Genomic DNA, 126,988 nt, shown 5'->3' with positions numbered 1-126,988 from the left:
GCACAGAAGAACTTCCAAACACCTAAACAGCAGTGGCCAGGTGTTCCTCCAGAACTGCCTCCCCCAGGAGCTTGCTACAAGTGCCAGAAATCTGGCCACCGAGCCAAGGAATGCCCGCAGCCCGGGATTCCTCCTAAGCCGCGTCCCATCTGTGTGGGACCCCACTGAAAATCGGACTGTTCAACTCACCTGGCAGCCCCTCCCAGAGCCCCTGGAACTCTGGCCCAAGGCTCTCTGACTCCTTCCTAGATCTTCTCGGCTTAACGGCTGAAGACTGACGCTGCCCGATCGCCTTGGAAGCCCCGTAGACCATCATGGACACCGAGCTTTAGGTAACTCTCACAGTGGAAGGTAAGTCCGTCCTCTTCTTAATCAATACGGAGGCTACCCACTCCACATTACCTTATTTTCAAGGTCCTGTTTCCCTTGCCTCCATAACTGTTGTAGGTATTGATGGCCAGGCTTCTAAACCTCTTAAAACTCCCCAACTCTAGTGCCAACTTAGACAATACTCTTTTAAGCACTCCTCTTAATTATCCCCACCTGCCCAGTTCCCTTATTAGGCTGAGACACTTTAACTAAATTATCTGCTTCCCTGACTATTCCTGGACTACAGCTACATCTCATTGCTGCCCTTCTTTCCAATCCAAAGCCTCCTTTGTGTCCTCCTCTTGTATCCCCCCACCTTAACCCACAAGTATAAGATACCTCTACTCCCTCCTTGGTGAGCTATCATGCACCCCTTACCATCTCATTAAAACCTAATCATCCTTACCCCGCTCAATGCCAATATCCCATCCCACAGCATGCTTTGAAAGGATTAAAGCCTGTTATCACTTGCCTGCTACAGCATGGCCTTTTAAAGCCTATAAACTCTCCTTACAATTCCCCCATTTTACCTGTCCTAAAACCAGACAAGCCTTACAAGTTAGTTCAGGATCTATGCCTTATCAACCAAATTGTTTTGCCTATCCACCCCATGGTGCCAAACCCATATACTCTCCTATCCTCAATACCTTCCTCTACAACCCATTATTCTGTTCTGGATCTCACACATGCTTTCTTTACTATTCCTTTGCACCCGTCATCCCAGCCTCTCTTTGCTTTTACTTGGACTGACCCTGACACCCATCAGACTCAGCAAATTACCTGGGCTGCACTGCCACAAAGCTTCACAGACAGCCCCCATTACTTCAGTCAAGCCCAAATTTCTTCCTTATCTGTTACCTATCTCAGCATAATTCTCATAAAAACACACATGCTCTCCCTGCTGATCATCTCCGATTAATCTCCCAAACCTCAATCCCTTCTACAAAACAACAACTCTTTTCCTTCCTGGGCATGGTTAGTGTGGCCAGAATTCTTACACAAGAGCCAGGACTGCACCCTGTAGCCTTTCTGTACAAACAACTTGACCTTACTGTTTTAGCCTAGCCCTCATGTCTGCGTGCAGTGGCTGCCGCTGCTTTAATACTTTTAGAGGCCCTAAAAATCACAAACTATGCTCAACTCACTCTCTACATTTCTCATAACTTCCAAAATCTATTTTCTTCCTCATACCTGACGCATATACTCCCTGGCTCCTTCAGCTGCACTTACTCTTTGTTAAGTCCCACAATTACCATTGTTCCTGGCCCGGACTTCAATCTGGCCTCCCACATTATTCCTGATACCACACCTGACCCCCATGACTGTATGTCTCTGATCCAACTGACATTCACCCCATTTCCCCATATTTCCTTCTTTCCTGTTCCTCACCCTGATCACGCTTGATTTATTGATGGCAGTTCCATCAGGCCTAATCGCCACACACCAGCAAAGGCAGGCTATGCGATAGCACAAGCCACTAGCCCGCCTCTTAGAACCTCTCATTTCCTTTCCATCGTGGAAATCTATCCTCAAGGAAATAACTTCTCAGTGTTCCATCTGCTATTCTTCTACTCCTCAGGGATTATTCAGGCCCCCTCCCTTCCCTACACATCAAGCTTGAAGATTTGCCCCCACCCAGGAATGGCAAATTAGCTTTACTCAACACGCCCCGAGACAGATAACAAAAATACCTCTTAGTCTAAGTAGACACTTTCACTAGATAAGTAGAGGCCTTTCCTACAGGGTCTGAGAAGGCCACGCAGTCATTTCTTCCCTTCTGTCAGACATAATTCCTCAGTTTAGCCTTCCCACCTCTATACAGTCTGACAGCAGACCAGCCTTTATTAGTCAAATCAGCCAATTAGTTTTTCAGGCTCTTAGCATTCAGTGAAACCTTTATATCCCTTACGGTCCTCCATCTTCAAGAAAAGCAGAACGGACTAAAGGTCCTTTAAAAACACACCTCACCAAGCTCAGCCACCAACTTAAAAACGACTGGACAATATTTTTACCACTTTCCCTTCTCAGAAGTCAGACCTGTCCTCAGAATGCTACAGGGTACAGCCCATTTGAGCTCCTTTTTATTAGGCCCCAGTCTCATTCCAGACACCAGACTAACTTAGACTGTGCCCCAAAAAAACTTGTCATCCCTACTATTTTCTGTCTAGTCATACTCCTATTCTCCGTTCTCAACTACTCATACATGCCCTACTCTTGTTTACGCTGCCGGTTTACACTGTTTCTCCAAGCCATCACAGCTGGTATCTCCTCGTGCTATCCCCAAACCGCCACTCTTAACTCGAAGTAAATAAATAATCTTTGCTGGCAGGACTATGCTCCTTAGGCACTCTCTAATCAGATGTCCTGGGTCCTCCCAATTCTTAGACCTTTTATACCTGTTTTTCTCCTTCTCTTATTCCATTTAGTTTCTCAATTCATCCAAAACCATATCCAGGCCATCACCAATCATTCTACATGACAAATGTTTCTTCTAACAACCCCACAATATCACCCCTTACCACAAAATCTTCCTTCAGCTTAATCTCTTCTACTCTAGGTTCCCACGCTGCCCCTAATCCCGCTTGAAGCAGCCACAAAAGAAGTGAAAATAGCCTTACCTGATGACTTTCCACCATTGTGATTTGTTCCTGCCCCACCCTGACTGATCAATGTACTTTGTAATCTCCCCCACCCTTAAGAAGTTTCTTTGTAATTCTCCTCACCCTTGAGAATGTACTTTGTGAGATACACCCCTGCCCACAAAACATTGCTCTTAACTTCACCGCCTATCCCAAAACCTATAGGAACTAATGATAATCCATCTCTCTTCGCTGACTCTCTTTTCGGACTCAGCCCACCTGCACCCAGGTGAAATAAACAGCCATGTTGCTCACACAAAGCCTGTTTGGTGGTCTCTTCATACGGACGCGCATGAAAATAGGCGTAATCTATAGCAATAGTGGTTTAAATGAATCTCCTTTGTGCTCAAACAGCATATCTTTAATTTATTGGAGAGTAGCTAGTGGAAGCGGGCTTAACTAAGAGCCTGCATGTCTGTCCACATTCCAGTGTTTCAAAGGAGTGTCTTTCTCCTTGAACACAGTGTTTACAGATAAGAGAGCGGGTCTCTTGGCCGGGCTCAGTGGCTCACGTCTGTAATCCCAGCACTTTGGGAGGCCGAGGTGGGCAGATCACAAGGTCAACAGATCAAGACCATCCTGGCTAACATGGTGAAACTCCGTCTCTACTAAAAATACAAAAAATTAGCCAGGCATGGTGGTGGGCACCCACTGTAGTCCCAGCTACTCGGGAGGCTGAGGCAGGAGAATGGCGTGAACCCGGGAGGCGGAGCTTGCAGTGAGTGGAGATCGGGCCACTGCATTCCAGCCTGGGCGACAGAGCGAGACTGCCTCAAAAAAAAAAAAAAAAAGAGTGGGTCTCACTCTGAGCATGGGAACATGATGGCAATTATGAGGCTTTCCTCAACTTATTGTCCCATATTTTTGTGGCCAGTTTATGCAGGCATCCCAACAATGCATATGGACTGCATATCGGAGGCGGTGCACAAGCGCACAGGGGCCAAAGTAACTAAGCAACCCACCTATCAATCAAAAAGGCAGACACTGGCTAGAGATTAGGGAGCCTTGGGAAGAGAAGGAAAAAACCCATAAAAAGATCCAAACTACACCACGCTGGATCTGATCTCACCTCGCAGAGGTTGGTCTGCGCTCCCCCTCTGAGAGTGGAGCACTGTGCCAAATCCACTTCTGCTGCCTTGCTTTGCTATCTGTGTGTGTCTCATCCAATTCTTTGTTCAAGACACCAAAAGCCTAGACCTGCATGGCACCTTCCGGTAACACAGGGACCTACTACCGCAGTAAAATATCTAGGGGTCCAGTGGCTTGGGGCCTGTCAAGATATTCCTTTTAAGGTGAAGGATAAGTTGTTGCATTTGGCCCCTCCTACAACCAAGAAAGAGGCAAAATGTCTAGTGGGCCTATTTGGACTTTGGAGGCAACATATTCCTCATTCAGGTGTGTTACTCCGGTCCACTTGTCAAGTGACCCGAAAGGCTGCCAGTTTTGAGTGGGTCCAGAACAGAAGAAGACTCTGCAAGAGGTCCAGGCTGCTGTGCAAGCTGCTCTGCCACTTGGGCCATATGACACAGCAGATCCAATGGTGCTTGAGGTGTCAGTGGTAGATAGCGATGATGTTTGGAACCTTTGGCAGGCCCTGACAGGTGAATCATAGCAGAGGCCTCTGGGATTTTGGAGCAAGGCTCTGCCGTCTTCTGAAGATAACTAGTCTCCTTTTGAGAGACAGCTCTTGGCCTGTTAGAAACTGAACATTTGACTATGGGTCACCAAGTCACCATGTGACATGAACTGCATATCATGAACTAACTGGGTGTTTTCTGACCCATCTACCCATAAAGTGGGAGGGGTGTGCACAGCAGCATTCCATCATAAAATGAAGTGGTACGTATGTGATGCGGCTCGAGCAGGTTCTGAAGGCACAAGTAAGTTACATGAGGAAGTGACTCAAATGCCCATGGTCCCCACTCCTGCCACCCTGCCTTCTCTCTCCCAGCCTGCACCAGTGGCCTCATGGCCCTATGATCAGTTGACAGAGGAAGAGAAGACAAGGGCCTAGTTTACAGATGGCTCTGCACAATATGCAGGTACCACCCATAAGTGGACAGCTGCAGCCCCTTTCTAGGGTATCCCTGAAGGGCAGTGGTGAAAGGGAAATCTTCCCAGCGGGCAGAACTTCGAGCAGTGCACCTGGCTCTGCACTTTGCAAGGAAGGAGAAATGGCCAGATGCGCGATTATATATTGAATTATGGGCTGTAGCCAATGGTTTGGCTGGATGGACAGGGACTTGGAAGAAGCATGATTGGAAAATTGGTGAACTGGGGAAAGAGGTATGTGGATGGATTTCTCTGATCACAATATGTGGTCAAAAACCGTGAAGATATTTGTGTCCCATGTGAGTGCTCACCAAAGAGTGACCTCAGCAAAGGAGGATTTTTATCGTGGATATTTATCAATCATGACTCATTCTGTAGACACCACTCAGCCTCTTTCTCCAGCCACCCCTGTCATCGCCCAATGGGCTCATAAACAAAGTGGCCATGGTGGCAGGGATGGAGGTTACACATGGGCTCAGCAACATGGACTTCCACTCACCAAGGCTGACCTGGCTATGGCCACTGCTTAGTGCCCAATTTGCAAGCAGCAGAGACCAACACTGAGCCCTCGATATGACACCATTCCTCAGGGTGATCAGCCAGTTTCTTGGTGGCAGGTTGATTACATTGGACCTCTTCCATCATGGAAAAGGCAGAGGATTGTCTTCACTGGAATAGACACTTACTCTGGACGTGGGTTTGCCTATCCTGCACGCAACGCTTCTACCAAGACTACCATCCTCGGACTCAACGGAATGCCTTATCCACCATCATGGTATTCCACACAGCATTGCCTCCGACCAAGGCACTCACTTTATGGGCTAAAGAAGTGCAGCAGTGGGCACATGCTCATGGAGTTAACTGGTTTTACCATGTTTCCCATCATCCTTAAGCAGCTGGATTGATAGAACAGTGGAATGGCCTTTTGAAGTCACAATTACAATGCCAACTAGGTGACAATACTTTGCAGGACTGGGGCAAAGCTCTCCAGAAGGCTGTGTATGCTCTGAATCAGCATCCAACTTATGGTACTGTTCTCCCATAGCCAGCATTCACAGATCCAGGAATCAAGGGGTGGAAGTGGATGTGGCACCATTCACCATCACCCCTAGTGACCCACTAGCAAAGTTTTGCTTCCTGTTCCTGCAACATTATGTTCTGCTGGCCTAGAGGTCTCAGTTCTAGAGGGAGGAATGTTGGCACCAGGAGACAAAATAATAATTCTGTTAAAGTGGAAGACTGCCAACTGACCACTTTGGGCTCCTCTTGCCTCTAAGTCCACAGGATAAGAAGGGAGTTACAGTGTTGGCTGGGGTGACTGACCTGGACTATCAAGATGAAATCAGACTACTACTCCACAATGAAGGTAATAAAGAAGAGTATGCATGGAATATAGGATCCCTTAGGGCATCTCTTAGTATTACCATGCCCTGTGATTAAGGTCAATGGGAAACTACAATAGCCCAATCCAGGCAGGACTGCAAATGGTCCAGACCCTTCAGGAATGAAGGTTTGGGTCACTCCACCAGGTAAAAAACTACAACCAGCTGAGGTGCTTGCTGAAGGCAAAGGGAATACAGAATAGGTAGCAGAAGATAGTTATTAATACCAGCTACAGCCACGTGACCGACCAATTGCAGAAACAAGGATTGTAATTGTCACGACTATTTCCTCCTTCTTTTGTTAAAAATGTTTGTGCATGTATACACTTGTACTAAGAAAACATCTTCATTTTATTTCCTTTCTTTTTCCATTATCATGTGACATAAGATTTATTGATTTTATATCAGCATTTAAATGTTGTTAACTTTATGTAATAGCATTTAGATTAAGGATTAGTGTGCTTCTGGTTGTATGAAGGATACCTGTATGACGTTAGGTATAATTATGACCTTATTATTTCCTTTATTTGGAGATTAAATATGATTTCAGGAGATGTGTATGGGTTCAAGTTGACAAGGGGTTCAAGTTGACAAGGACTTGTGATGTTAATATATCAACCTGATCAGATTGAAGGATGCCTAGATAGCTGGTAAACTTGTTCCTGGGTGTGTCTGTGAGGGTGTTGCCAGAGGAGATTAAAATTTGAGTCCGCGGACTGTGAGTGGCAGACCCACCCTCAATGTGGATGGACACCATCTAACAGCTGCCAGTGTGGCTAGAACAAAACAGGCAGAAGGTGGGATAAGTTGGCTTGCTGAGTCTTCTGGCTTTCATCTTTCTTCTGTTCTGGATGCTTCCTGCCCTTGGACATCAGACTCCAGGTTCTTTGGCCTTCGGACTCTTGGACTTACACGAGTGGTTTGCCAGGGGCTCTCGGGCCTTTGGCCACAGACTGAAGGCCGCACTGTCAGCTTCCCTGCTTTTGAGGCTTTTGGACTTGGACTGATCTACTATTGGCTTCTTTCTTCCTCAGCTTGCAGATGGCCTATTGTGGGACTTTGCTTTGTGATTGTGTGAGTCAATTCTCTTTAATAAACTCCCTTTCATATATACATATATCCTATTAGTTATGTCCCTCTAGAGAACCCTGACTAATACATTATCTCTCTCCCAGGGGCCACAGGCTTGCAGGCCTACCTGGCCAGGGAGATGATCTAAATCTGTCTGAGAGGCAGGAGGTGAGGAGCCGGTGCTGGAAGTGCGGTGGCCCTGCCTGGGAGCACCAGTGGCTCCAGTTGCTGCAGCAAGGAGAATGGGGGCCTGGGGCTGCAAGACGGTTTGAAGAGATGTGGGCATCAGCATTTTTTATGCGTCATCTCGTGTGTGTGTGTGTGTGTGTGTGTGTGTGTGTGTGTGTGTGTGTGTGTGTGTGTGTCTGTGTTTTGAACATTGGAGCCATAAAACTTCAGATTAAAGAAAAACTGCAGGACTTAAAACCCACCGGCAGCTCAGGGCTGGCCTGCAGGCCTGTAACTGGTGCAGTTTCCAGCCTGTGCTGCCTGTGACTGCGGCAAGCCTCCACTGCACGCCCCATGGACACGGTCTCTGTTTGTGGCTGCAGCCCTGAGTGGCACAGAGGTCCCTCCCCATTGACAGGGCTGTCTGGCTCTGAGTCTGTGCACTCCTGTGGGGCAGGCGTCAGCTTCTTGACCTGGTTTTCCTTCATAACTGCTCTCTGAGGGTAGCGGCTGGCCAGAAATCCTTTGCCGAATGGATCCTGGAATCCAGCCCCAGTCCCTGGGCCTCTCCTCACTAGAGCCACTCGCCACTGCCAGGCTGGCTACCAGGGTACATTCTTCTTCCCTTGACTTTCTGTCCCAAGCCTGGAAGGCATCCAGAAGGCTCCTCCTAGCACCAAGGAACCCAGAGAGCAGGAGAATGGAGCAGCAGGGTCACAGCCTGGCTTGCAGGGCCCGTTCCTGGCAACTGCCACACTCAGCTGTAGGTTTCCAAACACAGCCCAGAACAGCTGCAACCCCTTCTCGGGCCTTCTCTGGTTGGTCTATGTGCAAATTAGCAACCTGCCTCTGTCCATAACCCAGCACCCCATGTAGACACAGTGGCTCAGGGGTCCCATCATTCCAGGGAGCCCTTGCCTCCTCCAGACCTTGGTGTGGCCTCTGGAGGGGACAGTAGAGCCACAGCTTCCTACAGGAACCAAGTTCACATACTAGAAGGGCCAGGTGGAAGAGCAGTTCTGCTGGTTTTGGGCTTCAATGAAGAAAGATGGGATTTCTTTTCCTACACAGAAACACCCTGAGCAGAAACAGAAAGAGATCTTTTGTGCCCACTGATACATGTCTCTCTTGCCCAGTGTGTCATTGTCCAGAGCCATGGGTGGTGGAAGGCGGGAAGTGCAGGCTCCCTGCCTGCTTCTACAGAAGCCCTGGGCCAAAGGCCTCTGCTGAGAGCATCCAGCGCTGTGTGCTTCTCCACCCTGGCCACACATCCAATCATTGGGTGAGGCTTCAACACACCCAGACCAAGGAAATCCATGGCACTGAAGGTGGAGAAAAAAAGAAAAAAAAAAGCATGAAGTTTTCTTAAAGCTCCCGCTCTCCAGTGAGTTTCCTGCCTTGGTACTCCTAGAGACATTGTGTGGGCAGCTCAGGGGCCTGCAACCCTGCCTGAGGCAGAGCTCCAGGGACTTGCAGGGTCAAAGGTGCCTGGGGCAAGCTTCCCAGCATCCCAGTCTCCACACTGGCCTCAATGGGTGTGAGTGACTAAGGCTGGGAGGAAAGGAAGGCCACTGAGTTTCCAGGTCCCTGCGACACTGGGAAGGGTCTTCTCTGCACTCTCTACCTACAGCCTCCTTCAGCAGCAAAGCTGGCTAGAGGTGCCAGGGGATACCTGCACAGCCTTAAGGCCCAAGAAACCAGTCCTAACTCATGTGTCCCCTGAAGCTGTGTAAAAATTTCTGGCCCCCACCCTGATTCAGAGCCCAGAGTTCCAGAAATGTGTGTGCAGCAGGAGCCTCAGCGCCAGTACTCAGGAGCTCTCAGCCCGGGGGAGCCCTGGTCTCCTGTGCTCCCTCTGTCTCCTGTGCTGGGTGAGGCCTCAAGGCCAGCATGGCTGCTGGGAGGGCTGACAACAAAAGGGCCACCAGCTTGGGGCTCAGAGACACATGGGAAGGGGGCAGATGCAGAGGCAGCTGGCGTTTTTGTGAGGCGAAGCCTCATTTTCAAGTTCATGGGCTTTAGGCACTCATTGATCTTTGACTTTTTTTTCACTCAGCAGTTTCCTTTTTTTCAATTAAAAAAGTATAAAACTTGCATAAAATTTACCATCTTGTGTCAATTCCAGCATCATTAAATACATTCACAATGTTGTGCAAACATCACCACTGTTTACTTCCAAAACTTCCATCATCCCCAACAGACATTGTGTACCCTTTAAAGAGTAATTCTCCATTCCCCTCCCCGCACTCTGTTCTACTTTTTGTCTCTTATGAATTTTCCTATTCTAGGTACTTCCTAAGAGTGGAATGATAACAATATTTGTCCTCCTGTTTCAGGCTTATTTCACTTAGAATAATGTTTTTTCTTTTGAGATAGGATCTCGCTCTGTTGCCCAGGCTGGAGTGCAGCAGCACAACCACAGCTCACTGCAGCCTCTCTAGGCTCAAGCAATCCTCCTGCCTCAGCCTCCAAGTAGCTGGGACTACAGGCGCATGCCGCCACACCTGGCTAATTTTATTTTTTGTAGAGATAGGGTCACACTAAGTTGCCTAGGCCAGTCTTGAACTCCCGGGCTCAAATTATCCTCCCACCTTGGCCTCATAAAATGCTGGGATTACAGGCGTGAGCCACCGCACTCGGCCTTGGAATAATGTTTTGAAGTCTCATCTGTACTGCAGCATGACTCAGAATCTCTCTTTTTTTTTTGAGAAGGAGTCTAGCTCTGTTGCTGAGGCTGGAGTGCAGTGGCATGATCTCGGCTCACTGCAACCTCTGCCTCTCGGGTTCAAGCGATTCTCCTGCCTCAGCCTCCCGAGTAGCTGGGATTACAGGTGCGTGCCACCAGGCCCAGCTAATTTTTGTATTTTTAGTAGAGACGGGGTTTCACCATGTTGGCCAGGATGGTCTCGATCTCTTGACCTCGTGATCCACCCACCTCAGCCTCCCAAAGTGCTGGGCTTACAGGCATGAGCCACCACGCCTGGCCTTACTCCTTATGAATAATATTCCATTCTACATACATATCACATTGTGTTTATCCATTCCTCTGTTGATGAACACTTGTTTCCACTTTTTGGCTAATGTAAATAATGTTACCATGAACATGGGTGTGCAAGTATCTCTGAATCCCAGCTTTCATTTCTCTTGGGTACACATCTCAAGAGGGGAGTTGCTGATCCCAGGGTAATTCCATGTTTATCTTTTTGAGGAATCACCAGGCTATTGTCCAAAGTGGCTGCACTGTTTTACATTCCCACCAGTAAAACACGAGAGTTCTGATTTCTCCACATCTTCACTAACACTTGCTGTTTTGTGTGTTAAGTAGCTCAGTGTGGTTTTGATTCGCATTTTCTGGTGGACTGACAGTGATCATTGTATTTTCTTTGGAGAAATATATATTTAAGTCCTTCACTCATTTTTGAATCACTTTTTAAAACTGAGTTATAGGACCTCTTTCTATATTCTGGATATTAATCCCTTATGAGATATATGGTGAGTTTTTACTCTCTTTGTAGTGTCCTTTGATGCACAAAAATCTTTAATTTTCATGATGTCCAATCTATCTGTTTTCTTTTGTCACCTGTGTTTTTAGAGTCATATCAAATAAATCACTGCCAAATCCAATGTCATGAAGCTTTCCCCCTATTCAAAGAGTTTTACAGTTTTAGCTCTGACACTTAGGTCTTTGATCCAGTTCAAGTTAGTTTGTGTATATGGTACAAGGTTAAGACTCCAACTTCATTCTTTGCAGATGGGTATGGGTATCCATATCCCAGCACAATTTGATGAAAAAACTGTCTTTTCCCCATTGAATGGTCTTGGCACCCTTGTCAAAAATCAACTGATCATAGATGTGAGGGTAGTTTCCTTTTACCCAGGAGTGCAGCTAGAGAATCAAGTGACTTAAGAAAATCTTGATGATCTCTCCAAGACAACCTAAGTTAATGTCTAGAGTTGGAGGATCCTGTTCTATGGCAAGGAATGAAATTTGGCAAGAAGTTTCCCTGTCCTTCCACAACAGTACCCCAGCAGGCATTCCTATGAGTGCAGAGATGACTAGGGACCCAGGGTACTTTTACAAACTGCAAGCTAAGCTTGCTTCTGAAAGCAGAAGCAACAGATACCAATGGAAACCCAACTACTGAATTCACCACCTCCGTTCGATGGGCCATCCAGAGTGGCCTTTTCCTTCTCTAAGCTAGGGATTTTCTACATAGCCTTTAACCTTTCTCTTTCCTGGCATAAAGTAGGGAGTAATAATACACCCACGGGCTATGATTAGACCCCAAAAAGCTAACAAAATTCCAGTTCTGGCTCCCTTCCATGAAAATACAACAAAAATGAGCAAAAAGGGGTATATTTAGCCCTGCAGTGTGAATGGAGGAAGGACTTCTGGCAAAGGAAAGGGGTACTGTGAGGAAGGGCATTGTGAAGGCACATGGTTCCTTTCCTCAAAGGAAAGAGGTTGGGACAGGATGTGCCATGCTGGCAGTTTTGGGTTCCCCTCCAGACTTCCAGTATCTTCTACCTGGCCAGGAAACTCAGGACATGGAAACTTGGTAGTCACCGTGGACCGGGCCGAGCTCACTTGGCAGAGCAGTAGCACTCAGCACACCACACCCCAAAGCCTGGTCTCTTGGAGCACACGCATTCCACTCAGAAGCTGCCGGGCCGCCCTCCGACATAAATTAGTTTCTTAGCATGGGAGCCAGGCAAGCAAGTTTAAATAAGGTGGGTCCTCAATTAGTGGTCACTATGAGAAATTCGGGAGTGTGATCCAAGTATGGCACTTTCTTCCAATTTTTAAAAGACAAACTAGAGTTGGATTTTGTGTGCTATCTTCCCATTTACAAATATTGGTTGGAAGTATGTAGGAAAAGTGGGTCAAACAAAATCTGTGCAGTGTTGCAACTCAGTGGCGGTGGTGGTGGGGAAGGCTAGAGCATACATTTGAGATCTCTTTTTTTTTTTTTGAGATGAAGTCTCACTCTGTTGCCCAGGCTGGAGCGGCACTATGTCTGCTCACTGCAAGCTCCGCCTCCAGGTTCACACCATTCTCCTGCCTCAGCCTCCCGAGTAGCTGGGACTACTGGCACCCGCCACCATGCCTGGCTAATTTTTTGTATTTTTAGTAGAGATGGGGTTTCACCGTGTTAGCCAGGATGGTCTCAATCTCCTGACCTCGTCATCTCCCGCCTAGGCCTCCCAAAGTGCTGGGATTACAGGCGTAAGCCACCGCGCCCGGCCGAGATCTTTAATTTTTTTTAAGGCCAAACTTTTTCCTGTCTCTTAGCAACCAGCTGTGGATCTTACACATTTGTGGTTCATAAAATATTTAGGGAAATATTTTTATACCAGTTCAACGCCAGCTACACATTAGAATCACCTGGAGGGGTTTTAAAAGCATACCTGAGCCACACTCCAGCACTGTCAAGTTCAGTAAATCAGGTGGGACACAGGCCCTCAGGTGATTCCAACATACAGCTACTCTTAGGAAAAATGAACCTCCCAGCAAGTGCTCAGCTTTCTAGATCTGTTGTTTTCTCCTCTTTACAAAGGGTGGGTTGTACCTCACAAAACTGTTAAAGATTAAAATGAGTCAGGGGAGGGGAAATTTGGAATGAAGCCAGATTTAAGGGAAGAAAAATTAGACAGTGACGGCTATGAGAGCTAAGATGTACATAAGGGAGGTGACAGGGGAGGTGATGTGCTGAGCTGTGTCCCCCTCCAATTCCTATGTTGAGGCCTAAACCCCAGTACCTCAGCAAGTGACTGCAGTTGGAGACGGGACCATTAAAGAGGTAACTAAAGTAAAATAAGGTCATATAGTTGGGCCCTAATCGAATCTGACTGGTGTCCATAGAAAGGAGATTCAAACCCAGAACGGCGAAGAAGGGAAGACCATGTGGAGACACCAGGAGAGAGGCATCCACAAGCTGAGGAGAGGGGTTGAGAGGAAACAACCCCGTGGACACCTGGATCTCGGACTTCTATCATCCAAAACCAGGAGAAAAGACATTTCTGCTGTTGAAGCCCTGCAGCCTGGTATTTGTTATGAGAGTCCTAGCAAATGAATACAGGACACGTCCATGAGAAGAGCCAATGGAAAAGTAGAAGGTGGGCGCTGAGATGTGCTGGTAGTTTGGGACACAAGCCAAGGCTCTAAAATGGTCAGCCATGTTCAGTAACAGGGTCAATTCAGATCAATGATCATCAAAAAATCAAAGCACGTAACAGTGAAGATAAGGATCGGAGTCAGTGCCAAGGCCAATTTTTTGGGTAAGATCATTTCAATGTTGGGGTGGGTCCAAGTATGGATGTCTGTGTTCAAAGGATAGTTAAGATCAGGATCCAAGTAAAGTTCAAGGTCATTGTCCGTACAATGGCAGGACGAAGGTAAGGCAATTTCAGAGTCAGGTAGGGCAAGTTCAGGATGATTATGTCAAACTGAGGATCCATGGTAGGGTCAAGGTCAAGTGCAAAGTCAAGTAAAAAAAAAAAAAAAAAACAAAAACAAACTAAGACATGGCTAGAATGATGTTCAAGGTGATAATCAGAGTCGGCCTCAAAGTCATGTCAAGGTCCAAATGGCTCAAGCTCAAGGTAAAGTTGAAACGTAGGGTCAGAATGCTGGTCAGCACCAGGACAAGGGTTGGGTCCAACGTCATACCAAGGCTAAGGATTAGAGCCAAGAGGATCAAGGTCATTTTAAGACCAGAGCAGTTCAAAGGCAGACTATCATCAGTGGCAGGATGACTAAGGTTAGGGATAACTTAAGAATGGTTAAGGTCAGCTAGATTCAGGTATAAACTTAGGGGAGGTATAAACTTATGGCCAGGACAATGTTCAGGGTTGGCTTCAGATTCAGATTCAGGGCCATGAAAAGCACCAGTGTACTGGATTCAAAATCAATCAAAGTCAGTTTCAAGGACAAGTTTAAAATGAGGGCAAAACATGGTCAGGGTGATGGTTAGGGTGAGGACAAGGGTCAGAATTAGGGCTAGATTCAAATTCAAGGTCAAGTTCATGCTTATTTCAGCTTAAGGTCAGGATGACTGTATATGAGATTCAAGATCAGGATCAACACGCCTGTAATCCCAGCACTTTCGAAGGCCAAAGTGAGCGAATCATTTGAGGTCGCGAGTTTGAGACCAGCCCAGCTAACATGGTGAAACTGCCTACTAAAAAATACAAAATGTAGCTAGGTGTGGTGGTGCACACCTGTAATCCCAGCTACCCAGAGGGCTGAGGCAGGAGAATCGCTTGAACCTGGGAGGCGGAGGTTGCGGTGAGCCAAGATCACGCCACTGCACTCCAGCCTGGGCCTCCGTCTCAAAAAAAAGAAAAAAGTCAAGGTCTGGACACATGGGTCAGTTTCAAAGTTAATCCAAGGTCACCTCAAGGGGATCACGGTCAGGATGATCGTTAAGTGTAAATCGATTAGAATGAGTCTCATGTGGTAATGAAAAGAATCCATATTAGTACAAGTACATCCAGTCTCAATCATTTGATTAATGTAACTCCTAATCGCATGCGAGTGACAACTGAGAGGAAGGTAAGCAGGACACACACATTCCTCTCTAGGGCACATTCTTACTGCAAGGTAGAGTGAACCAAGATGCACCTACTTCATGCTATTGGAAGGCATCATTTTCAGTGCAAAAAAGCTTAGTCTCAGACATTTATCTTAAGGTGAAATCTTATTGCTGGTCAGTGTTAACTGATATCAATGTAAGCAATGCAATACACATTAACTTCAAAGGCATATTCTTACTAAAAGATGAGAGGAATCAGAATGAACCTGAGTAGGAGTTTGGATGAGAATTCCTGTTAGTACAACAAGCTCAGGCATTCTTATTAAAACCAACTCCTCATAGCTTATTGAGGGAGATGACAGTCGGCACAGCAACACACTCACATGCAGGCAGAATAAGCTGGGATCTGAGGAAGGAGTACTACTGAAACAAGTACATACTAGTACAACGAACTCATTCCCAGACGTCCCTTCCAAAACTTTTTTTTTTTTTTTTTTTTGTGAGATGGAGTCTCACTCTGTTGCCCAGGCTGGAGTGGAGTGGCGCAATCTTGGCTCATTGCAACCTCTGTCTTCCAGGTTCAAGCGATTCTCCTGCCTCAGCCTCCCAAGTAGCTGAGGCTACAGGTGCCCACAACCATGCCCGCCTAAATTTTGTATTTTTATTAGAGATGGGGTTTTGCCATGTTGCCCAGGCTGGTCTCAAACTCCTGGCCTCAGGTGATCCACCCACCTCGACCTCCCAAAGTGCTGGGATTACAGGTGTGAGCCAGTGTGCCTCGCCAAAAGTAACTTCTGAATACTTGTTAGCGCAAACTGAGATGGATGCAAACCCAGCAACACACTCATCTGTCATTCTCACCTCAAGGCAAATACAAATGAACCCAAACAATCCATAGTACTGCAGACAAACTCAGTCCCAGATATTCTTCACAAAAGTAAATCCTTACTGCTTATTCCAGCAAAATGACAAGTTCCCCTCTTTTGAGAGAAAACACATGCTTATGCTGAATCTAAATAGGAATATAGAAAAAGGCACTGTGTTGATGCAGAGCTCAGTCTCAGCCATGGCTCCCTACTGTGGTTAAGCTGAATCCCTTAGATGAACATTATACAATTTAGGGTTAAAATATGACACCAAGCTCAGCCATCAGGCTGATGGGACATGAGACTAATTAGTCCCAGGTCAGAGAGTAAGACCTATTGTCATGGTAGGGTTCCATGTTAACTTCAAAGTCAGGTGATGATTAGGGTCAGGAGGTAGGTCAGAGTCAAGGTCATTCAACAGTGAACATGTTTAGGGTAAAGTCAAAGCCAGTTCAAAGCCAAAGCCATTAAAATTAGGGTAAGTTATGATAAGGACAATGGTTGAAATCAGTCAATTAAAGATTACATTCATCTCAAGCTAAAGCAGGTTAATATCAGGATGATCATCAGTTTTAGGATGAAGGTCAAGCAGGTCAGAAGTCAAGGTCCATTTTAATGTCACATACAAGGTCAAGACCAGTGGAACACAATCAGAGGAACAGATGCCTGATTTGCAGAGGTAAGCATCACACAAGGGTCCACACCCTGTGGCCCAGTCACTGGGCTCCAAGCTGGAGAGAACTCTGCTCCTCTAGAGGACAAACGCCTGATGAGGCCCAAGCAAAATATAGGACCAGAGAAGATTTAAGCCACCCAGCCAGGGTGGAATTGCACTGTGGATAATCTCACATTGTGCAGCATCTGAACTTCTAAACTATGCTATTTTTAACACATAAAGTACATGCCAAGAGGAGCCACGAGGGAAGAAACCAGCTGAGGAGCCTGAGAAGTGGAAATGTAGAAAAGTGTAGCAAAGTAGAATTCAAGATCTAACTCAATGAGGCACTTCTGCAAAACCTAAAGTGACCCACGACCTGAACTACTACTATTTTAATAAAATTGCTTCTAAGTGGCAACTATTCCATTCCAGGTGGGGGCTTACATATGTTGGAATACAGGGCCTCTGCTGCCAAATCTTCCTCTCCTGTGACAAATGCAGAATTACATATCTAAGTGTTAGCAACTAGGTCAACTAAAAATAAAACACATAACACACGACTAGGTTACAGTTACACCTACAGGATATGCATGGCTCAGAGTCCCCAGCAGTTTCTGGCTGCTCTTCTAAAGGGACAATGCGTTCTCCATCCATGGTCCTCAACCTCCAACAATGTGATTAAAATACACCCACCCACCCCGAAAAAACAAAACAAAACAAAAAACTAGGGACAGGCACTACAGGACCAGATATGAGAGGGCCTTTCTGCCTTGAAGCACCACACGTGCCCATTTATGGAGGGCTCTCTTGCTTGATAAGGCATTGACTACGATTAGCTCATGTGGTCTCTACTGAGCCAAGACTCTTGAAGAAGGAAAAAAAGACTCTGGCAAAGGCAGATGATCATTGTTCTTGTTCAATTTTATTGGCATTGTGTTCATCTCTTTACAGAAGAACTCAGCCCACACCCTAGAATGTAGACCTTTGGAAAAAGGAGAAGTGCTCCATTAAGCAAGCTACAATGCAGGGGCAGATCCTAGGAAGGGAGCAGAACTGCCAGGGTTCCAACCAAAGAAAGAGGTTAATTAATAATGGGCAATATTGGGGAGATGGGTGGGGAAAAGAGGAAAAAGCTCCGCTAACCTAAGAATACCACAACCCTGAAAGGAGCGCCTTCTAGAACAAAGGTAAAATCACTAGGACAGATCTGTTAGGGTTTTCCTTTCACTCTTGTAGTAGAATGCTGATCTAACAGGGGAGTTTTGAAGTGTGGAGCAGGGGGGAAAAAAAGAAAGAAAATGAGAATTTTAATTTTTGAAATAACGGCAATTTATCCATTGCACATACCACTGTATTATGCAAATCAACCTTTTGGAAAATTTAGACACAGAAGGGAACTAGACAGTTTTCCCCCTGGAGAGATGAAAAGCTTTTTGGCTCTTAAGTCTTTGATAAAAGGCGTACATAGTTCTTGTGTCTACTGTACAGAATACTGCCGCTAGCTGGATTTCCCAATTCTGAGTAACACTCGGCAATCCAAACAGGGTTCAACCCTCCATCTTACATGCCTGCATTACAGGACTTAAACACATAATCCAAGAATTTCTTACACTAATTTATACATTTTAATTGGTTGCATATATTAACATGTACTATAAGATTCTTTTCTAAGAAGCATTACATAATAAATGGATACTGTAAAAAGATCTGATTAGTTAAAAGTAACAAGCATTAACAGATAGATACATACAAAACTCAGCCTGATCAGACTGGGTGTGAGCCTGTAATGGGGCATGGGGCACCAGCCTTCCCAAGGGGTAGCCTTCAAGGAGGGAGGGGAAAGGGGGGGTAAAAAGACCACAAGACCGATAAAAAAAATCAGATAATTAGACACAGATTAACTGTAAACAGTTCTCTCTCTCTCCAGTGAACAAAAAGAATAAGCTTCCAATGCCAACTCCATATCAGAATGACTTCCACCGCTGGCTTGTCCTGCTGCCATACTCGCGGGCTCATGTGGGTGGGCAGGCAGACCCTAAGGAGCCATCACGGGCAAGGGCTGGAGTTTGATTACGTCAGATCTGTGTGTGTGTGTGCATGTGTGTGTGTGTGTGTGAGAGATATGTGGGGTGTAACTGTGTTTGATGGGGTTTTCTTTTGGCAGCTGGATGTGAGAGATCAATGTACGTTTTGTTTGGAAGAGGAGAGGGGAATTGTGTTGAAGGCCTACGTGTGTTCTTGGTTTGTGAAGGACTCTGTGCTCAACTCTCACTGCCCCCTCAGCAACTGCAGCTTTCTGCCGAGGCCTTGGCCCGGTCATTCTTGTCCAGTTTGATAGGTTCAGGAAATTCGTTGTACAGCTCCACCTCCGTTTCCTGGACAAGGAAACAGAGAAACGTTGGTTACTCAGGGAATAGAAACATTTCAGCCCTCATTGCGGGCACTTTCTGCCCAGGAGGGGCTCACTTCTGCTTGGGCAGAGTGGGCGGGGAGCTGTGGAGCAGAGCCTGCCCACACAGTTAAGGGAGCGCTCTGGCAGAAGGTGCCATGCTCAGGGGAGTAGCAAGAGAAAAACAGATTTTGTGACAACTCCAGGTCAATGTGAAGAGAGGAGTCTTGCCAGGAGAAGCAGCAGTCTGCACTGAGCAATCAGGACAGAAGTTCATGGACATTCTCAATCAGATCATGATCTGGGAGCTCTACCACATCCAGTTCAGATGCTTTCTGTATGTTCCCTATAGTTGCCAATGGTTAACAATGGTCTGGATTTCTAGCTTTTCTCAAACATCTGGCAACCCTCAGCCAGTGTGTGCACGAGGTGAAGTGGCTGGAGCTGAGTGTGAGCTGCCCTCTCAGCCTGGAACATTCCTTCTACCTCCCTATCTTCCATCCACTTTTCGGGACCAATGGCCTCTGGTCTCTTTCTTCTTCCAAAGGTTTAGCAGAGTTTTGTCTCCCAAATGCTGCAGGCCTAGAAAGGCAGCTGTGAATTAATTTTATCACCATCTGTGACAAGTGATCAGAGCACATGGACTATGGTCATTTTAGTGGGACTTTGCTAAAGTAACATGCTTCCAATGAGGAGCAGCATTCTACTTTTGGGTGCGGGAAAACAATGTCACTTAAACACTGAGCACTTGTGTGCCAGTGACTGTTCTAGAATTTGGAGATAAAGCAGGAACTGTTTCTATTCATTAAAAGTTATCTAGGAAAAAAACCATTCCATTCATAATAACTATACAAGTATAAAACATCTAGGAATACATACTTAAAAAAATAACAGCTTTGGCTAAGCATGGTGGCTCACGCCTGTAATCCCAGCACTTTGGGAGGCTGAAGCAGGTCGATCACCTGAAGTCAGGAGTTCAAGACCAGCCTGGCCAACGTGGTGAAACCCTGTCTCTACTAAAAATACAGAAATTAGCCAGGGATGGTGACAAGCACCTATAATCCCAGCTACTCAGGAGGCTGAGGCAGAAGAATTGCTTGAACCCGGGAGGTCAAGGTTGCAGTGAGCCAAGATGGTGCCATTGCACTCCTAATAGCTTTGCTGGGTTTTAACTCACATGCCATAAAGTGTACAATTCAATGGTTTTTAGTATATTCAGAAAGTTGGGCAGCCATCAACATTAAGTTTAAAATACTCTCATCACCCCCCAAAAAACCCTATGCCCATTAGTAGTTCCTTCCCACTCCCATTCTATACCATCCTGGACCCAGCAAACACTCATCTACTTTCTGTCTCAATAGAGTTGCCTATTATTCTGGACACTTAATTTTTAAACATTATTTATTTATTTTAATTTTCCCCATTTCTTCTAGTGGACTGTGATTTCTTTCTTTTTTTTTTTTTGAAGTAGAGTCTTGCTCTGTCACCCAGGCTGGAGTGCAATGGCATGATCACAGCTCACTGCAGCCTCTAACTCCTGGGCTCACACAATCCTCCAGTCTCAGCCTCCCAAGTAGCTGGAACTATAAGCTCGTGCCACCACACCTAGCTAATTTTTAATTTTTAGTAGAGATGAGGCCTTGCTATGTTGCCCAAGATGGTCTCAAACTCCTGGTTTCAAGTGATCCTCCGGCCTCAGCCTCCCAAAGTGCTGTGATTTTAGGCATGAGCCACTGCATCCGGGCTGGACATTTCACTGAAATGGAATCGTACAACATATGGTCTTTTTGCAACTGGCTTCCTTCACTTAGCACCCATGTGGCAGCCATGTGTCACTACTTCATTCCTTCTTATAGCTGAATAATATTAGAATGCATGGATAAGCTGCCCTGTTTATTCACTTATCAGTTGATGGACATTTGAGTTGTTCTTACTTTTTGGCTATTACAAATAGCGACATTTTATATTCCCACCAGTACCTAGGAATATGTTTACTGTGAAAGGCAAAGGATCATATTATAAATCAATTATAGCATGGGTGTGCCTGTAGTCCTACCTACTTAGGAGGCTATGATGGGAAGACTGCTGGACCCCAGAAGTTGGAGGCTATAGTGAGTGATGATTGCACCACTGCGTATCAGCCTGACTGACAGAGCAAGACCCTGTCTCTAAAAAAAAAAAGAATCAATCAATCTTACTGAAGGATCAGAAACAAGACCTAAAATAGTATCATGGGTGGAATGTTTTGGTTTTTTTTTTGAGATGGAGTTTCGCTCTTGTTGCCCAGGCTGGAGTGCAATGGTGCAATCTCGGCTCACTGCAACCTCCACCTCCCAGGTTCAAGCAATTCTCCTGCCTCAGCATCCTAAGTAGCTGGGATTACAGGTGCCCACCACCACGCCAGCTAATTTTTTGTATTTTTAGTAGAGATGGGGTTTCACAATGTTGGCCAGGCTGGTCTTGAACTCCTGACCTCAGGTGATCCACCCGCCTCAGCCTCCCAAAGTGCTGGGATTACAGGCGTGAGCCACCGCACTCGGCTGGGCAGAATGTTTGTGTTCCTCCAAAATTCCTGTGTTGAAGCACTAACCCTTCAGGTGGCTGTATTTGGAGTAAGGAAGGAATGAAGGTTAAATGAGGTTGCAGGGTGGGGACCCGATCTGAGAGAATTCGTGTCCTTATAAGAAGAGGTGACACCAGAGACACCTTGCTCATGTGTCCTCTCTCTGTGCACACAGTGGAAAGGGCATGGGAGGACACAGTGAGAAGATAGCCCAGAAAAGCACCCTCACCAGAAACATGTGCCAGCACCTTGCTCATGGACTTCCAGCCTCCAGAACTGTGAGAAAACAAAATGTCTGTTGTTGGACCCTCCCAGGCTCTGGGGTTTTGTTAACGCAGCCTGAGCAGACTAATGCAACAGCCACAACAAAACTGCAATCAATGAGAAAAAAACAGTGGGCTTAAAGAAAAAAATTCCAATCAAAATCTCAACAGAGTTTTATTTGGGGTGTGGAAGGTAAGAGAGGAAAATGGTGGAACTGAAACAAAATTATTAAAAAAGAAATGTGGCAGGCCGGGCACGGTGGCTCATGCCTGTAACCCCAGCACTTTGGGAGGCTGAGGCGGGCGGTTCACAATGTGAGTTCCAGACCAGCCTGGCCAACATGGTGAAACCCTATCTTTACTAAAAAAATACCAAAATTAGCTGGGCATGGTGGCGGATGCCTGTAATCCCAGCTACTCAGGAGGCTGAGGCAGGAGAACCGCTTGAACCTGGGAGGCGGAGGTTGCAGTGAGCCGAGATCACACCATTGCATTCCAGCCTGGGGAACAGAGCAAGACTCTGTCTCAAAAAAAAAAAAAAAAAAGAATGTGGCAAGAGGAAACTTGCCTCATCAGGCAGTCAAATCAACACAGTCCAGATAAGGGAACATGGCATGGACATCACCAGAACAGACTGGAGAGACCAGAAACAGATCCCAGCACATATGAGCATTTAGCACAGGCCACGGTCTATTCAGGGAGGGAAACGGCTTGTGTAACATAGCCGAATGATTTCAAACAACTGACTGAGCTCTCTTGAGAGAAAAGGCAAGTCTCTCTTTTCTGCCATAAGCCAAAACAAATTCCAGCTGAATTACAGAAAAATCTGAGGTAGACACAGGAAACGTAGAAACTTAAAATGACATAACCAAATAAAAAATTACTTTTTCCCTATGTTCAAAGGACTTAAAAAGACCACAGAGTTGGAAAAGTCACTTAAGATGCAAGTAGAGTTAACTTCAATTCACCAACAGCTCATGAGAACTGAGAGAGGCCCAACCATGTGCTGTGTGCCAGCTGTGTGCAGCAGAGAAAATCCAAATGGCTAAGCCCCAGGGAGGGGGACTCAGACGGACCAGTAGTCACGATGGTGGCAATTTATATACCCAAAGATCAGCAATGTCAGCAGTGACAGGTGACACCTATTGCTTGCTGGCAAGGAGGTAGAAGAAAGCAAGCCCACATTGCTGAAATGTTATTCCCCTTGGGGAAAGCAACCTGGCACCCTGACTTACAATAAGATACACCCTCTGATTTAACAATCTAACTTCTTAGGGGCTAGCTCTAAAAATAAAAGCATAAAGACAACAGGGACAGTAGTGATGGAAGAGAAAAACTCAGACAGTGATGCCAGGCAACAGGGAACAGGTGGGAAACACTTTCCTACACATATTTGGATTTCCATTCCCTTATATGAACATTAAGAAAAATACAAACATTATTATTTGGGGGTAAGGGTGGCCAAGTCTGCATCTTGGTCTGCTCCTTACCACTTGAGGGCTCTCCTGGCATTCTGGGTGGAACAATTTCCTCATTGAGTAGATCTGTCCCTTTCATTCTGGAACACTTAGTGCAGACCCCACCCATGCCAGAATTTCCCTGGTCCTTGGAGCAACCATTACAAACAACTCTTTGTCCTGCTGAAAGCCATTACCTTCATTCAGCCAGCTTCCTGGAGTCAGCAGAATCTGCCTTGCCCTTCACAGCCACCATGTGCTTCAAGTGTTCTATGCATCCCCCAAAACCTGCCACACCTCTGACCACCCCCAGACACTGTCTGATGAGGCCTCGTGACCTGCCTTAATCACCACTGCCCCTAACAGAGCTGTACATCAAAACAGACTTTCAACTCGCATGAGTGGTTGTATCTAATCACAGAAACAGTAAATAAGAAATTCTAGGTATTATATTCCTTGAATAGTTTTCCTACATCTTCTTCCTTCTTTGTGTTGTTTACTTAACTGTTCCTAAGGAAAAAAGTTACCAGTCAGTATGTGAGAGCTGGAAGAGTCTGTCTCATTTAATCTTCATAATCACCCTGCAAAAGCAGGTATTCCCATTTTTCAGGTGAGGGGGTAGAAGTTCAGATATAATTTTTTTTATTTTAATTTTTTATTTTTTTTAGACAGAGTCCCACTCTGTCACCCAGGCTGGAGTACAGCGGCATGATCTTGGCTCACTGCAACCTCTGCCGCCTGGGTTCAAGCAATTCTCCTGCCTCAGCCTCCCGAGTAGCTGGGATTACTGGCGACCGCCACCAGGCCTGGCTAATTTTTTTGTATTTTTTAGTGGAGAGGGGGTTTCACCATGTTGGCCAGGCTGGTCTCGAACTCCTGACCTCAAGTGATCAGCTCGCCTTGGCCTCCCAAAGTGCTAGGATTACAGGCATGAACCACAGTGCCCGGCCATAATTTTTTTTTAAGCCCAAACTAGATATAATGATTGGTACGCAGCAGAGCTGGGATTCATATTCAAGTTTATTTCCTCCTTAAATAGAAGCAGCAATCTGTTCGGGGTCTCCCAGTGACCTGATCTCCTAATCGCAGCAAAGAAAATAAGAACAAGCCTAGTAAAAGAAGGGCAGCCTCAGACTTCACAGCCTCTGCATCTTTTAGATTATTCCCCCCAAAGTGGGATTTCTGGAAGCTTAAGCAGAACATGTCATAACCTTCCCAGATGAACACATAGGGTATTCTGGCTATACAGAAAAGAGTGGGTTAGGGAAGAAGATTAAGGGCAGGAGGCCAGGCAGGGACTGGGTCAGTGGTCAGGCATCACCAGAGTGGGCTGGTCAGCTGTGGGAGACCCACCTGCTTAAGTGCATTCCGTGCAATCGTCTGGAACGCCTGCTCCACGTTGATGGCCTCCTTGGCACTGGTCTCAAAGTAGGGAATGTTGTTTTTGCTGTAGCACCAGGCCTGTGCCCGCTTTGTGGCCACCTGAAAGAAGAAGCAGGGTGCACATAGGCTCATGACAGAAGCAGCCAGCACTGACTCCATCCTCCCCAGGAAGTGTCATGGCCCCTCGTCTACAGGTAGTACAGGTGAGGACACAGACATGGGGAAAGAGGGTGTTGGAGGAGACCTGCAGACCCGTCCAAACTTGTCCTGCTGGCTATGCTCAGGATAGCTAGGATTCAGCTAGAGAGGTCAAAGCCTGTCTCGGTCTACAGCTCATACCTTCTGACCCTCAGTTATACTTAAAAGCCATTTGTGAATGGAGTAAGAAGCCAGTCCGAGAAGAAATGAAGAGTGTTTACTGGGACCTCAGAGATCCCAGGACAGGAAATGCCCAGCAGCTTGGTCTTAAGGTTTATAGTACCTTCACCATTACTGCTAGTGTGATGTCACCCATGCCACTCACACATTCTCATTCCTTCCCCAACCCCTAGCCCATTTTCAGCCAAGAGATAAGGACTAAGTCACTTAAGAAAAGATCCGTGGTCAGAAATAAACCTAGTTGTAATTAATCGAAGAGTCTATGTTTCCAGCAGAAATGGTATTTGAAACTACAGTACAGCAATTTCACTCAAAGCCCAAAGCAATATTCTGCACACATGGAGATCCAGGCATGGCCTAGAGGTACTGGGAGGGCACTACTGAGAATGACAAAACCGAATTCCCTCCTTCAAAGTGCAGAAAGGGAAGTGAAGCTGAGACAGCCAGGACAATGGCCCAAAGTCACAGCCAGCTGGGGGCAGGATGGGGACTTAACCCAGGTCACCTGGGTCCCGGTCCTTAAAGGCAGTTGGCCTGAAGGGCTGGCATATGGTAATGAAGACTCCCACCAGCACCTCCTAGAGCCATGTGAGCTTAGCAAAGAACCCTCCAAATTCACAAGGCCCCTGGGGAGCAGGTGTCTGTGACAATATCTATCATCGTTGGTACTTACTTGTCTGTTTTCGAGGTCAATCTTGTTTCCCAACACAACAAAGGGGAAGTTTTCAGGATCTCGGGGACTGGCCTGGATGAGAAACTCATCTCTCCAGCTATCTAGGGTTTTGAATGTGTTGGGGGCAGTCACATCAAATACCAGAACGCAGCAGTCTGCACCTCTGTAGAAGGCCACACCGAGAGACTGGAACCGTTCCTGTCCTGCTGTGTCCCATATCTGTGAGAGACAAAACATTCATTCCTTGGGAGAATGCTAGGCAGAGCACCAGGAGCATGTATGCAAGGGGTGCCAGAAGAAACAGGCTAGATTGTGGGGCCACCCACAAAGACAAATGACACCAGACTTCAGGAAGCAAATTTCAGCACCAGAGTATCTGAAACAATCCTCACAAATATTGTGAGTAAGTATGTGTCTGTCTATGAGCGAGTGACATTGAGTCCAATCTCCAGGGTGCTAGAAATTTCTTATATCTTGATCCAAGTAGTGGTCACATGTAGGTAAGTGTGTAAAATTTGAACTATAAATAAAACAGGTACTCTGGGAACTTTCTAAGAGCAATGGAAATATAGGGAAGTGAGGTGATGACTCACGAATGATACAGTTCAATAGGGAAGTGAGGTGATGACTCACGAGTGATATAGTTCAATCTATGCATTTTACTGTATGAAAAGTTTGCCTAGCCAGGCACAGTGGATCACCGGAGGTCAGGAGTTTGAGACCAGCCTGACCAACATGGAGAAACCCTGTCTCTACTATAAATACGAAATTAGCCAGGCATGGTGGTGCATGCCTGTAATCCTAGCTACTTGGGAGGCTGAGGCAGGAGAATTGCTTGAACCTGGGAGGCGCAGGTTGCGGTGAGCCAAGATCGTGCCATTGCCCTCCAGCCTGGGTGATAAGAGCGAAACTCTGTCTCAAAAAAAAGAGAAAAGTTTGCCTAAACAACAAAAAAGATTAGCATGTTATATTTCATTTGTATTATACCTCAATTAAAAAACAAAACAAATGAAAAACTCTTGACAAAAAGAGATCAAGAGAAAGACAATGAGAACACACACCAGAGTAAAGATTAAACCAGGTACTACTGCCCAGCTCTAAGCTGATCACCTCATTCACTGCCATGCTAGGTTTAAGAGCAAGGCTGGGTATACTTACTGCCCTAGATCCGTAACAGGCACTCAAACAGAGCCGGACGAACATGATAACAACTCAGATATAAGGATGAAGGGCAAAAAAGACAAATTTATTTCTAATGATTCCACTGCCTCTCGGCAGGCTAGGGCACTAAATGCTCCCTTGCCCAGACACAATAAACAAAGTCCACACATGTAGACTAAACAGGATCGGGACTGCTGGTGGTACTCATCCCTGTGCTCTCCTGGTTCTCCAATGTTCTACACGGAATATGTATGCATCTCTGTCAGTGGAGAAGTGACCCCATTCTCAAACAAACAAACAAACAAAAGAACACTTGGCATCCTCCCACACAGGAAGGAGGAGTTCATGTCTTGTTCTAGTCATATGTGCGGAGGTTTTCTGTAGCTGAAATCCTAGACTGCACTCCTAGACTGCACATGTGACACTCTCCACATTCTCCCACGTTCCTCCCCTCTACCCCGTCACGCACTAGGGCACTCTGGCAACAGCAGATGGGGTGACATGGGAGAGCAGGTTCACTGGACTTTACTGCTGCCCAACAGATTTAGTGAACCATCGATTCCTATTTTTAAGAAAATATTGCTGACAATTTCCTATCATTATAAACAACTCAGCAATGAACATTAGCATAGAGAGCTTTCTCTGTATTTCAAATGGCTTTTTTCAGATAGACTCCTACAAGCAAAATTACATAAGAACTCTGTTACTGTTAGGTGGAACCAATTCATCATCTGGAACTCAGATACACAGAGAAGGCAAAGTAATACATCAAAAAGAAGTCAACAAGTTGACAGGTTCCTAGAAAGTTACCAAAATTAATTTAACTTTGAATTTACAAAAGTAAAGGCCATATTTATCAAAACATCAACAAGTACAGTCCTATGGCTGACTGTGATTTTTAAATTTTTTAATATTTTAATTGAAATTGTTAACAGCGACCTGGGTTCTTGGAATCTTCCATGATAGAAATCAAGAGAGATCACCAGACACAATAGCAAAGAGAAAGTGAAAGTGTATTAGCTTATGCATAGTGAGCTAGCACTGCAAAAGGAAAGGGGCAGCTGTTCTCTGAAAGCAGTGTGGGAGTTAACTTTAAAGGGCTTTCCTGTGGGGAGGGGTGATGTCAGGGTATGTATATAGGAGGGGTTTTTCTAGTGCACGCACAGTGGCTAAACATGCTTCTTCAGAAATTGCGTGTAGCACTAGCAGGTTAAATCTCACCCTGGGTGTGACTTTTGGCATTAAAATGAGGAAAAGGTAACTATAAGTTGAAGTTTAGGTCTAACTGCACATGCTGGGGGGCCCCAGGGAGGTCCCTAGCCCCATGAAGCAGGAACTTGTGATAACAGTTTCTCGGGGTTTTTTGTTGCTGATTGTTTGGAAGTTAGGTAAGCTACAGCTTGAGTAAGGGGCTTTTATTCTTTTTCTCTAGACCACATCAAAACAGGAAACCAGCCAGCCTGCTTGTCTCAAAATGTTTTGTTTTCTCCATTTAAAATTATACCCTTATAACTGTCTACCCAATATTCCGATGTGACAAAAATTAACACTGTTATTTTAATCCATTTTTTCCAAGAGTTAACCCTTCCCTCATTGCATTTTCTTCCTTCTTCACCACAAGTAAATGCTCCTGAAGAGATGCCTTACATAAACATTATCATCCTGTACAGCTTTTTGCAACCTGTCTTTTTTCATTCCCAAAAGTTAACAGTTATATAATATTCCACTGCTTTAATAGACTCACTTAGTTTCCCAGATCATTTGAGTTATTTGCAGTTTTTCACTCCCCATGCAAGGCTGCAATGATAACTCTCATTACACCTCTCTCATAATGTCCAGAGATAAGTTTCTCTAGGCCATACACTCAGACTCAGAACTCTGGATTGCTGCATAAGTCTATGTTCAACACTGGGGAGCAGAGTGGCAGTTTCTACTGAAAAGGTTGTACTCATTACTACACTCCTACCATCAACCGGAGGCTGTTCCACTCCCTATATTCTAGCATCCACCAGGTTACCTACTGCTTGGATACTATTAGGCATTATCATCTTTGTCACCTGCTTGTGTGGTTTGTTCTTGTTAGTCTGGGAATCTTGTTATTTAGATGTTTAATGTAATCTATTAATCAATCTTCAACATTTTATGATTTGTACTTTCTGTATTTTCAAATGCCAAAGGTGAAAAGTATTCACTATTTTCATTTTTTAAGTTTTCACTTTGTATTTTTTCCACCTTCAGGTCTTGAATCCTCTGGTTCCCCCAAGCTAGAATGTAAAGCCCTGTCCTGGTCCCACTTATTTACCCTACTGGCTGAGCGCAGTGGCTCACGCCTGTAATCCCAGGACTTTGGGAGGCCAAGGTAGGTGGATCACCCGAGGTCGGCAGTTCGAGACCAGCCTGGCCAACATGGTGAAACCCCGTTTCTACTAAAAATAAATACAAAAAATTAGCCAAGCGTGGTGGCAGGCGCCTGTAATCCCAGCTACTTGGGAGGCTGAGGCAGGAGAATTGCCTGAATCGGGGAGGCAGAGGTTGCAGTGAGCCGAGATCAGGCCACTGCACTCCAGCCTGGGCGACAGCGAGACTCCTGTCTCAAAAAAAATAAAAAATAGGCTGGGTGTGGTAGCTCACGCCTGTAATCCCAGCGCCGTGGGAGGCTGAGGCGGCCAGATCATGAGGTCAAGAGATCAAGACCATCCTGGCTAACATGGTGAAACCCCATCTCTACTAAGAATACAAAAAATTAGCTGGGCATGGTGGCACGCACCTGTAGTCCCAGCTACTTGGGAGGCTGAGGCAGGAGAATTGCTTGAACCCAGGAGGCGGAGGTTGCAGTGAGCCAAGATCACGCCACTGCACTCCAGCCTGGGCGACAGAGTGAGACTCCATCTCAAAAATAAATAAATAAATAAATAAATACATAAAATAAAATAAAATAAAATAAAATAAAATATGTACCCTACAACACCCTTCTCCCCATGTATTACCAGAGAGGTGCACCCTGTGCCCTCTGTTCCTGTGCTCTGTGTATTACTATACTAATATCACTGTTTAAATTACTACGAACTCACAATATGTTCCCTGGAAATTTGTCATGCCTATTTGATTCCATCTAAGATACTAATCAATTTCCAGATTCTTTCTGAACAGTATAGAGAAACTTTAAAAAACAAGAAACACAGCAGTCACTAATCTTTCCCTACACATTAGATTACACAGTTCTGATCTTTGTTTCCTCATATTACTTTGGAAGTTACATACTCATGATTCCAAAAATAGATACAAGTATACTATTGAAGTGTTCTTCCTTCAGACCTATCCACATGAAATCACTTTCTGCCTGGAGTTATCCTTTAGAACTTCTGCCACTAGCCCTTAAAGATGTACTCTTTCATTCAGGAGGGTTATTTCAGCAGAGACAGAACACTCTGCTGCCCGTCTCTTTCCCAACATACCCCACTGCCTGCTGGGCTCTGCTGCTACTGCCAAGAGTCACCTGGCAGCCTCAGTGCTGTGCTTGTCAGGTTTTCCTCAGTCTATTTTTAAGTCTTTTTTTTTTAAATTTCATTATGACTTACACAGAATTCTTTTTATTTATCCTTCCTGGAATTTGGGCTTCTTGAGTCAGTGGATTGGTGCCACACCAATTCTCGAAAATTCTCAGCAAGTATCATCTTTGATCTATTATTCTCTCTTTACACCTTCTGAGACTGATTAAAAGTAGGTCCAACCTTCTCACTTTCACTTATCTCTTTCATATTTCCTGCCATTTTTCTTTCATTCTTCCAGCCCTTTTCTGGTGTGGCCAATCTGCTATGATTTAGCAGCATTCTCTGAATTTCCAAATTTCATTGATTGTGCTTCATTTTCTCCCCCATCAATGTTAACTGTTTCGTTTCTTCCCTGCAGATAAAAGATTATCTTATCTTTAACCAAAGCCCCTTTAGTGAGGTATGGCTGACATACAGAGGCTGCACACATCTAATGATCTGATGCATACAACTCATGAGTTTGGAGAGAAAACCATCACTACAATGTAGGCCACAAACCTACTCATCAAAAGGTTCCCCCCATCCTCTTATTATTACTTTTTGTGATAAGAACACTTAAAATAAGATCCTCTTAGTAAATTCTTTCAAAAAATTGTTTTGTAGAGATGAAATGTTGCTATTTTGCCCAGGCTAGTCTCAAACTCCTCTCCTGGCCTCCCAAAACACTAGGATTACAGGCATGAGCCACCGCATCCAGCATGCAAATTTTTAAGTGTACAATACAGTATTGTTAACTACAGGCACTATGCTGTACACATCTCTAGGATTTATTCATCTCATATAACTGAAACTCTGTATCCTCCTTATTTCTTTAAATATAAAAAACACTCTGGAATTACCAGGGAAGTTTCCACTGGTTCTTTCTTGTGGTGCCTTGTTTTATTTTGATTATGTTTTACTGCAAGCTGCTAAAAGCCCTCGAAAAACACATGAGGATTCCTCAAGATCAGGATAATGACGCCTTTGTGCAGAGACAATGGTTTTCATTTACTTCTAGTATCTGAAGCTGGCTGCAAGAGCACAAGGGTCATCCTTTTGCTTCAATCTCTTGGGAACTTGTTATCTTTTTCCACTCTTTCCTCATCTACATGAAATCACTTTCTGCCTGGAGTTATCCTTTAGAACTTCTGCCACTAGCCCTTAAAGATGTACTCTTTCATTCAGAAGGGTTATTTCAGCAGAGACAGAACACTGTGCTGCCCGTCTCTTTCCCAACATACCCCACTGCCTGCTGGGCTCTGCCGCTACTGCCAAGAGTCACCTGGCAGCCTCAGTGCTGTGCTTGTCAGGTTTTCCTCAGTCTATTTTTAAGCCTTTTTCTTTTTTAGTTTCATTATGACTTACACTGAATTCTTTTTATTTATCCTTCCTGGAATTTGGGCTTCTTGAGAAGCCCACAGTGCGCTGTGGATCTCCTGATGGGGTTTACTTCAAGAGTGCAGCGCCCCAAGGTCCCAGCTTAGTAGTACAGACGGGACTGTTATGACAACCCCCAACTCGGCAGGGGCCGAACTCTGATTTCTGAATTCGCTGGCCCACATGGCTACCAAAACCACAGCTCAGCTGGAGAAGTTCTATTTTCCCTGAGCAAAAGGCAGTCTGAGTCTTGCTGCAACACATGGAGAATCTTCAGATGGGCCTTTACCCCAGCTCCCTGAAGTAATTCTACTCCCTTCTGCCTTCTGTTGAGAATTTGTCAGTCTGTTGTTCCTTTATAAGTCATGTCTTTTTTTTCTACAGTTGCTCTTAAGATTTTGCTTTTCGGTCTTCTACAATTTTAAGTCTTCTTTTAGAAAATTTGCTCAGCTCTTACGGCTTACTGCTTTTTTCAGCTCCATTTAATCTACAGTTTAACTGTTCATTTAGCTTATTTCAATACTATGTTTTCACTTCTTGAAGTTCTAAGTTTTCCATATCCTCATTTTTTTATAGTATCCCTTTCCATTATGGTTTCTATTTCTTTTTAGAACATCTCTAGTCATTGTGAACATCTCTTGTGGTACATTATTTCCTTGTGTGGTTATGAACTCATTTTCTCTCCTGCGGTAGTAAATGTCCCTACAGAGTGGTCTTACCCTTGTTTTTCCCAGGAATGACAGGGATTTATGTTAAATCCTTTGAGACAAAGATTTCTGTACATGTGGAGAGTGGGACTGAGATTCTCCAACAACTGCAGACACAAGCTTTGCCAATTCCTTGGGCCAAGGTTTTCCAGTTCTACTCTCAAGCTTGACTTGCTTAAACTGTAGTTACATTTTGAAGATCTCTAGGTGTATGTGTGTAGGTGAGGTGAGGATGAGAGATTCATACTAGCTCTGTCCTAGAAGTGTGAGTCAATTAAGAGTCCTGATCCTCTAGGAGCATGCCATGGCTCGAGGTCAACACGTGCACAGATTTCTACCTTTAACCTACATCATTCACACATTTCAGCAAGCCCCCACTATTTGCCAGGTACTTTCTAGGACTACAATGGGATTAGAATTGTATTTGCCTCTAGAAGCATATAGAAAAGAACAACTGCCATGGAGATAGAAGTTTCAAAAGATCTGAGCTAAAAGTTGGAGACTTCAGGTGGGTATACAGGCCCTGCTGGAAGCAGAGACATATCCACCAACACAAGTCTGTAAGAGCAGCACATGATTCGGAAGGACTGGAACGAGACAAAAAAAAAAGTGAGTAACAGCTATTTCCACCATCTTTTCTTGCCTCCATAATGCACGAACGTCTTGGCTGATGCTCTCAAGGGCAAACACCAGGTTCTTATTAGGCTGTGCTCCCAAGTCATGGTCTGGTTCTAAGTGTGAAGATGAAACATGATCACATTGAAAATTTGAAATCACTGGTCATCACAGAGCTGGGAAAATTACTGTGAACCTCACAGGCAGGTTAAAACTGCCCCTGGAATGATTGGCCCCAGATGTGATGTGCAACTCAAAGATCTAGAAAAATGACAGAATAATCTACTCCTATCCCAATAGTTTGGTTTCAAAGTGAGGTTATACTGACAACCTCAGCTGGCATCATGGACCATGAAGAAAGAGATGAAAATACAGGAGGGAAAATCCTGGGATTCTTTTTTTTTTTTTTTTTTTTTTAATTTAGAGACAGGGTCTCACTCCATCACCCAGGCTGGAGTATAATGGAGCAGTCACAGCTCACTGCAGGCTCGAACTCCTGGGCTCTAGGTATCCATCCTTCAGGGGTTTCTTTTCTAGGGATGTTAATACATGTATACAAACAAAATGACTCAGTGGGGGAAAAAAAGGGAATAATAGTTTATAGCCAGAATGTGAAGGCTTTTCAACAAGTCATATGAAAGAATCTGTATCTTATCCTAACCGTTGAAAGGGAACCCTTGAAAGATTAATAAGCTGATACATAAAAAAAAGATTGGCTCAATAGACACACAACTCTTGAAGTTACCTATGAAATAGGAAGTCAAAAAAATAAAGTTTATGTCTCACTACTGAGGTGAGACAAAGATGTTTACCTAAAGCACTGGGCAAGGATGTCAAGAGAGGCACAAGACAGAGACCTGCAGGTTGCCAAATTTAGCAAACAACAAAACCAAAAACAACAAAAAACAAGAAAGGATAAATCTGAGTTTTTTTTTTTAAGAAGAAGAATTTTTTAGTGTGTCTTAGCAAGTCGTATCTGAGATACACTAGACGTATACTAAGAAAGTATTCACTATTGATCTGAAATTCAAATTTAACTGAGTATCAGCCAATTATCTACAAATAAGATAATAAGATTTGAAGAACCGGGAAGGAAAATGTCTATGCATGAGGAAAGATTAAGACTAAATGAACTGTCAAGGCCTGGTCAGCACAGCCAAGACATGTGCTTACCTGCATTGTGACTAGCCTGTCATCCACCATCACCTCCTTGGTCAGAAAGTCAGCTCCTATTGTGGCTTTGTACTGATTGCTGAATTTCTTATTCACATACTGGTTCATGAGTGATGTCTTCCCGACTCTGAAATTGGAGAAAAACCATAAGTATAAGTCAAATAGGAGGGTCCTGAAACTGACACGAATTACTTGAAGCATTTAAAAGAATCTGCCTGACCTGAAGGACAAGAAACTGCCCTCACAGCAAAGGGCAATGCCAGTAGCCTTCCGAGCATTACACTTTTGAAGTTTTGTGTTTTCTCTCTGGGTAAAAATATAGGGTACAGATGTGGGGCAGATGTGGAAAAGCTGCTTACATGTTTTGGCACAGCCAGGTCAAATGGTAGAGCCTAGTATTATTTTTTCCATTCTAGAAGGATGCCAGCAAATATACTCCTTTCTAAAAGAAGCTTCACTATTAAGACTGTTCTGCTATTCCAACAGTATCCCTGCTATCTTAGATGTTTCTCCATTTAGTGGCTGCTATTTAGCTTGATGAAGTAACACCAGGAGGAAGACCTTGGCTTTCAGCAGACACACACCACTCAGACAATTTGCTGCTTTAAAGTTTAAAATCTGAAGCAGAAAAAGCACCAATATATCACCAAAACAAATCCACCTCAAAGAATGCTCCTCCAAATATGTTTTCCAGTAAGAAAACTCAGCAAGAGACAATGTGTGATTTTTGTGTGATAAGGTTAAGGTAACCTAAAGATAATACAAAAACCTTCCCCCCATAGCCAGTGATATCACCTTTCTTGGCCACAAAGGAACATGTTCATATTTGTGTTAAAGAACCTGGAGGTACCTAGACAGCCGAAGGCAGTGTTTTCCAACCCAGACCATCTGAGCCAGAATCTACAAGGTGAGAGGTGGCAAAACCTGGAATCGAACAAGGGCTTGGTGAGACTTTTTGCACAAGTTTGGGGAAGGCAGGCCTAAAAGCACTATCTTTCCATCCCGACGGGGATGGAGTTGCAGGGTAGGAGAGAGAGCACAAATCTAGGCCCTAGCCCACTGGTCTGGGGCTGGGCAAATGCTAGCGAACAAAAGGTTCTTCAAAGGCTGGGCATGGTGGCTCAAGCCTGTAATCTCAGCACTTTGGGAGGTCGAGACGAGTGGATTGCTTGAGCCCAGGAGTTTGAGACCAGCCTGGGCAACATGGTGGAACCCTGTCTCTATAAAAAATACAAAAATTTAACCAGGAGTGGTAGCACATACTGGTGGTCCCAGCTACTCTGGAGGCTGAGGTGGGAGGATTGCTTAAGACCAGGAGGTTGAGGCTGCAGTGAGCTGTGATTGCACCATTCACTCTAGTCTGGGCAACAGAGCGAGACCCTGTCTCTCATACACATACAAAAAAAGGTTCTGCAGGTGATTCAAATAAGCCAGTCAAGACAGAAAAACCTCTGGCTTTTCAAAGGAAGGGCAGGGGACTTTGGAATAAAGAAGCATACCTGCATTTGCTATTGTTGTTATTTTTAAAAATACATAAGCTTCCAATGAGTCAAAGCTTTCATGGGTCCCTTCAGATGCCAAGTCTGAAAAGCCTACCACAGAATCTTTTTATTTTAAGAGTTGGGGTCTTGCTCTGTCACTCGGGCTGCAGTGCAACGGCATGATCATAGCTTGCTACAGCCTCAAACTCCTGGGCTCAAGCCATCCTCTCGCCTCGGCCTCCCCAGCAGGTGGAACTACAGGTACGGCACCTGGCTAAATTTTTTTTGTAGAGACAGGTCTCCAACTCCTGGGCTCAAGCAATCCTCCCCTCAGCCTCCAAAGCACTGGGATTATGGGCATGAGCCACCTCACCCAACATACCACAGAATCTTAAGAGCCATTAGAGTTAGCTACATGGTTAGTGGCACATCTAGAATCAGAACCCAGTTCTGCCGTCCCAGGCTCTTTTGCAGATAGATCTGAAGCAGGCACAGCAGCAGGAGGATACTGTATGGTGCACTAAGAACGCACATCTGGGTCGGGCGCGGTGGCTCACGCCTGTAATCCCAGCACTTTGGGAGGCCAAGGCAGGCGGATCACGAGGTCAGGAGATCAAGACCATCATGGCTAACACGGTGAAACCCCATCTCTACCAAAAATACAAAAAACTAGCCGGGCGTGGTGGCAGGCGCCTGTAGTCCCAGCTCCTCGGGAGGCTGAGGCAGGAGAATGGCGTTAATCCGGGAGGCGGAGCTTGCAGTGAGCCGAGATCGCGCCACTGCACTCCAGCCTGGGCGACAGAGCAAGACTCTGTCTCCAAAAAAAAAAAAAAGCACATCTGCTAGGCCAGATGCCAATGGCAATACATCTACATAAGGAAGACTCCCCAGCCTGGCCAGCTTGGAGAAAAGGGATTCCATGAAAATGCCTATCCTTAGTTGAGTTTAAATAGCCATCCGTTCCCCATAAAAATCATGCTAAAAACTAGAGAACAAAAGGTTATATAACAAGGGATCATCTAAATTTCTGCCATGGAGGGAAACATGTAAGGCCCTAAGCCTCACTATGAAAGCACGAAGTGGCAGCACGCACAGTGTGGGCTCTGCAGCAGAGAGGCTTAGCTCTGAGCCAATCTGTTAGCTCAAATTCATGAGTAACTTACCCAGAATCTCCCAGGATGATAACCTTCAGCAACACTTTCTTCCTAGAGGTCATCCTTCAAACTAAAGGGGGAAAAGGAGAAATCACTGTGAGTGTGATGGAAACACCAAAACAAAACACCTCCCTTGCACAAATGTCTGAGCAGCCCCAACAGTAAAGGGCCCTGAACCTTCCTGCTAGGTATCTTCCTTTCACCCAGGGGGCCCTGATAAAAAACAGTATCACTCACCAGAACTCTGGACCCAAGAGCTAGGCAGAACAGCACAGCAGGGCCATCCTGCCCCTGCAAGCTGTTGGAGAGAATGTATTCTCTCACTTGGGTGGTGGATCAATTGAATGGATCGGCAATTTGAACTAATGCTCCAACTTACTCAACAGCTTGGTCCTTGCTTCATTCAGGTCGCTGCTTCAGTATCACTTTCTCAAAGAAGTGACCGCTTTATTTAAAGCAGCATAACCCCTCATTTGCTCTCTATCCCGTTACTCTGCTTGCTTTTCCTTCAGAGCACTTACCACTAATTGACATTTTTATGTACTATATTAATCTAGTCTATCCCTTTTCTAACAATCTCCATGAAGACAGTTTTACTCCCCACTGTATACTCAATGCCAAGTAGAAATTTATTAAATGTTGGGTACCGTCTGAATACTTGACTCTGCAGCTCTAGGGACTACTCTTTTCCAGAAAATCTTTCAGGCAGCCTTGTCTACTCATAACCAGAAGATGTGAAAAATGCCTGATCTCTGCTCAACTGTCTTCCAGGACTTGCCACAGCATGGTCTATCTACTCATCAAGACAGGGCTCCTGCTGTAGCTGCCTCTCATTTGCCAGGGTATGACTCAGTGACTTCCAGAAAATGAATGGGACTCAGAAGAACTACTTGTTAGTTTCCTCTTTAACCACCTACCTTTTGAAGGCAAGGCTGACAGCAGTGCCTATAGTGGGAGTGACTTAAGCAGCAGATATGAACCCAGGCCACAAGGATTTCTATTCTGGTTTTGCCGCTTATTAATTTAGCTATATGACCTTGAGCCAGTCATTTAATTTCTCTGTTGGAATAGGGAATATAGAGATGACAGCTCTTATGTCCTAAGAATGCTGTGAAGACTGAATAAATAAAATGCTCAGGACAGTAACTAGAATACAGTAGATGATTAGTAAATACTGGCCACTACCATCTTAAGGTATGCCAAATACAGAGATGAGTAACAGAACACAGAGTCCAGAAGACAGTGAGAGAAGCAGCAGGTTACAGCTCCTAGGCAAGGTAATCCAGCTATCCCTCTCTTTCCAGATGCTTGGCTGTCAATTGTTCTCTTTCTCAACAGGTGGTATTACACCCAAGACCACTAACTAAAAGGAAATATCAGACCTGACTACTGTCCTAAAGGGCAGGATTTGCTAAGAAGGCCTACGCTCTTGAAAGTAACCATCCTCGATGGCTTCAGAGTCTGTTTCTGGCTACAAGAACAGTATGGGAATAGGAGCCAGACTAGAGGATGGTTTGCTAGCCACACACCCCAGGTCCCATGACCTATGCAGAGGGTCAAGCTGTTTCTCTGCCAAAAGCCTCATGCCCATGGCTGGATTGTGAAGACACAGTATCTCAGCCCACCAGCATTCATCTAGAAAGTTCTTACTAGTGCTAGTTAGGGGCAGTATAAGATGACTTGGAGTTCTGTCTTCCATCATAATCAGCACTGAGAGGTATACCCCAAACTATCCATTATATGTGGAGCCCCACTATTTCCCTACCTTTCTCCCCAGGGACCGCTTTGACTGGTCAAAGTTTAAATGTCACACTCTAAGGTCTGGTATCACATTTTAAGATAGAGATCAGATGATGATAATGGGGGCAAGTTTCAAATCGAAAGAAGGGGAGGCCAAGGTGGGCAAATCATGAGGTCAGGAGTTCGAGACCAGCCTGGCCAACATGGTGAAACCCTGTCTCTACTAAAAATAGAAAAGGCTGGGCACAGTGGCTCATGCTTGTAATAACGGCACTTTGGGAGGCCCGAGGCGGGTGGATCACAAGGTCAGGAGTTCAAGACCAGCCTGGCTAACATGATGAAACCCTGTCTCTACTAAAAATACAAAAATTGCTGGGCACAGTGGCTCATGCCTGCAATCCTAGTACTTTGGGAGGCCAAGGTGGGCGGATCATGAGATCAGGAGATCGAGACCAGCCTGGCTAACACGGTGAAACCCCGTCTCTACTAAAAATATGAAAAATTAGCTGGGCGTGGTGGCATGCGCCTGTAGTCCCAGCTACTCAGGAGGCTGAGGCTGGAGAACGGCTTGAACCCGGGAGGTGGAGGTTGCAGTGAGCCGAGATTGCGCCACTGCACTCCAGCCTAGGCGACAGAGCGAGACTCCGTCTCAAAAAAACAAAAAACAAAACAAAATTAGCTGGGCATGGTGGCACGCGCCTGTAATCCCAGCTACTCAGGAGGCTGAGGCAGGAGAATCGTTTGAACCCGGGAGGCGGAGTTTGCAGTGAGCCGACATCACGCCACTGCACTCCAGCCTGGGTGACAGTGCGAGGCACTGTCTCAAATAAATAAATAAATAAATAAATAAATAAATAAATAAATAAATAAATATTAGCTCGGTGGGTGCCTGTAATTCCAGCTATTCAGGAGACTGAGGCAGGAGAATCGCTTGAACCCAGGAGGCAGAGGTTGCAGTGAGTGGTGGGGAAGGGAAAAAAAGGCTGGGTGTGGTGGCTCACACCTGTAATGCCAGCACTTTGGGAGGCCAAGGCAGGTGGATCACTTGAGGTCAGCAGTTCAAGACCACCCTGGCCAACATAGTGAAACTCCATCTCTACTAAATACACAAAAAAATAGCTGGGCATGGTGGTGCACACCTGTAGTCCCAGCTACTCGGGAGGCTGAGGCAGGAGAATCGGTTAAATCCAGGAGGCAGAGGTTGCAGTGAGCTGAGATCACACCACCGCACTCCAGCCTGGGCGACAGAGCAAGACTCTTTTTCAAAAAGGAAAAAAAAAGAAAAGAGGTAAAAAGATGATAAAAGGATCTGCAAAGATATTTGGAGAATATTTATGAAAGTGACTGATTTTAAGAATGGGAAAAGGGATTTGCATAACTTGCTTTGTTAATAGGTTTCACTGGTGTACCAATGTTGTTTAATAATATTAAAAAGAAAAAAACCAGGAAATACACTTCAACCTCCACACTCCTACATGATAGAATTCATGTGTTTCCTTCCCTTTGAGTTTCTACCCACACGTGTCACAAAGCAGTGACCGTGAGACCACCTTACGTCTTAATGTCTAATATTCCTCTGAGTGAATTAAGCATTTAAATAGCCATTCCCGCTCTTTATTTAATATAACAAAAATCTGGCAAAAATGCTGTAATCTATGGGATTACTTCCTTGAGATACAGCAACACCTGTGTGAGGGTTGATGGGTGGGTAGATCTTTCTAGATCTTGACTCGTAAGACTATCACAGGCCACATGTGGCACAAGCCCACTGAGAAAGACTGGGACAGACAAAGCTGGCAGGCAGGGCAGTGGCAGGTCATCAGCAGCAGAAGTTCTTGCAAGAGTCCATACAGAAGATGGCGCAGGCACAGGGAGACTGTGCCGACTCAATACCTTGACTTAGAATGCTCAATCTTGGGGGTGCAAGTATCTCTTTTGACAGCTCCTTAGGCTCCCCATAAGGACATGCCCAGCAGAGTCACTGTGTTCCATGAAACAAAAGCCTGGGTGGCCCATCAGTTATCCATGGCTCTTTCCCATCCAAATGTAATTTACCAACCAGGGGACATTTTACCATAAGGACCATGCCCAGAAACAAATGTTATGTTCTGCCTTATCTAGCTCCCAAGGAAAAAGAGCTAGAAAGTTAAACAAAAGTCAAATTCTCATGCAAGGAAAGGATTCTGTCAACTGTAACTCACAGATTCTGTTTAGAGATGGGATTACTGAGTCCAAAGCAAAGTTTTGGCCAGGCACGGCCTGGCTCACGCCTATAATCCCAGCACTTTGGGAGGCCGAGAAGGGTGAATCACCTGAGGCCAGGAGTTCGAGACCAGCCTGGCCAACATGGTAAAACTCTGTCTCTACCAAAAATACAAAAAATTAGCTGGTCGTGGTGGTGGGCAACTAATCCCAGCTACCAAAAAGGCTGAAGCAGGAGAATCGCTTGAACTCAGGAGGTGGAGGTTTCAGTGAGCTGAGATCACACCACTGCACTCCAGCCTGGGCAACAAGAGCAAAATTGTCTTAAAAAAAAAAAAAAAAAAAAAAAGCAAAGCTTTCATGATTTTTGCTAATTCACTTTCCTGAAAGATTTTTCCAATTTATACAACAATCACTATTACAGTGGTTAGCACGAGTACAGGACCTAAATGAGAAAAATAATTTTACAGAGAAAAAAAGAATCTGAATAAACAGTCTATGGGAGCCTTAATGTAAAGACTTGCATTCATGCATTCTCTCCTATTTAAACAAGTCCAGGGTTGTTGTTGTTGTTTTTGAGGTGGGGAGGGGAGGCTGGGGAGCATTTAATATAAACAATCCAGTTTTTATTCATAAAAATAAATAAATACACAAGAAATGTCCCTTCCCCTAAAACACTAATGACAAGAGACTTGCCTTTACAGTCTTGAAAAGCATGTTATAAAAATACAGCATTAACAGTGGGGTGCTGGAATAGGACTAAACCGATCAATGAAAGAGACACCAGAAATGAACAATTTTGACAAATATGGCATTATAAAATTCAGTGGCAAAAAGATGAACAATTCACTAAATGGTAAGAGCCAGAAAAATTTTGGTGAGAATTAAGATCTCTACATCTCCTCTTCCAAGAGATTCCCAAAGGAGTAAAGATTTAAATGTAAAAATGGTTACACATGAAGCAGAAAGGAATACATACAAATATTAGCAAGTTGTTCCATGTGGTGGGATTACAGATGTTTTTGTTTCCTTATACTTAACTGTGACTCTTAGAGGAGCATATTACCTTTACACTCAAACAGCCACCTCCACTTTGGAGAAAAATGTTAATCTGTTGATTTTTTCAAATCAATTTCTGATGACAAAAATCTCCACTCATCATGTAAGACAAATTACATTTAAATGCAGATTTTCATCTTCACTCAGGGCTTGCTAAGCATTTCAGAGTTGTTGCAAATGGTACTAAACAGCTGATACTAAGAATTCCACATCTTCTTTCAGCAGGACATTGATGGCTTTAAACTGGCAAAAGTTAAAAGGTATATTTTTGTTCTTAATGTTCTCCCAGATCAAGAATGGGACACTTGTTTCTAGAAAAGAGCCAGGGGCCAGGCGTGGTGGCTCATGCCTGTAATCCCAGCATTTTGGGAGGCTGAGGTAGGTGGATCACGAGGTCAAGAGATTGACAAATCCATCCTGGCCAACATGGTGAAACCCCAGCTATACTAAAAATACAAAAATTAAGCTGCGCGTGGTGGCACGTGCTTGTAATCTCAGCTACTTGGGAGGCTGAGGCAGGAGAATCGCTTGAACCTGGAAGGTGGAGGCTGCAGTGAGCCGAGATCACACCACTGCACTCTAGCATGGGCAACAAGAGTGAAACTCCATCTCAAAAAAAAAAAAAAAAGCCAGGAACAAAACACACTAAATGCAACTTTTGCTACAAGAAGCTGCCCAAGCAGAGTTAGCTTCAAAATGTCCAAAAGCAATTTCTGCTTTTGTTATCAATTTCTATTTCCATCTTCATGGATTTCTGAAGACTGAAATTATTTTTTAAAAGCCTATGGCCAGGCATGGTGACTCATGCCTGTAATCCCAGCACTCTGAGAGGCTGAGGCGGGCAGATCACTTGAGGTCAAGAGTTCGAGACCAGCCTGGCCAACATGGTAAAAACCCATCTCTACTGAAAATACAAAAATTAGCTGGGTGTGGTGAAACACACCTGTAATAACTACTCGGGAAGCTGAGGCAGGAGAATCACTTGAACCCAGGAGGCAGAGGTTGCAGTGAGCCGAGATTGCATCACTGCGCTCCAGCCTGGGCAACAGAGCGAAATGAAGTCAAAGATTAAAAAAAAAAAAAAAAAAAAGGCTACAAAGTTTGAAATTTCTAACTGGAAAACAGTTCTCTAAAGCACCGACCACTTCCTCTCACAGGAGAATCTGCAGCCAACAGAGTAGAAAGGAAGAAAGAGTTACATAAGATCTCTGAGACCTGGTCCTTCAAGGAAAGCATTTTAGATAACATCCATTAATCCATGTATATATTAATATCCTCTAAAAACTTTCTAGAATAAGGTATATTCATAACACATTTCTTTCCTTCTGCCACCAAACCAAACCTCACCAGTGTGCATCGGAAGAAGCTCCTCAGAGCGAAACTACCAGTATTGGTACCAGTATTTGAACGATGAAACAATTCTTTCTTTCAAGTACAATGTTTCTCATAACAAATCAAAAGCTGGCATCTTCCTTTATTCCCCTGCAGTCATCACCTTCTTCATCTATGCCACAGAAAAGCCAAATGGCCACATAAGCAGACAAAATAAGGAAACACCAGCAGGTAAAAAGATCAAGAAAAATATTGTTCAAGGGCTTGGGTGGGCAGAGGTCGGCGGTCAGAAAGAGGTTAACCAGGAATACACAGGGGTACCTAGGGGAAGGGCAAAGGACTGCTATGGTGAAAATGAGGACAGCAGGGAAGGGCTAGGAAGTTGGGGGTCAGTTAGCAATTCGAAAGTCTGAATTCTTGCAGGTAGGATAATAGCTCACGTGGAGGTGAAGGCTTTATGGTGTTGCAGGAATTGAAAGCAAAGTATAGTAGTCCCCACTTATCCATGGGGGATAGGCCCCAAGACCCCCAGTGAATGCCTGAAACAAAGCAAGTACCAAACTTGTCATCCATCAGGACACATTGATGATGTTCATGTTTTCCACCTACAAATTTAATGCTTTTTCCATTGTAACTAACCACTCATCATACACTGTGGCTTTTACCTTTTGCAGTATGAGGTGTCACAGCAAAATTAGCATGATTTTCTTTTTCCTTCTTCACAATTTCAAGGATAGAAAATATGTTCTCACAAATTTTAGCAACCTCGGCATACAATTTTTTCACTTTCCTTATTAAGTCAACAATTTTTACCTTTTCACTTCAAGAGCTTCTCTGTGGCATAACCAAATTGCCAGCATCTTGTGCTTTGGGACCATTATTAAGTCAATTATGAGTTACTTGAACACAAGCATTGCAACACTGATGTGATAACCAAGACAGCTACTAAGTGACTAATGGGCAGGTAGCATCTATGGTGTAGAAACCCTGGACAAAGCGATGATTCACTTCCTGGGTGGGATAGCACAAGCTTCATCAAGCTAATCCAAACAGCACGCAATTTAAAACTTATGGCAGGGTGCAGTGGCTCATGCCTGTAATCCCAGAACTCTGGGAGGCTGAGGCAGGAAGACTGCTTAAGGCCAGGAGTTTTGAGACCAACCTGGGCAATATGTTGAAACCCAATCGCTACAAAATATTTAATACATTACCTGGGCATGGTGGTACACTCCTGTAAGTCCCAGTTACTCGGCAGGCCGAGGTGGGAAGATGGCTTGAGCCCAGGAGTTTAAGGCTCCAGTGAGCTATGATCGCTCCACTGCCCTCCAGCCTGGGTGACAGAACAACCCTCTGTCTCAAAAAGCAGACAAACAAAAGGAAACTTAAGAATAGTATTTCTATAGTTTCCTGTTTAATATTTTCAGACCACGATTGACTGCAGATAAAGAGGATTACTATATCTGCAAAGCCATCAAAACAACAGTGTAAAATGCAGGAGATGAAATTGAACCAGGTGTTCATCACATCCACAGTCAGACAGCAACGAAGTGGCAGAGCTGGAATTACCAGGAGTGTCAGCCCAGATCCTACCACGCCATTTTGCAGTACCAGCTCTCACCCAAAGGAGGATTCTGGCTTGTGAGGGCTGGGACTTTTAACAAGTCTTTTATGGCAATTCAGGCATACACACTAAGTTTGGAAACCACTGATGTGAAGAGTCTACAACTACTGTTCTGATTTACATGTTGTGCCCGATCCAAAACCGTAATGATAGCACTAGATATTTGAACAAATGCTAAAGGTTCAACAAAGCCATGACAGTTAAACCAATTAATGTTCTATAGTTTGTTAACATTTTTAGTCGGTTGGTGTTTCCAAGTTGCCTGTCTGCAACAGCTGGGTCCTAATCACAGTTGGCTTTTCTGCTTCCCTGCACTGTTCCCACCCTAACTATGGTATCAAATTGTAGAAAACTCAGGAAGGTACGAAAGAATGAAGACAAAAAGCTACTGACAATTCCATCTGCCAGAAGCAATCACTATTAGTATTAGAGTATATGTCTTTCTAGTTTTCCTTCAAATGGTTGAGGTTATATACCATGTATAACTTTGCATCTTGCTTTTTCTATATTAAATATCTTCCCATGTTATTAACATTAAGGTTGCATGATATTCAGCACATGGATAATCTCAAAATTTCCCTTGCTGCTAAGTATGCATTGTTTTCAATTATGATGAGATGAACCTACATATACACTCTGTCAGCATAATCTGATCAGACTCACAAATGTTTTAATCACTCAGCATTTCTTGGATTAGTAGAATACATTTCATCCATGTGTCTCTCAGTCTGCTGATGGTCTTTGCCTACCCTGCCTACTAGAATGTGACTTATTGCACATATGATCTAAATATAGCACTGGGAAGGAAGCATCATAGGGATACAGAGTTCGGAAGTAGTAGGCTTCTGAGCAGATTCCAAAGTAACATTCCACACTTTCACCAGCATGGAACATGGGTAAATGTCTCTCTGTCCATCTCATTTTCTTCCAAGACTTCATGCTCTGTATATGACCATTAGAGAAGACCCAGCAGTCATCCTGCCCTCAAAACTGATAGACTTCAAGGCTCAGAGTGAAGTAGGCAAGCAATATTTGCTCATAAAGTTTTGGAGAAGGTCATGAGGAGAGACCAGAAAGGCATCGAAAGTCACATAATACTACTGCACTGGGCATCAAGCAGAACAGCAGTGTCTGGTGTAGGCAGACTCTTCTCAACTTCCCAAACTGAGGAATCTAATTAGGGCCTGAATAGTGAAGACCCCCTGAAACCGCAAGACATCACTACCACTTACGGAATGCACTTTGTGCCGGGGACTGTACTACAGACTTTCCTGGGGCAATTTGTTTACTCCTCCAACAAACCACGCCTATAGGGATACAATGAGAATTCCCATTTAACAGATGAAGAAAAAGAAGCTCATCAGCAGTCACTTGGTTTCTAAAAATATTCATTCTGGGGAGGCGGCAAGAATACAAAGACCAGTAGTCTGACAAGGAAGAAGGAAGGGGATGAGTGGACTCTGGCCAAGCAACTTTTGTGGAATAATGAAGTCATTTGGGGGCACTCGGGAAGTAGGCTGTCAGTCTGTTGTTCCATTTAGAGTTACCACCTCTAGGAGGAAACTCAGTAGGAAAAGACAGAAGCCTTCGAAAAGAAACATTAAGGATCTAGGGGGGCAGGATAAACACTTTCATTACAATGAAAATATCTAGTGAGAGAAGCACATCAAGGAGCTGACCAAATACCTTAAAGAATTTTTTTTTTTTTTTTTGAGACAGTCTTGCCCAGGTTGGAGTACAGTGGCGCGATCTCTGCTCACTGCAACTTCCCCCTCCAGGGTTCAGGCAACTCTGTCTCAGCCTCCCGAATAGCTAGGACTGCAGGTGCGAGCCACCACGCCTTTTTGTATTTTTAGTAGAGATGGGGTTTCACCATTTTGGCCAGGCTGGTCTCAAACTCCTGAATTCAAGTGATCTGCCTGGCTCAGCCTCTCAAAGTGCTGGGATTACAGGCATAAGCCACTGTGCCCAGCCTAAAAAATTCTTTTAATTTTTTATTTTCAAGAGACGGGTTTCACTGTGTTGTCCAGGTTGGAGTGCAGTGGCTTTTTACAGGTGCAATCCCACTACTGATCAACATAGGAGAGATGTTTGATCTGCTCTATTCGCAACCTGGGCCGGTTCACCCTCCCTGGGCAACCTGGTGGTCCCCTGCTTCTGAGGGGTCACTCTACTGATGCCGAAGTTAATGCAGACACCCAATTGGTATAATGCCCTAAAACCCAGAACTCCTGTGGCTCAAGTGACCTCCTGCCTCAGCCTCCTGAGTGGCTGGGACTATAGATATGCACCACTGTGCCCAGATGCAAAAATTTAATTCTGTTCTCTCTTCTACAGAGTTAAGAAGCTCTACTCCAATATTTGGTAATCCCAGCTACCAGGGAGGCTGAGGCAGGAGACTCACTAGAACCTGGGGGGTAGAAGTTTCAGTGAGCTGGGATTGCATCACTGCACTCCAGCCTGGGCGACACAGCGAGACTGTCTCCAGAAAAAAAAAAAAAATCATGCCATGAATAGAACTCTTAAGCCCCAGGACTACTAATCATTGTGTTATTAATCTTACTATATTAATCAAACATATACCAAGGGCAAAAGTAGATACGAGACTATAAGGAGAAATCATACCAAATGCAAAAAGTAAAATACTACTGTGATCAAGACGTGTTAAGTTTACTTTAAGGGTAATTACCTTGGTTGGGAGAATTAGGGAAGGATTCCTCTGGGAAGAACTGAACCTGGATATGAAGGGGGAAAAGGGAGCAAACAGTTTTCCTTAAAGAACGCACATGCAAGGCCTTACTTGGAGGGGGATATGAAAATGAGGTGCCTGGGCCTGATCACGCAGGACACAGTGGGCCGTACTAAGGTCCCAAAACCACAGAGTAATGAGAAGCCTGACTTGTGGAGATTTCTAAGCAGCAGTGTTCATCCTGCAGAGCCAGCGCCCTGCCTGCCTGCAGTGGGGAGGGTAGGAGACCCTGCAGTGGACAGTGAGGATGCCGCGCCACCTTCAGGCAAGAGAGGACTGCACTAGACCAGTGTGAAAGCAGAAAAGAATGGGGAGAAAGTAAAGGTGGATGCCATCTAGTGATGGATTGGATTGGGATGCGTATGGGAAATGAGGGAAAACGCCAAGGAAGTCACCTGTGTTTATGTCTCATGGGACCAAGAGGATTTCTTAGATCAGGGAAGTCTGAAAAACAGTGAGGTGTTTCTTGGGGAGGAAATGTGTTTGATTTTAGACATGCTAAGTTTGAGGTGATTCTCAACCAAATCTATTTTTAAAGATACAGTGGTATTTAGTTATATTTAAGCTTCACTGTTAACTGAAGGAATACTAGTTTGTGCTAGGATTTTATGGCTGAAGTCTATCTAGACGCCTGTGCTAAATTGGGAATGTTACGTGCATTCACCAGACACGGAAAGCAAAAGAGAAGAGATGGCTGGACCTGTCATCTAGAGGTCTGCTGTCTGGTGGCCCAGATGACATAATCATGGCAAAGTACAGCAAAGGAGAGAACACTACCAGCAGAAATACTGAATGTTTTCAAAGGCAAGACTAAACAGCTGAACGTGCAATGCCTAAAAATAAGTGTTCAGCATGTTAAAAATAACTGGTCAAAACATTTTACTGGTTATCAATCCCTTAACAAGCTTCAGAGAAGTTCCCAGAAAGCATGCTGGAAAATGTTAAATGACTGCAATGAGAAAGAGCAAGATTGATGGTTCAGGTACAGAGAGCAGCTAAGCATCAGGGGGGTGATGCAGTAAGTTATCTTGGCAGGCCAATGAGACAGCTGGGATTCAGGAACAAGGCCCGAAGGCATAGATCCAAGGCTAGAGGCCTGAGTGGGCATATAAAAGCAGCCAGGTGAGGGAGACATCTAGTCTACCCTTACAGTCCTTCTCCAGAATACACCTCGTTCCCAGCCACCACACGGCTTGTCTCAAATGGGCTTGCCATTCCTCCCACAGGGTCCCACCTCACCCCCTAATGTAATGCCCTTTCTGCCCAGGAGCCTGCTCATCTGGAGGGGGCAGGTGAGGTCTAGGAGTGTTGAGAGCCTGTCTTCCTGGATACCACTCCCTCAAACCCAAGAGCACCTGGGGCCCAGACACCTTTTTAAAAAGCATACTTGAATCATGACTACCTGGGTCTCTGCCTCTCATCTAAGTGGGGGTAGGGCAGGAGGAGGATAGGGCAGGTGGGAGGTGTGTGTTTGTGGGGGGCAGGGGGGCGGGGGATAAATTCTCCTTGAAGGTATTCTCTCCTTCATCCCCAAATTCCTAATCCCAGTAGTGCCTGTGGTGCAAGGGCTTGGTAAACAATCGTGCAGGGACAGTGGACATGCCCAGAGACCAAGTAAGAGATGATGGAGAATGCCAGTCTGTCTTTGTTTAGATATACATTTTCGGGTCACTGCCTCTGTGAGAGTGCCTTCTTTTAGGTTCCCCTGAGGGCTGCAGATGCTTAGCACAAGACACTCTCTTACTCAGATGAAGACTTTGAGCCTCTTGCCCATTATGACACCTCATATGTACCACTAAGCAAGAAAAGGTGGGCTGACAATTTTGGCCAAGGAGAATTCTCTGAAGCAGCAACAACAATAAGTGTTACCTGGACTCTTACTTAAAACGTATAGACAGTACTTCCTCATGTTTGGTGACCTGTGATCCTTTGGTAATAAATAGTTGAAGAGAGTAAACAAAATCTAGAGAGATTATACAAGACATAAAGAATGCCTGGGCACTTCCCCCACCCCCCACCCCACCATTTCCAGGTTTCAATAAATTCTGCTGACAGCCCTGCATCCTACTAGAGCCTACTATGGACAACAGAGGCATGCTGATGTGTGTCACAAGAAGGGGTGGCTAAGTATCAGAAGGTACAGTCACTTTTGCTGTTACTACTGGTCACAGCAGGCCTTTGTGCCATGAACACAGTGCTGTCCCTTAGAGCCAGCCCATGGAGCTTATGTGGCACTATCAAAGGTGACCTCACACGCTGCTTGTGAGGCTGGGAAAGGGGCACAGGGAGGAAGACAGCAAGCATCTCCACCCATGCGGGCATCAGCCTGGATGGACCATGAGGGAGAATGGTTCTGGCATGTGCAGTGTTTGTCCATTCAGCTAGAGCTCAAATGGCATTTTCTTCCTGAGAATTTGAGATTTACACAACTTGTCTAAGGCTCCATAGCTAGTCATGTGCAAGGTAGCAGGCCAGGTTCTATTTTGTCCCATTCAAAGATGCTTAAGGAACTTGAGATCACAGTCCCTGTTGTAGGTAACCAGAAGGAAATGCTCCCAAATTCTCAGGAAGACTGCTAATTATACTGAACACTGGGGAAAGAAAGATGGCTAGAAATTGCCAAAACCAGACAATGGAAAGCCAACCTTCCGGTTTTATGATCACAACCATGGGTTTTGTTTTTGAGATGGAGTCTCGCTCTGTCACCCAGGCTGGAGTGCAGTGGCACGATCTTGGCTCACTGCAACTTCTGCCTCCCAAGTTCAAGGGATTCTCCTTTCTCAGCCACCTGAGGAGCTGGGATTACAGGCACGTGCCACCGCACCCAACTGATTTTTGTATTTTTGGTAGAGACAGGGTTTCACCATGTTGCCCAGGTTGGTCTCGAACTCCTGGCCTCAGGTAATTCAGCGCCTCGGCCTCCCAAAGTGCTGGGATTACAGTAAGCCACCGTGCCCGGCCACAACCATGGGTTTCAATCCCACCTCAGATACATTCAGCTGTGTGAACTGTTTTTTGTTTTTTGAGACAAGGTCTCTCCCTCCTTCCCAGACTGGAGTGCAGTAGAGCATGATCACTGCAGCCTTGACCGCCGGGGCTCAAGAGATCCTCCCACCCTTGGCCTCTTGAACAGCTGGGACTACAGGCACACGCCACCATGCCCAGCTTTTCTTTTTTGAAAAATTTTTTGGTAGAGATGAGGTCTCTCTACACTGCCCAGGCTGGTCTCAAACTCCTGGGTTCACACACTCTTTCCCACCTTGGCCTCCCAAAGTGCTGGGATTACAGGGATGAGCTACCCCAAGTGGCAGCTGTGTGAACTTAAATGCCCCTCTGCTTCCATGTGAAAAATGAGAATCCTCCACAAATGAGATAATGCACAGAAAGCTCCTAGCATTCCATTTGACACATGAAATATGGGTGGCTTTGTTTTGAGGGCTTTTCTAACTTAAATGAAAAATATGCACTTAATCAACAAGTATTATTCCATCTTCCAAATCTCACTACTGTAATCTCTCACACTAACTTCAAGATTTTTGCTGTATCCATGTCAATGCAGACATGAGTCTAATGTCCTTGTTATATTTCTAATACAAATTATGCATTCAGCTATATACTACCTAAAACTGCAGTGTGATCTGCACTGGTGTACTGCATCATATGTTAACAAACAGGGCAGTAGAGAGTCATATTTAGCATAAGACCCTTGTCATTTGAGGAAGATATGGAGACCTTTGTGAAGTCCTAATTGGCCAATACCAATTTTTACATAGGGCAAAAATGCCCTTTGTTAGAAGAAAAACAAAGCGGCACTGAAACATGGGCACTGGGTCACTAAGTGGCTCACTCCCATATACTAATTTGAATTCTTGCCTCCACTTTTATTGTTTTGCAGTGACCACATAGGCACACGGGCCCTAAGAACATGGGTTACCACTCATGATCCTATCCACTTCATGCTAAAATATCCTATGCCCTAACAGCCTCTTTCTGGCCCTACTTAAATCTGATCATGTGTTGCTATTTTTAATTCAGAAGCAGTAGTCACTGACCATGAGCTAGGGGGTAAACACACCAAATCCAGTTCAAACACTTGCTGAGTGCCATGAAGTGTCCATTACTGAGCTAGGTGCTGGGGATGACCTACAGACAAAACTGCAAACACTTTCTTACTTCAAAAAGGGGCCATCTCAGTTCTCTATAAGCTGGTAAGTACAAGATTGTGTCCTGTAGCTTTGTAAGTGTTAAACTGGAAACCTCAGTGGCTATATTCAACTAGCTACTTCACAACTCCTTCCTGGACAAGGGCATCTACACAATTCTGAAACCGCCTCCACAGAGTTGACAAAAATGGCCTGCTGGTTCTGGATAGAAATATAGTTACAACAAAGCATTAATCAGACTGCACTTTGGCCCCTTTCCTTGTTGCTACAAGTCTGACCTTTTGCATCCCCACTGTTCCTAGAGATAGGATTTCTAACATCAGGGTCATAAAATTGTGTGAAAATTGATTTGTGTCCCCACTGTTCCTATAGACAGCATCTCTGACATTAGAATCATAAGGCTTTTATTTAAGGATTGCTTAAGATGTATATCAGACCCCAATTCCAGCAACCAGTTTGAAGACCCCCATGGAGGAACATGATCAGCATGAGAATACAGCTTCTCTCCCTGTCCCATGACTTCACTCTGCACTCTTTGACCAATCAACAATCTCCACACTTCAGCCCACTTAAAACCCTTAGAAATCCCAGTCCCAAACTCCCTAGGGAAATGGATGTGCAGTTCTCTCCTATCTCCTCATGAGGTGGCCCTATGATTAAACCTCTTTCTCAGCTGGGCACGGTGGCACACCTGTAATCCCAACAATTTGGGAGACCAGGAGTTTCGAGACCAGCCTGGGCAACATAGCAAGACCTCGTCTTTACAAAAAATAAAAAATTAGCCAAGCGTGGTATCGTGCCCACTCCCAGCTACTCAGGAGGCTGAGGCAGGAGAATCTCCTGAGCCTAGGAGTTCAAGGCTGCAGTGAACTATGATCTTGCCACTGTACTCCAGTCTGGGTAACAGAGCAAGATCCTGTCTCCAACACCACCCCCCACCCCCACCCCAACACACACACAACTCTTTCTCTGCTACAACCCAGTGTCTCAGCATTGCTGCATGCATCAGGTAATGGACCTCTTACGGTTACAATTCTATGTATTTAGAAACGGTGAGGCCAGCTGTAGAACAAAACCAAAGCACCTGAAACTCAGCCACAATGAATCTCTCTTTTTTTTTTTTTTTTTGAGACAGAGTCTTCCTCTGCTACCCAGGCTAGAGTGCAGTGGCGTGATCTCGGCTCACTGCAACCTTTGCCTCCTGGGCTCAAGTGATTCTTCAGCCTCTTGAGTAGCTGGGATTACAGATGCCCACCACCACGCCCGGCAAATTTTTGTATTTTTAGTAGAGATGGGGTTTCACCATGTTGGCCAGGCTGGTCTCAAACTCCCGACCTCAGGTAATCTGCCCGCCTCAGCCTCCCAAAGTGCTGGGATTATAGGCGTGAGCCACCGTGCCCAGCCCCACAATGAATCCTTAAAAGTCATTTTATTTCAGCTCTATATTAGTCAATATACTTGGTCCACAATACTGAAACATCACCTGGTTTCTGCCCAAACACTTTCAATAATGATTAACTTCCTCCTATGCAGTGTTCCATCTTCAAACTATTCTAGCTGCAAAATCATGCAGTGAACTAGATTCTGTCTCTGTGTAGTTCTTCTCCCTGCCTTGTTCTGTGAGGCAGCAAAGTACCAATATAATCCTTTTCCCATATGATATCCCTTATTATTTGAGACACCCAGTCTATCGATCACCAAAACTGCACATCTCTGGTTCTCTCAACTCTTCTGCGAGCAACATGGCTTCTAGATGCCTTAACTTCTTGGTTGCCTATCTCCGGCTGGATTAGGCTCCTTTTATTTCTTTAAATGTCTGTATCTTTGTACAAAAGTACTATCCATTACTAAAACAGGTTGATGCTTTAAGAATGTCACATATGAAGAAAAACAGGATGACTGAGCATTTTATAAACTTCCAAAACTCCAAAAACTTTCTCAGTTCTGAAGTTCTGAATAATACTCATCGTAAGTATGATTAGCCTTTAGTGATTTTAACTGCCCAAGAAATATAACAACAGTTGGTTAGGCTTCACTATGATGCCAATCCCTGATTAGTCTAGACCACACATTCTTAACAGAGGTGATAATTAACATAGATCTGCAGCCCTCTAGGAGCCACAATGTATGCACAGCATATCCACGGTATTAAAATTTCATTGAAGCAGGGGAGACATTAGGAAAAAAAGGTCTAAAAAGGCTTAGGGGTAAAAGACAGGTACAATAATGAAAAAAATTGAGAAAACTAGTTTAAACCTGAACTGTCCAATGTAACAGTTACTAGCCACCGGTGGCTATTTAAAGGAAATTGCATGATCTCAAATACAGTCTCTCAGCCATAGCTACTATATTGGACAGTTCTACTATACGGTGTTGGTCTAAACAATTCTAAGGCATTTTACTAGGATTAATATATACTCTTCAAACATCTCAAGACTCAATTTATAGCCCTTACTCATTTCACTACTTGATATCTACACCATCTTCTTTCCCTCCTGACACACAATAAAAATACTGGCTCTTTGGCCAGGCGCAGTGGTTCATGCCTGTAATCCCAGCACTTTGGGAGGCCGAGGCGGGCAGATCACTTGAGGTCAAGAGTTCAAGACCAGCCTGGCCAGCATGGTGAAACCCTGTCTCTACTAAAAATACAAAAATTAGCCAGGTGCACACCTGTAATCCCAGCTACTTGGGAGGATGAAGTGGGAGAATCGCTTGAACCCGGGAGGCAGAGGTTGCAATGAGCCAAGATCGCGCCACTGCACAGGAGACAGAGTGAGACTCCATCTCAAAAACTAAACAGAAATTGATCACACTGATTGACTGGAGCAGCTTTTATAGAGTCCTTGGCTGAGCAGGGTAAAGTTTTAAAACTTCAATGCAAATTTTTACAATTCTGTGTAACACAAAGTTTTCTCTGATTAGGTGTGAAAACCTGCCAGTGATAGTTTAGTTTCATCAGATTGGAGACAGTCCTCTTGAGGAGTTCTAAGGAGTTTTGCAAGGCAGTCACATGTGTTTTATTGTCAAGTATTATAAGAACAATAGAGGCTGGGTGCAGTGGCTCTTGCCTGTAATCCCAATACATTGCGAGGACTGCTTGGACCCACGAGTTCAAGAACAGCCTGGGCCACATAGGGAGACCCCATCTCTACAGAAAACAAAACAAAGAAAACCTTAGCCAAGTGTGGTGGCATGCACCTGTAGTCCCAGCTACTTGGGAGGCTGAAGTGGGAAGATCACTTGAGCCCAGGATGTCAAGGCTGTAGCGAGCAGTGATCATACCACTGTACTCCAGAGGCTGGGTGACAGAGTGAGACCCTGTCTCAAAGAAAAAAAGAATCATACTGAGAAACAACAGAGTGCAGAGATAATCTACGAAATGGGAGAATATATTTGCAAACCATATATCTGATAAGGGCTTAATACCCTAAACATATAAGGAACTCAAGCAACTCAATTGCAAGAAAACAAATAATCTAATTTTTAAAATGGGCAAAGGACCTAAAAAGACATTTCTCAGAAGAAAATAGACAAATGGCTAATAGGGGTGTGTGTGTGTGTGTGTGTGTGTGTGTGTGTGTGTGTGTGTGTGTAGCTCAACTAATCATCAGGGAAATGCAAACTAAAGCCACACTGAGATACTACCTCACACCAGTTAGAATGGCTACTATCAAAAAGACAAAGATTGGTGTTAGGATGTGGAACAATGGAACCCTTGCACACTGTTGGTGGGAATGTAAATCAGTACAGCCACTATGGAAAACAGTATGGAGGCTGCTGAAAGTATTAAAAATAGAACTCCCATTTGATCCAATGATATAGCCAAAGGATATGGAATCAGTACGTGGAAGAGATCTGCACTCACATGTTCACTGCAGTATTATTCACAGTAACTGAAATATGGAATCAACTTAAGTATCCATCCATGGACGAATGGATCAAGAAAACGTAGTTGGTCAGGCATAGTGGCACACACCTGTAATCCTGCAACTTTGGGAGGCCAAGACAGAAGGATTGCTTGAGCCCAAGAGTTTGAGACCAGCCTAAGCAACATGGTGAAACCCCATCTCTAAAAAAATTAATACAGTAGCTGGGTGTGGTATTGTGCACCTGTGGTCCCAACTACTTGGGAGGATGAGGCAGCTGGGCCCTAAGGGATCAGGATCACTTGAGCCTGGGAGACCCAGGCTGTAGTGAGCTGTGTTCGCACCACTGTACTCCAGCCTGGGCAACACAGTGAGACCCTGCCTGTAAAAAAAGGAAAAAAAACCGTGGCATATATGCACAATGGAATACTAGTCAGTCTTTTAAAACAAAGAAATTATGTCACTTGCCACGACGAGGATGAACCTGGAGAACATTACATTAAGTGAAATAAGCCTGGCACAGGAAAGACAAATAGAGCATAACCTCACTTATCTGTGGAATCTAAAGAAAACAAACTCATAGAAACAGAGAGTAAAATGGTAGTTACCAGAACCTGAGGGTAGGGTGACTGGGGAGACAATGGCCAAAGGACACAAAATTTCAGTTAAACAGGAGAAATAGGAGATCTGTTGTACATCATGGTGACTATGATTAATAACAGTGTACTGTATACTTGAAAATTGCTGAGACTAGATTTTAAACATTCACACCACAAAAAAAAGTATGAGGTAATGCAAATGTTAAATAGCCTGATACAGCCATTCTACAATGTGTGTATATATATTTCAAAACATCATATTGTACACCACAAACATATACCATTTTTATTTATCAATTAAAAATTACTTGTCAAGTTAAAAAAAAAGAATTCTAGTTAACAGGCATTTCATGGGGCTAGATTTATATTCCTCAACAATTTCCTTATGACCACTTCCAACAACATCCCAAAGTAAAACAAATTCATTCAGGTAAAGGATAATCTGTCTCCACACTTGGAATTTTTTAATGCTCCAAAACAAGTGTAGTAAATAATGAATGCAAAGCATAACATTATGCCTGTTCAGGACAAATGGAGAAAACTTAAACTTAACCTCTACCACCATCCATGGGATACAAGCCCCAGGGTTCTCAAATCAGGAAGCCCACAGAATGTGGTACAGCACTGCTACTAAGAAAAGAGAGAAGGGGAAGAGGCGAGGGATGTTACACCAGGTGAAAGGCAAATGTGTCCTCTTCTCTGCTAGTGGAGGAAGGGTGGAGACTGACGGAAGACAGACTGAACTACAGTTGACCAAGACAATGGGGCTCAACAGAAGGCAAGGTGAATAGTCTCACTAAAAGCCAGGTGGCCTACCAGTTCCCATCTGAACACAAGCTGTGGCCAAAGACCTACAAATGTCCAGGTTGCATTTCTACCTCTCCTCCCCATTATTACTGCTATTCTCCAATCAAAGGACCCCAACCAGGGCTCTCCCTGCTCAGTGGCCCACTCCTCATACATTTAAGAAAAGGACATTAAGAAGGGATGTCGGCCGGGCGCAGTGGCTCACGCCTGTAATCCCAACACTTTGGGAGGCCAAGGTGGGTGGATCATCTGAGGTTGGGAGTTTGAGACCAACCTGGCCAACAACGGTGAAACCGTCTCTATTAAAAATACAAAAATTAGCCAGGTGTAGTCACTCACACCTGTAATCCCAGCCATACGGGAGGCTGAGGCACAAGAATCACTTGAACCCAAGGCCGGGTGCGGTGGCTCAAGCCTGTAATCCCAGCACTTTGGGAGGCCGAGGTGGGCGGATCACGAGGTCAGGAGATCGAGACCATCCTGGCTAACACGGTGAAACCCTGTCTCTACTAAAAATACAAAAAATTAGCTGGGCGTGGTGGCAGGCGCCTGTGGTCCCAGCTACTCGGGAGGCTGAGGCAGGAGAATGGCGTGAACCAGGAAGCAGAGCTTGCAGTGAGCCAAGACCGCGCCACTGCCCTCCAGCCTGGGCAACAGAGCGAGACTCCGTCTCAAAAATAAATAAATAAATAAAAGAATCACTTGAACCCAGGAGGCAGAGGTTACAGTGAGCCGAGATTGCTCCGTTGCACTCCAGCCTGGGCAACAGAGCAAAACTCTGTTTCCGGAAAAAAAAAAAAAAAAAGATCCAAGAGCCTTTCAGTTCAAAAGATGATCCAACTGACTGGAAGACTGGTTGAAAGGTGAACTTTTTTGCCACCCTCTCCCAACCACTCTCCACCCAACACCACAAAGAGTTAAGATCAAAGGAATCAAAAACTTTGGCCATATAGCATTTATCTCTTGCTGACATTAGAAAGGGGGAAGGGGGAAGTCACTCCTAGGGGAGTCAGACTGCCAACTCTTACCTAACAGCGTAAGTTTCTGCAGGCTTTTATTATTTTTTTATTTTATTTTTTTTTAGTTAATACATATATTAGGGGAATATATAGATAGACCTCTAGATAGACCTCTTTCCATATCAGAAGATGTAGATTACCTTATATTGAAAAAAAATTTTTTCTTTTTTTTTTTTTTTTTTAATTGATCATTCTTGGGTGTTTCTCGCAGAGGGGGATTTGGCAAGGTCATAGGACAATAGTGGAGGGAAGGTCAGCACATAAGCAAGTGAACAAAGGTCTCTGGTTTTCCTAGGCAGAGGACCCTGCGGCCTTCCGCAGTGTTTGTGTCCCTGGGTACTTGAGATTAGGGAGTGGTGATGACTCTTAACGAGCATGCTGCCTTCAAGCATCTGTTTAACAAAGCACATCTTGCACCGCCCTTAATCCATTTAACCCTGAGTGGACACAGCACATGTTTCAGAGAGCACATGGTTGGGGGTAAGGTCATAGATCAACAGCATCCCAAGGCAGAAAAATTTTTCTTAGTACAGAACAAAGTGAAGTCTCCCATGTCTACTTCTTTCTACACAGACACAGCAACAATCTGATTTCTCTATCTTTTCCCCACCTTTCCCCCTTTTCTATTCCGCAAAACCGCCATCATCATCATGGCCCGTTCTCAATGAGCTGTTGGGTACACCTCCCAGACGGGGTGGTGGCCGGGCAGACGGGCTCCTCACTTCCCAGAAAGGGCGGCCGGACAGAGGCACCCCCAACTCCCGGACGGGTCGGCTGGCCGGGCGGGGGCTGACCCCCAACTCCCTTCTGGACGAGGCGGCTGGCCGGGTGGGGGCTGACCCCCCCACCTCCCTCCCGGACGGGGCGGCTGGCCGGGAGGGGGCTGACCCCCCACCTCCCTCCCGGACGGGGTGGCTGCCGGGCGGAGGGGCTCCTCACTTCTCAGATGGAGCGGCTGCCGGGCAGAGGGGCTCCTCACTTCTCAGACGGGGTGGCTACCAGGCAGAGGGGCTCCTCACTTCTCAGATGGGGCGGCTGCCAGGCGGAGGGGCTCCTCACTTCTCAGACGGGGCGGCTGCCGGGTGGAGGGGCTCCTCACTTCTCAGATGGGGTGGCTGCCAGGCGGAGGGGCTCCTCACATCCCAGACGGGGTCGCGGCCAGGCAGAGGCGCTCCCCACATCTCAGACGATGGGCAGCCAGGCAGAGACGCTCCTCACTTCCTAGATGGGATGGCGGCCAGGAAGAGGCGCTCCTCACTTCCCAGACTGGGCAGCCGGGCAGAGGGGCTCCTCGCATCCCAGACGATGGGCGGCCAGGCAGAGACGCTCCTCACTTCCCAGACGGGGTGGCGGCCGGGCAGAGGCTGCAATCTCCGCACTTTGGGAGGCCAAGGCAGGCGGCTGGGAGGTGGAGGTTGTAGCGAGCCGAGATCATGCCACTGCACTCCAGCCTGGGCAACATTGAGCACTGAGTGAACGAGACTCTGTCTGCAATCCCGGCACCTCGGGGGGCCGAGGCTGGCAGATCACTAGCGGTTAGGAGCTGGAGACCAGCCCGGCCAACACAGCGAAACCCCGTCTCCACCAAAAAAATATGAAAACCAGTCAGGCGTGGCAGCGTGCGCCTTCTGCAGGCTTTTAAACCCTTAATTGAGTCTTCCAAATCAGATACTAGGGACACAAGACAACCACCACAAGTCCAACAATTTGCGAAAGGGCACAAGTTCATTTTGTAGCTACCATCCTCAGAACAGATATCCAAAGTAGAACATGCTTCTAAGTGTATCAGGCTTAAAATAAGTGTCATATCACCCAAGTACACTAACAGATTAGGCATAACATATAACTATCAGGACATGTTAGGAATTTAATTCACAACCCCCTATCCCCATCAAAAACATTTTTAAGCAAGAGTTTTAAATATGTGTTATGGAAGAAAAAAAAACAGAGACAATAGTATTATAAACTCTCACATTCTGTAAACAAATTTTAAATAAAAAAGACCATGGGATGTTTCCAATGGGAAACTGCAATATTTAGATTTATACTCTAAGCTTTGGAACACATCCTTCTAGGTTATATGATTCTAGCCTTTCACTGCCCTTCAGCAACTCTAAGTTGTGTAGAACTGATGGAAATGCAAATCACTCTTGTCCATGGATAAGCAAATGAACTGTCTTGATAATCTTTCCCTGTGGAAAAGCCAGTTGTGTTCATTTCGACATTACTGACATTATTACATGTATGTCTGCTCTTTGTTGTCCTACTCTCCCTGAACTGGTTGTAACTGGTTGTCTTATGAGTTAAAATTTTTAACGTGTTCATTTTATATTTAAAATGAGTCATGATCTTACCCTTTTTGAAAACTATCTTTTAACAATATCTCCACCTGAGTTTTGAGGGTATTTGGATCATCTTCAGAAGCAAAATATAATATGTTTAGGAGAGAATTTAAGGAGTGACAAGAGTCCTCATAGTCTACAAAATGGTTACACAAAGGTTGGTCAGAATGCAATGGCTTCCAGGGCTGAAGCCAAGGCATTCAGATATGCTCCTTATTCACATACAAGAACAACTCTGGTATAACAGAACAAAGAGACTCCCAGACGCTCTGGTTCAAATCAGGGTTCTGAAACTTTAAAAGTAATTGCAAAAACCGCAATTACTTTTGCACCAACTTAATATTAGCTGTACAAGTAAAAGTTCAGTTATCTGGCCTCCTTCAGCCTTCTACTAAATCCCTAAATCTGTAAAAGGTGGATGGTTTAATTTTCTTGTGCTCCTGTGAAGATATGAGTACAAAGATGGTGAGATGCCAGAGACCAATGCCTGGTACATTACCAATAAGTGGTATCTTATTACCATTAAGCATAATATCTCACCACCTCTTGAATTCCTGGAACCAATGCTGGTTACTGACAAAATGGAGTAAGCCCCTTATTAACCTGCTACAACATTCTCCAGCTCACAGTGCTATAGAATTCTTTGTTCTTTAGCCAGAGCAATTACAGAACCTATTTTAGTCTCCACTCTTGAAGATGAGCCCCCTAAACTGAGGAAATTTTCTACCAATTATAGAACTTAAAATTGTAGGCTGGGCGCAGTGGCTCACGCCTGTAATCCCAACACTTTGGGAGGCTGAGGCAGCCGGATCACTTGAGGTCAGAAATTTGAGACCTGCCTGGCTAACATGATGAAAACCCTGTCTCTACCAGAAATACAAAAATTAGCTGGGCATGGTGGTGCACGCCTGTAGTGCCAGTTACTCAGGAGGCCGAGGTGGGAAAATCGCTTGAACCTGGGAAGTGGGGGTTACAGTGAGCTGAGATTGCACCACTGCACTCCAGCCTGGGTGACAGAGTGAGACCCTGACTCAAAAAAAAAAAAAAAAAAAAAAGTCACATTCCCTTTCTTAACATTTAAATATTAGGGGAAATAGTGGCAGAGCTTTCAGGTTACCCTAACAAGCAATCAGTTCCCAAATGCTTTATGGAAAAGAGTAGTATAATGATTTGCTTTATGTTAAAAAAAAAAATCATTTACACTTGGATTTTTTCAGGAAGAGAAACATGGGAGATTTGCTTTCTTAATTACAATTTATTAAGTTTTTGGATATTTTCTTTATATATTCATTTGACAGCAGAAAGAACGAAACTATAAGTCACAGAGACAATGCAGGAGATGGGGACTGCACACTGGATTACAGACCTGGCTCATGAGGGGCATTCACACATAAACTGACAGATGACTGAACAACTGATGATGTACTTTTGTAACTGGCTTTCTTCCCCTACCCCATGACTCTCCAGTGTATCCGGTGAGACAGGTTATAAACTTAAATGCCTTCTGGATACCTGAGATCCTAGCTTAGTTTAAAATCCAGTCCCATTTCAAAAGACTGTCAGATCTTGGGTTAGGCAAGGATTTCTTAGATATGTTAAACAAAAATGACAGGAGGCCACTGATTTGGACTGAGCTCCTGCACTAGGCCTCAAGAGACTAGATCAAACAAAACAGAGTCACTCTAGCTAAAGTTCCACGTCACCAAACGAAAAGTAAGTTGTGGGCTGGGTATGGTGGCTCACGCCAGTGCTGTAATCCCAGCACTTTGGGAGGCCAAGGCGGGCAGATCACAAGGTCAGGATTTCGAAACCAGCCTGGCCAACGTGGTGAAAACTGGTCTCTACTAAAAATACAAAAATTAGCTGGGCGTGGTGGCAGGCACCTGTAGTCCCAGCTACTCAGGAGGCTGAGGCAGGAGAACAGCTTGAACCCAGAAGGCAAAGGTTGCAGTAAGCCGAGATTGCGCCACTGCACTCCAGCCTGGGAGACAGAGCGAGACTTCGTCTCAAAAAAAAAGAAAAAAGGAAAAAAGAAAAGTAAGTTGTTTATCTGACCTTCTAAAAAATCAAGAGAGACAGAATACCCAAACAAGCCAGTTTTAGCAGGCATGATAAGGAACTACCCTCTGCTTTAATCCTTACAAAAAAGTAACCTGATGTTAACCAATCAGTTATCTTTCAATTACTGTTTCATTGTTCCCACCTTACAAAGCCCATTCTTCTGCTACTGCCCATTGGGAGTTTTCATCCTATTTTGTAGAATGGAAGCTGCCCTCATTCACGAATTGCAAATAAAAGCCAACTAAGATCTTTAAATGTGTTGTAATTTTGTCTTTTAACAGATAGCACATCAAAAGCACAATCCCTAGAAGGACTGACAAATTGGACTTCATCAACACTAAGAGCTTCTGCTCTTCCAAAAACACTATTAATAGAATGGAAAGACACAGACTGAGAGAAAATACTTGGAAATCACATATCTGACAAAAAGACTTGTAATCAGAATATACAAAGAACTCTCAAACACAGTAAGAAAAAAACCAACCCAATAAAATAAGTGGGCAAAAGATCTAACAGATACTTCACCAAAGAATAAGCAGGTGAAAACATGTCTGTTCAACACTGCTAATCTTTAGGGAAATACAAATTAAAAACATAATGAGACACCATCACATACCTATTAGAAAGGCTAAAAATTTTTTAAATGACCATGCTGTGTTGGCAAGGATATGGAGCAGATGGAACTCCTGTACACTGCTGGTAAGAATGTGAAATGGAAAAACCATTTTAAAAGTTAGATATATACTTTGGGGTGATGAAAATGTTCTGGGCCGGGTGTGGTGGCTCATGCCTGTAATCCCAGCACTCTGGGAAGCAGAGACAGGCAAATCACTTGAGCCCAGGAGTTTGAAGAAATCCTGGGCAACATGGCAAGACCCTGTCTCTACAAAAAATTACAAAAATCAGCTGGGTGTGGTGGTGTACACCTGTAGTCCCAGCTCCATGAGAGACCCTGTTTCCTTAAAAAAAAAAAAAGAAAGGAAAGGAAAAGAGAAAAGAAAAGGTTCTGTAATTAGATGGTGACGGTTGTACAACCTTGTGAATATCTGAACTGCACACACAGGCTGGGCGCAGTGTCTCACGCCTGTAATCCCAGTGCTTTGGGAAGCTAAGGTGAAAAGGCTGAAGCTGGGAGTTTGAGAGCAGCCTAGACAACAAAGTGAGACACTGTCTCTACCAAAAAAAAAAAAAAAAAAAATTAGCCAGGTGTGGTGGCGTGTGCCCTTAGTTCCAGCTACTCGTGGGGCTGAGGTGGAAGGATCACCTGAGCCTGGGAGGATGAAGGTGCAGTGAGCTGTGATCAAACTATTACACTCCAGCCTGCGCAACAGAATGAGACCCTGTCTCCAAAAACAAAACAAAACAAAACACGCACACTTTATATAGGCGAATTTTATGATGTATTAAGTATTTCAACTTTTTAAACAAAGTTAAAGCATACGCCTACCATATGCCCCAACCATTCCCCTCCGAAACAGCTACCTACCCAAGGGAAATGAAAACACAGATCTAGACAGAGACTTGTGCACCAGTGTTCATAGCAGCTTTTGTTTTAACAGCCAGAAACGTGAATCAACCCAAATGTCCATCAACAGAAAAGCTAATCAAACTGTGATACAGCTATACAATGAAATACCACTGAGCTACAAAAAGGAATGAACTATAGATACATACAGCACAAATAAAATAATAATGTCGAATGAGGCCAGATATGAGGCCAGATACTACCCCCCAAATAAATACACAGTATACTTAAAGTATATATACAGATCCCATTTATACAAAATACCAGAAAATGCGAACTAGAAAGCAGATCAGTGGTTACCTGGAGAGGGGTAAGGAAGGGCAGTAGGCAGGAGGGCGAATTACGAAGAAATACTGGGATACTTCAGGGTAATGGATTTGTTCATTCTCTTGACTATGGTGATGGTTTCACACAATACATACCATCTTTGAATGGTATGTATTCATAGATACATACATATGTCAAAACTCAAAGTGTATAGTTTCAACATGTATGGCAATTATATTCCAGTGAAGCTGTTCTTTAAAAAAAAAAAAAAAAAGGTATAGTCAGAGGCCAGGAGGCTGCAGATATCTGAGGGGATGACATGGAAGAAGCAGCCACTCTGCATTGCCTCAGTTCTCACTGCATTCACGATTGCTGAATCTGGATTCAAGCTTCAGCTTTTCTTAATTCTCTGCTGCAAACGTCTGCCTTGTGTTGTGTTAGCACCTAAAGTCACATTAGACAGAAACTTTCCACTCACCCCGTCTGTCCTTCCCAAGAGGAACACTTTCTCTTGTTCTCATACCCAAAACCACTTCCTATGTCCCTTTACCCCAACCATCACATCTGGTTTAGCCCCAGCCATACAAATCTTTCCCTAACCTCTTTACATTTCCACAATCCTAGTTGCATCATTACTTCTTGACTCCTGATTTATTTCCTTACCCCAGGCTCCCTTCAGTCTGCTCCAGCCTGCTTTGCTACACACAGGAGGAGCTACTGAAAGCCAAAGCTCCTTGGGCTAATTCCTCAGGCACTCCAAGAGCTTGGCTCCATATCCCTTCCGAGGGTCCCACAGCCCAGGTCTATGTGTTTGCTTGCTACAGCTGACTTCCTCTTCTATCTTAAACCTGCCTTGCCACACTTTCCCAACCCCCAGATCCTGGAAGGGGCATCCCTCTTGTATTCTGTGACTCAAACCCAGCAACTCCTCAGGAGACTAGTTGCAAACACCTGACTGAAGGGACAATTCAGAGCAGAGGCTGAGCCACTCGGATTTTAAGTCAAATCTGAATGCCAACGCGCAGCAGGGTGAGGCAGGATCAGGCACTAGGCATGAAGGCTGCAGCAAGAGATGGTATCAGGGCAAATCAGACCCCAGTGATGGTCAAAAGAAAGAAGAATCCACTTCATACCAACTAGGACCACTAGAATAAAAAAAAAAAACAGACAACGAGTTTTGACGAGCATGTGGAGAAATTAGAACTCTTCTACACCGCTGGTGGGAATGTAAAGTGGTGCAGCCATTTTGGAAAACAGTCTGGCAGTTCCTCAAAGAGTTAAACATATGACCCAGGCCAAGCACGATGGCTCATGTCTGTAATCCCAGCACTTTAGGAGGCTGAGGTGGGTGGATTGCTTGAGTTCAGGAGTTCAAAACCAGCCTGGTTAACATGGTGAAACCCCATCTCTATAAAACATAAAGAAAAAAACCAAACACACACACATGACCATTTCTATGGGATCTGCTCTGCCATCTCTACAAAAAATAAAGAAACAAACAAACCAACCAAAATGTATGACCATTCCTATGGGATCTGCTCTGCCAGTGTCGACAGTGATCTTTGGTTCAGGAGCTGCTTTCTCTTCCCCCAAGAAAATCATGGTCGACTTTTGATTTTTATTTTCAAACCTTCTTGGTAGTCGATTTTAAAATCATGATCCCAGAAAAGAACCATACAATAAATTTAGTCCAATTTTATGCCTTCTGTCCTAGTGAAAGACCTGTCTTCTGTTTCCCATGACGGTGGTTACCCAGGACTTCCTGGGTGTCCTAATTTATTGTTGAATAACTGTTATTTACTTGGTTTCACTGTTTGAAACTTACTGGTTAAACAACTGGTTCAGATTCTGTCCTCTGGAGAGATGCAATTTTGCAAACATACTGATTTTATATATTGAGGGTGCCATGTTTGAGTCTCTGTATTCAGTGGAGCATATCAGAGTTCATGTTAATTTTTACATTGGTGTACATCTAAGTAGAGGGGCTGCTCTGGTCTGAATGTTAATGTCCCTGCAAAATTTGTATGTTGGAGCCTAAGGCCCAAGGTGACAGTATTAAGACGTGGGGCCTGGCTGGGCGTGGTGGCTCATGCCTGTAATCACAGCACTCTGGGAGGCTAAGGTGGGTGGATCACCTGAGGTCAGGAGTTCAAGACCAGCCTGGCCAACATGGTGAAACTCCATCTCTACTAAAAATATAAAAATTAGCCCAGAGTGGTGGCACGCACCTGTAATCCCAGCTACTTGGGAGGCTGAGGTAGGAAAATCACTTGAACCTGGGAGGCGGAGGTTGCAGTGAGCCGAGACTGCGCCATTGTACTCCAACCTGGGCGACAAGAGAGAAACTCTGTCTCAGGAAAAAGAAAAAAAAAGTAGGGGTAGAGCCTTTGGGGGAGTGATTAAGTCAGGAAGGGCAGGGACCTTGTGAATGGGACTAGGGCCCTTAGGAAAGTGGCTGCAGGGAGCCACCTCGCCCCTTCCACCATGTGAGGACACATAAAAGACACCATCCAGAAGTGTGACCCTCACTAGACAGTGAATCTATTGGAGCCCTGATATTGGACTTCCTCAGCCTCCAAACTGTGGGCAATAAACTTCTGTTGTTTATAAATTATCCAGTCTAAGATATCTTGCGACAATAGCCCAAAGGAACTAAGACAGAGGTTAACTGAAGATGTAAGGGATTTCTCCATTTTAGGAGGTGTTTAATTGTATTACTTGAGTTGAATTAGCAAGAGTAATGGTAAGCTGATTTAGTAAGAGTATGGGTAAGTGTGAGAAGCAGGGATGGTGAGGAAGGAGAAGAAGGTCACTCCACTTAAACACAGTATCGCTAGCAGAGGAGAGGTAGAAAAGGCGAGGGTACTGGACAGGCACTGATTTTGGCACAGTGAGAAAGTTGTGGGTAGCAGAGACATTCTTCGCCGAGAGTCGTCGGGGTTTCCTGCTTCAACAGTGCTTGGACGGAACCCGGCGCTCATCCCCCACCCCGGCCGGCCGCCCGTAGCCAGCCCTCTGTCCCCTCTTCACCGCGCCCTCGGACCATCCCAAGGCCCCCGCCGCCGCTCCAGCGCCGCGCAGCCACCGCCGCCACCTCTCCTTAGTCGCCGCCATGATGACTGTGTCCACCTCGCAGGTGCGCCAGAACTACCACCAGGACTCAGAGGCCGCCATCAACGGCCAGATCAACCTGGAGCTCTACGCCTCCTATGTTTACCTGTCCGTGTCTTACAACTTTGTTTGACAACAAAGCCACAAATGTGGCTTTGAGGAACTTTGCCACATACTTTCTTCACCAATCTCATGAGGAGAGGGAACATGCCGAGAAACTGATGAAGCTGCAAAACCATCGAGGTGGCCAAATCTTCCTTCAGGATATCAAGAAAACAGTCTGTGATGACTGGGAGAGCGGGCTGAATGCGATGGAGTGTGCATCACATTTGGAAAAAAATGTGAATCAGTCACTATTGGAACTGCACAAACTGGCCACTGACAAAAATGACCCCCATTTGTGTGACTTCATTGAGACACGTTACCTGAATGAGCAGGTGAAAGCCATCAAAGAATTGGGTGACCACGTGACCAACTTGCGCAAGATGGGAGCCCCCGAATCTGGCTTGGCAGAATATATCTTTAACAAGCACACCCTGGGAGACAGTGATAATGAAAACTAAGCCTCAGGCTAATTTCCCCATAGCCATGGGGCAACTTCCCTGGTCACTAAGGCAGTGCATGCATGTTGGGATTTCCTTTACCTTTTCTATAAGTTGTGCCAAAACATCCACTTAAGTTCTTTGATTTGTATCATTCCTTCAAATAAAGAAATTTGGTACCAAAAAAAAAAGAAAGAAAGTTGTCGGTAGCAAAGCTATTACAGGACAGAAATGTGGTATGTGGTCGAGGCTGTCACTGCACCACTCATCACTCACACTGAGGTGACTGGGAGGAGCCGGGGAAGGACAGAGAGGAGTCACAGGGAGCTCACTTCCAGCCCCGCTAAATGGGAGGGAGAAGGCTGCCATCTCTGTGGGACAGCTTGCGGCTTCTCATGTCCTCCCTTTTGACCTCTGTAGTCCTGCCAGGCCCAGATTATTTTGCTCACTTGTTGCTTGCTCTCCTGAAATAATCTGATGAACAAAACAATTTCATTAAAGATGAGTGAATACTTCTAACAGTAACTCCTCACTCTGAAAATAAGTAGGTAGAGGAAAACAATGTATCCTGTCTTTTAAGTAGGAACTGTATTAGTTGAAAAGCAGGGGCGGGGGGGTGGGAATCTAACAGGTGAATGCCAGTAGAAGGAATGTATTTAAAATGATTGAAATAAAAAATAATTTTACAATCTTTAATGAAGGGATTCAGGTAAACATCATCAGTGATACCATAGGTGAAAGGTGGATGGGAAACTAAAAGATCCACATGGCACCAAAGTATTACCCCACAGAGCACTTCCTAATCACACAGGAATGGGGGTAGGGGAAGGAAAAGTATCTTTACAATGCAGTGATATGGCTGTGACTACCTTAATACCATGATTAAACTTACTGTCTCTAATAGTGGAACAATCAGACATTAAAAGGTTCCTAATGAAGTATTCTTGTCAAAAATATATAAGCTAGGCCGGGCTTGGTGGCTCTTGCCTGTAATCCCAGCACTTTGGGAGGCCGAGACAGGCAGATCACAAAATCAGGAGATCGAGACCATCCTGGCTAACATGGTGAAACCCCGTCTCTACTAAAAATACAAAAAAGAATTAGCCAGGCGTGGTGGCGGGTGCCTGTAGTCCCAGCTACTCGGGAGGCTGAGGCAGCAGAATGGCGTGAACCCAGGAGGCGGAGCTTGCAGTGAGCTGAGATCGCGCCACTACACTCCAGCCTGGGTGACAGAGCGAGACTCCGTCTCAAAAAAAAAAAAAAAAATATATATATATATATATATATATAAGCTAAATGTACTCAAGCCTTTAGACCCAACTTCCACTTCACAAGAAAGAGTGGGGATAGAGAAATACATTAAACATCAAAAGATGCACCCAGACAAACCTAGAATGTGGGACACTCTGTTAGGACAACTGGCTTGATCTTTCCAAAACTAAAGATAATGACAGAAAAAGGGAAGGAGGGACCACATTCTAGATTAAAGGACTTGAGAGCATTTACAGGTGAAGTATCATGAGGTCTAATTTACTTTGTAGTAGCTCAACAGAAAGAACAGATAAAGCAAATACAGAAAATGCTAACTGTTGAAAGTAGGTAGGAGAGTGTATCTTTTACACTGAGTCTCTTTGCTTTGTATATGTCTGACATTTTTTCATAATAAACTGTGAAGCTATTCCACATTAGAGGAGGAGTGGCTTTCTGAACAGGACAGTTGAGGCAGAAGCTCTCATTGGATCCTAATCTAGCTAAACAGATTCTGCTTCTAATCTCCACCCTCAGGCTCTCCCACTGGAGTGGGGTCCAGGTAACTTCAACAATAAGAAATGCCCCAAAGCAAACCTTCCAAAGTACTCCAGGTTTGTCTGACCAGTAACTCTCACCCCATCTCACTCCCCACTCCCAGAAGGCACTCAATACTCATTGAGATTTAAGTAATCCTTCAGGTCTTCATATAATCACTTCCATTTTGAGGGTCATGGTGGGAAGTAGGGGGGTGATAAGACCTGAGGAGGTTAAGAAAAACTGTGACGGGGAGGAATTTTATTATAAAGAATAAGTAACAGTTTGCTTGGTTAACTGTGTTGGGAGAAGAGAGCTTAAACGGGAATGGAACACTTAGTAAACACTCCTTCCAATTCCTTGGGAAGAGTTAGCAGGAACCCTTAAAATTTCACTTTTCTTTTCCCTTGTCCCTCCTCCTTAGCCTTTTTCATCTTTAATCTTCACACAGGAAAGTCTATCTGTAGCCTAGAACAAACTGACCCATAGTTCAACACTGCCAGCACAATTTCCCCTCCGGGTTTTCAAATTTATTAGCATAAAGTTATAGAAAGTATTCCTACATAAATTACTGTGGTAAAATATTATAACAATTACCATTTTCACCATTTTTAAGTGTATATTTCAGTGGCATTAAGTACCATGAAGTTTATTTTTGTTTTACAATAGATTTAAAATCCCACTTTAAGATAACTGGCAAAACATGCAAACATGGTACCAAGCCCAGGGAGAGGAAATGTAAAGGCTCCACACCTTCTGCACAGTTAAGTGCACCACAGACATCTTGATGGGGCTGGTGCCACAGTTTGGCAGGCATAAATATAAATGAAAACATTAAATGCTCGGTTGCTTTTCAGTAATGCCTAAAGTAGTCTTATTCACATCCCTATTTCAATATGTTAATTAAGTTGTATACAATCACACTCTGTCCCTGTAATTTAACTAAAATTCCAATTTTCAAAACACGATTTATAGGTTGACAGCTGCTGCTCTAGAGGAGAGGTGCCTTTTTCCAGAGGGCAAATCTGTGGCAGAGAACTCAGTCCTGAAGATCTAAATAAAGGACTGTTAACTCAGAGGTCATGCCAATCTGGACACAGACCTTGGTACATAAGGCCTGTTCAGAGGCTGGTGATCTTAATACAGATTCATTTCCCAAGCAGCTGCACCAGCCCAACTGCTAGAGATGCAAAGATGACCAAGATAGTCTCCCTACCTCAAGCTTGGTTTAAGGAGACCCTGGATAAGCAGACAGGAAAATGGCAATATATGTATGATGTCACAGGAATAGTCAAGACTTCTTCCTCCAAGTGGGATGGGGGGGTATAGAGGACTTTGACTATGGTTTGCCATATTTTAAGTTTTAAAACAATGACTATGTATGACTTCGTAATCAAAAGAAACTCTCAACACAAAAGGGGTTAGAGGTGATCAGGAATCTAACCCATTATATGAGGGCTTTAAGAACGCTTCCCAAAGAGGATACCTAGATGTTGAATCCTCAACCGGGTACAGAGATTATCTTCGAATAAAGGCCAGAATTTTAACATGGGGAGGAGGCAACAGGCTGAGAAACCCCAAGAACAGCTGTGCTTACTTTTTATACACTTACGCCAAGGATTTGGGGGCTGGAAAAATCTGACCTCTTGGTACTCTTGTTTCTACTTAGCTTTACAAACAAATTCGTGCATCTGTACAATTTCCATCCTTATCTGTAAGAAAGGCTTCCTCTCCACCTCTTAGGGTTGTAGGGAGGATTCCACAGGCAAATGGGAGATGAAGCTTTTTAAGGGATAAAACACTTTATATAGGTCTATACCTTAACTGAAGTCGCTATGGGACCGGCAGTGGAAATGACATGATTTTGCCTAGGTTCCCCTACAAAGAGGATTCGACCAGAAAAGATTTCAAGGCCTACACTAGTTCCATATGTTTATAACTCAGTTTAAGCCAGAGGCTGAGTGTTTTTCTGCAGCTCTTGCTAGCCAAAAACCTATCCACCTTACACTCCAGGCTTTGCCTTTGTTATGATTGCTAGATGAATTTCCTTGCTTCCACACAAAGGCTTGACAATCAACAGACGGTTAGGTGACAGCATTGACCTTATTGCTCATCCCAGTTTATCTAAGGGGTACTCACAAACCAGCTATTAGCACTCTACATTGTAGGAAGTGTTTCTGAAACAGAGATATGGGAAGGATCAATATAAGAATCCTCCAAGATAAAACCTATCTCTGGGAAAAAGTGACTCCATTATTGCTGGAGTATTTGGGCTCTCCAGAGATAAACAGAACCAATAGATTACACATAAAGACAGTTATTACAAGGAACTGGCTCACAGGATTATGTAGGCTGAAAAGTCCCATGACCTGCAGTTGGGAGGTCTGAGAATCGGGAGAGCTGACAGAGTTAAGCTCTAGTTGGAGCCTGGAGTCCAGAGGGCAAAGAACACCTATGTCCCATCTCAAGCACGGTCAGGTGGAGAAAGAAGACTTTCCTGCTCAGCCTCCTTCTCTATGCAGCCTCCCGTGGATGAGGCTCACCCACACTGGGGAGGGCAGTCACCTTCACTCAGTCCACCAAATCTCATCCAGAAACACCCTCACAGGCACACCCAGAATAATGTTTAGCCAAATATCTGGGCACCTGAGGACCAGTCAAATTGACTCATAAGTCATCATCGAGGCTGGGCATGGTGGTTCACGCCTATAATCCCAGCACTTTGGGAGGCCAAGGCAGGCAGATCACCTGAGGTCGGGAGTTAGAGACCAGCCTGACCAATATGGAGAAACCCCGTCTCTACTAAAAATACAAAATTAGCCGGGCGTGGTGGTGCATGCCTGTAATTCCAGCTACTTGGGAGGCTGAGACAGGAGAAGTCGCTTGAACCCAGGAAGCGGAGGTTGCGGTGAGCCAAGATTGCGCCATTGCACTCCAGCCTGGGTAACAAGAGCGAAACTCCGTCTCAGAAAAAAAAAAGTCACCATCATACACGGGCAGATATGAAAACCTAACAGAGCTTACTTGAGGTTCAGGTACCATGGGGTGTTGTAACGCCCAAGCAAAAGCTGAGATCTTCAGGCTGAGGAGGAAGTGTTAAAGAACAGAATGTCAAAGGTTTCACAACACTTTGCTTCTATTTCAAAAGCTACATTCCTGCAAAGGAAGTGTAAAAGGACTAAAACTTAAAACCCATTCTCAAACTGAGCCCACAAGATCTTGGCAGAATAGACGTCCACCTGCCTCACAAGATCACCCAGTGCACAGCCTCCCTCAGACAACTTTTAGGTAGTCATGGCTAGAAACTGATCCGAGATGGCAATGCACACACAGCAACTGGGATAATCGGGGAAAGGAACTAACATAAACCTTCCTTACCTACCACATTAAGCCCCTGTGGCTTTTCCACCGCTAACACTGAATTCCTGCCACATTATGAGGAGCTAATACACAGTTTATTTAATTTTATTCCTCTTAGGTTAACCCATTTGCCTCAGAATGTAAATTCTCAGTTTCCCTGTCGCTACTCAACAATCTCAATGTAACTATGAAACCATATTTCATGGCCAGAGACCTATCAGCTTATGGCACATTTGGATTTCTTTGGAAAAAGAATTTGAACAGAAGATACTGATCTTAATTTACTCATTTGTAAAACACAGGGGCTGTAGGTTGAAGATCACTGAACTTAAAAACAAGCTGTAGTCTGTTTACTACTCAACCAAAGCCTGAGTAGCATTAGAACAGTAAGTCCCCTTAAAACTCTGAGCCAGGGATTTTGTTTCTTTGTGGCAGCAGAAACATTTCAAATGAACTCATATGTTAAATCTTAAGCAAAAAACAGATAAAACACAGCTATTCGTGGGATGGCTGAGAGCAATCCAATGCTACCAAAGGATCATGTTCAGGGAACCCTCAAGAGTTCTATCCACAACCAGAATATCATTGATTTACTCCAAACCCTTTTATCTGATAAATGAGAAAACTAATGCTCAGAGACAGAAGCATGCTTGCCCGAGAGTAAAAATCCCTAAAGATTTTTCATTGTTGTTTTAAAGTCATTCATTCTTGATGAATGTCACTACAAACAAGCAGAATTAAAAAACCAAACGCAGGAGGCTGGGCCAGTGGCTCACGCCTGTAATTCCCAGCACTTTGGGAGGCCGAGGCGGGCGGACCACGAGGTCGGGAGACCGAGACCATCCTGGCTAACACGGTGAAACCCCGCCTCTACTAAAAATACAAAAAAAAATTAGCTGGGCGTGGTGACGGGCGCTTGTAGTCCCACCTACTCGGGAGGCTGACGCAGGAGAATGGCGTGAACCCGGGAGGCGGAGCTTGCAGTGAGCCGAGATAGCGCCACTGCACTCTAGCCTGGGCGACAGAGCGAGACTCTGTCTCAAACAAACAAACAAACAAACAAACACTGGGCTGGTGGCTCACACCTGTAACCCCAGCAATTTGACAGGCTAGGGCAGGAAGATGATTTGAGGCCGGGAATTCAAATCCAGCCTAACCAATATAGTGAGATGCTGCCTCTACAAAAAAATTTAAAAATTAGCCAGGTGTGGTGGCTCACACCTGTAATCCCAGTGATTTGCGAAGCCAAGGACAGAAGACTGCTTGAGCCCAGAACTTTGAAGTTAGAGTGAGCTACAATCGCACCACTGTACTCCAGCCTGGGTGACAGAGCAAGACCCTGACTCTAAAAATAAAAAAAGTAAAATAGGCTGGGCGCAGTGGCTCACAAGTGTTAACTCCAGCACTTTGGGAGGCTGAGGCAGGAAGACTGCTTGAGCCCAGGAGTTGGAGACCAGCCTGGGCAACACAGCAAGACCTTGTCTCTGTTTTCTTAAAAATATTTTTCTTAGGCCAGGCACAGTGGCTCATGCCTATAATCCCAGCACTCTGGGAGGCTGAGGCAGATGGATCACTTGAGGTCAGGAGTTCAAGACCAGCCTGGCCAGCATGGTAAAACCCCACCTCTACTAAAAATACAAAAATTAGCTGGGCGTGGTGGTGGGCACCTGTAGTCCCAGTTACTCAGGAGAATGAGGCAGGAGAAATCGCTTGTAACCCAGGAGGCAGAGGTTGCAGTGAGCTGAGATCATGCCACTATACTCCAGCCTGGGTAACACTGCAAGACTTGGTCTCAAAAAAAAAATAAAATTGTTTTTAAAATAAATAAAAATATTTTATTTAAAAAATAAAATATAAAACATTCATCTTGTGCCTATGCCTCTCCTGTACTTCTAGCTTTGCTTTCAAACTGCTAAGCACACCTGGCCTCAATATCACACTTGTTCCCTCTCCTGCACCATCAGTGGCTCAAATGCCATCTTTCCCCAACCATCCTACATAAAATGGCACACTTTCACTTCACCCTGTGTTACTGTTCTCCATAGCACTTATCTGATATTCATGTTCTATCAAGTATGGCTGGGGGAGAAGAAAATGGAGAATAACTGCTTAATTTGCATAGTCTCTGGTTGGCATGAGGAAAGGTTCTGGAAATAGGTGGTGGTGATGTATGTACAAGAGTGGGACTGGGCCAGGTGTGGTGGCTCACACCTGCAATCCCAGCACTTTGGGAGGTGGAAGTGAGCGGATCACCTGAGGCCAGGGATTCAAGCCCAGCCTGGGCAATATGGCAAAACCCCGTCTCTACTAAAAAATACAAAAATGAGCCGGGCGTGGTGGTGAGCGCCTGTAGTCCCAGCTACTTGGGAAGCGGAAGCAGGACAATCGCTTGAACCCACGAGGTGGAGTTTGCAGTGAGCTGAGATCATGCCACTGCACTCCAGCGTGGGTGACAGAGCGCAACTCCGTCTCAAAAAAAAAAAAAAAAAAAAAAAAGATAGCGAATACTAAGATGAAAAACCCCAACAGTCCAAATATGAACCTCGGCCATTACCACACTGTTTTCATTGGTGTAGCTTTGCAGTACATTTTGAAATCAGGAAGTGTGAGACCTCCAACTTGGTTGTGTGTTTTCAAGATTATTTTGGCTACTGGGGATCCCATGATTTTCTGTATCCATGTTAGGATGGATTTTTCTATTTTCTGCAAAACCATGATTGAGATTTTAGTAAGAACTGCATTGCATTTCTTACTTTGGGGAGTACTGTGATCCTAACAATAGTAAGTTTTTAAATCCATGAACATGAGTTACCTTTCCATTTATTAAAGTCTTTAATTTCTTTTTGCAATGTTTTGTAGCTTTCTATACGTCTTTCTCCTACCTAATTTACTATTTTATTCTTTTCCATGATATTGTAAATATAACTGCTTTCTTAATTTCCTTTTCAGATTGTTCATTGTTAATTTTTTTTTTTTTTTGAGACAAAGTCTTGCTCTGTTGCCCAGGCTGGAGTGCAGTGGCACGATCTCGGCTCACTGCAACCTCCGCCTCCTGGGTTCAAGCGATTCTCCTGCCTCAGCCTCCCACCTCCCAGGTAGCTGGGATTACAGGCATGTGCCACCACACCCAGGTAACTTTTGTATTTTTAGTAGAGATGGGGTTTCACCATGTTGGTCAGGCTGGTCTCGAACTTCTGACCTTGTGATCCACCCGCCTCAGCCTCCCAAAGTGCTGGGATTACAGGCATGAGCCACTGTGCCTGGCCCGTTGTTAATGTTATAGAAACAGAACTTTTGTTGATTCTGTATCCTGCAATTTTGCTGAATGAGTTTATTAGATCCAAAAGGGTTTTATGTGTGAGAAATTTTTACAGTTCCCTACATATAAAATCATATCACTTTAGGGGGGAGGGGGGAGGGATAGCATTAGGAGATATACCTAATGCTAAATGACGAGTTAATGGGTGCAGCACACCAGCATGGCACATGTATACATATGTAACTAACCTGCACATTGTGCACATGTACCCTAAAACTTAAAGTATAATTAAAAAAAAATCATTACCATTATTCATGAAATTAAAAAATCTTCCAAAAGTTAAAAATAAAATAAAATACAATAAAATCATGTCACTTTCAAGGTTGAGGAGATGGCATCGTCCAAGGTGGAAAGAGTACAGTCCCAGGAACTGAGCAAAGAAAGGTGGTTATGAATTTGAGCTTCTCATCTCGGGCCTAGTCAATCTAGGTAAGGGATTGTCAATTTTGTTAGTCTTTTCCAAGAACTAACTTTTGGATTTGCTGAATTTTTCTATTTTATTTATCTCTACTGTATTAGTTCCTTCTTTCTGCTAGCTTTGAGTTTGTTTTCTACTTTGTTAAGGTGTAAAAAGTTAGATTGGTGATTTGAGATCTTCATCCTTTTTTTAATTAAGGCATTTATAGCTGTAAATTTCCTCCTTTAACACTGCTTTTGTGGCATATCATAAGTTTTGCAATGTTTTATTTTCTGTCTGTTAAATTGTTTCTAATCCTTTTTTTTCTAATTGCCCTTGTGATTTCTCCTTTGACCACTGGTTCTTGAAGAGGGTGTTAATTTACACAAAGTCTCCAGTTTTCCTTCTGTTACTGATTTCTCACTTCATCCCATTTTGTCAAAGAAAATACTTGGTATAGTATTTTTAAAAATCTCTTGAATCTTAATTTCTGGCCTAATGTATGGTCTATCCTAAAGAAGGTCCTAAGTCCACGTAAGAAGAAGATGCATTCTGTTGTTGTTGAGTAGAATGTCCCGTGTATGTCTGTAAGATCTACTTGGTTTCTTATATTGCTCAAGTACTATATGCTATTTCCCTACTTATCTTCTGCCTGGTTCTTCTACCCATTAAAGTCCCCAACTACTGCTGTAGAACTATTTCTCCCTTCCATTGTCAGTCATGTTTCACATATTTGAGTGGTCTGTTATTAGTGTGTTTTGTCTTTTTGCCATATTAAACCTTTTATTAATATATAATGTCCTGCTTTGTCTCGTAAACTTTTTTGATTTAAAGTATATTTTGTCTGATATTAGTGTAGCAACTCCGATCTCTTTTGGTTACTATATGAAGAGAGTATCTTTTTCCATCCTGTCACATTAAATTTTTTTGTCTTTCATCTAAAGTGGGTCTCTTATGGCTAGAAGCTGGATGTTTTTCTATCCATTCTGCCAATCTGTCTTTGGACTGCAGGGTTTAAGCTATTTACATTTAAACACTGATAAGGCAGAACTTTTGTCATTTTGCTGTTTGTTTTCTATATATGCCTCACAGTTGTTTTGTCCCCTATTTCCTGCATTATTATCTTATTTTGTGTTTAGTTGATCTTTGTAGAAAAACATTTTAATCCCCTTTTCATTTCCTTTTGTGTATATCCTACAGTTATTTTCTTTTTGGTTACCATGGGGGTGATATTTAACACCCTAAAGTTATACTACTCTGATGTGAACGTATACCAAGTTAACTTCAATAACATATAAAAACTGCTCCTATACAGCTCCAACCCCATCACCTTTCAGCCATTAATGCCACAAAATTACATCTCAGTGTGTTGTGTGTCCAAAACACAGACTAATAACTTCTTGATACATAAGTCTCTTAAATCATGTAGAAAACAGAAACACTACTAGCTTTTATAATTTTTCATGTATTTACCTTTATCAGACATGATTATATCTTCATACAGATTTGATTTCCTGTCTAATGTCCTTCTATTTCAACCTTCATGACTTCCTTCATGAAGGGAGATCTAGTGGTAACAAACTCCTTAAGCTTTTGAATCATCTGGTGCTGTAGTTTTAATGTTTGTGTTCCTCCAAAATTCATTTTGAAACTTAATCCCCAATGCAACAGGATTAAGAGGTGTGGCTCACACCTGTAACCACAGCACTTTTGAGGCCCAAGCAGAAGGATCACTTGAGCCTAGGAATTTGACACCAGCCTGGGCAACACAGTGAGACTCCATCTCTACCAAAAATAAAAAATAAAGAGGTGGGGCTTTCATGAGATGATTAGGCCATACTAGCTCCACCCTTATGGATAGGATTAATGACTTTATATAAGGACTCAAGGGAGCAAGTTCATTCCTTCTGCCAAGTGAGGACACAGAAACAAGGGACCATCTTGAAAGCAGAGGGCAACTTATCAAACACCGTATCTGCTGGAGCCTTGATTTTGGACTTCCCAACCTTCAGAACTGTGGGAAACAAATTTCTGTTCTTCATAAATTATCCAGTCTTAAGGTATTTTGTTATAGCAGCACAAAAAGACTAAGACATCTGAGAATGTTTTAATTCCACCCTCATTTTTTAAAATATTTTTTATTGAGGTTAAACACACACACGCATACGAAATTTACTATCTTTATCATTTTTAAGTATACAGTTCAGGGTAATAAATATATTTACATTCTTTTCCCCCCCCTTCATCCTCTATCTGCTCCCCCACCAATATATGCTCTATTTTCATAAAATCTACTTTTCTAGCTCTGACATATGAGTGAGAACATGCAATATTTGTTTTTCTGTGCTTGGCTAACTTCACTTAACATAACGGCCTCCAGTTTCATCCATGTTGCTGCATATGACAATATTTCAGTTTTGCTGGATCTAGAATTCATAACTGACAGTTTTCTTCCATCAATAACTGAATACATCCACCCACTAACTTGTGTTCCTGAAGGTTCTGAAGAGAAATCTGATGATGATCTTCTGGGGAAATTATGATAATAGATATCCTCCTCTCCATTCTACAGATGTTAATAATGTACCCAAATTGTGTCTTATGCAACAGAACATTTCCTTAGGGTATCATGATGTCAGTTAATTTGTAGCATCATTTTGAGACCAAACATTCAGAGTTTAATTCAGAAAAAGGTATTGAATATTTTGAGTGTACACATTATGACATGTGTAAAAGCCAAAAGGTGTTAGAGATTTTGAACCTGGAAATAAAAAAGGCTGTTGTAGCATACTTCAGGTTTCAAAAAAAATAAATATCAACCTCTATAACCCACCTAAAGAATAAACAGTTTAAAAAAAAAAAAAAAAAAGAGGAAAAGCTTCTTGAGACCAAGAGTGAGAAAACCACTATGGATTATTCCTAGCTACGACTGGCCCATTTCTTGCTCTGGATATTATAAGGAGCCATTGTTCTGGAATTACAAACACCTAAATAAGCACTTGGCTGGACATAGGCTTTTGGTCTGCACAGCCCAGTAAGCTGATTTTTTGGTGACCTGACAAACAGAGACCACAATTATGTTGTTTCCTCATGTGTAGTGTTTTTTTCTATTTTATTTATCTTTTTTCTCTACTTTGTCTTTGTCCTCATTTTTCTTTTTGTCATTTTTTTATTTCCTTTTTCTTATTATTTTTTCTTTTTATTTTCTCATCCTCCTTTACTCTTTTGTCCCACTTTTTAAATTCTTATATCTTCTTCCCATTTTTCTTCCACTTCCTTTGTTGCTTTTCTCATTTTTTCATTTTTTATTTAGTTAATGTTGCTGGTTAGTAGTATTAGTATTGTTGGTTATCACTGTTAGTGTAGTCAGTATACAGTTGGTATTCTTAGTATTATGTTCATTAGTTAGTTAGCATAGTTTGTAGCACCAGTATTATTGGTTAGCATTCTTAGGATTTGTAGTTAGTGCAGCTAGGAGGTCACTGTATCAGTCTGTTTTCATGCTGATGATAAAGACATACCCAAGACTGGGCAATTTACAAAAGAAAGAGGTTTAACTGGACTTACAATTCCACATGGCTGGGGAAGCCTCACAATCATGGCAGAGGGCAAGGAGGAGCAAGTCACATCTTATGTATGGTGGCAGGCAAAGAAAGGAATGCTTGTGCAGGGAAGCTCCCCTTTTTGTAACCATCAGATCTCGTTAAGACTTATTCCCTAACTCGAGAACAGCATGGAAAAGACCTGCACCCATGATTCAATTACCTCCCACTGGGTCCCTCCCATAACCCATGGGAATTCAAGATGAGATATGGATGGGGACATAGTCAAACCATATCATTCTGCCCCTGGCCATTCCCAAATCTAATGTCCTCACATTTCAAAACCAATCTTGCCTTCCCAACAGTCCCCCAAAGTCTTAGCTCATTTCAGCATTAACACAAAGGTCCACAGTCCAATGTCTCATCTGAGACAAGGCAAGTCCCTTCTGCTTATGAGCCTGTAAAACTAAAAGCAAGTTAGTTACTTCTAAGCTACAATGGAGGTAAAGGCATTGGGTATATACAGCTGTTCTGAATGGTAGAAATTGGTCAAAACAAAGAGGCTACAGGCCCCATCCAAGTCCAAAATCCAGCAGGGCATTTAAATCTTAAATCTCCAAAATGATCTCCTTTGACTCCATGTCTCACATCCACGTCACACTGAAGCAAGAGGTGGGTTCCCATGGTCTTGGGCAGCTCCACCCCTGTGGCTTTGCAGGGTACAGCCTCCCTCCTGGCTGCTTTCACAGGCTGGTGTTGAGTATCTGTAGCTTTTCCAGGTGGATGGTGCAAGCTGTTGGTGCATCTACTATTCTGGGGTCTGAAGGATGGTGGCCCTCTTCTCACAGCTCCACTAGGCAGTCTCCCTGTGGAGAGCTCTGTGTGGGGGCTCCATCCCAACATTTCCCTTCCACACTGCCCTAGCAGAGGTTCTCCATGAGAGTCCCGCCCCTGCAGTAAACTTCTGCCTGGACATCCAGGCATTTCAATGCATCCTCTGAAATCTAGGCAGAGGTTCCCAAACCTCAATTCTTGACTTCTGTGCACTCGCAGACTCAGCACCACGTGGAAGCTGCCACAGCTTGGGGCTTGCATCCTCTGAAGCCACAGCCTGAGCTCTACATTGGCTCCTTTCAGCCACGGCTGGAGCAGCTGAGACGCAGGGCACCAAGTCCCCAGGTTGCACAAAGCACGGGGACCCTAGGCCCGGCCCATGAAACCATCTTCTCCTAGGCCTCCAGGCCTGTGATGGGAAGGGCTGCCATGAGGACCTCTGACATGCCCTGGAGACATTTTCCCCATTGTCTTGGGAGTTAACATTCAGCTCCTCGTAATTTCTGTTAAGGGCTTGAATTTCTCCTCAGAAAATAAGTTTTTACTTTCTATTTCAATGTCAGGCTGCAAATTTTCCTAACTTTTATGCTCTGCTTCCCTTATAAAACTGAATGCCTTTAATAGTACCCAAATCACCTCTTGAATGCTTTGCTGCTTAGAAATTTCTTTGGCTGGCCAGGCTCGGTGGCTCACACCTGTAACCCCAGCACTTTGGGAGGCTGAGGCAGGTGAATCACCTGAAGTCAGGAGTTCGAGACCAGCCTGGCCAACATGGTGAAAACCCGTCTCTACTAAAAATACAAAAATTAGCTGGGCGTGGTGGCGGGCGCCTGTAATCCCAGCTACTCAGGGGGCTGAAGCAGGACAATCACTTGAACCCGGGAGGCAGAGGTTGCAGTGAGCTGACATCGCATCATGGCACTCCAGCCTGGGCAACAACAGTGAGACTCTGTCTCAAAAAAAGAAAAAGAAATTTCTTCCTCCAGATACCCTAAATCATCTCTCTCAAGTTAAAAGTTCTACAAATTTCTAGGTCAGGGGCAAAATGCCACCAGTCTTTTTGCTAAAACATAACAAGAGCCACCTTTGCTCTAGTTCCCAACAAGTTCTTCATCTCCATCTGAGACCACCTCAGCCTGGGCCTTATTGTCCATATTGCTATCAGGCTTTTGGTCAGAGCCATTCAACAAGTCTCTAGGAAGTTCCAAACTTTCCCACATTTTCCTGTCCTCTTCTGAACCCTCCAAACCCTTCCAATCTCTGCCTGTTACCCAGTTCCAAAGTGGCTTCCACATTATTGGTTACCTTTTCAGCAGCACCCCACTCTACTGGTACCCATTTACCATATTAGTCCTTTTTCATGCTGCTGATAAAGACATACCCATGACTGGGCAATTTACAAAACAAAGAGGTTTAATTGGATTTACAGTTCCACGTGGCTGGGGAAGCCTCACAATCAGGCAGAAGGCAAGGAGGAGCAAGTCACATCTCACATGGATGGCGGCAGGCAAAGAGAGGAGCGCTTGTGCAGGGAAACTCTCAATAGCCATCAGATCTCATGAGATTTATCCACTATCATGAGAACAGCACAGGAAAGACCTGCCCCCATGATTCAATTACCTCCCACCGGGTCCCTCCCACAACAAATGGGAATTCAAGATGAGATCTGGGTGGGGACACAGCCAAACCATATCAGTCACCATATAGCAGGGTCTCACCTTGTCTGGTGAGGAGACACTTATTTACAATTACAGGGTCCTCAAGACCATCGGCCAGGGTAGCTTTGCTAAGGTGAAGCTGGCCTGGCATATTCTGACTGAGACCCAGATAGCCATGAAGGTCATCCACAAAGCTCAGCAGAGCTCCTCCAGCCTCCAGAGACTATACCAAAGTATATATATATTCAGTATAATGAAGGTCCTGAATCACTCCAATATCAGCAAACTCTCTCAAGCAACCAACACAACAGAAACATTATATTTAGTCCTGGAATGTGCCAGCAGAGCAGAGCTATTTGACTACATCCTAGAGTATGGCCACGGAAAGGAGAAAGAGACCTGAGGCCAGTTCCTGCAAATAGTATCTACTGTGCAGTATTGCCACCAGAAGAAAATTGTCCACAGGGACCTGAAGCCAGAGAACTTCCTTCTGGATACCAATTACAACATAAAAACAGCAGACTCTGGCTTTGGCAGCAGGTTCACTGTTGGCCAGAATCTGGGCACATTTTGTGGGAGTCCCCCTTATGCTGCCTCAGAACTCTTCCAGGGACAAAATTATGACCACCCTTCTCCCTGCCCCAGTGGATTTGTGGAGCCTGGGAGACCTTCTCTACACCATGGTGACAAGGGTCTTGCCATTTGTCAGACAGACCTTTGTGGAACTGCAAGACGAGATATGTTACGGGAATTAGAAAATCCCATTCTTCATTTCCTCAGAACTAGAAAGCCTCATGAACAAACTGCTTACCCTCAACCCCAGGAAGAGGAACACAATAGGCTAGATTATGGGGCATCCATGAGTCAATAATGACCAAGGGATACTAAGGCCACACCAGGAGCCACTCCCTCATTACCAAGTCCACGGAAAGACATAGCTCATGGTGTCCATGGGGTTCAAGGCAGACCACATCTAGGAGTCCTTGTTGGGAAAACAAATATGACTACACCATGGCCACATACCTAGTCCCGGTGTATAGGAAACTGGAGGAAGGCTCCATCATGAGAGTGCAGCCCCTGCCTTCTGGGGGTCCCACCAATTCTTCCCCATTCCCCAAAGTATAGTCCACCTTCCCTGTCTACTCAAAGAGGAGGAGTCTAAGCTAGCCTGCCTTTCCCACCTTTACCTTGGTTACTTCTAAAAGTCAGCCAGCTGAGAAGAACAAGTGTTAGGGCAGAAGACCACCGGAAAAGCCACCATGCCTGCCAGTCCCTTACTCGACCTGAAAATGAGACCAATATTAACAAAACCCCCTCCACTCAATGTACCAGCAGCAGTGGAGGAAACCCAGAAGGAGTCACCTGTCCCCAACGATAATCTTAGGAACCAAATCCCTCCATGCTGAGCGACCAGATGATGTGACCTGAGCCTCATCCCTATGGCAAGTGCCAGGGCCAGTAGGGGGCCACTAGGATGTTTGTCAACTTCATCTTAAGAACACTTTGCTGGCTGGGCACAGTGGCTCATGCCTGTAATCCCAGCACTTTGGGAGGCAGAGGTGGGTGGATCATTTGAGGTCAGGAGTTCAAAACCAGCCTGGCCAACATGGTGAAACCTCGTCTCTACTAAAAATACAAAAATTAGCTGGGCGTGGTGGCACGTGCCTGCAATCCCAACTACTTGGGAGGCTGAGGCAGGAGAATTGCTTGAGCCCAGGAGGCGGAGGTTGCAGTGAGCCAAGATGACACCACTGCACTCTAGCCTGGGAGACAGAGTGCAACTCGTCTCAAAAAACAAAACAAAACAAAACAAAACAAAACGAAAAAGAATCCTTTGCTTCCTGCAGGCCCAAAGACCCACCACACAGCTAGAAATGAAGTGGCACCAATGGACAGCTGAGGCCAAGAAATAAACCAAGTATGTGGGGTGGCTGAGATTCATTTTCTTTTCATTTCATTTCATTTCTTTATTTCATTTCATTTCATTATTTCATGGAGTTTTGCTCTTCTTGCCCAGGCTGGAGTGCAATGGCGCGATCTCGGCTCACTGCAACCTCCGCCTCCTGGGTTCAAGCAATTCTCCTGCCTCAGCCTCCCAAGTAGCTGGGATTACAGGCATGTGCCACCATGCCCAGCTAATTTTGTATTTTTAGTAGAGATGGAGTTTCTCCATGTTGGTCAGGCTGGTCTTGAACTCCTGACCTTAGGTGATCTGCCCGCCTCGGCCTCCCAAAGTGCTGGGATTACAGGTGTGAGCCACTGCGCCCGGCCGATTATTTTTTAAGAGACAGGGTCTTGCTCTGTCACCCAGGCTGGAGTACAGTGGCAGGATCATAGCTCACTGTAATCTCAAACTTCTGGGCTCAAGCAATACTCTTGCCTGATCCTCACAAGTAGCTAGGGCTACAGATATACACCAACAAGCCTATTTTTTTGTAGAGATAGAGTATTGCTATGTTGCTCAGGCTGATTAAACTCCTGGCCTCAGTGATCTTTGCCCTTCGGCCTCCCAAAGTGCTGGGATTACAGGTATGTGAACCACCGCACCCAGCCTATTATGTTTCAGTTAATATGATTTTTAATTACCAAATCATAATTGTATACATTTATGGGTACCATGTGATGTTTAGATATATGTATACAATATGGAATGATTAAGTCAAGCTAACTAACATATATCTATCACCTCAGAAAAACAATTACCACGTGATATCACCAATGTGTTGAATCTTAAAAAGTTGAACCCCAGCCGGGCCGGGTGGCTCACACCTGTAATCCCAGCACTTTGGGAGGCTGAGGCGGGTGGATCACGAGGTCAAGAGATCGAGACCATCCTGGCTAACACGGTGAAACCCCGTCTCTACTAAAAAATACAAAAAATTAGCTGGGCGTGGTGGCATGCACCTGTAGTCCCAGCTACTCGGGAGGCTGAGGCAGGAGAATGGCATGAACTCGGGAGGCTGAGGCAGGAGAATGGCATGAACCCGGGAGGCGGAGCTTGCAGTGAGCCGAGATTGCGCCACTGCACTCCAGCCTGGGAGACAGAGCAAGACGCCATCTCCAAAAACAAAATAAAAAATAAAAAATAAAAATAATAAAAATAAATAAAAATGTTGAACCCCAACCCGGTCAATACAGTGAGACCGCATCTCTACAAAAAATAAAAGTAAACAGGTGTGACAGTGTAGGCCTATTGTCCCAGCTCACTGAGAGGCTGAGGCAGAAGGATCACTTGAACCCAGGAGTCCAAGGCTGCGGTGAGCTATTATTGAGCCACTGCACTCTAGCCTGGGTAACACAGCAAGACCCTGTCTCTAAAAATCAAAGAAAAATTTAAAAGCTAAAAATAAACAGTTGAACCCACAGAAGTAGAGAGTAGACTGATGGTGAACAGAGGCTGGGGTGGTGGAAGAGAGAAATAATGGAGGGTTGTTTATCAAAGGGTACAATGTTTCGGACAGGAGGAATAACTTTCTAATCTACTGCACAGCAGGGTGACTATAGTCAATAATAAATATTTGGACATTTCAGAATATCTGAGTCTATTTCAAATGTCTCCTTGCATTTAGAATAGAAAGCAACAAGATCCCGAGCTCCATGGATCCTGACAATACAGCATGGCAGGTCAGCCAAGCATGGACTTAAATAGGTGCCAGGGGGCGCTGGTCAAGAAGCCCACATTGCTGTGTGACCAGCACACTCAGCTCAGAGGACTCAACCAGCAGAGGATGGATGTGTGCAAACTGCCAACAAAGTCTCTGCATGGGATTCAAGTCAAGAGGACAACTGGCACCCCTGTGGCCTTCAAAAGTATCCTATTCAAAGTAAGGGGTGAGCCCCTCCGTCCCACCTGGGGCAATGTCAGAGCCTGGACTGTGTTTCCTGGAACACTTCTCCCCTTCCCTGCTCTTCTGTGTCTTTTCTTAATAAGATGGTGCTCACCCGGGCCTGGTGGCTCAGGCCAGTAATCCCAGCACTTTGGGAGGCTGAGGCATGTGGATCACTTGAGGTCAGGAGTTCGAGACCAGCCTGGCCAACATGGCGAAACCCCGTCTCTACTAAAAATACAAAAATTAGTTGGGCATGGTGGTGCAAGCACCTGTAATCCCAGCTACTCAGGAGGCTGCAGTGGGAGAACTGCTTGAACCAGGGAGGCAGAGGCTGCAGTGAGCTGAGATCATGCCACTGCACTCCAGCCTGGGCAACAGAGCAAAACTCTGTCTCAAAAAAAAAAAAAAAAAAAGATGATTATTAATAAACTACTGTTTCTTCCAAATTTTACAGTACAACTGAAACTCCAGAAAGATGGGTCACATCTAATTTTGCTGTTTTGCACCCTCCCTGCACAGAATTGGGGCAGTGCATACCCTAGTTTAGGCAACAGGTAGACACGTAGTACTTGAAGTTAACCAGAAAAATTTAATGAAAAAGTGACTTCAGCTGGGCGCGGCAGCTCACACCTATAATCCCAGCACTTTGGGGGGCCGAGACGGGTGGATCATGAGGTCAGGAGATTGAGACCATCCTGGCTAACACAGTGAAACCCTGTCTCTACTAAAAATACAAAAAAATTAGCCAGGTGTGGTGGCGGATGCCTGTAGTCCCAGCTACTCGGGAGGCTGAGGCAGGAGAATGGTGTGAACCCAGGAGGCAGAGCTTGCAGTGAGCCGAGATCGCACCACTAAACTCCAGCCTGGGTGATAGAGGGAGACTTCATCTCAAAAAATAAATAAATAAATAAATAAATAAATAAATAAATAAATAAATAAATTTCTTAGGATCGGAAGGTGATTAGTGAGTAAAGACGGGCAACACAGTATCTGTAACTAAGCTCTTTTTAGCATTTAAATTACCAGCTGATTTGTAGAAAGAGATTCTGCAAATGAGAGTTATTTCCCCCAATTGCTATTACATATTATAAGCCAAGTATGATACTAGTGCTATTTCCCAAATACTTCCAACTCTGTGCCTTCCAAGTCCACACATGTAGGATCACACTTGATTCCTTGTGTGGTGTGACTCATTTTGGCCAATGAACCCTAAGCAGAAGTGACATGAAATAATGTGTCATTCCCGTGCTGGAATTTAACTGTATTCAACTGTATTTAAATTTTTTAAAATTTAAATACTGTTAAATAACTTTATTTAACAGTATTTAAATTTATCTGTATGTGCTGGATTTAAACTGTACGTGCTGGAATTTAACTGCCTCCAACAGTTCTTTTTCCCTTTGCCAAGACAGCCATCAATACTCCTATCACGGCTGCTCCTTTGGTTGGAGTAAGAATGATGCAGAGCCTCTAGAAAACCCATGCTCTTTTTGACCACTTTGAGGTTATTGGTTACTACAGCATAACCTAGCTTATTCTGTCTGATAGTGCTTGAAGATTCACCACCTGAAAATTTATGTTTCAAAAGAAACAGACTAGTCTGAAATCCCTCTTTTAAAAACATTTAAATAAAACTGAATGATAAAATGTACAAAGGCTGTTCTTCCGCAGAAGATGCTATTATTCTTCTGCCATTATTAAAGAATTATCAGTCAACTTGGAATACTGGATGCTAGTCCCAGTCTCACTAACACACAGTGGCTCCAAGATACTGAGCATGACCTTTTAGTCCATTTCCTCATCTAAAAAAAAAAAAAAAGAGACAAATCAAATGCTGCTTAAATTGTGAAGTTTAAACAAGGTAACAACCTCTATGAAATGTAAAGACATTGTTTATGTACTTTGCTCTGAGTACTGCATTCCTGCTGGGAGGGAAAAAGCAAAGGCAACTTACACAAAGAGTCTCTTGGAAGGCAATTCTTGTGAAGAGGACTTCACTCCTAGATCAATAGATTCTTCAATACGATGCACCACTGTCATCAAGCTTTCTAAACCAGGTACTAAGCCAAAAGTTTAGTCTCTAACGAGAGACCAGGATGATTCCTGCCTTTTTTTCTTTTTGGTAAGGCAAACTGGAAAGCAGATAGCTAGTAAAACAGTTACATAAGAACTATCTTCGATAGCTGGAAGCTTTTGATATCAACCCTAGATTATCTCAGGCATTTAACCAGTAAAACAGACTGCCCATAAATTGCTAAGAGGAGCCCACAGTGGGCTGGCTAAAGAGGAAAACCAAACTAACTGCTCTCTTCCTCTATCCCACCTCCCCTAACCAGCTCCCATGTTTAACTTTTCATTAAAGCCACTTCTGAAGAAGCAACTCTCTTGAAAGTTTAAGCACAACTCTTGTAGTATTTCAATCCTAGCCCACTAAGCTCTTAATGTATGGTTTCTTTAGACAAATTACAACATCAAAGCCATTCCTCACCCATAACTGGGGTACTATCTGACTTAATTGTGAGGTTCAAGTGACAGGATTATGCCGTGTCTATTCCAGCATTACAGAGTGAAGTGCCACTTGGTTGAACTTAAATCCTCTAACAAGGGATTGCAATGCCTGCCCTCCCTACCAGGATCTGGTTTCCATACATACAGTCATTCCCAGATTAGAGCTACTGCAATCCCTACATCCATTCATTGACTTATGCCATTCTTTCCAACTATAATGGTTTCCCAACTCTCACCTGCCTACCAATTTATTTAAAAATCCACTCAACATGCCCCTCACCACCCCAGGCATTGAACAACTCTAAACTAAATGACCCTCATCTGCCCTGTATTTACAATTATTCCTGAATAATTCCCCACAGGGGCCAACAGTGTTTTCTTATAGTAGAGAAGAAAAACCTGTTAAATGAACACAGAACACATAGTTCATCATTCAGGAAACCCACATATATTAACCACTGACCCAGAAGCATAACTTACATGCTATAAACGGTAACTTACTCTGAAAAGCTAGAACTGGAAAAAATTTTAACAAAAGCTTAGTAATATTTCAAGATCCATTCTAGAATAATGATTCATCCTTGTCCTCAAGTGGCTTAGAGTTGGAAGACAGGCAAAGCCATGTAATATTATTTCAATCAAACTAACGTCTATAATGGATACACAAAGCTGAAGATCATGCAGCCAAAAGGCTGGTGGTCAAAGGCCCACTAATATCTGAAGGGTCAGTCAGAATATGCAAAACAGACCTATTTCTAGCATATGTACGACAGAATGTGATATTCTAAGGGCTCAAGTGTCTGACCAAAAAAGAGAGTTGGAATGAAAGCACCATCTACTATGGTTAGATTTACACCCCACAGATTACTCTTTCATAGGCCAATTCCACCACCAGGAATGGAGTCCAGACTATAAAAGTAAGCTATGGGCAACTATGGAAGACTAACTGCTCATTCACTGGACTGAAGCAGTGTTTTCCTTTCTTTCTTTTCTTTTTTTTTTTTGAGGTAGGGTCTCATTCTGTCGCCCAGGCTAGAGTGCAGTGGTGAAATCTCAGCTCCACCTCCCAGGTTCAAGCGATTCTCATGCAACATCCACCTCCCAGGTTCGAGCGATTGTCATGTCTCAGCCTCCCAAGTAGCTGGAATTACAAGTGCCCACCACCACGCCTGGCTAATTTTTTGTATTTTCAGTAGACACAGGGTTTCGCTATGTTGGCCAGGCTGGTCTTGAACTCCTGGCCTCAAGTGATCCGCCCACCTCGGCCTCCCAAAGTGCTGGGATTACAGGCATGAGCCACTGTGCCTGGCCGAACCTCTGCTTTTAACCCCAATGGATTTAAGTAGCATTTACAAGAGGTAGTCTCAAACTGACACGTTTTACTCCAGGATAACCTTCCCCAGTCCCTTGAGGTTCCCCTACACTGGTGAGTAAACAAGCTGTACCATGGTGCCATAAAGAAATGGCTTTCTACCAGAGGGAACTAAAATTAAGGAGAAAAAGTTACAAGTGCTAGCAAGGATGTGGAATATTTGGACTTCTTATATACTGCTGGTGGAAGAATACGCTGGTACAACTTTTGAAAACTGGCCATATCTACTAGAGCAGAATAGATACTCTTATGAAGTGAACTGTGTCCACCTAAAATTTTTAAGTTGAAATTCTAATCCCCAATATATCAGAATGTGACTTATTTGCAGACAGGGCCTTTAAAGAAGTAACTGAGGTTAAGTGAGGTCATAAGGGTGGGCCTCAATCCAGTACAACTGGTGTCCTAAAAGAAAAGGAGAATAGGACACAGACAATACAGAGGAAAGATCCTGTGAAGATACAGGGAAGAGAAGACAGTCATTTACAAACCAAGGAGAGGCTTCAGAAGAAACTAATCCTCCCGACAGCTTGACCTCAGATTTCTAACCTTCAGAATTGAGAAAATAAATTTCTGTTTAAGCCACTCTATCTGTGATACTTGTTACGGCAGCCCTAGCAAATGAATACAGACACACACCCTAAAACTCAGTCTTTTTACTTAAATACATTATGATATATCACATACTACTACTGAGCAATGGAAACTCCAGTTACAACTGTACACAACAACACAAAGTCTCACAAACAACACTGAGTCAAAGAAACCAGATACGGAAGAATACACAGTGTATGATTCCATTTACACAAAATCCAAATCAGGCAAAATTAGTCTACAGTTCTAGAAATCAGAAGACTCACTACCCAAGCATCAGGGCATCGATGATAACGACTTAAAGGAGACTAAGAGGGCCTCTGGGTTTATAAAAATTCTCTAAGCCGTCCACTTATTTGTGCACTTTTCTGTATATATGTATGTTTACTAAAATACAGAAATGATAAATTACTTGGAAATACAGGCAACAATGTACTTATCCAGTGTTACCATGGCAAATATACCTTACTCTGGAGCTGGATGCATCAGGTTCCTCACTCGTTACCAACAAACATTTGAAAAATACAGCTATTCCTATGATCCCCAGCTTCTCATCATTCAGTGTCTACTAGGAGAAGTATCACAGGTCACATCACCCAAGAGTATCTGGTCTCCTCCACAGTTAAATTCTCACATCATTTTTGGGGAGAGTTCAATTTCTTTTTTCTTGAGACAGGGTCTTGCTCTGCCACCCAGGCTGGAGTGCAGTGCCACGAACACAAACCACTGCAGCCTTCAACTCCTGGAATCAAGTGATCCTCCCGTCTCAGCCTCCCACCATCTGGAACCACAGGTGTACCACCACACCCACCTAATTTTTTCTTTTCTTTGTAGAGATGGAGTCTTACTTTGTTGCTGAAGGTGGTCTTGAACTCCTGGGCTCAAGCAATCCTCCTGCCTTACCCTCCCAAAGTGCTGGGATTACTCCTCCCAAAGTACTGACCACCATGCCTGGCCAAGAGTTCAATTTCATTAAAGGAAGGTATTAAAGTATACATTCAAAGGAAGAAAATAACCAGTTAACACTTCGGTCTTCCTCGGGGTAGTGAATCACAAATTTTCCTTCTTTATATTTCTGAATTTTCCTAGCTTTTTTTTTTTAACTGAATAGTTTAATAATCAGCAAAAAAGACGTATCATTTTAAATAAAAGGTAGTGGGCCAGGCGTGGTGGCTCACGCCTGTAATCCCAGCACTTTGGGAGGCCAAGGCAGGCGGATCACAGGGTCAAGGGATTGAGACCATCCTGGCCAACATGGTGAAACCCCATCTATACTAAAAATACAAAAATTAGCTGGGCATGGTGATGCGCACCTGCAGCCCCAGCTACTCAGGAGGCTGAGGCAGAAGAATTGCTTGAACCCGGGAGGCAGAGGTTGCAGTGAGCCGAGATCACGCTACGGCACTCCAGCCTGGCGACAGAGCTTGACTCTGTCTCAGAGAAAAAAAAAGAAAAGGTAGTGGGAGACACTTTTTTTTTTTTTTGAGATGGAATCTTGCTCTGTCGCCAGGCTGGAGTGCAATGGCACGATCCCGGCTCACTGCAAGCTCCGCCTCCCCAGTTCAAGCGATTCTACTACCTCAGCCTCCTGAATAGCTGGGACTACAGTGCATGCCACCATGCCCAGCTAATTTTTATATTTTTAGTATAGACGGGGTTTCACCACGTTGGCCAGGATGGTCTCTATCTCTTGACCCTGTGATCCACCCGCCTCGGCCTCCCAAAGTGCTGGGATTACAGGCGTGAGCCATTGCCCCCGGCCGAAAGATACACTTTTACAAGGGGTGAAATGTCGTGGTCTTTAGGGCACTAGCATATAATGGAAAGGCAGGATGGTACATCAGAAAGAGCACTGAACTGAGTTAGCAGACCTAGACTGACATTCCAGCTGAGCCACCTGAGCATAGAGCCTCAGCTATTTCAGGCAGATACACACAACAGTTGTGAGCACCAAATGAAATCACATGTAAACTACAAATACCACAGAAACATTAAAAAGTATTTAAAGGCAAATGTGTAGGAAGGTTTCTACAAAATGTTATTGCTTTTTTAACAACCATTAACATGGTGCAGGTCAGAGGATTTAAGAGTGGGTTTTAAATGACCCGCAGTTATCTCAGGGATCCTCATATCTGTAAGTGAACAGAAGAACTGTTGGTAGGCTGACTGAATACCACGTATAAGGGACACTATTTTTCATAAAGTCTATGCTTGGTTATTTAAGGTTAATTCATAGCAGCTTTGTAATTACGCACTCTCAAATAACTCAAACTACAAAGCTTATTCAATGGAAACCAACTTTTTATTACACTTACATACCAATATTGAAATCAACGATGTAACTATTTACTTCACTAAGTAATTTTTAAAGGACTCCTGATCTGAGATGGTTAATGCCCAGCAGTATGAAGCAAAGCTGGAAAGGAAAGGCTGAGGGAGAAGAGAGAACTTCCTTTCCTTTATCTGGCAGCAGCCACACAAGAAGGACCAACTAAGAGACAAGCAAGGCTGGAGAATTCCTAAACTGCCCTGGTCCCAGGCTCCCCTTAAATAGGCTCCCTTGGATTTGCTTGGTCCCAACTGTAGACAGTCCCAGGACACCAGAAGTGGACAACAGAATCAGGCAAACTTAAATTTCTCAGCAGTGATGCCATCACCAAAACAGAGACTCCAGGCCCCATGAGTTAAGTACTACATCTTCAAGCAAGTGAACAAGGCCAATGCTGTAGGTCAGCATTGGAACCAACTCCCAAGCTTTCTTCCTCCCACAAGGAGATATTTTGCAAGTAGCTATTCTTAAATATGTTTTTGTAATCACAGCCTGGGATACTAAAATTGAAACTGGTAACAGACACTGCTAAAAAACCTGTTTTGATTTCACTCGCCACATCACTTTTACCTCTGATTCACAAATCGCAGTGACCACCACCATTAAGAAATATTTTAAAAATAAGTTTTAGGCCGGGCACGGTGGCTCACGCCTGTAATTCCAGCACTTTGGGAGGCCGAGGCGGGTGGATCACGAGGTCAGGAGATCAAGACCAATCTGGCTAACACGGTGAAACCCCGTCTCTACTAAAAACACAAAAAAATTAGCCGGGTGTGATGGCGGGTGCCTGTAGTCCCAGCTGCTCGGGAGGCTGAGGCAGGAGAATGGCATGAATCTGGAAGGCGGAGCTTGCAGTGAGCTGAGATGGCACCACTGCACTCCAGCCTGGGCTAGAGCGAGATTCCGTCTAAAAAAAAAAAAGTTTTAAAACACAAACACAAACTATTTTTCTGTCTTTAATGCCATATGGAGTGTGGGGAAAAACAGAATAGAGGAACGATGTAAGAGCAAATAACTGAGAAGATCAGCATATTGCAAAAATGTTTCTGCAGCAAACTGCAGACAGAGAAGCATAGAGAACTATTAGATAATATTAACAGATAAGCGTGTGGTAACACAAAGGAATGGATGCCTGAGAATACAATGGTAGCCTTCCTTATATGAGAGGTAAGAATCATCAACAGCAAGCCAATAGCCAAAAAATAAGTGGAGAGGCGGGGAGTTCATTTCTCGAGTTTCAGTCATCTTCAGAAGAAGACATTTAGTGCCAAGGGGAACCTCTGTTTAGCCTTATTCAGGAGGATTTCTAATCCTTACCTCCCCAGGAAAAGCATGCCTACAGCTCCAAGACCAACATCTGGTCAAATCTATCTCAGCTGTATTTGTTGAATTAAATGAATGGGGAGTTAAATACTTTATCATAGGAAAAACTAAAATATTTGTGTCAAATGCCAGAGAGGAATGTGCATAAGACAACTGTCATATTTGTGTGGTCTGTGTTTGCTACATCTTTGTATACAAAGTCTGATGCCAAAGTAAGAGCAAAAACGTTATTAGTGAAGATCCCTTTGAAGACGTATTTTTTTTTTTTTTTTTGAGAAGAAGTCTCGCTCTGTCGCCCAGGCTGGAGTGCAGCGGCGTGATCTCTGCTCACTGCAAGCCCTGCCTCCTGGGTTCACGCCATTCTCCTGCCTCAGCCTCACGAGTAGCTGGGACTACAGGTGCCCGCCACCACGCCCGGCTAATTTTTTGTATTTTTAGTAGAGATGGGGTTTCACTGTGTTAGCCAGGATGGTCTCGATCTCCTGACCTCATGATCCACCTGCCTCGGCCTCCCAAAGTGCTGGGATTACAGGCGTGAGCCACCGTGCCCGGCTGAAGACATATTAAAAGCTAATCAAATAACCAAAATTTTTTGGCTTCACTTGGCAGTGGGGTCAGAAAACTGATTCAAAGCCACACTTTACTATAAAGAGTTGTTCTCTGATTACAGGGTTGGTGAGCTTAGACACAGTTGGCACCAAAAAAAATATGAAAAAAAAAATTGCCCCAAGTGGTTGCTAACTACCTAGAAGGATATACTAATAAAACTATTTTTAGACTATCTTCTACATTCCACCCTCTGTTTACTCACGCAGTTCTACCACAAATGTAAAATCCAAATCTTCCCTTAAAGAAGGGAATCTAGAAAGTTGTGGGAGATAGGGTAACACAGCTTTTCTATGTAGAATGGTACTGAAAACTATGGCCAGTACAGTATCAGTGCTACATTAAACTTTCTTGCCAGCTGAAGAAAAAAATCCAGCATGCCAAATGTACCTCTGCTCAAAGACATGGCAGTGCAAGGTAATTACAGTAGTGACATGGACTACCTCTTGAGTGAATAAAAAAATGCCACCAGAGTCGGCCGGGTGCAGTGGCTCATGCCTGTAGTCCCAGCGCTTTTCGGAGGCCGAGACAGGTGGATCACCTGAGGTAGGCAGTTCGAGACCAGCCTGACCAACATGGAGAAACCCTGTCTCTACTAAAATACAAGATTAGCTGGGCATGGTGGCGCATGCCTGTAATCCCAGCCACTCGGGAGGCTGAGGCAGGAGAATGGCTTGAACCCAGGAGGCAGAGGTTGCTGTGAGCCGACATCGCACTATTGCACTCTAGCCTGGGCAACAAGAGGGAAACTCCGTCTCAAAAAATAAATAAAATAAAATAAATGCCACTAGAGCAAAAGGAGAAACAAGTTGAGTGTTGAAGGTTACTCTTTAAAAGATGTGATTAGTTAGAAACTGTAATATTATCTTCTACACTCTCTGAAGAGCAAACCATACAAATGCTGTTGTTAAAATTAACAAAGCCTTAAAGTTAGCCAGAAGAACACCATCCTTTGGGTTACTACTGATTCACCAGCAGAGATGAGAAATAACTCTTTCCAAAAAGCCTCAAGTTCTACCGCCAAATTATTCCACAACAGAATTTCTGGCCAAGATCATTCACCTTTTAAAAATTCCTTGAGGACAGGAACCACGCCTATCTCCCTGAGTCAATGTCCCACAATGCCTGATACATTGCTGATACTCAATGGATACTCAAAATACTTCATGAATGAATAAAAAGGTGCCTATCATTACTCTAAACTCAAACATTATATAAAGCCACAGTACTTATTACTCACTTAAATATTTTAGGCTAGGTAGCAAAGTTAAAAAAAAAAAAAAAAAGACAAATTTGAATATAACAGGATTGTGAACGCTAAGCTTTAACTTAGCCGGTCCCTTCTTCAGAAGAAGTACTCCTAACTCACCTTCCAGTCCTTAAACTCAAATCTGAACAAACCTTCCCAAGTTTGAAGAGAGAAACACACTAAGAGGAGACTTATTAATCCATGGATGAGAAATCATGTGCTTCATCAGCTGCTTAAGTCACAAGAAAGAGACAAGAGCCTGTTCTTTAGGAAACCAAAGATGCAGTATTTTGAATAGGGAAGAACCAACTGGCTGGACAGCCATCAACTAAGGTTGTAAGAAAGGGTCACTAGGCAGGTTTGCCAGGCCTACCTGCAAAATTTTTCAAACCTCAGTTAAGTACCCTGCCAGTATTCAAGAGCTCCTAATTCGGTGACACTACACCACAATATGTGTGATAAGTCGCAAACGGCATTTCTTATGGCTTTAAGGGAGAACTGATGCTACCAGAAAGACTTTCAAATGACATCAATAGAAAGAAAGGAGGTGGTGGGAGGCACTGAGGTACAGATACCAGGTAGCAAAAGATAAACCACAAGCTTCAGGGGTAAAAGCAGTACAACCTAGAAATTTAATATAGTGTTCTGGAGTCTGACTGCCTGGGCTTGCATCTCTGCTTCGTAACTTATTAGCTGTGTGACCTTGGCCAAATGGCTTAGCCTCTCTGTTCAACTTCCCACTGTGTTAAGTGGGCGCAACAGTGGTACTTCAGAGGGTTGTTCAAAGAACTAAACATAATGATCTGTTAAAAGATCTTGCCACGCTGCCTAGCATACATTAACGCTCAAATATTTGCTGTCAGTATTCTCAATATTCCCCTTATGACCCCATTAGGTATCAAGCCTAAAATGAATGCAGAAAGAGGCCCCAAACACGGTCGGAATGGAAACACAACTCTACATCCAACTACCATCTTTCCTCGATTAAGTTGAAAAACTTCTCTCAGGATTTACCGTAACATGCCTAGGACAAAAAGCTCCCTGTCTCCCAGCGCCAGAGGCGCCTCAATGTACACAAGTGTCGAAGCGAGCCCAGCGCACGTGACCTGACTCACTGCCTTGACTCAGTTGCCGTCAGGGAACCTCTCCCACTAACAGGGTCAGGCTGTTCTACTGAAGAACCGGATGGGAACGCGGCTCGGCCCCCAGCGCCTGTGACCCATGCCCGCCGGGTGGGCACGGCGGCGGGCGGCGTGGGCTCTGACACCCTCCTGCTCGCCGCGCTAAGGAACTCCACTGGCCAGCGCGTCCTGCCGCGGCGCAGGGCCGCCTAAGTCAAGGAACCCTCTCGGGTCTCTGAGACCCAGGCCAACAGTAAACAGAGCGTCCGAGACGGGTGGCCGGGGCCGGCAACCCGGGCAGAGGTCACGCCCGACGACCTCCGACCTCTCCAAGCCGGGTGGGGTCCTGGCCTGCTCCGGGGGCCTCAGCGATGCCAGGTGTGCCCGCGTGGCCAGGGCTGGGCCTGGAGCCTGCCCAGGAAGACAGGGAGGACGCGAGGCCCTGGCGACCGAGGGGCTGAGGAGGGGGATGGGGCCAGGCCGCCGGCCCGGCTGGGCCCGCTGCTTACCGCGGCCGCTGCGCTGGGGGCTCCGGGCCGGGCGCGTCGCGAGGGCTCCCGCCAAGGAGGAGACTAAACGGAGGACAGAAGCGAGAAGGTCCAAGTTCTGGTTCCAGGGAACTCTCCCGAGCTCTCCAAGCCGCCAACTCCGCCGCTGCCGCCGCCTCAGGCTTTATGGCCAAGACTCCAGGCCCGCTCCCACTTCCGCCACCGCCGCCGCCCCGAGCGGAAGTACCTGTCACGAGACGCTCGACGCCAGGGTGCGGGGGAGGAGCCCCGCCTCAACCTTGCGTCACGTTCCGGCTGCCTCGGGACTGAGCCTGGATCTCGTGCTACAAACATGTCTGCCCCCAAATGGTTGTCCCCATCTTTGAGGCTCATACAAGGAGCAGGACGGCGCCATGTTGGACCCACAGACAGATTCCCTCAGCCATCCCTCCTTACTCCAGAATAAATAATGCCACCGAAGAGGGGACAAGGGGTAAACTGGCCATTCCAGTTGTGTCCTTCTTCGAAAGGCATCATTTATCCTTACTTTAATTACTTAACCAAAAATTATTATCACCATTTTACAAATAAGGAACTGAGACTCAGTATATCATGTCACTTGGTCTAGCTCAACACAGAAACTGGTGGAGCGAGGTTTTGCACCAAGATCTGTCTGATGCCAATGTGTGTTATCGTTCTAGTAGACTGCAAATGACTACAGCAATTGTGTGGCTCGGTGATAGAGACAGGAGAAATAGGCACTTTGTCTGGCAGAGGAGACAGCCCAAGAAAATGGAAAATGAGCTAAAGCCTCTCTGAACTTAGTATTAGAGAAGATGTGATAAAGATGGACCAGGTAGAACTCTTCTTGCAAGCACAGAGCAGCCTCCCAAGCACCAGCCCCATCCGAACACATCAGGATCCACTCAGAACTTTTGCCTCCATCTTCAACAATGCCCTCTCATAGTCTTTTCTTATTTTGGTTCATGCAAGCTCCATTCTTTCAATTGTTCCAACCAAAAACCTTGCAATTGTTACAGTAAGTAGCCAGACCTGAGCAGGGCAGGAGAGGGGCCACTCCCCGACCAGCAATGTGAGGCAACCATGACGTGGTGGTCAGGTTAAGCTGTCTCTCTAAAATAATAATTGGTTGCAGCCAGACCAGAGAAAGGCAGTCTCCCAATAGATAAAAACACCTAAAACTGGTGATCAGCAGCTTCCCGATAAGATCTCAGGAGTTGAGGGGTCTGGGGAAAAAAAAAAATCTCAAAAGCTAGGCAAGCAGTCTCAACCCTGAGATGGTGCAATGTCTGGGGTTTCCCCTACTTTTTCCAACCAAAATTGGCTCTTTCCCCAAAACCCTCACCACCTATTCTCCTGTTTTCTCTATGTGTATTCTGAAATGGCCTTGCACACTGCAGAACCATCCGCCTCTGGGGTAAGTCCACTCTTTCTCTGCTTTCACTTTGCATGTGCCCAGGAGTTCAAGACCAGCTTGGGCAACATAACAAGACTGTCTCTTCCAAAAGATAAACAAAAAAGAAAAGAGAAGGCACACATCTACATCAGACCTCTGCAGTTGTACTTCTCTCTACCTGGAAAGCTCTTCCTCCAGGTATCTGCTTGGCCACTCCCTCACTTTCCTCTGGTCTTGACTTTAAAGTAATCTTTTCAGTGAAATAGCCTTCCCTATTTAAAACTGAAGTCCCTCTCTCTGTCACCACAATACAAACACAAAAATTGACATCTCCCTACTGCTTTTCTCCTCTGTTTTTTCTTTTTTATTTTCTTTTTCTTCTTTTTTTTTTTTTTGAGAAAAGGTCTTGCTCTGTTGCCCATGCTGGAGTGCAGTGGCATAATCAGGGCTTACTGCAGCCTTGAACTTCTGGGCTCAAGTGATCCTCCTGTCTCAGCCTCCTGAGTAGCTGAGACCACAGGCGTGCACCACTATGGCTGGCTATTTTTTTTTTTTTTTGGAAAGAGTTTTCACTATGTTACCCAGGCAGTCTTGAACTCCTGGTGTCAAGTAATCCTCCCGACTCAGCCTCCCAAAGTTTTTCCTCTTATACTACTCACTTATTTGCATATTGTCTGTCTTCCCCACTAGAATGGCAGCTCCACAAGGCAGCTATTTTTGTCTGTCTCATTCACTGCGATATCCCTGATTCTTGAAACAGTGTTGGGGTACGGTAGGTGCTCAATGTGTACAATTTACAGAGTATTCAGGGGAATGAAAGCTGAAAATAGTTTCAAAGGCCAAGAGTTATGATAATTCCAGCCCATTAGGCAGCCAATCAAAATGCTAGGTTTGAAGATAAAGTAGCAACTGGGAATGCAGTAGTCCTCATCCCCAGGTTTGGCAGGGCTGACTGCAGGATTTGAGCATCTGAGTCCTAGAACCAATCCACCACAAATAGCAAGGGACAATTATACCAGAAAAGGCAGAGCACAAAAATAAAATGGGACATGTGGGCCCCAGCCTTCTAAGAAGCCTTCTGAGAAGGCTATTCAGAGGCAAACATGTACTATTTCCTATGGGAAAGAAAGGACAACTTAGAAGAAACCCATGAGCCAAGAGGATAGAGCCAGGAGCTGCAGATAATCATTCCCAAGGAGCAGGAGGGGACTCGAATCAAGGAACTGGCATCACGTGCCTCGCTGGATTTCGGAATTACTATGACCCAGTGGCAGCTGTCGCTCCTGTTTTTTCCCCTTTTGAACAAAAGTGTCTACTATGCTTATCTTCTGCTTGCCAACTCTGTATGCTGGGTCCGTGGACAGCAGATAACGTCTCTAGCTCACAGGCCTTCAGAGGAACAGTGCTCAGAGCTGTTCTTAAGGAATTATATCTGAGGAACCTCATCCACATCTGGACCCAATTTACATGGCAAGATCCATTATGAGCCAGTGATGTATTGGGATTGAGACTTTTAGTGTTCTTGGGGGAGTTAAGTAGAGCAGGGCCTCCAGTAACATCATTTCAATTATAACATCGATGAGAAAAAATTGATTCCTGGCTGGGACCCCTGTCTGTGTAGTTTGCACTCTTTCCCCATGTCTGAGTTTTCCTTGGTTCCTCTAGTTTCCTCCCACATCCCAAAGATGTGCCCTTTAGGTGAATTGGCTTGTCTGAATTGTCCCAGTCTCTTTGTGTGTGTGTGTGTGTGTGTGTGCACGTGCGCACACGTGTGCACAATGGGATGGCATCCTGTGCAGGGTTGGTTCCTGTCCTGAGCTGCCAGGATAGACTCTGGCCACCTGTGACCCTGAGATGGAATAATTGGATAAATAATTATCTTGCTCATTTTCATTAATCTGTCTTAAATATATATATAGTTCACATTTACTTTAGTATTTAATATTAGAAGAGTTTTGGTCTTTACCAGCCTGACCAACATGGTGAAACCCCGTCTCTACTAAAAATACAAAAATTAGCCGGGCGCTGTGGCACGTGCCTGAAATCCCAGCCTAAATCCGAGGGACATCTTGGCTTTAGCACAACCTACTCTCTTGGGAACTAATCCATTCCTGTGAGAACTCATCCAGCCTCACCAGAGCCAGAACTCACTCACTCACTCACTACCTAGAATGGCACCAAACTATTCACAAGGGAACCCCCCCACAACTCAAATACCCCCAACTAGGCCCCACCTCCCAAATCTCCACACTGAGGAATCACATTTCTTTTTTTTTTTTTTTTTTTGAGACAGAGTTTTGCTCTGTCGCCTAGGCTGGAGTGCAGAGGTGCTATCAGCTCATTGCAGCCTCCACCCACTGGGTTCAAGCAATTCTCGTGCCTCAGCCACCCGAGCAGCTGGAAGTACAGGCGTGCACCACCATGCCCAAATAATTTTTGTATTTTTAGTAGAGATGGAGTTTCACCAAGTTGGCCAGGCCCATATCGAACTTCTGGCCTCAAGTGATCTGCCCCCCTCAGCCTCCCAAAGTGCTGGGATTACAGGTGTGAGAGCCACCACTCTCAGCCTGCCTGGATCACATTTCTTTTTTTTTTTTTTTTTGAGGCAGAGTCTCGCTCTGTTGCCCAGGCTGGAGTGCAGTGGAGCAATCTTGGCTCACTGCAACCTCCATCTATGAGGTTCAAGTGATTATTGTGCCTCAGCCTCCCGAGTGACTGGGATTACAGGCACCTGCCACCATGCCCAGCTAATTTTTGAATTTTTAGTAGAGACGGGGTTTCGCCATGTTGGACAGGCTGGGCTCAAACTCCTGAGTTCAAGTAATCTGCTCTCCTCAGCCTCCTAAAGTGCTGGGATTACAGGTGTGAGCCATTGCACCTGGCCTGGGATCACATTTCAATATAAGATTTTGGGGGCACGAACACATCATATCCAAAGCACAGCAGGTAGGTTGGAGGAGATTAGGAGTGAGAAGTTCAGTTCTGGAAATGCTGAGACAGAGGACTTCCGTGAAACATCCAAGTGGAGATGGGGAGGAGGCAGTTAGACATTTTGAGCTGAGGCAGAGATGGGAGTTGGGTTTCTGGGTCCTTCAGGGTAGCCTCAGCTGAAAATAGAAATTTAAGAGTAGATGGAAATGAAAGTAACGGGTGTTAACAGGATTGCCCATGGAGAAAGTGGACAAGTACATCCTTCTTTCAACAAACGATTTACTGAGAATCTCCTATATGCTAGGCTTTGTTAGGTTCTAAGGACACAAGGAAAACAAGGCCGTTGATGTCAAGAGCCTTACTACTTAGTGTGGTACACAATGTACAAACATGTACACACACACACACGTCCCTGCACAATTTTCATTCAAATTTCTATCAATAGGGAACTGTTAAAAAAGGTATGGTACACCTCGACAATGAAATACTGTGCAGCTATAAAAAAGCAATGAGAGAATTCTCTGTATATTGGTATGGAAGGATCTCCAAGAGATATTGTTACATGATAAAACCAGATGCAGAAGAGTATCGGGGAACCTGCCCCCGTTAGTCACATAGGTTTTTTTCTATTTTCCCTAAGCATCAGCCAGGTTGAGAAATAAAGGGACAGAGTACAAAAGAGATAAATGTTAAAGCTGGGCGTCCGGGGGAGACATCACATGTTGGTAGGTTCCGTGATGCCCCACAAGCCGCAAAACCAGCAATTTTTTATTAGGGACTTTCAAAAGGGGAGGGAGTGTATGAATAAGGTGTGGGTCACAGATATCATGTACTTCACAAGGTAGTAAGTATCACAAGGCAGATGGAGGCAGGGCAAGATCACAGGACCACAGGACCGGGGGCAAAATTAAAATTGCTAATGAAGTTTTAGGCACCATTGTCATTGATAACATCTTATCAGGAGACAGGGTTTGAGAGCAATCGGTCTGACCAAAATTTATCAGGCAGGAATTTCCTCATCCTAATAAGCCTGGGAGCGCTATGGGAGACTGGGGATTATTTCATCCCTACAGTTTCGACCATAGAAGACGGCCACACCCAAGGGGGGCATTTTAGAGACCCACCCTCAGGGGCGCATTCTCTTTCTCAGGGATGTTCCTTGCTGGGAGAAAGAATTCAGCGATATTTCTCCCATTTGCTTTTGAAAGAAGAGAAATATGGCTCTGTTCTGCCTGGTTCACCAGCAGTCAGAGTTTAAGGTTATCTCTCTTATTCCCTGAACATTGCTTTTATCCTGTTCTTTTTTCAAGGAGCCCAGATTTCATATTGTTCAAACACACATGCTCTATAATTTGTGCACTTAACGCAATTATCACAGGGTCCTGAGGCAACAGGCATTCTCCTTGGCTTACGAGATGACAGGATTAAGAGATTAAAGTAAAGACAGGCATAGGAAATCACAAGGGTATTGATTGGGGAAGTGATAAGTGTCCACGAAATCTTCACAGTTTATGTTTAGAGACTGCAGTAAAGACAGGCATAAGAAATTATAAAAGTATTAATTTGGGGAACTAATAAATATCCATGAAATCTTCACAATCCACGTTCTTCTGCCATGGCTTCAGCCAGTCCCTCTGGGGTCCCTGACTTCCCGCAACAGAAGAGTATATATCATATGCTTTAAAAGGTAAAGAATAAGAACATCCTTCGGCAACTAATAAAAGTGGTTACCTGGTATATCAATTAAAATCAGAGAAGTAGAAGCACTGTGAGTGATTAGAATGAGGAATTAATGGAAGGGGCTAGACCTTATCGATTTGTGGGAGTTGGTAGAAAGTCTACACAGGCTGTTCCTTCTGTGTCTGTTGTTGAGCCCAACATCAGTCACTACAGGTCAGTTAGACCAGCATTTAGGAATAAAAGCTGGATGTGGATAAGAATAATGACACACTGGGGCCAAGGAGGATAAAAAGAGCCACCCATGAGGACCAACTGGGAGCCATATCTGTCTCTCATCACCTCTAAGTTCAGTGCCATGAATGGGTGAGCAGCAGCAGAACCCAACACCTTTCATCCAGAGCTACACACACACTTGGGCCAGGATTCAGAGAAGCCAAAGGAGGAGATCTGGTGGGGGCTGTAGGAGATGCACTTCTGGGTTGGCACCCTTTGCCAACAAGTCTAGTGACACAATGAATAAGCTGCCCCAGTGCTTGGCATGCTGCATGACCTTCAGAGTATAAAAAATATTGGCCAGGCACAGTGGCTCACGCCTGTAATCCCAGCACTTTGGGAGGCCAAGGCAGGCAGATCACGAGGTCAGGAGATCGAGACCATCCTGGCTAACATGGTGAAACCCCGTCTCTACTAAAAATACAAAAAATTAGCCAGGTGTGGTGGCACGCACCTGTAGTCCAAGCTACTTGGGAGGTTGAGGCAGGGGAATCACTTGAACCCAGGAGGCAGAGATTGCAGTGAGCCAAGATCACGCCACTGCACTCCAGCCTGGGCGACAGAGAAAGACTCCGTCTCAAAACAATAACAACAACAACAACAAATTGGCCAGGCACGGTGGCTCACGCCTGTAATCCCAGCACTTTGGGAGGCTAAGGCAGGTGGATCACCTGAGGTCAGGAGTTCAAGACCAGCCTGGCCAACATGGTGAAACCCCGTCTCTATTAAAAAATACAAAAAATTGCCAGGCGCAGTGGCTCACGCCTGTAATCCCAACACTTTGGGAGGCTGAGGCGGGCTGATCACGAAGTCAGGAGATAGAGACCATCCTGGCTAACACGGTGAAACCCTGTCTTTACTAAAAATACAAAAAATTAGCCGGGCGTGGTGGCAGGCACCTGTAATCCCAGCTACTTGGGAGGCTGAGGCAGGAGAATGGCGTGAACCTGGGAGGCAGAGCTTGCAGTAAGCTGAGATCGCGCCATTGCACTCCAGCCTGGGTGACAGAGCAAGACTCCGTCTCAAAAAAAATAAATAAATAAAAATAAAAATACAAAAAATTAGCCAGGTGTGGTGGCAGGCATCTGTAATCCCAGCTACTTGGGAGGCTGAGACAGGAGAATTGCCTGAACCCAGGAGGTGGAGGTTGCAGTGAGCTGAGATTGTGCCAGTGCACTCCAGCCTGGGCCACAGAGTAAGACTCTGTCTCAAGATTAAAAAAAAAAGAAAAAAAAAAATTACTGCTGGATGGGCATGGTGGCTCACACCTGTAATCCCAGCACTTTGGGAGGCCAAGGCAGGCAGATCACTTGCGATCAGGAGTTCGAGACCAGCCTGGACAACATGACGAAACCCCATCTCTACTAAAAACACAAAAATTAGCCAGACGTGGTGGTAGGCTCCTGTAATCCCAGCTACTTGGTAGGCTGAGATAGGAGAATTGCTTGAAACCAGGAAGCGGAGGTTGCAGTGAGCCGAGATTGCACCACTACACTTCAGCCTGGGTGACAGAGAGAGACTCTGTCTCAAAACAAAAACAAAAACAAAAAAAAATCACTGCTGTTAGAGAAGAGAATTCTGGTAAATGGTAAGTGTAGCTTAATTGACACAGCACAAAACCACTACACTATTCCTGATGATGGGACAGGAAAGGGAGCTAGGTTTTTCTGTGGACATCAGTTTATATATGTTTAAGTTTTAACCATGATATTTCATTAACTATCAAATGTTTCAATCTTTAAAAAAAAATCCATAATGTGATCAATGAGATGCAGGCAATAAAACAGTGTTACAGAACAGTGATGGAGGTGGAAGTGAGGAGAGGTGACTTAGACATAGGTGGTCAGAAAGTCCTCTCTGAGGAGGTGCCTTTTTTCTGGAGACAGAATCTTACTATGGTCCCCGGACTGGAGTGCAGTGCTATTCACAGGCACAATTACAGTGCACTGCTGCCTCAAACTCCTGGCCTGTAGCCCTCCGTCCTCCTGTCTCAGCCTCCAAGTAGCTGGGACAACAGGCATGTGTCATTGCACCCCACTGGAGGTGACGTTTGAGCAGAGACCTGCTGACATGGAGCCAGCCTTTTGAGAATACCTGAGCAGAAAATGTTACACGTGGAAGGAATAGCAAGGGTAGAAGCTTTGTGCAGAAAAAGGTGTCCTGCTCAAGGAACAAGGAAGCCAGCGTGGTTGGAGCAGAGTGAGCGAAGGAGAGAGTAGAAACAGTTGAGGTGGGAGCAATGTGCAAACCTAGGTCATATAGGGTCTCACAGGTCATAGCAAGGCCTTGCAAATTTATAGCATGTGTGATGAGAAACCCTGTGGAACATTTTAAGCCAGGGGTTGGGGAGTATGTGTGTTTATGTGTGTGTGTGTGTGTGTGTGTGTGTGTGTGAGTGATGTGTCTTCCTTCACAGGTTGTTTGTACAGCAGAGCCTTTTCTGGCCACCACCCTTTTCTCCTGTTTTCCCACAGTGAACCCATGACTCTCTGGCTGTTTATTTATCATCAAAACTGGGGGGTCTTCCAGGGCCAGGACCTGCTCTGGTCTACTTTGATGTCCCCAGCACCCTACTGGGCATTGACAAATGTTAACACATAGTTGAGCAATTTAAAGCAGAGAAAAATATTGAATTATTCTGACATAGCTTTGCATGATTTATAAAGTTCTCTGGATTTTGCTACCTTATTACTTTGTATGTATTTATTTATTTATTTTTGGGACAGGGGCTTACTCTGTCACCCAGGTTGGAGTGCAGTACTGTGATCATAGCTCATCGCAGCCTCAACCTCCTGGGCTCAAGTAATCCTCCCGTCTAAGCCTCCCAAGTACCTGGAACCACAGGTGCACCACTGTGCCTGGTTAATTTTTTTTGTTTTTTTGGTAGAGATAGGGTCTCACTGTGTGACCCAGCCTGGACTCAAACTCCTGTCTTCAAGCGATTCTCCTGCCTTAACTTCCCAAGTAGCTGGGACTATTGGCACGTGCCACCACACCGAGCTAATTTTTAAATACTTGTAGAGATAGGGTCTCACTATGTTGCCCAGGCCGGTCTCTAACCCCTGGGCTCAAGTGATCCTCCCACCTTGGCCTCCCAAATTGCTGGGATTACAGGTGTGAGCCACTGTGTCTAGCCAGGTTTTGCTGCTTTAAAATGGACATTTTTATCCAAGGTTTCCTTCTTGGCACTTTTTATTAATCCAGAAGTCACCAGCTGGCTGTCCCAACATGCCACACTATAGTCTTTCATCCTTGGTAACTTCTGGTCCCCAGCACCCAGTCTGAGCTCCTGTGTCAGTGCAATTCACTTGAGCTCTCTGGGCCCCAGTATCCTCACTTCCCATAGTGGTGATATGGTCAGGCTCAGTGGCTCACTCCCAGCACTTTGGGAGGCCAAGGCGGGCGGATCACTTGAGGTCAGAAGTTCGAGATCAGCCTGGCCAACATGGTGAATACAGTCTCTACTAAAAATACAAAAAATAAGGCCAGGCATGGTGGCTCACACCTGTAATCCAAGCACTTTGGGAGGCCAAGGTGGGTGGATCACAAGGTCAGGAGTTCGAGACCAGCCAGGCCAACATGGCGAAACCCTGTCTCTACTAAAAATACAAAAGTTAGCCAGGTGTGATGGTGCACACCTGTAGTCCCAGCTACTCGGGAGGCTGAGCCAGGAGAATCAATTGAACCCGGGAGGCAGAGGTTGCAGTGAGCCGAGATTGCGCCACTGCACTCCAGCCTGGACAACAAAGTGAGACTCCGTCTAAAAAAAAAAAAACCCAAAAATTAGCCAGGTATGATGGCACAGGCCTGTAATCCCAGCTACTCAGAAGGCTGAGGCACAAGAATCACTTGAACCTGGGAGGCAGAGGTTGCAGTGAGCCGCGATCGCACCACTACACCCGGCCTGGGCAACAGAGCAAGACTGTGTCTCAAAAATAAAAAAATAAAATAAAATAAAATAATAAAATGGGCCAGGCGTGATGGCTTACTCCTGTAATTCCAGCACTTTGGGAGGCCAAGGTGGGCAGATTACCTGAGGTCAGGAGTTTGAGACAAGCCTGGCCAACATGGCGAAACCCTGTTTCTACTAAAAATACAAAAGTTAGCCTGGCATGATGCACGCCTGTAGTCCCAGCTACTCGGGAGGCTGAGGCATAAGAATCAATTGAACCCGGGAGGTGGAGGTTGCAGTGAGCTGAGATTGTGCACTCCAGCCTGGGCAACAAAGTGAGACTCCGTCTAAAAAAAAAAAAAAAAACACCAAAAATTAGCCAGGTGTGATGGCACAGGCCTGTAATCCCAGCTACTTGGAAGGCTGAAGCATGAGAATCACTTGAACCCATGAGGTGGAGGTTGCAGTGAGCCCAGATCATGCCACTGCACCCAGCCTGGGCAACATAGCAAGGCTCTGTCTCAAAAATAAAATAATAAAATAATAAAATGGGGCAGGTGCAGTGGCTCACGCCTGTAATCCCAGCACTTTGGAGGGCCAAGGTGAGCAGATCACCTGAGGTCAGGAGTTCAAGACCAGCCTGGCCAACATGGCAAAATCCCATCTCTACTAAAAATACAAAAAAAAAAAAAAAAAAAAAAAATTAGCCAGGTGTGGCACCCGCCTGTAGTCCCAGCTACTTGGGAGGCTGAGGCAGACTAATCACTTGAACCTGAGAGGCAGAGGTTGCACTGAGCCAAGGTCACACCACTGCACTCCAGCCTGGGTGACAGAGCGAGATTCCTTCTTAAAAAAATATAAATAAATAAATAAATAAATAATAAAATGGTGATGATAAACCCTACCTCTGAGTTCTTGTGAGAATCAGATGTGAAAATGATTTATAAAGCACTCCTTCAGCCAGACACAGTGGCACATACCTGTAGTCCCAGCTACTCCGGAGGCTGAGGCAGGAGGATCACTTGAGCCCAGGAGTTTGAGTCCATCCTGGGCAACATAGCAAGACTCCATCTCTTAAAAAAACAACTTAAAAACAAATAAATAAAGTGCTCCTTTACATTACAAGAGAATGACTGACATTACATGTCAGTTGCCAGGTGAGATAAATCTCATGTGGTAGCTTGAGGCACTTTTCTATTAGGTGCTATAAAGGAAATAAAGGTTTGTCCATTCATTTATTCAAAAGTAATCAATTTTTAGCTTCCAGAGTATGACCACAGGGACACAGAGATGAACCAGTGCACCAGGAGCTCCCAGTTCTATGTATGTGGCTGGGGGAACACCCACAGGAAGACAACCGCACATCACACTAGCACGTAATCTCCCATCCTTCCTCTTCCTTGTGCCACACTAGCCACAGCTGCTTTTTAGAGCCTTCCTGCACACAGGCTGCATTGCACCCCTCTGCCCACAGTGACTGTTTTGGAAGAGGGCACTTGACCACATCCAGGTCACTCAGGGCCAATAACAATCAATGGATCTGTTTTAGGATGGAAGGAGCATGAAGAAAGATTAAAGCATGTCTAGAATTGTTGGGGACTTCCTGTCACCTTGAGAGAACCTGAGAACCTGAGAGTGAAGCTGTCTTTGGCTGTGCCTGCTGCTATAACAAAATACCTTAGACAGGGTCATTTATAAACAATAGAAATTTATTCCTCAGAGTTCTGGTGCCTGAGAAGTCCAAGATCAAAGCAATGGAAGATTCAGTGTCTGGTGAGGGCTTGCTCTTTGCTTCCAAAATGGTGCATTCTGTCTGAGTCTTCCCATGGCAGAGGGAGTGGGAGGGATGATCAGGTTCCCTCAAGCCCTTTTGTAAGGCCACTGGTCTCTTTCATGAGGGTAGAGCCCTAATCACCTCCCAAAGGGCACACCCCTTAATACCATCATTTTGATGGTTAAGTTCCAACATAGTCTCCATGTGTCTTTGGAACCTGTCAGCTGTGGCAGTTGCCCTTCCTAGCCATGGAAGAGTAAGTATATTCTTGTTTATTGGCAAAGCTGTCACCATTTCATTGGTATCAGATTCTGACTTGCACAAGTAACATTCTTCACCATTAAAAACCTGGAGGCTGCTGGGTTATTGGGCAAACTTTTCCAAACTATTGTTCAAATGTTTCTAGAAAAAAAAAAAAAAGTTTCCAACATAGGAATTTTGGGAGGGGGCACCAACATTCAGTCGATAGCAGAAGCCAAGTCAAAATAAGAGGAAAACAGGCCGGGTGCAGTGGCTCATGCCTGTAATCCCAGCACTTTGGGAGGCCGAGGCAGGTGGATCACCTGAGGTCAGGAGTTCGAGACCAGCCTGACCAACATGGAGAAACTCCGTCTCTACTAAAAATACAAAATTAGCCAGGCATCGGGGTGCATGCCTCTAATCCCAGCTATTCAGGAGGCTGAGGCAGGAGAATCGTTTGAACCTGGGAGGCAGAAGTTGCAGTGAGCCGAGATCATGCCATTGCACTCCAACCTGGGTGACAAGAGCGAAACTCCATCTCAAAAAAAAAAAGTGGGGGGGGGAGAGGGCGATGAGACCCTATCTCAAAAATAGAAGAAAACGAGGAAATGAAGAGGGACTTGTCTGAGTGATGCAATTTTGGGCACCTGTATTTAGCCATGCCAGAAGCCATCTGCTCCCCTCCCTGTCCCTCTTGGTCCCCAACCCCACTTTTAGGCCTTTACCACTTGCTTAATGGAAAGTCACAGCCGCACCCAGGGGCTGCCTCAGAGTGGACTCAGAGGCTTTGGCTTCCCCAGTGACTGCCCAGATGAGCCAGGTAATATAACCCAGAAATGTGGGGAGTGAACATTCCTATGAGTAAACTCTGACCAGCAAGACAGGATTCAGAAAGGAACTGAGGGGTAAAATCTCTACTTTCCCTGTTCTCAGTAGACTGTTGAGCATGACCTCCCTGGAGATGTTGCATGGGACTAGGTTATCAGAATTTGCAAATACATATACTTATGTTAAAACATTATTTGCGTTCATCTGAAATTCAAATTTAATCAGGCATCCTTTTTTTGATCTGGCAGCCCAAACCCAATGACCATGTTTGCTGAGACTCTGTGGCCAGTTTGGTGACACGCGACCTTGTCTTTGCTTTTCCTCCTGCACTCTGTTCTTTACTCCTCTCTTTCCTTTACTCTTGCTGCCCTGGGATTGAATCCCATAAGATTATAGCACGTTAAGCTTGTTCTCTGGCTCTTTTTCTAGAGGGCAAACAAAGAAAGGCAAGCCAAATCAAGTAGGATTTCTGTCACTTGCATCTGAAGAATCCTTAAAACAAAAATGTAGCCTCAGTTCCCCCTCCTGTGGGATAAGGATGACTATTTCTGCCCCATTGACAGCCTTGGATGGATGGTGCTATTGTTTGGATATTTGTTCCCTTCAAATCTCATGTTGAAATGTAATCTGCAGTGTTGGAGGTGGGGCCTGATTGGGGTGTTTGGGTCATGGAGGTGGATCCTTCATGAATGGTTTGGTGCCCTCCTTGTAATGAATGAGTTATCGCTCCAAGTTCACACGAGATCTGGTTGTTTAAAAGAATGTGGCACCTCCCCGCTTCCTCTCTCTTGCTCTCAATCTCACCATGTGACATTCTGCTCCCCCCGGCCTTCTGCCACAATTGGGAGCATCCCGAGGCCCTCAGCAGAAGCAGATGCTGGCACCACGCTTCCTGTACAGCCTGCAGAACCGTGAGCCAATTACCCAGACTCAGGTATTCCTTTATAGTGATGCAAATGGACTGACACAGATGGGAAGATCAAATGGCCTGAGGAAGGACAGGTGGTAACACCAGGACCAATGGGCCACTCTAGTGGGCTTGAGCCCCAGCGCTGCCCCCTGCCACACTGAGCTCATGAGGCTGCTAGGAAATGGGGCTGCTTGCCCTGCTGTGGCTGTGGGTTCCTTCTGTGTTCTCTCAGTGGGATGATGTCTCCCCTGGCTCCGCTTCACCAGACCACAGCACCTGCCTGCTTCAGACCTTGCCAGTCAGATTAACAAGCACCAGGGAGACCAAGAGGACTGGGGCACTGCCTTTACCCTGACACTCTTTCTACAGCGTGGACTGCAGCCCTCCATGCTGACAGGGTTGTGGGAGGCTTGGCCTGTCTTTACCTAACGAACGCTTGCCTCTCCCTGAGTGCGCTTGCAATTCCCTTTGCCTAGAATGACCCTAACATGGCCTTCAAGGCCCTGCACTATCTGGCCTTTATCCATCTTTCATTTATTTATTCAGTCAACAAACACAGCTTGGGCAGACTGTGTGGCAGGCACTGTTCTAGGCACTGTCTACCAAGAGACAGCAGTGAACAAAACACAGACAGAAATCCCTGCCTTCATGGGACTTACAGCCTAGTGGCAGAGACAGAAAATAAAGCATGTACGTAAGAGAAATACATAGCATATTAGGCAATAAGAAGTGTGATGGGGAAAAATAAAGCAGGAATGACAGGTGGGGACACACCCTGGCCCATCTAACCTCACTCTCTCCCCAGTCAACCCATTCCCACCATGCTGGCCTTCTTCCTGTCTCAAGAGCACCAAGCTCCTTCCCAGCTTGGGGCCTTTGTGCCTCTAGTTCCTGTGTCTAGGAAAGTCTCCTCCTTCCTCTTCCCTAATGCAAAGATTGTTGCATGGCTGGATTCTTCTTACCATTGGGGTCTCAGCTCAAGTGACACTCCAGGGAGGCCCTGCTGGATCATCTGGTCCAGTGCCTTTTCCCAGTTATTCTTTATCCCATTACCTTGTTACACTGGTATGTTTTCTCCATGTCACCACTCTGAGAACTGCTCCTCTGTACTTTATGTGTTTACATGCTCAGTGTTTCTGCCCCTAGAATTTCAGCACCATGAGAGCGGAGGACTTTGTCTGTCTGGTTTGCTGCTGCCCCTCCAATGCCTGGAACATAGTAGGTGCTCAGTGAGTAGTTACTGAGTTACTGACACAGTTATTGCTCTTTTGTCCTCCCCCCACCCCCACCCCAAGTTCATTTTCTTTCACCTAAAGAACTCCTACTTTTCCTTTAAGACTAGTCTAGCAAGAGACCGGGCGTGGTGGCTCATGCCTGTATTTCCAGCACTTTGGGAGGCCAGGGTGGGCAGATCACAACATGGTAAAACCCCTTTTTACAAAAAATACAAAAGTTAGCCAGGCGTGGTGGCACACACCTGTAATTCCAGCTGCTCAGGAGGCTGAGGTGGGAGGATGGCTTGAGCCTGGGAGGCAGAGGTAGCAGTGAGTCAAGAACACACCACTTCTCCACTCCAGCCTAGGCGATAGAGCCAGACCTTGCCTCAAAAACAAAAACAAACAAACAAACAAAAAGACTATCTAGCAGAGAGACACCAGTAAAGACTACAATACTGTATTAATTAAGGTAACCCTAGCTGCTATAACAAATAGGCCTTCAAAGGAATTACGTCTCAGACATAATTGAAGCAGGTGGCTTTCCTCTATACGTTGATCCTGGGTGCTGGGCTCTGTCCACCTTGTGGCAGCACCATTCCTAAGAATCTTGTCATTGCCCAAATACAGCTGGTAGCAGGACATTGACAGTGTGTAGATGACACACACGCTTCTTAAAGGCCTTGGTGTGGAAGTGACACATGTGGGTTCTGCTCACATTCGTTTGGCAAGAGCCAGTAGTATGACCACAACTAGATGTAAGAGGCAGTGGGAAATGAGGTGCCAGCTGGACAGCTGCTTTCCAGCAACATCCACATGCTGTAGAAGAGGGAGAATAAACTGTGCTTGAGAAACTGTATTTCTGGGCCAGTTGCGGTGGCTCATGCCTGTAATCCCTGAACTTTGGGAGGCCCAGGTGGGCGGATCACTTGAGGTCAGGAGTTGGAGACCAGCCTGGCCAATGTGGTGAAACCCCATCTCTACTAAAAATAGAAAAAATTAGCCATGCGTGGTGGCAGGCACCTGTAATCCCAGCTACTCAGGAGGCTGAGGCCAGGAGAATCACTTGAACCCGGGAGGTGGAGGTTGCAGTGAGCAGAGATCACGCCACTGCACTCCAGCCTGAGTGACAGAGCAAGACTCCATCTCAAAAAAAAAAAAAAAAGAAATTGTATTTCTGCCTCTGCCACAAATACAGTGTCTCTGCTACAAATACAGTGTGGTAAAGGAAGCAAAGGAGCTAGGGTGACCCAGTAGAGGCACTTAATATAGCCAGAAAGTTAGAGTAGTCAAGGAGGGCTTTCCTGAGGAGACAGTGCTGAGGTGGCTGATGAAGGGTAAGAATCTATTGGGCAAAGGAAGAGAAAGGTCGTTGCCAGCAAAGGGACCACCATGTGCAGAGGTTTGGTGAAAAGAGAGCATGTCATAAATCGTCCCAGAAAGTGCTGATATATTTATTGCCAAAGGGACAGAGTTAGAGTGAAGGAAGCAGGAACAGCAAAGAAACCCAAGCAGAAAGATCAGGTCATGCCAGGTGGTGAAAGCCTGGACTCGAATGTTTAAGAGGGACTTTTCCTGTTTTCCTGGTATTGACAATGGAGATCCAAAATTTATGACAAATAGTGCTGTGGACCTCATGCTTAAGGATGATTCAAAGACTCTGTTGAGATTGGGACAAGAACATGCCCCAGGTATGTACAAAGAGGTGGCAGAACCGGCCCTACTACAATCACTCATCCCTCCCCACCCCCAATATGAGCACAAGTGTGAGAAGAAGTGACAGAGGTAATCCATGCTAGTCACTGCCCACTGGGGAATGCTGGGGTTTTCTTTCCTTCCTCACTATTGCCAAAGTGAGGGGATTCCAGAAAACTTATTCTGAAAGCCTCGGAGGCAGTGCTATCAGCAGGGAAGATGAGCATCTCATTTCCCAGTGGAACCTCCAATGAGGCATCAGATGGGTCGATCCTGCCCTCTGCCTCCCTGGAGAGGGAAGGAAGAGTGAGGTAGCCAGAGGGAGGTGGGGGGGTACTAGGAGGGATGGAGGTGGGGGCGCGGGGGCGGGGTGTGGCGCGGCGGGAGGAGACTGCAGGGGAGCTGCCTGCAAAGCCTCAAGCTTCGGGGAAGAGAACAAGGAAGACTTTCCCAGAGTGTAGCACTGGGCTTGAGCCATTGTATCAGTTATCTATTGCTGCAACACAAAACACCTCAAAACTTAGTACCTTAAAGCAATAGTCATTTATTATGTTGTGATTTCTGTGGGCTAAGGGTTCCAACAGGGCACAGTGTGAATGACTTATCTCTACTACATCATGCTTGGGGCCTCAGCTGAAAATCTCAAGGGCTGGGGCCTAGAGCCATCTGAAGCCTTGTCTGGGGCTGGAGGGCCTGCTTCCAAGGTGGTTCGCTGGAGTGGCTGGCAAACTGGTGCTGACAACTGGGCTTCTCTCCACAGGGTTGCTTGAGTGTCCTCAAGGCAGGGCAGCTGACCTCACCCCGAGAGAACAAGCCAAAGGCCCAAGGTAGCACCGCAGGGTCTCATATGACCAAGCCTCAGAAGTCATGCACTGTCCCTCTGACAGAATGCTGCCTGTCACCCAGGCCAGCTTTGATTCAGTGTGAGAGGAGACTACAAATGGACATGAACACCAGTGGGTATGCACCACTGGGGCCAACCCAGAGGCCGAAGATCACATGCATCTTGCTGGCTTCTCACCCAGAAGGACTGGCCTGGGAATGGGGAGCCCTGGAGAGGAGCTGAGGGGGCAAGAAGACGTCAAACCCGAGGCAGATCTCTCTCCTTATGGCCCTGAGCTGGGGGGAAGTCCCCGCAGTGTTCTGTGGATAACGTGCAGGTGCCCTATGTGAGACTCTGGGCACACAGAGGGCGCTGATGGCCAGTGAGCATAGCCGGAGAAGCAGAAGTGACCCCATATCATCTATGAAGAAGACCTCTGGCCAGGCATGGTGGCTCAGACCCGTAATCCCAGCATTTTGGGAGGCCAAGCTGGGCAGATGGCTTGAGCCCAGGAGTTTGAAACCAGCCTGGGCAACATGGTGAAACCTCATCCCTACAAGAAGTACAAAAATTAGCTGGATGTGGTGGCATGTGCCTGTGGTCCCAGCTACTCAGTAGACTGAGGCAGAAGGATCACTTGATCCCAGGAGGTTGAGGGTGCAATAAGCTGTGATCATGCCACTCTACTCCAGCCTGGGTGACAGAGCAAGACTTTGTCTAACAAAATAAAAATAAAAAATTAGCTGACCATGCTGCCACGTGCCTGTGATCCCAGCTACTCAGGAGGCTATGGTGAGAGGATCGCTTGAGCCCAGGAGTTTGAGGCTACAGTGAGCTATGATTGCACCACTGCACTTCAGTCTGGGCAAGAGTGAGACCTTGTCTAAAAAAAAAAAAAAAAAAACAAAAACACTCCTTTCCCAACTACTGTCACCTTTGTCATAAATCAGATGACAGTAGGTTAATGTGTCTATTTCTAGACTCTGTCCTGTCCTATTGATCTGTTTGCCTGTCCTTATGCCAATACCACACTGTACTATATTTACATAATATGTGTATTATATTTACATAACGGGTCCTAATATCTGGTGGTGTAAGCCCTCCAACTTTTTCTTCCTCTGACAGATTGCCTTGGCAATCTGAGGTCATCTCCAGCCCTGACTGGGGAGGGATCCACTTTGAAGCTCAGCAGTTCATCCCCTGCCTGCTGGTTGGTGTCTGGAGACATCAGTTCCTTGCCACATGGACCTCTCCACAGGGCTGCTCATGCACATGACACGGCAACCAGCTTCCCTGGGGGGAGGATGCAAGTAACAGAGAGAAGGAGGGACCCAGAGTCTCCATCATGGGAGCCATCGTGTCACAGCTTAATATCGGAAGTGACATTCTATCATTTCTGCTGTATTCTGTTTGTTAGAAGTGAGGAATCAAATCTGGCCCACACCAGAGGGGAGAGGTTTACACAAGAATGTGACTATCAGAAGGCGAGAATCACTGGGGGTCATCTTACAGGCTGCTGACCTACCACATGTACAAAACAGATTGCTTTGTAACCTACTTTTTTTTAATTATTAAGATATAATTCGGCCAGGCGCGGTGGCTCACGCCTGTAATCCCAACACTTTGGAAGACCGAGGTGGGCAGATCACCTGAGGTCAGGAGTTTGAGACCAGCCTGGCCAACATGATGAAATCCCATCTCTACTAAAAATATAGAAATTAGCCGGGTGTGGTGGTGGCTCCTGTAATCCCAGCTACTCAGGAGGCTGAGGCAGGAGAATCACTTGAACTAGGGAGGCATAGGTTGCAGTGAGCTGAGATCGTACCCTTGCACTCCAGCCTGGGTGACAGAGCAAGACTCTGTCTCAAAAAAAAAAAAGAAGATATAATTCACACTTTAAAGTGCGCAATTCAGTGGTTCTTGGTATATTCATAAGGCTGTGGAAATACCACCACTGTGTTATTCCAGAATATTTCCATTATCCTATAAAGAAACTGTGTCTGGGGCCGGGCGTGGTGGCTTATGCCCGCAATCCCACCACTTTGAGAGGCCGAGGCAGGCAGATCACTTGAGGTCAGCTTGCCCGACATGATGAAACTTGGTGTCTGTTAAAAATACAAAAATCAGCTGGACGCTGTGGCACACGCCTATAATCCCAGCTACTGGGGAGGCTGAGGCATGAGAATTGCTTGAATCTGGGAGGCAGAGGTTGCAGTGAGCCGAGATCGCACCACTGGACTCCAGCCTGGGCATAGAGTGAGACTCTGTCTAAAAACAAAACAAAACAAAACAAAACTACAAAACTGTGTCCACCTTAGCAATCACTGCCTCATTCCCTTCTTCCCCCGCTCCTGGCAATCACTAATATACTTTCGTTCTGTGTGGATTTGCCTATTCTAGACATGGAATATAAATAGAATCATACAATATGTGGCCTTTTGTTTCCAGCTTCTTAGTAGAATGTTTTCAAGGTTCGTCCATGTTGTATGATGCATCTGTGTTAAATGATGTATCAATACATCATTCCTTTCAATGGCCAAAAAAATTCTATTGTATGGATATACCACATTTTATCTACCCATTTATCAGTAGATGGACATTTGAACTGTTTCTCCTTTTTGACTGTCTCTGCTAGGAACATCCATGTACAGGTATTTAGTGAATATATGTTTTCAGTTCTCTTGGGTTTAAACCTGAATGCTCATACGGAAACTCCATGTTTAACTTTTTGAGGAACTGCCAAATTATTTTCCAAAGCTACTGCACCATTTTACATTCCCACTAGCAATGTATAACAATTCTGTTTATCTGGCCGGGCGCAGTGGCTCACGCCTGTAATCCCAGCACTTTGGGAGACTGAGGAGGGTGGATCTCCTGAGGTCAGGAGTTTGAGACCAGCCTGGCCAATATGGCGAAACCTCGTCTTTACTAAAAATATAAAAATTAGCCGGACATGGTGGTGCATGTGCCAGTAACCCCAGCTACTCAGGAGGCTGAGCCAGGAGACTTGCTTGAACCTGGGAGGCGGCAGTTGCAGTAAGCCAAGATCCTGCCATTGCACTCCAGCCTGGGCAACAGAGCGAGACTCTGTCTCAAAAAAATAAATAAATAAATAAGAAAAGAATTCTGATTTTTCAGCATTCTAGCCAACACTTGTTATTGTCCATCCATTTTTTAACTGTAGTCATCCTAGTGGGTGTGAAGTAGTATCTGACTGTAGTTTTGATCTGCATTTCCCTAATGACTAATGAAGTAGAATAATGTGCTTATTGGCCTTTTGTATACCTTCTTATGAGAGAAACCTATTCAAATCCTTTTTCCTTTTTTTAAAATTTATTTTATTTATTTATTTTTTGAGACCAGGTCTTCCTCTATCACCCAGGCTTGGGTACAGTAGTGCAATCATAGCTCACTGCAGCCTCAAACTCCTGGGCTCAAGCGATCCTCCCACCTCATTCTCCTTAAGTGTTGGGATTATAGGTGTGAGTCACCTTGTGGGCCAGTCTATTTTTAAGTTGGGTTGTTTATCTTTCAATTGTTGAATTGTAAGTGTTCTTTGTATATTCTGGTTAACAGACTTCTATCAAATAAAGAATTTGCGCCGGGGGTGGTGGCTCATGCCTGTAATCCCAGCACTTTGGGAGGCTGAGGTGGGCGGATCACAAGGTCAGGAGATTGAGACCATCCTGGCCAACATGGTGAAACCCTGTCTCTACTAAAAATACAAAAAAATTAGCTGGGTGTGGTGGTGCATGGCTGTAATCCCAGCTACTTGAGAGGCTGAGCAGGAGAATCGCTTGAAGCCGGGAGGCAGATGTTGCAGTGAGCTGAGATCGCACCACTGCACTCCAGCCTGGCAACAGGGAGAGACTCTGCCTAAAAAAAAAAAAAAAAAAAAGAATTTGCAAATATTTTCTTCCATACTATGGATTGTCTTTTCACTTTTTTTAAATTTATTTATTTATTTATTTATTTATTTATTTATTTTTGAGATGGAGTCTCACTCTGTTGCTGGGCTGGACTGCAGTGGCACAATCTCGGCTCACTGCAACCTCCACCTCCTGGGTTCAAGCGGTTCTCCTGCTTCAGCCTCCTGAGTACTTAGGGCTACAGGCATGCGCCACCACGTCCAGCCAATTTTTGTATTTTTAGTAGAGATGGGGTTTCACCATGTTGGCCAGGATGGTCTCGATCTCTTGACCTCGTGTTCTGCCCGCCTTGGCTTCCCAAAGTGCTGGGATTACAGGTGTGAGCCACCGTGCCCAGCCACTTTTAATTTTTTTGAGACAAGGTCTCCCTCTGTTGCCCAGGCTGGAGTGCAGTGATGGGATCATGGCTCACTGCAGCCTCCTCCTCCTGGGCTCAAGTGATCCTCCCACCTCAGTGCCCTCCCCTCTGCCCCCAACCCCTGCCCGAGTAGGTGGGACCACAGGCATGTGCCACCACACCTGGCTAATTTTTGTATTTTTTGTAGAGAAGGGGTTTCACCATGTTGCCCAGGCTAGTCTTGAACTCCTGAGCTCAAGCGATTTGCCCACCTTGGCCTCCAAAAGTGCAAAGTGCTGGGATTATAGGTGTAAGCCACTGTTCCTGGCCTCTTTTCACTTTCTTGACAGTGTTCTTTTTCATAGAAATATGTTACATTTTTGTGAAGTCCAATTTATCTGTTTTTTTCCTTGGTTGCTGTGTTTTCAGTGTCATAGCTAAGAAACCATTGGCTTTCTAATCCAGGGTCATGAAGATGTATATCTACGTTTTCTTCTATAAGACTTTTATAGTTGTAGCTGTTACGTTTAGGGTATTGGATCCATTTTGAGGTATTATTTTTTTTTCTTTTTGAGACAGAGTCTCAGTCTGTCACCCAAAGTGGAGTGCAGTGGCACCATCTTGGCTCACTGCAACCTCTGCCGTCCGGGTTCAAGCGATTCTCCTGCCTCAGCCTCCTGAGTAGCTGGGATTACAGGCACACACCACCACGCCCAGCTAATTTTTTGTATTTTTAGTAGAGATGGGGTTTCATCATGTTGGTCAGGCTGGTCTTGAACTCCTGACCTCAAGTGATCTGCCTGCCTCAGCCTCCCAAACTGTTGGGATTACAGGCATGAGCCACTGTGCCCGGCACAACAGTATGTCTTCTAATCTATGAACATGGGTGTCTTTCTATTTATTCAGGTTTTCTTTATTTCTGTTAACAATATTTTGTACTTTTCAGTGTACAAATTATGTACTTTTTTGATAAAATTTATTCCTAAGTATTTTATCATTTTCGATCTACTGTAAATAGAATTTTCTTAATTGCATTTGCAGACATTTCATTGCTACTATACTGATTTTTTCATTGCTAGTATATTGAAGTAGAACTATATTAAAAATATCTCATATCTTGCAGCTTTGCAAAGCTTATTAGCTTTATTTATTTATTTTTATTTTATTTTATTTTATTTTATTTTATTTTGAGACAGAGTTTTACTCTGCCACCCAGACTGGAGTGCAGTGGCACAATCTTGGCTTACTGCAACCTCTGCCTCCTGTGTTCAAGTGATTCTTCTGCCTCAGCCTTCCAAGTAGTTGGGATTACAGGCATGCACCACCATGCCTAGCTAATTTTTGTATTTTTAGTAGAGCCGGGTTTCACCATGTTGGCCAGGCTGGTCCCAAACTCCTGGCCTCAGGTGATCTGTCTACCTCAGCCTCCCAAAGTGCTGGGATTACAGGCCTGAGCCACCACGCCCGGCCAAACAGTAGACCACACCTAATTTTTGTATTTGTCTGTAGAGATAGGGTTTTGCCATGTTGCCCAGGCTGGTCTTGAAGTCCTGAGCTCAAGTGATCCGCCCACCTTGGCCTCCCAAAGTGCTGGGGTTACAGGCATGAGCCACTGCACCTGGCCCAGAAGTTCTCCTCTTATTCCTATTTTAAGTGTATGTGTTTTTGTTTTGTCTTGTTTTGTCTTTTCATTTTGTGTCCGTTTTTTAAAAAATTAGGAAAGAGTGTTGGTTTGGATGCTTTTCTTCATGTATTGAGATAATCATGTGTTTTTTCCTCTTTATTCTATTAGTATGGTATATAACCATTAATTTTCATATGTTGAACTAATCTTACTTGGATCAACCTTACTTGATCATGGTATATAATTGTGATGTTGTGATATAATAAGAAAAATATATTTGGTCTTCATCCTTGTTCCTGGCGCAGAGTTTCTAAATCCTTGGAATTTCCTGAGTAATAGAGGTGAGGGGCATGTCTTTTGTTATTTATTACAAGACTCTTTCAACCATGCCTGGGTTTATGTTAGGCATAACATAACGAGATGACTGATGGCTGAAAGCCCCTAGATAGCTTCAGGATGGGGGCTGGTTGCCAGAGGAACCAAGCCTGTGATTCCAAGGTTGGAAATTTCAGCCCTACTCCTTCACCTCCAGGGAGGGGAGAGAGGCTGGAGATTGAGTTAATCACCTAGAGCCAATGATTTAATCAATCCATGCCTACGCAGTGGAACCTCCGTAAAAACCTTAACTATTGGATTGGATTCCTGGTTGCCAAATGCGTTCACGTGCCAGGAGGGTAACACATCCTAATTTTGTTGTTGTTTTTGGGATAGAGTCTCGCTCTGTTGCCCAGGATGGAGTGCAGTGGCACAATCTCAGCTCACTGCAACCTCTGCCTCTGGTGTTCAAGCGATTCTCCTGCCTCAGCCTCCCAAGTAGCTGCATCACCATGCCTGGCTAATTTTTGTATTTTTAGTCGACACGGGGTTTCACCATGTTGGCCAGGCTGGTCTCGAACTCCTGGCCTCAAGTAATCTGCATGCATTGGCCTCCCAAAGTGCTGGGATTTCGAGTGTGAGCCAACGTGTCTAGCAATACATCCTAATTTTATGGGGACAGAAGCTCCCACGCTTGGGAATCTTCTGGACCTCACTCTGTGTACCTCTTCATCGAACTGTTCATTGGTATCATTTATATCCTTTATAATAAACCAGTAAACAGAAGCGTTCCTTAGTTCTGTGAGCAAATTCTTGACCCTGAGAAGGGGATTGTGGGAACCTCTGATTTGCAATCACGTTGGACAAAAGTGTGGGTAACCTGGGAACCCATTACTTGTGATTGGCATCTGAAGTGGGAGACAGTCTAGCGGGACTAAGCCCTTAATTTATTGGATCTGTTGTTAACTCCAGGCAGTGTTAGAATTGAATTGAATTGGCCGGGCATGGTGGCTCATGCCTGTAATCCCAGCACTTTGGGAGGCCAAGGCAGGCGGATCACCTGACGTTGGGAGTTCGAGAGCAGCCTGACCAAAATGGAGAAACCCCATCTCTACTAAAAGTACAAAATTAGCCGGAGGTGGTGGCACATGCCTGTAATCCCAGCTACTCGGGAGGCTGAGGCAGCAGAATACCTTGAACCCGGGAGGCAGAGATTGCGGTGAGCCGAGATCACGCCATTGCACTCCAGCCTGGGCAACAAGAGCGAAACTCTGTCTCAAAAAAAAAAAAAAAAAAAAGAATTGAATTGAATTGTAGGGACACCCAGATGATGTCAGAGAATTGGTTGGTGTGGAATAAAACTTACATATTTGGTGTCAGAAGTGAGTAGAAAAACAGCTTTTTTTAAATAATTCTTTTTTCGGCCAGATGCGATGGCTCACACCTGTAATCCAGTACTTTGGGAGGCTGAGGTGTGTGGATCACCTCAGGTCAGGAGTTCAAGACCATCCTGGCCAACATGGTGAAACCCTGTCTCTACTAAAAATATAAAAATTAGCTGAGTGTAGCGGTGCACTCCTGTAGTCCCAGCTACTTGGGAGGCTGAGGCAGGTGAATTGCTTGAATCTGGGAAGTGAAGGTTGTGGTGAGCTGAGATTGTGCCACTGCATTCCAGCCTGTGCAACAGAGCGAGACTCTGTCTCAAAAAAATATATATATATTTTATAATAATAATTGTTATTATTATTTTGAGACAGAGTCTCACTCTGTCACCCAGGCTGGAGTGCAATGGCAGGATCTCAGCTTACTGCAACCTCCGCCTCCAGGGTTCAAGCGATTCTCCTCCCTCAGCCTCCCGAGTAGCTGGGATTACAGGCACTTACCACCACACCTGGCTGATTGTGTGTGTGTGTGTGTGTGTGTGTGTGTGTGTGTGTGTAGTAGAGATGGGGTTTCACCATGTTGGCCAGGCTGGTCTCAAACTCCTGACCTCAGGTGATCCACCCACCTCAGCCTCCCAAAGTGCTAGGATTACAGGCGTGAGCCACTGTGCCTGACCAAAAAATTATTTTTTTATCTGCTGCTGGATTCAGTTTGCTAGTATTCTGTTTGTCAGGATTTTCACTTCCACAATCTTAAAAGATACTGGTTTGTAGTTTTCTTTCAATGTCTTTATCTGGTTTAGATATCAGGATAATACTGGCCTCTTAGAATGAGTTGGGAAGTTTTCTCATTTTTTTGTTGGAAATTGAACATTTTAAATAATATAATGTGGCAACTGTAGGATTTGTCGTCATTACTGCTTGCTGTAGTGGTTTTGTTTGTTCAGTGACTTCCTGAACTAATTCTGTAAAGTTTGTATTCTTTGCCATGTGAGACCACTGAAGTGTCTACTTGGTAGGTTAGCTTAGTGATGAGCTAATGATGGGACAGAGATGTCTTTAAACGCCTGGAACCATAGATCCCTCCGTCTTTGAGGGGGGGCTCTGCGTGCATGTTAGGACATGCTTTCAAAGTGTAGGCAGGTTGTTTACAACCCCACCTTAGCCTTTACTTCCTGCTTGGGCAATGCTTCAAATTCAACCAGAGATGAACTTAGGGACTTCTGAATTCTTTCCTCAGCACATGCACATCCCTGGGCATGCACAATGATCTATGATGTGCCTGGCCTTCTGGATGCCCAGGAATCTGCGAGATTTTTTTTTTTAAGACAGAGTCTTGCTCTGTCGCCCAAGCTGGAGTGCAGTGGCACAATCTTGGCTCACTGCAACCTTTGCCTCCTGGGTTCAAGTAATTCTCCTGTCTCAGCCTCCTGAGTAGCTGGGATTATAGGCGCAAACTATCATGCCTGGCAAATTTTTGGTGACCTCTTTTTTTTGAGTTGGAGTCTTGCTGTGTCACCTAGGCTGGAGTACAGTGGTGCCATCTTGGCTCACTGCAACCTCCATCTCCCAGGTTCAAGCGATTCTCCTGCTTCAGCCTCCCAAGTAGCTGGGATTACAAGCACCTGCCACCATGCCAGGCTAATTTTTGTATTTATTTATTTATTTATTTATTTATTTTTTTGAGACGGAGTCTTGCTCTGTCGCCAGAGTGGAGTGCAGTGGCGTGATCTCAGCTCACTGCAGCCTCCGCTTCCCAGGTTCAAGCGATTCTCCTGCCTCAGCCTCCCAAGTAGCTGGGACTACAGGCATGCACCACCATGCCCAGCAAATTTTTGTATTTTTAGTAGAAGCGGGGTTTCACCACGTTGGCAAGGATGGTCTTGATCTCGTGACCTCGTGATCCGCCTGCCTCGGCCTCCCAAAGTGTTGGGATTATAGGCATGAGCCACCACACCCAGCCTAATTTTTGTATTTTTAGTAGAGATGAGATTTCACCATGTTGCCAGGCTGGTCTTCAATTCCTGACCTCAGGTAATCTGTCTGCTTCGGCCTTCCAAAATGCTGGGATTACAGGCATGAGCCACCGCTTCTGGCTTTGCCAGAGTTTTCAAAGCCCTTATGGACATCTATTCCCTAACTTTTAAGCTTTTTTAATTTTTTTTTTTTTAGTCTATTGCTTGATCCAGCTGTTATCCACTGCCTCAGGCAGTCACAAAGTTAAAACTCTTGCCTATAATTGTTTAAAAAAAAAATCCCCAGAGAAGACGAGTTTTCACACTGGATGAGCTCCAAGTCAGGCCAAATACAGACAGCCTTGCAACTGACGTCTTCCAGGGAACACCAGACAGGTGAAATAATGACAACCACTTGTGAATGAGTCTTTGAAAAGGTTCCAGCTCCACTCTTCTCCCTGCAGCAGCTGCTGAGCTGCACCATGGATGCAGGCTATTTTTGAAGGCTACTGTGGGCCTGGAGGACAGAGGATGGATTTAGGGCAAGTTAAAATGTCACAGAGTTGGCCAGTTGTGGTGGCTCATGCCTGTAATCCCAGCACTTTGGGAGGCCGAGGTGGATGGATCACTTGAGCTCAGGAATTCAAGACCAGCCTGGCCAGCATAGTAAAACCCTGTCTCTACAATAAATAAATAAATAAATAAAAAGAAAAAAGTATGTCACAAAGCTTTCTCGTTTTACTGAGATTCACCCACATTCTTGAATAATGTTCTCCAGATAGTTGCCAGCCTTTTTTTATTTTGAAGATTAGTCTCACTATGTTGCTCAGCATGGAGTGCAGTGGCTTTTCACAGGCGCGATCCCATTAGTGATCAGCACCGGAGTTTTGACCCGCTCGATTTCCAGTGTGAACCTGTTCACCCCTCCTTAGGCAGCCTGGCAGTCCTCCACTCCCAAGAGGTCACCATACTGACGCTGAAGTTAGTGCGGACACCCGATGAACATAGTGCACCACAGCCCAGAGCTCCCGTAGCTGAGACTACAGACGTGTATCACCCTGCCAGGCTCCAAGACTTTGACTGATTTCCACAATCTTCAGAATGTGGATTCTGACAATTTTGGCCATTTTTCTGTTTGGTTTTCTGAGAAGACAGTTTTTATAACCTTTACACTGCTTTACTTTTAATTTTCACTGACCTCACTCACTGCCGCCACTGGCTTTTTTTTTTCCTGGTTTGAGACAGGGTCTTGCTTTGTCACCCATGCTGGAGTACAGTGGCGCGAACACAGCTCACTGCAGCCTTGACCTCCCAGGCCCAAGGCAATCCTCCCACCTCAGCCCCCATAGGTAGCTGGGACTACAAGCAGGTGCCACCACGCCCGGCTGATTTTTGTATTTATTTA

General features: G+C 44.9%; 1 protein-coding gene, 1 non-coding gene and 1 pseudogene across 2 annotated transcripts; 2 read left to right on the top strand and 1 right to left on the bottom strand.

The window, feature by feature from the left end:
* Window positions 1–17,642: 17,642 nt before the first annotated feature.
* On the bottom strand, window positions 17,643–98,665 carry RAB7A (RAB7A, member RAS oncogene family). The gene is made up of 6 exons (XM_019023598.4): window positions 98,386–98,665; window positions 37,054–37,114; window positions 34,410–34,536; window positions 25,847–26,065; window positions 24,766–24,894; window positions 17,643–19,115 (listed from the first exon to the last, which is right to left on the bottom strand). Exons 2-6 carry the CDS (start codon window positions 37,104–37,106, stop codon window positions 19,020–19,022), a joined length of 624 nt encoding a protein of 207 aa, XP_018879143.1. The 5' UTR covers window positions 37,107–37,114; window positions 98,386–98,665; the 3' UTR covers window positions 17,643–19,019.
* Window positions 64,403–68,089, top strand: LOC101137686 (ferritin heavy chain-like; annotated as a pseudogene).
* An 11,864-nt stretch (window positions 98,666–110,529) lies between the features above and the next one.
* On the top strand, window positions 110,530–110,664 carry LOC115934192 (small nucleolar RNA SNORA24). The gene has a single exon (XR_004070014.1). It is a non-coding gene; the product is annotated as a small nucleolar RNA SNORA24 (small nucleolar RNA).
* The last annotated feature ends 16,324 nt before the right edge of the window (window positions 110,665–126,988 follow it).

Source organism: Gorilla gorilla, chromosome 2 (assembly GCF_029281585.2).
Source record: "Gorilla gorilla gorilla isolate KB3781 chromosome 2, NHGRI_mGorGor1-v2.1_pri, whole genome shotgun sequence".
NCBI classification, from domain to species: domain Eukaryota; kingdom Metazoa; phylum Chordata; class Mammalia; order Primates; family Hominidae; genus Gorilla; species Gorilla gorilla.
Note: the sequence above shows the minus strand (reverse complement) of the source record. Positions and strands in the feature narration are given on the sequence as shown.

Bases quoted from the DNA above. Each gene is read 5' to 3' on its own strand.
- RAB7A (XM_019023598.4), bottom strand. From the start codon at position 37,106: ATGACCTCTAGGAAGAAAGTGTTGCTGAAGGTTATCATCCTGGGAGAT. The intron at 26,066-34,409 runs GTAAGCACATGT...TGTCTCTCACAG, and splicing joins ACAGGCTAGTCACAATGCAG to ATATGGGACACAGCAGGACA. The intron at 24,895-25,846 runs GTAAGTACCAAC...TTCTTCTTTCAG, and splicing joins TTGACCTCGAAAACAGACAA to GTGGCCACAAAGCGGGCACA.